This window comes from Eptesicus fuscus, chromosome 7 (assembly GCF_027574615.1).
Source record: "Eptesicus fuscus isolate TK198812 chromosome 7, DD_ASM_mEF_20220401, whole genome shotgun sequence".
Taxonomy (NCBI): domain Eukaryota; kingdom Metazoa; phylum Chordata; class Mammalia; order Chiroptera; family Vespertilionidae; genus Eptesicus; species Eptesicus fuscus.
The window spans coordinates 19,054,925-19,199,103 of record NC_072479.1 but is presented as its reverse complement, the minus strand read 5'-3'; the positions used below and the strand labels follow the sequence as shown (position 1 = coordinate 19,199,103).

The 144,179-nt window shown below is 45.1% G+C and overlaps 2 protein-coding genes across 2 annotated transcripts; both read right to left on the bottom strand.

Moving 5' to 3' along the window:
* Positions 1-19,464: 19,464 nt before the first annotated feature.
* Positions 19,465-21,048, bottom strand: KCNA6 (potassium voltage-gated channel subfamily A member 6). The gene has a single exon (XM_054719717.1). The coding sequence runs from the start codon at positions 21,046-21,048 to the stop codon at positions 19,465-19,467; it is 1,584 nt and encodes a 527-aa protein (XP_054575692.1).
* Positions 21,049-57,727: 36,679 nt separating this feature from the next.
* On the bottom strand, positions 57,728-113,944 carry GALNT8 (polypeptide N-acetylgalactosaminyltransferase 8). The gene is made up of 11 exons (XM_008143752.3): positions 113,616-113,944; positions 106,124-106,418; positions 83,061-83,227; positions 77,289-77,472; positions 76,369-76,566; positions 75,782-75,896; positions 72,376-72,561; positions 69,048-69,185; positions 68,383-68,478; positions 67,180-67,344; positions 57,728-57,868 (listed from the first exon to the last, which is right to left on the bottom strand). The coding sequence occupies exons 1-11, from the start codon at positions 113,824-113,826 to the stop codon at positions 57,728-57,730; spliced, it is 1,896 nt and encodes a 631-aa protein (XP_008141974.1). The 5' UTR covers positions 113,827-113,944.
* Between the last annotated feature and the right edge of the window lie 30,235 nt (positions 113,945-144,179).

Here is a 144,179-nt window from a genome sequence, read left to right as displayed (position 1 = left end):
TTATAAATATCTAAAAATCCTATATAATAAAAGCCTAATATGTTAAGTGTCTGGTCGTCTGGTGACTGGTCGACTGTTCAACCAGTCAAAGTGTAATATGCTAATGAATGCTACCTCTGCTCAACCGCTCGCTATGATGTGCACTGACCACCAGGGGGCAGACGCTCTGACTGGTAGGTTAGTTTGCTGCTGGGGTCCAGCCCATTGGGACTGAGCAAAATGGGCCAGACATGCCCCGGAGCCCTCACTTGGTCCCTCCCTGGTTGGCCAACCTCCTGTGTCCCTCCCTAGCCAGCCGACCCCAATCACTCTGATCGGGACTGGGCGAGACAGGGCTGCACACTCCCTGGAGCTCTCCTGCCGTCCCTCACTGGCCTTGATCGTGCACCAGTGGGGTCCCTCAGCCTGGCCTGAGCCCTCTCACAATTTGGGAACCCTCAGGGGATGTTGGAGAGCTGGTTTTGCCCAATCCCATAGGCCACACCCCTTGGGAGGGCACCAGATGCAGGGCTCACAGCTGGTGAGAGCTGCTGCGGGTGCGAGCCTCTCCCATTGGGACTGATTGGGCGTGAGTCCATGGCAGTCCCAGTGGAACCGGGATGAGCGGGAGCAGCAGGTAGGAGCTGCAGGCAGCATTGGACTGTGAGTTTCAGCCTGATCCCTTCAGCCCACCCCGAGGGACCCCACCCATGCACAAATTGGTGCACCAGGCCTCTAGTACAGAAATAAAATTATTCACGCACATTAACCTGTAACATGACATTCTAGGTGCAATCATCCTGTGTTAGTTACTTCTCACAGGAACCCAACACACCTCTCAAGAAATTCAGGTACAGCAGATGGAGGATTAGTTCTGCTCAAAGTCACATGGTCAATAGCAAACACATACAATCAAGCTTCTCACTTTCCAGAAGTGACTGAGTCCTTTGGGTTATCACCGTGGTCGGCAAACTGCGGCTTGTGAGCCACATGTGGCTCTTTGGCCCCTTGAGTGTGGCTCTTCCACAAAATACCACGGCCTGGGCAAGTCTATTTTAAAGAAGTGGCATTAGAAGAAGTTTAAGTTTTAAAAATTTGGTTCTCAAAAGAAATTTCAATCGTTGTACTGTTGATATTTGGCTCTGTTGACTAATGAGTTTGCCGACCACTGGGTTATCATATCACAGTTCATTGTGCTCTTGCCCTCCTCAGTCTCTGCTCTCCAGCAATAGCACCCACAATCCTCATTTGCAACCTGGGGTGTCAGTGGCATAATGCTGCTACTTCCCCTGAAAGAGCAAAGGCGGGGACCAGGGGCTACTATGGAAGCCTGGGGGGATGGAGGCTGGCAGGCCAAGCTTTTTGGTTTGTTTCTGAGTAAATCTATTTGTCAAACATCTCCACTTGCCAATTTCCTGGCAGCCCTGAATATTTTATGGAGGAAGTTCCAGGAACAAAAGAGACGTTGTTCCTTACAGCCCCATCCCAGAGGGCTGGGGGAGGACTGCAGCCTCCTAGAGAGGGTCGACAGGCGACCAGTGTGGTTGAAGGGGATGGGATTTGTGACACCACACCCCCAAGGTCAATAGGATGATGACAAGCACCCCACCCCACCTCCACTCCACGCCCTCCTAGTGCACACGCGTGCTTTTCTCTGTTGAGAAATGGAGAGGACAGTTTCTGCAGCCTGGCCTAGCAATACCCCAAATACAAAGGTTCTTTTCAAAGCCACCTCTGAACTTCAGGGCCCAACTCATCCTGTCCGCCCATGAGCTCCTGGCAGATGCTCAATAAGTGACTGTAACCTCTTCTGCCTTGATTCCTGCAAGAGCCTTCCGTCAGTGGCACAGCACGGTCAGTGCATTGAGAGAGGTCTGCCCCATACAGGCAATAAAGGGACACATTGTCTACAGAGAATTTAAAAACGAGAATAAAACTGCCTTTTTTTCACACGTCCCAGCAATTATAAACAATGTCAGCGATACAGTATTCCTCCAGACTAGAGTGGACCACCTCTCCCCGCTATGGCGATGCCAGCCACTGTTCCCACTGGGTCTCCACCCTCTCCTTCCCACTCCTATTCTCACTTCAGCCAGAGGGAATCACTTCAAAATGGGATCTGGGCATGAGATGCCCGTGATTTAACACTCTTGCTTTCTCCCACGGCCTTCAGAATGAATCCAACCTCTCACAGCTTCCGACTCATCCCAATCTGAGTCCAACCGATTTTTCTAGCCTCCCCTGCATCCTTTCTCCCTCCCCATGTGTCCAAAATTCCTGGTTTGTGGGACACATCAGCCCATTTTCAGGCTCCCATGCTTTTAGTTGTTGTTGTTGTTCAAGCCACTCCTTCTATTCAGAATTTTCCTTTTAGTAATCTTGCAAACCCCATGCATCTTGCAAGGCGTGACTGGTATGTCTACTTCCCTGGAAAACCTCCCTGACTGCCTCCAGCCTGGGAAGGATTCAACATCCTTCCTGCCTCACCTGGAGCCCTGCTCCATGCCCCACTGTCACAGCATAGTCCACCCCCTCTGCTTCCATCGACTACAGTTTGACGCCTGTGCTCTCCCCACGAAGCCCCATGCAGCGCCTGGCTACTGTGATTTTCTCCAAGTCTGAGCTGAATGAAGGCTTTCCCAGGAGATTATTTGTACAGGTGTCCCATCTCAGCCAAGAGAATAAGTGAGCTAACACTTGAGACTTCAGAACCAACTCTGTCATAAAGGAGCCATGGTGGTCATGTGGCCTTGAGCCAATCAAATGATTTCTCAGGACCGCAATGATTTTTTTTCATTTATGAAATGAGAAAGTGAAGCTGGATGGTGGAGCAGACCCCTTTCAACTCCCAGGCCTGGGAGGTTTTCCACAGAGAGACTAGCCCAGGCTGAACCAGAACCTTCTGTCCTAAGTCAGGGCTTCTAGGAAACAGGCTCAGATCGCCTCAGCCTCAGCCCTCCACCACGTCAGAGGACAGGTCAACAGCGCCAGCTTGGCTGCTGGAGGCCCAGCCTCGTGGGTGACAGGGCAGTTAAGGAAGCAACTGCAAGGGCTCTTGGACCCTTTGGAAACCATTCTATCTGATGACATCCAACCAGAAAGCTAAAATTTCACCAAGCCAGCCATTCTGGGCCATGGAAAACTACACCACTGCATCCTTCGCTTTGGGGAAAAGAGCTTGTCATTCCCATCCTCCTCTTCCCTCCTCCCAATCCTCCCACCTGGCAGAAAAGCCACACAGGGGTGGGGGGCAGCCTTACTAGCAGGTGTTTCTCCAGAAAGTCATTGGGGGTGGGGTGTCAAAAGTCATCAAGGACATTGATTGATCCTCTGCACTAACCCAGCAAATCAACTAACAACCCACGGTGGGCAGGCCCTGGGAGAAGGAGAGAATGCTACCGCTGCAGGAATCTGCTGGGTGGTGGCTCTATCTCAGTCAGGGGGCTGCTAAATGGGTACAGAAAGGGAAGTCAGGGGTATCAGTGTTTGACCTCTTCCCTCCTGGTGCAGCGTGCAGCACTGCTGCCTGCATTGCCTGAGGCAAAACCCCGCCTCCTCCCGTCCCTCCTCCCAGCACCCCAGGGAGAGAATCTGCAGGATTCTGACACTGAGCGCCTGCAGTCGCTGGGAGCCTCTCCAGGACTGGCCTGTGCAAAGGAAAAGGTTTGAACAAGGAGAGGAAGCGCAAAGGGAAACAGTCGCTGGTTTGAGTCAGGAGAGAGTTTGAGCCAATCGTTGGCTGCTGGTGGAGGACGGTAGAGGGGTGCATGCGGCGACCTGGTTAGATTTTTCTTTGCCTAGTTAAGCTCAAATCCATTCCAGATGTCCCGACTGGGGACGCAGTCCTGCAGGGGCCTCCAGCACTCAGAGCCGCCTCACAGCATGGACACAGGTGGGCTTTCAGACTACTTGGGGGCAGGGCGGGCAGGGCAGTGGGTGCAGGGGAGAGAAGTTTCTGTGGTGAATAAGAGAAATTATTTGGGATGGGAGGCGACAGTTGAGGAAACTGAACTTGGCCCTGGGCAGCTGCTGTTGGAGATAACCCTCCTTGCTCCTGCAATGGCTGTGCTTTCTGCAGAGGACAGCAGTGAAGCGCTAGATCTGGGGCTGCAGGTCAGACCGCCGTGGGTGCCGTGCCGTCCTTAGATGCCATTATCTCCCTGCAAAGTGGGATGGCATTTGGGAGAAAAACCTGACTGCACTTTGCAAGCGGCTCCCTGCAGTAGAAGGGATGTGGATGAGAATGAACAGGAAGGCTCCCTGAGCATCAGCACTAGGAGAGGCAGCTGATGGGAGCTAAGATGATTTCATCCTGGAAGATCTTCAGGGGGTGGGAGACGGCTCTTTTCCAAAGGGCCTGGCAGGACTGGCCTGGGCTGGGCAGAGAACAGCTGCTGCTGACTGAGGGAGAAGCTGTGCAACCTTGGGCAACTCAATCAACCTCTCTGGGCCCAAGGCAAACACCATAATGTCTGCTGTACTGACCTTGTGGATTGTTATGATGTTCAACCGTGAAAGAGATTTGTAAAATATGAAGTGCAAGCTCTCTTATCATCATCCTTAGAATTTCTTAGACTAGTGGTCGCCAGATCTGGCTAGACATTGAAATCCCTTGGGAGCTTTTATAAAAAACTAGAGGCCCAGTGCACGAAATTCGTGCACTTGTGCGGGGGGGGGGGGAGGGGCGGTGGACAGGGGGGCTCAGCCCAGCCTGTGCCCGCTCGCAGTCCGGGAGCCCTCGGGGGATGTCTGACTGATGGCTTAGGCACGCTCCCTGCAGTCGGACATCGTTAGCGCTGCCACATAGGCAGGAGAGGCTCCCACCACCACCGCTGCACTCACCAGCCGTGAGCCTGGCTTCTGCCCCCTGGTGATCAGTGTGCGTCATAGCAGCTGATTGTTCTGCTGTTTGGTCGATTTGCATATTAGCCTTTTATTATATAGGATGGGACACCTGGGCCCCACCCTAGTTCAATTATTCAAATTGGGAGAGGAGTAAGATAAGCCAGCAGAGGGGATAGGAAGTGGTACTTAAAAAAACAAAACAAAACTTTTTGGTGATTCTGATGCCCTGGGAAGGTTCAGACCTGCTGCCTGACTCCCCAAGCTTCCTGAAGACAAAGCACCGGGAGCACATCTTTAAAAAGCAGCTTCTTGGCTTTTCTCAGATCCAGTGAATGAGGATTTCCAGGAGGCCTGGCAATCTGAAAACAGCGGGACATGTCATCCAGGGCAAGCCTGTGGGTTCTCCCCTTCCCTGCAGGATGAGAGTGATGCCCAGCAATGCTCTCGACAGCAGGGCAGAGCAGCAGCTCAGGGGAGGGGTCCTCCTTAGAGGATGTGTGCAGACGTGTGCTTCTGGGATAGGGTGGCACTAGATGGCCACATCCAATCCCACCCCTACTCCATGGGAGACAGTCCAATTATAAAATGACAAATTTCCCAGCCAAGAGCCTGAGAGCCTTAAGATAAAAGAGAAACCATGATGGGTATTCTGTAAGTGAAAGCACAGGTTACCAGTGTTTTATTGATTAGCCCATGGGTTGGCCAGGCTTTCCTGCCTCACACTCTCTCTGTTGACTCTGTCCCATTCATAAGATTATATAAAAAAAATAGAGAGAGAGAGAGAGAGAGAGACCGCAACCTCATTAAACACACAAATGGGGGAATGAAAAGAATTAAAGGAGCCCGAGAATTGATACCAGGCAAGTGTGTAACTTGGAAACGTCACAGGTGTAGAAGTGAAGAAGGCAGATATGTTAGGACCGAGAGGGACCCTGGGGATTATGTTCGATTCCGTTCTCTCCTCTCATAGGAGCAGTATTAGCACAGCAGCTAAGAGCAAGGGTTCTAGAACCAGAGGCCTGGGTTGAATCCCACCACCTCCTCACTGGCTGTGTGACTTGGGGCAAGTGGCTCCTGTGGAATGGAAATGCCCACAGGGCTGCAGGGAGATGAAATGAGCTAGTAGATGCAGAGGCCCCAGCAGTGTGCCTGGCACATAGATGCCGAGATGTGATGGCTGCTCTCAGTGTTATCGCTTCTGTTATTTTATGGTAGGTGAGGAAGCTGAAGTCTAGAAAATTATTTGTTCAGTTTGTTCATACTTTTTGACTCTCATAGGAATACAACCTAAGGAAATAGTCATAAATGTGAACGTGTATCTATGCTAACAATGGTCACTGTAGCATCATTTCGTTTTAGAAGAATAAACTGAATGTCCAATAAGGGGGGTAGGTTACCAAACTAATGGTGCATCTATAGGATGGTTATGTAATAAATAAATGCATGAGAAAGTTAGAGACATACTATAAAGTTTCTAAAATAAAATCCATACGCTCTCTCTAGAGATATAGATACACTAAGACAGAGCTAGTCCAGAAGAAAAACCCAATGATGCGATCACTGAATGTCTCTGGTTGTGGGGTCATGGGGACTTTCAATCTTTGTCCGTATACTTTCCTGAAGTGCGCTAACTTTTTATGAAAGTCAGAAAATAGCATGTTTATTTCAGGCAATTTGCTCAAGGTGGGACAGTGCCTCAGCAGCCCACAGGACTCTCCATCCCTTCCAGGGCCTGCTGCTTCAGCAGCCTGCGCTGCCAGGAGGAAGGGACGCTGAGTGGGTGAGGGGGTGACCAAACACCAAAAAGCACTGGCAGCTGGTGCAGCTGGGCAGGACTGGGACCAGCTCAGAGGGCATCCTGGCCTGGGCCTGCAGAGCCAGATGCTTTCTATCCAGCTGAGCCTTTTCGGTCCAGGGCCCCTGCGGGTCACCAGGGGGCATTAATTCAATGCCTGCCCCCTGTGTGGCTGGGGGAGGGGAGTCACTGTTCTTCCCCAGAAATGGACAGAGCCAGCTTCTACTCTATCTGAGCTTACCAACAAATTGCACCAACTTTCTCACCCTTTGTCTGTTAACGGACTGCATTGCAGTGGGGAGCCAGAGCCTCAGGGGATACTAGTTAGCACCCCTCCTGGTCTGCATTCTCCTGCTTCTTTAATAGAGCGAAGCCTTTCCTTTCTGTGCCCAACATTTTTCCAATCATGAGGCCAAGGTGCTGACACAGCCGAAACGAAGGAATGTTTATTTTGCAACTTTAAAGTAAAAAGAGATCTGGAATCACTTAATAACTAAGATGGACCTCATCAAAGAAAAATAGGCAGGAGGGAGGGAAAGTCAGAGCAAAGCAAAGCAAAGCAATGTATCATACTTGGTATGACATAAAAAAAATTACATCTCTTTCAAAATGGTGCTATACACTGCTCAGTATATTTTTAAGTGTTAAGTTCTGATCTTCATCTAAAAAATAAGAGGCTGCAGAAGATGAGCTCTGAAATTCAGTGATTCTGTGTAAAGTTGGAATTTTAGTAACTTCAACGTCCTTTTTAAAAGATCATTCTGGCTCTGGCCGGTATCAGCGCACAGACCGAAGGGTCACGGATTCGATTCCTGGTCAAGGACATGTACCTGGGTTTAAGTTCAATGCCCGACCCCAGTAGGATATGTGTAAGAGCCAACCAATCGATTTGCCTCTCTCATACCGATATTTCTCTCTCTCTCGTCCTCCATTCCTTCCTTCCAGTCTCTCCGAAATCAATGGGGGGGAAAATATCCTCAAGGTGAGGATTAACAACAAAAAACAGATCGTTCTGGTGGCAAAAGCCAAGTAATCAAGTGTGCCAAGTTATCAAGGGACCCAGCTGTACATTTAATGACTAAGCTGAGCATCCCTAGACTTATTTGAGCAGAAATCCAAAGTCGTCTGACCCAACCATCTCACTTTACAGATGAAGACAACGAGCCGGAGAATGATACTAAAGCTAACACTGCTGAGTGCCAGGCAGGCAACTTGCTCGGGGTCATGCAGCAGGTTAGCGACTGACCCAGAATTAGATGCTGTTCCCACTTTCCCCACAGTCCACCTGCTCTGACTTTTAGTGGATGTAATGATGAAAGAAGCAATCATGTATCAGAAACTCCTCCTCCGCCCAAGATGTCCAGAAAGGGATCAGGTACAAAGGCAACAGCAGGTCAAGAATAGCTACATCCTCTCTCCTTTCATCTCTGAGCACAGCAGGGAAGCCCTGGAAGAAAGAACTGAGTCCTGGGGCAGCTGGTGGAGGAGCAGACAAGAGCATCAGAGCCTTCCTGGGGGGAGCAGACAACCCACAGAAGCAGAGCCGGTGGCTGGGGGAGACCGGATCGCAGGGAAAGCCACACGATCCCACCTGCGAATGCCGCTCTTTGCTCTCTCCCCTCCCCGCGGGCAGGAACAGAGTGACATCTCATTATATGGCATCACTCAGGTAGGAGGTCATCCTCAAATAGGAAATATCCAAACACCAATGTCTGCCTGCTTCTCATTTTAATCACTTTAGGTGGAAATCCTTTTTTGCATCACACATCTCCCCGCCTCCTTCAGCAGGCAGAGAGCACAACTGAGCAAGTGCCGGTTCCCCTGAGGCCCCTGCTCTCCAGGCCATCGCGTAAGTCTGTCCCTCGGGAGCTGTGACTGTGTCTCCGCAGGCTGCCAGCCCTCACTCTGCTCTCACTGTCTGTCTCTAACAGCCCCTCCTGCTTCCACCCATTTAACAGTCCACTGTGACTCCGTTAACCCGCATCACCCAGGAAGGCCTTCGCGAGCAGGCTCACGGCATGGGGTCCACCGAGTCACCAGATGAGGCAGGCCGGGTGCCGCTGCCCTAAACGTGGCGCCCTTCGGTCTGATTTTCTAACCTGTGGTAGAAATGCACAGAGGGAAGTGCTTCCCACCTTCAGGAAAACAGCTGTGGACACATGAAATGACAGATGGCCCGGCCTCAGTGGGCGCGGGGCAAAGGACAGCCCACACCCCATTGAAGGGGCAGCTGCTGGCTGGTGTTGCAAAGTCAAAATGCAAGAACAATGAGACCAGACCTTTAGTTTTTCCAAAAATGAAAATAAAAATCCAGCACTGCATGTGAAATATTCCAACATTTATTGTATGTTTTCCCAGCTTTAGTGACACGAAATTGTCATATTCGGTATTTATAATGTTGTGTCACATTTGGCCAGGAGTCAGTGACCCCAGCCCTGGTGTCAGGAGCAGCCGGCACAGTTTTAGGCTACGCGCTCTGTGGTTACTACTTGGAAGTCTGCAGCATGTAGAAGTATGAATCAGAGGTTGCAGGTGCAGATAAAATAAAATAAAATAAAATAAAATAAAATAAAATAAAATAAAATAAAATAAAATAAAATAATAAAATAAAATAATAAAAAGAAACACACTTCCAGATGGGAGAGGGTGACCACCAGGAGCGGAGGCTGGCTGGGTGTGGGTGAGGGCCTGGCTCCCCATGCGCACGTGTGGACAAATGGGACCCCTGCGCTGAGCGCAGAGAGCAGTCCTGGGGGGCACACACGCTGTGTGTCCAGCACACCAGACTTTTCTCTTCCCAGCCATGCCGGCCTGCCTCCACAGCGCGGGGGAGCGCCTGTTTGATTTATAGCTCGGCTACCATGACTTCTGGAAACTTTGTTCTCCCTGTGATTTATAACAGAGAGCTGTAACCCAACAGTAACTTCTCTTTTTCTACCAGGACAACAAAGGGCAGGGAAGAGCCTCGAAGCTGATTCTGCTCCCCAGGCATCAGAAGCCGGCGCTCGTGGGTAAGATGCTAACTTTCTGCATTCCTTCCTTCCTCTCTAAAACAGAGAAGTCCGAGTCGCCTCTGCGTTCCCGGTTTCCAACCTATGACAGTGTCCTGCAGCCCCGTCAGGACATTTAGCAGAAAGAGTAAAGACCCGAAAGGTTGGAGACCCCTCACTCAGTGAGGCTGGGAGCTGAGGCCGTCGCCCAGGCCAGAGCCCGGGCCCAGCCTCCCTTTGCACAGGGCAGGCAGCTTTGGTACCCTCTAGAGTGACAGTCACTAATCCTTCCTTCCACATCCAGCAGCTGGCTATCTGATTAAGGATTCCTCTAGCCAGGCCTGCTGCCTCTGCGCCCAGGAAAGTCAGGGAGGAGAGATGAATTACAAAAGCACTGAATACCATTTCCTGTGGACAGCGCAGGCAAGGAGTTGGGTTGGGTAGGAAATGAATAAAGTTGGTTTAAAAAATGGTTAAATAATCCCTCGGTTTCTGTTTTCTATGGAAAAATATACTGAAGTCGGAGTCAGAAAACAGCGTCCTAGACAGCCTTGCCCAGCTAGCTATCTGGAGTTGATTTTTTATGTCATATTTCGTTTCAGTGTGTGTTTGAGAGAACAAAACTTGCCCAGCACCTGTGTGAGGGGAGGCTAGCATCCCACTTCCTGGTCTCAGATGCTGCTTCCATGAGGCAGGCATTTACGGCCCCTTCCAGACCCCACACTCTGTCCCTCTGTAGCCTCACCACTGCCTTTCCCAAAGCTCTGGTGCTCCTGGGAAGGGGCAATTGAATCTCTCTTGGGTTAAAAACTGTTGAAAAAAATCTATATATATATATAAAAGCCTAAGCAACCGTTACGACCAAATGAGCAGAACGACCGGAACAACTAGTCGACCAGTTGCTATGACACGCACTGACCACCAGGGGGCAGACGCTCAATGCAGGAGCTGCCCCCTGGTGGTCAGTGCGCTCTCATAGCCAACCTCCCGCAGCCCCTCCCCCTGGCCGGCTGGCCCCCATCAGCCCCTGGTGCTAAACCATTCGTAGAGACCTGCTTCTGGGTCGGAGTTTCGTACATAGCATAGCAGCTCCCTCACAGATCTATTGAAAGTCAGCCCTTGACACAAGGGTTTCTTGCTTCCGTCCTCTCCCTTCCCTGGGGCCACCTGCCTGCCTGCTGTGGTGGTAGTGCAGTGCGAGGAAGGAGGAAGGAGGAAGGGGGAGGCAGGGAACGGCACGGTGGTGGGGATCTGATGGTAGCATCGGCATCTGGTGTCCATTCCTTCCACGCCCAGCCTGGCGACCATCACCTCCTCTCCTGACCCCACCAGGGCCTTTGGGGACCAGGGGTGGGTGGCAGCGAACGCTGTCCCTTTCCCAAGAGGGCCAAGGGCCAGCTCCCTCCTTGGGGTGGGGCCAACCTCCAGCGGTCAGTCCCCCCCTTCTGTCCCCCCGACCTACCTCCCTGCATGATTTTGTGCTCCAGGCCTCTAGTTACCAATATATCATTCTATCCTTACAAGATATATTCAGATTGCATTTTCTATATATCACATCACTTGGTAAGTGCAATTATTTAAAGAGATGCTGCTGTGAATCCTTTAGGCCAGTGTTCGGCAAACTCATTAGTCAACAGAGCCAAATATCAACAGTACAACGATTGAAATTTCTTTTGAGAGCCGAATTTTTTAAACTTAAACTTCTTCTAACGCCACTTCTTCAAAATAGACTCACCCAGGCCGTGGAATTTTGTGGAAGAGCCACACTCAAGGGTCCAAAGAGCAGCATGTGGCTCGCAAGCCGCAGTTTGCCGACCACGGCTTTAGGCAAAGAGCCTTCTGATAAAATAGCTAGCTATCTTAAGTTGATTTTTTGTGTCATATTTCGTTTCAATGTGTGTTTGAGAGAACAAAACTGAAGTCGCAGGGACGCTGCCTTTCTCTGAGAGTGCAGGTGGCCCAGCCCCACCCCAGTGGCTATTCCGAGTCTGGAGCCTCTCCAGCTGCCTGGCCGAGGGAAGAGCCTGCTCAGCGGAGAGTTTATTTCCTGCTAAACCCGTTCCCTTGCAGCCTGGTGTAAGCCTCACAACCTCACAGAAAGCCAATGGAATTAGCTTTCTTCTTTTGCAGATGACAAAACTGAAGCTTGGAAAGGTTAAATGAGGTGCAGCTACTAAGCGGTGATTCAGACCAGACTCCTAAGGCAAGCCAGCCAAGAGGCTCTGAGCGGCAATGGGAGGAAGTCCCTCCCGCTCTCCTGGGCTGGTCCTCGTGGGAAGCTGTGGGGACGAGGTGAGCATCAGCAGAGCCTTCTGGCCTGGGTGTGACCCCCGAGGAGGCTAAGGAAGCTCTCTAGTCACAGTGGAATCAAAGGGACACTGAGAGGAGTAGGGGGAGCGGCTTCTTCTGACCCCGGAGTCTCCTGTCTCCTCCACCTGAAAGGAGGAAAGGGAACCTGGAACACACCTGAGGCATGTCACAGGGTGTCCCCACCTGCAGTGAGGGGGAAGGTGCAGTGGATGTGAAGGTGACCGGGGAATAGATGGGGGGAGCAGAAGGGGGTGCTGAGGATGAGAACCAGGGGAGGTGGGATTTGGAAAGCCCCTGGAACAGTGTACGAAAAGTCTGAGCCGGGGGTCTGGCTTACGGATTCTGTCCCCAGGGCTAACCGTGAGGCCCTGAATTTGTCCCCAGGAGGAAGATGCAAGGAAATGGGCGAGGAAGGCTCTAGTGGAGTGCCAACCCCTGGGAATGCTAACTTGTGAGGTGAGGGGAGAGCAAGGGTAGTGAGGAGAGTCCATGGAAAGATGCATAGACAGCTACGGGCTCTCAGAGCCCCCAGGGAAAGAAGCCGAGCACACACACTGGTTTTCCGTCAGAGAGAAATTGGCATGTAAATAAAAGCTCATATATACTTCCAGGAACCACAAGTCCATTATGCCTTCTTGCTTGCTGCCAACCAGAGCCTCACTGCATTCTGTTGTATTATATCTCTCCTGAGGACGATGGACCACACATGAGCTACTGCCCTTGATCGTGCCCTCTAAGCCTCCACTGTCCTACCTGCCGAAGAGGAAAACAGTGCCTCACCTACCCACCTCATCTGGTTGTTGTAAGATAATAACAGCCAATCTTCCTATAGTGCTTACACATTGTGACATATTACACTATGTACCTCGTGTTACATATTACATAGACATTACACATACACTAACTCATTTAATCCTCAAAACAGCTCTGTGAAATTGATACTCTTAGAACCCCCCACCTGACAGAGAAGGAAGCAGGTGAGATTTCAGAACTTGTTCAATGTCACCCAGCAGGGTGAGTGGCAGAGGTGGGATGTGAACCCAAAAATCTGGCCCGAGTCCATGCCCTTAACCTCTTTGTTGCATGACATGCTGTGCATTTTACGAGTAAATGAACGGTGCATTGTCATTCCTGTCCGAACTACTCCCACTAGGGAGGGAAGCAGGGTGAGAATTCCCGGGGAGAGGACAGCACCGCCGGCCTGAGAACGGGCCGGCTCCCCAGGGCTGGGCTTCCCAGGGAGAGGGGAGGGATGGCAGGTCTCCGGCCTCCCAGTGCAGGGCTGTCTTCCTATGCTCTTTTTCAAAGCAAACTGTCTCTGCTGCCAAGAGCGGGTTTGTCCGTCTCTTGGAGACAGCGGTTGTCAAGCCCAGAACAGCAAGCATGTCAAAAATAGCAGCGCCAGCAGACTGCGTGGCTGCAATTTCCTTTTGAAATGTCGGCTTCGCTCTCGCCAGAAGAGCCGGGGTCTGTCTCTGCTCCCTGCAGCCTGCAGCGGAGGCTGCTGAAGGTTCCAGGACGTTTGCTACGGGGCTGGCAGAGAGTGTCTGCTGGGGAAACCCTCTCCATGGTCACAATGATGAGCTTGGAGTTGTGTTTAAAAGTGTTTTTGTTGTTATAAACCCCACCAAGGGTAGGCCCCAGACAGGTTACGTGGCAGCCAAGGTGAGACCAGTATCGACGATACTGACTATACTGAAGGCCCCTTTTCTCTTCTGTTCTGGAAACAAGGGAGTCACTGTTCTGTTTGGATCCGTCACCGCTAGGTTTAAACCGCTCCCCTTAGGGTGCCAAGGACATGAGGATCAAGAAGGGATGGAGAAGCAGGGTGAACGCCTTTCTCTGGGAGTTCAGAGCTAATGGGCCTGACACTCCCCAACCCCACAGAGTCCTCGAGTCCAGAAGGGGAAAGTGGTTCATCGTGAGGCAGGGTAACACGAGAACCAGGGGCCCATCTGCCGTTATTACCGTGGCCTGATCCGGGACGCTCCGTCTCTGCTAAGCCCAAGCTCCAGGCCTGAGCACCTGTGCAACCTCGGGCAGCGGGTGTAAGTGGGATGGAGGGAGGCAATTGTACAGCGTAAAGAATGCATTTCCTTTCCTCCCCTAAGAGACCTTGACAAGCTGGAGTGAGACCACACTTTGCTTCCTGGGGCAACAAAAAGCCGTCAAAACCCATCAGAGCCGACACCAGTTCCAGCCAGACTGTCCCGGGAGGACAAAATTCTCTACTTGGCATTTACATGCAGGTGCCGGTGACAGAAATACTGCCAAGAACAAGGGCTCAGCCAGTGGAAGGAGGAAAGATAAGCACAGGACTAGGTGTCATGTGAGGAAAAGCACCAAGGGGAGGAAAGCGGGGATTCGTGAGCCAAAGGCAAGTAAGGCAAGAGAAGAGAACTGTCTGCGGGAAGGCGGCTCCCCCACTTCTGTGTGCAGGCAGCACCTGATTGCGGGACCCACCCGTCCCCTGGGGGCGGGCGGTGGGGGGTGGGGAGCTGTGGAAGGGAATGAGTGCCGCAGGGAAAGAGAGGAGGCCGGGGGAGTCAAGTCCCGACTCCTTGAGGAAGTCTGTGTTCACAGGTGCAGAGATTAGGTGGGGTTTTGGTTTGTTTGTGGAGGTTTTGTTGTTTTTATTTTTGTTTTGCCAGCAAAGTATAAATCCCTTGGGCAAATTCACTGCCTTAGTCCCATGTAATAAATAATGTGCAACATACTTGTTGTAGTTTAATAATGCTAATTATGCTCTGCATCTACCAAAGGCAGTTTGACCTATCTTTAGAGCAAAAACAAATAAATATGTAAATCCCACCATGATTTGATTGTATATATAAAAAAAAAATCAGTCCTTGGCGCTGTACATAAGTAGCAAGGAGCAACTGTATAGAAGGATCTAAAGTGTCCCCCTGTGGCCGAAGAAAAAAACTGTTATTCCATTCTGGATAACTCAGTCTGGTCCATCTTTTAAAATGCTGCACTTCTAAATTTAAAAATCCAAACCATTCCTCCAGCCATACTGTGACTCTCCCAGGTATTAGCTTTGTCACTTGATTTTTTCAAAATCAATGATTTTTTCTTTTAAATTTATAGAGTTGTACAACTCGTACCACAATCCTGGTTTAGAAAACCTCCAGTCGCCCTAGTCTGTTTGGCTCAGTGGCTAGAGCACCGGCCTGTGGTCTGAAGGGTCTCAGGTTCCATTCTGGTCAACGGCACATGCCCAAGTTTCAGGCTCCATCCCCAGTAGGGGGCGTGCAGGAGGCAGTTGATCAATGATTCTCTCCCATCATTGATATTTCTATCTCTCTCTCCCTCTCCCTTCCTCTATGAAATCAATAAAAATATTTTTTTAAATAATAGAAAACCTCCAATCCCACCCCCAAAGTCCCCCCATGTCTTGCTGCAGGTGGGACTTACCCTATGCTCTCCGACCTCCAGCAAGGAGAGTGCACAGCTCTCTCACAGACTGGTTGGGGAATCTTAATTCAGCTTGTCAAGGAGAGTCCCCTGCACCTCGCACCACTGGGATCCATGTCCTAGCTTCTGTTCTGCCTCCAGTGCACAAGAGACTGCTGGGTACTGTGAGAACCTTCCAGTGAACTAAGGCAATGAGAGGGTCACCCTGAGTTAAGGCTTTTTCTAGGCTAATTCCCACCTTACACCTTCCTAAGTCATCTTTTCTCTGTGTATTTTACTATTTCTACTGTTCCTTTGTCTTAAACATCTCTACAAGCTTCTCAAGGTTGGGGGACCCCAAGGTGAATATATTTCAGTGCAATATGGCAGAGTATTTTTATCAGACACTTATAAGATTCTCTCTCTTTCTCTCTGTCTCTGTCTCTCTCCCTTCCTTGCAGGTTCAGGAAATTCTGGGAGACACCTTTCTGACCCCACAGCAATCTCATCTTGCTTCATAAGTTCAGGACTTCCCTGCACAGAGGTGAGCAGGGTAGGAAAAGGTGGTTTACTGAGATGCCAGGGAAAAGGTCTCCTCCGGCTGGAAAACAACAGTCTCAGCAAACACAGCTCGTCCTAGAGTCCAAAGTGTGAGCTCCGCAGAAACCCCAGAGGGACTCCCAGCCACCAAAAAGCTGAAGAGGGGGAGAAAGACAGACAGATACACACAGAGGGAAGAAGAGATTAAAACAACACAGGGGAAATGTGAGAAGAAAAAACGCAGAGCGAGAATGAAAAGAAGGGAAATCGCAGAGAAAAGGAGATGATTGGGAAGGGCGGGGCACAGCAGCAGCAGGGGAAGAGAAACGGAGAAGAAGAAACGAAAGCGGGTGGAATAAAAGGCACACAGACCGAGAGCAAGGTGCTGCTGACGTTGGGGAAACCCAACCCTGATTTTGCCCAAATGCATTCCCTCGCACCCTCTCTCTGCCCCTCCCCACCCTGATTCTAATTTGGCCCGAAGGACTGAGCCCATGCAACATTCCCCAACAGTAGAACCTACCTCAGATGCACAGACGGTCAGCTGCACCTTCCTCTCATCCTGGGGTGGTCAGGCGGGAGGACTAGCCTGCGTCTCTGTGGAGCCTAATTGGTCCAGGACGGCCTCCGGGAGCTTCTGCGGGCCGAGTCCTGGCCTGTGCTGGCAGCTGTGAGATCGCAGCCCAGCTGTCATAGCAACATGGGGTGCTGTTCTCTTGGTGCTCAGAGCACAAAATCCACACAGAGAGGCTCAGTCAGAGAGGGATCACTTGGCAAAATCCTCCACAGAAACTGGGGCAGGTCACAGCCTCTCGGTTTTTCTTCGACATCTTAAGAAGAACCACCTCTGAAGTTCCTCCCAGGGGCTAGACTGTTCCCTAGTGGGGAAGGAATATCACTTCCCTCCATCTCTCAGCTGGGAGGAGCCTCTCTCTGAGGAGATGGAAACTTCCTGATGCTGGGATGGACTGAACCCACTCGGACTCTCGTCAAGGCCCAGGTGGCTGCCTGAGGATCAAGTCCCCCGCAATGCTCCCCTTGCCATTTTGAAAAAGATCGTATTGACATTGGCTTCACTGGCCGTTACTTAGTATTCAAGTTTCTTTGAAGATTCGGAGGTGAGATGAGGCAGCTTCCACGTCTGGGCGGGGAGACAGGGAAGAAAGGTCCAGGCGGAAGTCGTAGGGACCTGCTTTTTCAAAGGTCACGCATCCCTGTCCTGGCGCTCCCAGCCCCTGGCCCGGTGTGGGGGAGGTGCTCCTACTTCAGAAGCTGGGGATATGTAGTCTCCCTTGCTGCCCAAATCAGAAAATAGAGAGAACAGTCTGGAAGGTTGCTACGGCAACCAGAGTCCCTGGAGAGCCCAGTGCTCCACAAACCCTTTTCTTCCGGGCATGCTCGGACTTGGAGAAGAAATTTATTAGGAATGGTGATGAAGGTGATCACATACACACACGTGGAGATACATACCTACGTGGTCCAACATTTACCCTCAGCTGGGCCCTTCTCCTTTCCCCCAATACCCCGGGGAACCTGAAGAGATTTGGAAAAGCAGCACTTCATGGCCTCAGAGCAGGCTTCTGAATCATGAACTCCTCTATCTCCCGCTGTATTTCAGGTTCGGAGAAGCTGAGCTCCAATCAAAGTGGCCTCCAGTCCTAAGGATCACAGTGAACCTGCCTAAAGAGCACCCTCCTTTCTGAAGGGTAAGAAGAAAGACTGCAGCCCAGTTCAAGAGGCTAAGGAGGGATTTAAGGAGCTAATGGCCCAGATTGGCCTATTCTTGGGCTTTGGATCCAAGACAGAAACTCTGGGGGGAGGCCTGGCCTACGGGAGGTGGGAGACAGGGTAATGAACTAAAGGTCAAGTCCATTACTAAAATTCACACATTTGCATAGAATCACCCCCAGCTTCCCAGATGAGTTCATTGAATGTTCCCCATGAGGTAGGGAGGGGAAGACATTAATGTTCCCATGTGATGGGTGGGGAAACTGAGGCATTAAGAGGATGGTGCCAGTTACCCTGTAAAGCTGTGGCAAAATCCAGACTGAGATCTGGCACTCACAGAGCCATAGTATCTCAAGAAAACCCACAAAAGGCCACCCCTCCTAAGTTGCTCTTCAAGAAAATAATTTTTTTAAAAAAACAAATCTTATCCAAGAGTCTTAAAGCATAGATATAAAATTAAAAATATGTTAACAGTCCTTTTGGTTTCTGAACTGTACCCAAAAGAGCTCAGAACAGTACATCACAGTTTATCAAGGCAACAAACAAATGACGGTGTTACCAGGAGGGAAGTGAGGGGAAGTGGGCAGTGTGATGGAAGGCAGGAATTTCACGATGGAAGGAGATGGCTTAGTCCAGGTGGTGGTGACACCACCAAGTTACCTTACCGGTTAGAGCAAGTCAGCTGCAGCTCTGAGGGGCAGAGCAGGCGAGTGTTTGCTTGATTCAGCCTAAAACCTCTAGTAGTGTGGTTGTCCGCAAAGAAATAAAGCTTCCTCCTTACTCTAAACCAGCTATTCCCTTCCCAATGAGATGGGAAGACACCCACACTAGCATCCAATGTATGCTTTACCTGTCTGCAGGTCTAAGCTGGAGTTGGTTTTAGAAAGCCTTCAACTGTTCTAAATCAAATTCCCAAGAAGAAGGGTGGAGGGCTAGAGAGGTTGGGGAGAGCAGGGGAGATAACTTTGCCATCTGTAACAGGAGTCCACTGCCCCTCTGAGATGACAACATCTGTTTAGGTGCCACCTCTCTTCCGATAGCATGGACATGCCAGCTGCCTGCCTCTATTAGGCCATTTCCCCCAGCTCTGTGGTTGCCTTTTGCTGGTCCCTCTGCACAGGAAGGCACGGGCACACAGAGCATTTGGCTCTGAGAAAGAACATTCCTGGAAGCGAGAGAGTCAGGGGCTCAGAGTTGGGGACTAAATGTAGACCAAAGCCTGATGTCTACTGTGCCAGAACACACCTGGAAGAAAACATCGGCCCCTTTAGTCCGGGACTCACACTAGCGTCCTCCACGTGGCCAAGTTTAATTGCAGTGTCTTTAATTCCGTTTGCGGCTGTGCATCTAAAGGGTCTTCTGCAGGATGACCAGGTGTTACAAGGCCCTGGAATAAAACAGCAAGATGAGTACTGTCTCTGTCCTCCAGCTTCTGCCAGTTACCGCCTGGCCAGAAGCTAAGACGGGTGTATGCCCCAATGCAAAGGACACTAAGGAGAGAAACAAGACCCAGGTGTAACCTGGTTTCCATCCTACTGGCATCTCTGTACTGACAGCTGTTAGAAGTCTCAGACATGAAGAACCAGAATCTTGAAGGAAAGTCAGACAGAAATCTCATCCACAGGACAGAAGATGGCATGAATGGGTGGCACCATTAGAATTTGAACAATATCACTTAGAGAGATAAAACTTGAATGCTGCAGGGAACCAAGTAACAAGGTTGACAGTCCAGGTTTTTGGTCCTGGATGCCATGCACTCGTGTAAGGGAAGGAGTCAGGAAGCCAACCGGAGCTCGGGTGAGAGTCATGGAAAATGAGAAGGAAGCCGAAGAAATCATTTGCTCAGTGTGCCCCTTCTCGTGTAGAACCTGCCTGCATCAGTCAAACCTCAGTGAGCATCCTTTTCTCTGCATACATCCGATGTGGAGTGGGAAGGTAGCTGGGTCTCCGTTCCCGGGCGGCCTCAGAGAATTCAGGCTTGCCAAGTCCACCGTCGGCCACCTTCAAGTCCGGCGCAGGCTGCCCACACGTGACATGGGTGTACTGGCCTTGCTCCTCCTGCTCCGTCTCCCGGTGGTAGAAGTAGTTGAAGTTGGAGACGATGACCGGCACTGGCAGGGCGATGGTGAGGACCCCAGCGATGGCACAGAGGGAGCCCACGATCTTGCCTCCAACTGTCATGGGGTACATGTCCCCATAACCTACTGTGGTCATCGTCACCACTGCCCACCAGAAGGCATCTGGGATGCTGGGAAAGAGCGAATCGTCATCATCAGCCTCTGCGAAGTAGACGGCGCTGGAGAAGAGGATGACTCCGATGAAGAGGAAGAAGATGAGCAGGCCCAGCTCCCGCATGGAGGCCTGCAGGGTCTTGCCCAGGATCTGCAGCCCCTTGGAGTGGCGGGAGAGTTTGAAGATTCGGAACACCCGGACCAGACGGATCACTCGGAGGATGGCCAGGGACATGGCCTGCTGCCCGTTCTGGCCACCCCCTCCGTTGGCTGACTGCTGCTCCTGCTGCTGCACCAGCTCGGTGCCCAAGGTGATGAAGTAGGGGAAGATGGCCACCAAGTCGATGATGTTCATGATGTTGCGGAAGAAGGCCGGCTTGCTGGGGCAGGCGGAGAAACGCACCAGGAGCTCAAAAGTGAACCAAACGATGCACAGGGTCTCCACCAGGAAGAAGGGGTCGGTAAAGAAGGAGCCCCCCAGAGTGCTCAGTGAGGAGGAGCCCCCTGCCCCAGGGGTGATGCCAGGATGAAATGTATAGCCATCGTCTTCATCCTCTTCTTCCTCCTGACTCCCCCTGGCGATTGAGGAGACTCTGCTCACGCCGCCACCATTGCTTCCACCTCGACCATCTGCACGGAACTGGGGCAGAGTCTCCAGGCAAAAGATGACGATGGAGATGAGGATGACCAACACGGAGACGATGGCGATGCCCCTGGCGGGCCCCGAGCTCTCCGGGTACTCGAAGAGCAGCCACACCTGGCGCTGGAAGGGTTGGGAGGGCAGGGGCTTCTCGTCCTCGCCGCCCTCGGGAAGGCAGCCCTCGTCCTCCCGGAAGGCGGCCAGGGCCTCGTCCCCCAGTTGGTAGAAGCGGATCTCCTCCAGGAAGATGTCCAGGGGCACGTTGACCGGCCTCCGCAGCCGGCCCCCGGACTGGTAGTAGTAGAGGATGGCGTCGAAGCTGGGCCGGTTGCGGTCGAAGAAGTACTCGTTCCGCAGGGGGTCGAAGAAGCGGACGCGGCGGCCAGGGTCCCCCAGCAGCGTGTCGGGGAACAGCGACAGGGTGCGCAGTTGAGTCTCGAAGCGCAGCCCGGAGATGTTGATGACCAGCCGCTCGCTGCTGCAGCAGCCCTCACCCGCGCCAGCCTCCGGGAAGTCTCCCGCATCCTGTTGCTCCCCCTCCGGCCCGCGGACCTCCCCCGGCGCCGCCAGCGTCAGGGATTTCTCCGACCTCATGTCCTCTCCGCGGTGCGCTCCCCGCCACGACAACAGCGCCCCCGATGCCACCTCGGGAGCGGCAGCGCCGGCGGCGCCCTCTGTCTAGGGTGGGGCCCGCGCTCCTCCGAGCTAGCGGTCCGACCCGCGGTTGGGTCCGTGAGCCCTGAAACCTTGGTCCCTACAAGGCTGGGTCAGGGGAGGTGCCCCGGGCGCAGAGGATTGGCCCGCGCCTCCGGCGGTCCGCGCCTGGGGCTGGAGCTTACTGGGGTACCTGAAATCGCAAACTGGCGCGTGTGCCACCGGGTGCCCGAAAAGACGGTGCCTCACCCCCTCACCTCCGTGCCTGAGCCTGGGCTTCTGGACGCAGGGTTAGCACTCCCCAGCTCCCACTGCGCTCCTCCAACGGCTCAGCCCCGCCACTGCCGCGGGAACCGAAGCGCCAGATGCGCCTCCCTCCGGCTCCGCAAAGACTCCTGGCGGGGCTCGGCCTCGCCCAGCGTCCACCGCGGGCTGGCTCCGTCCAGCCAAGGTCGCCGTTCCCGCGCCACAGCCGCCACCTCCTCCCTAGGGGCCTACCCTCAGGCCTCCGAGAGGGCCCTGGGCTGCCCCGGCGGCGCCGGAGCGCGGGGACCCACCTCCCCACCGCTCAAGCCTTTGCTGCAGCCACCGCAGCTGCAGCGGCTCGGCTCTCTGCTCTGTCCTTCCTTCCCAACACACACTCCCCGAGTGACGTGGCAGGCCCCGCCTGCTGCCCCCTCCCACCCCACTCCCACAACACACCCCTCGCCCAGCCAGGGGTGCCAAGCCAGGGCGCTGTGAGAATAGACACACACTTGCCTCGCCGGTAATCTTTCCCGCGCTCTGCGGGCACGCCTCTCCTCTTCGCACGTTCACATTCTTGGCCCCCCTAAACAAGCACTTATAGCCTCACACCACACCCCCTCCACACCCGCAATCAGCCTTTCTTAATGTTAGTTTACAGCGTTGACCTGCGCAGTGCATTTCATCAATAAGAAAACACACCCCACCGGCCACACGCACAGAGCACTGTGCCTCCACTCATCCAGAAATTTAATGAGAAAATCAAATCCCGTTTTGTCCTTCTGTGTTTACAAAGACCGATTTGCCAGCATCTCCAATCTCTACTGAAAAAAGGAAAAGAGTAGAGGAAGCATTTTTGAGATGTCTTGAGAGCTTCCAATTTAAATTGTACTCCAGGCAAGTCCCCAGAGAATCCCATACCTCCCTTTGCAAACCTGGGAGGCTGCAAGTCTCCTTAGGCATAGTGCTAGTAAAGAAAGGGGTAGGCGGTCGCCCATTGTCTTTCCCATCAGAAGTTTTGACAGGAGTCCTGGGAACTTGGGCAGCAGACCAGGTAAAGGAAAAACAAACAAAATAAACAGAAGATGGTGGCTTCTCAGAGGTATTGTGGTCCAGGGAAGTGCGGCCTGGAATTCATTTGCTCCCAGCCTCCCTGGGAAGGCATCTGGAATGTCTGCTTATTGTGCAGACAACAAAAGGGGAGAGTTGGGAAGAATATGTAAGAGTGTTGATAAAAAATAATAATAATAACTCTGTTTACTGAGCATCTACAATGTGCCAGCTACAGTCTAGGTGCTTTACCTGTGCTCGCTCCCTCAGGCCTCACAACCCTGTGAGAAAGATGGCCTCTGCTCTAGGTTACAAGACCCACTTGGCCATATTTGGGTAGGGACCAAAGTTTGTTGTCAAAGATTCTTTCCCAAACTCTCCTGGAGGGGGTGGTGAGAATGGTTTTCCATCCATTTTGGCCAAAGACCGTATAGTCTTTTGTCACTAGAACAGACAGGTTAGTGTCCGGTGGAGGAGAGGTGGTCTGATTTTTTAAGAATGCCACTTCCAGGTAGGCTTAACAATTGCTTCTCTGTGCTTCAGTTTTCTCTTTTGGGGGAATCTAGGGCCAAATTGGCTGACAACTATGGGGTGTTTTTGTGTTTCTTCTTCTGCATATTAGATCGTTAGTAAGAGTTCACTGAAGATAATGATGGGAATGATTCATAAAAAGTACTCTCAAACCACAAGATACACATAAGAATGCTTTGCATTACACAGTGTTTTAAAACCACAGTGGCTAGTTCCCAGGGGCGTGGGGGAGTAGGGAACTACGTTTCCTGGATGTGTAGAGAAGAGGTCCCGTGGTGAGGGGGTAGGAGAGAGACCAGCATCTCACTGCATCTTTATTCTCCAGTCTCATCCCTCGCCAGGCTTGTCTGCCTCCTTTCTATGTTTGTACTATTCATTCCCACTCCCTACTCTCACCTTGCATGTTTCAGTGAAAGGTGAGAGAGACCAAGTGTTCCGAGTCACCCAGTTAATAGTTTTCCTATTTACAGGCTGTGTAATTGGGCAATTTAGCCTTCACCCAACTATGTTGTTCCATTCAAAAATAATTTTTAAGGGAAGGAAAAGGAAACCAACAACAACGACAACATAGAAGATACTCTTTTACCCTTGTCCAGTTATTTGTAAGTATTTTCTGGGTTGTAAATTGATTACTTACGATTCTTTTTGTCTTTGTTTTCAAAATTTATAATGAAATATTCATTTGCATTTTGTTATTGCCATTTTTATCCACCAGTTTATCAACTAGGCCAACAACTCTTCCAAACAAACCTTGGAGAAACATGGGGAGGACCGTGCATTCTTCCAGAAGGCGCTCAGTCTAACATGGTGGCAGGAACCACCATTTGAGTGCTCCTCCGGTTAAGCCTGCCAAGCTACCAGCAGAGCTGATGTTCCATGGTTACCTTCACGTGAGGCATAAGGCTGTGCCCCAAGAGAGGTTTTGCTGTGCACAGGGAGGTTCCCTTGGAAGAAAAAGCCATTAGCAAAGTCATGAATCAGAATCTGTTCTTAGTTCTTCTGTGAAAGAGACTCATTTCTTAGCTTTAGAAAAGCCCTATGCCTAGATCATTCCTGCCCAGCATACAGTGAGGGTGAATCAAATCACACCTTCAGAAGTGCCAGTTCCAGGTGAAGGAAAACAAGGGATACAACCCCCTCACAGCAGCATTTCCCCAAATTTCATGACAGCACAGATTTTTCTTGTTGTGTCTAAATACACAACAAGAATATTTGCAATGACAGTAGGGGTCATTCATTCACTTAACAAACATTAATTGAGAAGCTACTGGGTTCCCATCGTGGTGCCAGGTGCTGGAGATTTAGGAGTGACCTAGACAAAATATCTGTTCTAATGAGTTTACATTTTCATTCAATGAATACACTCTAGTTATAAAAGCTCAGCAGTAAACAATAAAGAAGATATTAATATAATATAATATAATATAATAAATGACATATTATGTCAGAAATGAACCCAAGGATTCAACCCTGAGAAAGGTGGCTGTGAAAGTTCCCTCTGAAGAGATAATCTTTCTTTTTTAAAAAATATATTTTTATTGATTTTAGAAAGAGAGGAAGGGAGAGGGAAGTGGGAGAGAGAGAGAGAAACATTGATGAGAGAATCATTGATTGGCTGCCTCCTGCACAACCCCTGCTGGGGATCGAGCCCTTACTCAGGCATGTGCCCTGACCCGGAATTCAACTAGGCATGGGTCGATGCTCAACCACTGATCCACAACTGCTAGACTAGATAGTCTTTCAACTGAGAATTCAAAAGCAAGAATGAGCCAGCCTTGCTAAAAACAGGGGAAGAGCATTCTGGGCAGACAAGTGCAAAAGCCCTGAGCTAGAAAGATCATGGGTGTTCAAGGATGACAAAGAAGGCCATGTGCTGGGAGGAGAAAGGACACCAGAAGGGACCTGCAAGACAAGGCTGAAGAGGAAGCAAGTGGTGCATTCTTGCAGGGTGAAGTGCTCAGGTTTTAATTTAAGGGTGATGGGTGTGGAACCATGAGGGTTCTCAAACAGAGGAGAGACATGGTATGATTAACATAGAGGCTGTCCGGAGAATAAATTATGGAGGGGAAAAAAAGAAGAAAGAAAAAAGAAAGAAAGAAAAAAAAACAGGAAATTGTAGTCGTCTGGGGGAAAAGATGATGGTGACTTGGACAAAGGTAAAGGTAGGATGAACAGAGAGAGAGTGGGGAGGAGGCAGGAGAGAGGGTGGGAGGGTATTTAGGAGATAAAATTATCAGGAACTGGTGACAGAGCATGAGAAATAAATAATGAATGCCAGGTGCTATTTATTGAGAAAGAGGAGAGTAGGGGTTAAACAAGTTGGGATCAATCAAGATCTCATTTTTAGACGTACTAAATTGAAGAGGCAAATTAGACATGCAAATGAAGGCATCAAGGAGGCAATTGCTTATTATGACAGAGGAATTTATGATTTATAAATTTAAAATATTTAAAAAATATTTAAACTCATGGCACTAAAGTCTCCTAGAGAGACAGAATATGGACAATGAAAAGAAACATAACCGAGACCAAGTTCTTCACATACTCAACAATTTACAGTTCAAGTTTAGGAGGAAGAGGAGCCAGCAAAGGAGACCAAGGGAATGTTGTGAGGTAGAAGGAAAACCAAGAGAAGGGGATGTCCGAAACCAAGAACTGGGACCAGACCCCAGGCTCCCATCCCCCCAGGCCAATGCCAACCTTCCAGCTGAACACAAATGATATCAGATATGGAATACATGGTGGGAAGAAAAGGGTGCCATCAGGGAGGAATCATTTAAAGGTGAATGTATGTACCAACCAAGATGAACGCATATAATGTGCACATAATTTGATAATTACTTATATTGTTATCTCTGCCCTGAACCTTAAAATGTACTTATTCCAGGTAAAGTGATTGTTTTATTCTATTTTACAGGCTTCTCTTAGTACATTTTTTTGCCTTACTCTGCACGTGTGTGTGTGTGTGTGTGTGTGTGTGTGTGTGTACGTACATGTACACTCACTTGTCATTACCCCAGCAGTAAGATCCTTTCAGTTTTTCTCTGGTGAGAGAGGATAGTGGTCATAGCTTAGCCTTGTTCCTCTAAATAATCTCTGGGAATGGTTCTTTTCAGTGTCCTAGCACCCACAGCCCCCCCGTGATAAGTGGCTAACTCCCTCAGTTCCCAGAGTAAATACCTGTACACAAGTATACACACACCCGCGTTAAGAAGAATTGCCTCTCTCTATAGCTTTTCACTGTAGAGGGCAAACCACACAGTGATTGTTGAGGGCAGGGGTGATGAGTCAGACACTGTGTCCTTCATCTTACTGCCTCACCTCTGGGCAAGGCTCACTGCCTAGACCTTCTGTTCTTCAGGATGGGCAATGTGGAAGTTCCTCTGACCAGAGACAGTCTCCCTCATGATCCAGCCCCCTTCTTCTCGGGTCATTTATCCTTATTCTCTTAACCTTCCCCCACTTTCTTTGCTGGGGAGAGGAGGGAAGGAGGCTTTGAATCCTGGAGTAAATGGGAGAATAATGAGCAATTCTATACTTTGCACAGGATTTTTGCTATTTTCCTCTTGTTCCCCTCCCTCTACACACACACACACACACACACACACACACACACACACACACACACATTGGTCATCAATAAATTACATTAAAAAAATAAATGTCTTGAACTTTGAGGGCTAATTTCCTGCCAATAGCACCTACTGATTATTCAAACTAATTGATGTCCACTGCCCATGCTTGATAGGATAACTCTTATACCTAACATCTGTTCTATTAATTTAGTCTTTGGAAGCACCAGGACCACTTCCCTCCTTCTGGATCTAAAGTGGAGAAAGGGAAGGACAAATGGAAATATATACTCTGTTTATAAGCATCACTTATAATTAACTGCTTAGCCAAAGTTTTGAGAAGGAGGAGGAGGAGGTGAAGGAGAATGAGGATGAGGAGGAGGAGGAGGATTATGATGATGATGATGATGATGATGATGATAATGATCAACTACAAAGTGCTGATGGTGATGATGAATTCACCAGAGAAAAATCTAACAGCTTTTTTCTTGAGTGAAGCTGTATAATGCAAAAAGGAATGCATTAGACATCTGTGCCATGCAAATCACCAGGCCTGTGAAATGACTAACCACGCCAAGAAACAAATTTGTAAAGGACTCCTTATCTTTCAGGGAGCATCCCATGAGAGCTTCTTAGCAGCACAAGCTTGCAATCTGCTCCTTCACCTCATGTCCCTACTTCAGTAGTCATTAGTGCTGTTTTCTAAATGTCCCCAGTTCTCTAGCTCACTAACAGTTGGACCAGGCAAGCAGCTCTGACTGTAAGCAGAAGTTATATGTGTCACTTCCAGACCAAAACATTTAATTACCAATGAGGAAGCCTCCAGAGCTTTCTTTATCCCAGACACAATGGCCAGTATGGCTCAAGATGGTGGCTGTTCTTTAGAGTGAGGGAATTCCGGAGTGAGGTGACATGGAGATGGACGCCCAGCTGAAGCAAAAGCAATGTTCATGAGTGAGAAACAATCCTTTATTGTTCTAATCCTCTGATCTCTGGGGATTGATTTGTTACCAAAACATAATCTAGCTCTTCAAACTGACTCAGTAATAGGACCCAGAAATGAGGAGCAGCTATAACCAAAAACCTACACTTAGTGACATTGATTTAATGGCCAGAAACTTCACTTCATTGCTAAGGGCAATCCTTGTCATGAGTGGCAAAATATTTGAAAATTGTCATCTGTGACAACTTAGAAGGCATATAATCTACCTAAAAATTTGCATATCTTGGAAGAAGTTCAAAAGCAGGCTGTTGGTATTATATAGTGACTGCTATTGGCTGACTCTTACAAGGTAATACAAGATATTGATGAGTTCAGAAAAACACTGGCCAGTTAACAAGCAGAGATGAAATGGAAAAGAGAAAGTCCAAAAATATGGGGATTTTTAGGGTCAACAGAGGCAACTGCTTCTCTCTGAATAGGAATATTGATTAAAGCTTTCCTTTTCCAAATCAACCATTGTTTGTTATATCTTGGGAGAGGGAAAGATAAGTTGTCTTTTTTATTCTCTCCATTTCTGAATTAGGAGGAGCCACATTCATCACTGACGTAGAGACCAGAACATGTCACCCCCTGACATAACATACTTCACATTACTGGAGATCCTAGAATTTCAACTTGATGCCAGGACTGGATAGGACTTTTGGGTTGTCTCCCTTAGGGTGTTAGTACATTTTGCTTGTGGAAGCCAAACATTTTGTGATCCAAAGGACAGTTGATCATTGTTGCTATTTACTAAATACATCCAACTTTCCACTCTGGGAATGTGCTAGGATTGTGTCCTCCCTGGTCCGCGTGTGGTTGAGTAAGATCATGTGGCTTGTTCTAGCTGATGAGTTGTGACATGTGCTATATCTGGCCTGCAGCGCTCCATTACCAGAGCTCTTTTCTCTGCCATAATGATCCAGCGCACTCAGGAGGGTGGAGAATGTGGCTGCCCCACCAATCTGTGACCCAGAATGGAAGACATAAAGCAGAATCCCAAGAACATCAGTCATGATATGTGCAGTAAGTCCTCACTTAACATTGTTGATGGTTCTAAGACAGTGGTTCTCAACCTTTCTAATGCCACAACCCTTTAATACAGTTCCTCATGTTGTGGTGACCCCCAACCATAAAATTATTTTCGTTGCTACTTCATAACTGTAATTTTGCTACTGTTATGAATTGTAATGCAAATATCTGTGTTTTCCGATGATCTTAGGCGACCCTGCTAGCGGTACTCAACCTGTGACCCACAGGTTGAGAACCGCTCCTGTAGAGCCTAAGACCATCGGAAAACACAGATATTTGCATCTAGTCTACATTTTTGTCCTTTGTCCATTTTCTGACCTAACTCTGTACCACTAAGGTAACAAAACCCTGTTGTCTAATTCTGGTGTCCTAGCTGACATCTTGGGATCATGGACTATGCTAAATCTTCATGATAAAATGTTGTGTTTATTAAATATTAACTAAGGATAGTAATAGCTATATATATGGATTTAGCAAATGCTTACTGTATTCTAAGCACTTTTCTAAGAGGTGTGAGGCAATAACTTTTCCTAACCTCCTTATAAAAATAAGAAAACTGAAGCACAGAGAAGTTACATATTTCCCATGTTGCAGAACTAGTGCGTACCAGAGCAGACTTCAAATGCAAGCAGTCTTCATGTCACTCTGTTCTTTATTCCCAAACTGTGCCTTATACAATTCTAATTTTACATCATGTTAATAGATATTTACACACACACACACACACACACACACACACACACACACACACTACCCAATTCAATGAGTTTTAGAATCTGATACTTTAACTGACTCAGAGGTTTACAATAGACATTAGAATAAAGGCTATTTAAAAAATGCTCTGATACACTCATACAGCTCAACAAAAGGAAGACAAATAAACCCAATTAACAAATAGGTACTTCTTCAAAGAGGACATACAGATGGTCAATAAACATATGAAAAATGCTCAACATCACTAATCATCAGAGAGATGCAAATTAAAACAACAATGAGGTATCACCTCTCACCTGTCAGAATGGCTACCATCAATAAATCAACAAACAAGTGCTGGCGAAGATGTGGAGAAAAGGGAACACTAGTGCACTGCTGGTTGGAATGCAGTCTGGTGCAGCCACTATGGGAAACAGTATGGAGTTTCTTCAAAAAATTAAAAATGGAACTATTATTTGACCCAGTGAGCTCACTTCTGTGAATATATCCAAAAAGCCTGAAACACCACAGAAAGAATGTATGCACCCTTATGTTCATAGCAGCGCAATTTACAATAGCTGAGATCTAGAAACAGCCCAAGTGCCCATCAGTAGATTAGTGGATAAAGAGCTGTGGTACATTTACACAGTGGAATACTATGCAGCAGTAAAAATGAAGGATTTCCTACCCTTAGTAACAGCATGAATAGACCTGAAGGTATTATGCTAAGTGAAATAAGCGAGGCAGCAAAAGACAAATATCACATGATCTCACGTATATGTGGAATCTAATGAACATAATAAAGTGATAAACAAAGTAGGTCCAGAGGCATGGAGGCATGGAACAGACTAACGTATCTCAGAGGGAGGGAGGGGGGAGACAGGAAGAGATTAATCAAAGAACTTATATACAGACTAGAGGCCCAGCCCACGATTGAAATCGGGCGAGAAGGCACCCCGCCTCCCACTGTGAGAGGAGGAACCCTGCGGGCAGAGGCACCCTGTGGGCTGCTGCGGGAGTCAGGATAGACTGCCGCTGCAAGCGGCTGGAACCCACGCCTGACTTCCGCCCTAGGCCACCCCCTTACCCCCCTGCCTGTGTCCGCTCCTGGGGTGCCTGAGCTGGCAGAGCAGCTCGGCCAGCCCCAGGCCCCCCCGCCTCCGGCCCCCCTGCCTGTGTCTGCTCCAGGCCGCTCGAGCTGTGGTGCCCACTCGTGGCTCGGGCAGGCTCCCCTGTCTCTGTCTCTGTCTCTGTCTCTGTCTCCACTTCAGGCCTCACATGCACGCATAACCTCCTCCTGTCCAGTCGTCCCGGCCTAATTTGCATATTACTTCTTTATATATTAAGATACTGTATACATAACCAATGGATACAGACAATAGTGTGGTGAAGGCCTGGGGTGGGCAGTGGCTGGAAGGAGAGGGGAAGAGGAGAAAATTGGGGGACATCTGTAATACTCTCAACAATCAAAAAAATAAAAAGGCACTGATACACCCCTTAACATTATTTAACCCAATTATGGGATCCTGTTTTTCACTGAAGCTTACATTTTGAAAGATCTGTGTGTTGCAGAACATAATTTGAGAAAACTGAATCATAGAAACCAAGCATTAGGAGTGACATCACATCACTCAGCTGCATTGTTTTGCTGATGCTGGAACAGGACTTCAGCAGGAGTAATCACTTCTCCACCGCCTAGGGCACCGTGATGGGAACCCAGATCTCTCACTTCCTGTCAGCATGGTTTCTCTACCCCAGGTTAGCAATAGCAAACGCTCCTACGGTGAAGTGCAGATCAGAAAGAAGTACAAGTCATTATGAGGACAAGGACCCTGTCTATTATATCTATTCCTCCTGGCCCACCACAATACCCTTCACATAGCAGGTGCTTCTCCTGTTAGTTGATGAGTAACAATGAGGAATGGGAAGAGGACAACGTAACCATAAAGAAGATATGAAGAGAGCACGTGGCCTATGCAGAGAGTGTGTTGGTTACTAGACAGGTGACATAAAGGCCACAAGATCCAAAAGTATCTCTCTTCACCTAGAATAACACCATCCTTCTCAGGGCACTGATGGAGCAAAAGCAAATCCTGTAGAGCTGCATATGTGAACATGAGTGTGTGTGTGTGTGTGTGTGTGTGTGTGTGTGTGTGTGTACAGTCACAGAGCAAGGGGTTGGATGGCAGAAGAAAGGAGAGCTGGACAAGACACAGAAAATCACATCTAACTAAAGACATTGCCCCAAATAACAGGTATATAGGTAAAGGGGTGCCAAAGCCAGTCAGTAATGGAAGAACAAAGAGCCATGACTTGCAGAATATGGAAAGAAGGAGAAAATGTATTACTGCCTTCCACCATCAGAGTGAAGTACAACTTCTTTGAATAAGATCACAAAGAGATTGGTCTGGAACCTTTGACACAGTTAAAGAAAATGAAGTTTCAAAGTTTATATCTATTGTTGATTTTGCTAAACGTGGAGTCCATGGAATAGAAAGTTCTTTTGGTTCCGAAAACTATGTTTTCATATTGAAGAATGGCCAAACCCAGGGTATGATTTGTGAAGGAGACCTTAAGACAAAAGAAATTAAACCACTTCACATCAAAACAAAAGTGAAATGATTTTCATTATCCCTCAGGGTGGGGAATTTGCGGAAGCCTACAGGCATAGAAGAAATTAGAGAAGGCTCTCTGTTTGAATAGCACAAGTCCCCAAAATAAGATGGGACACCAAGGTCTCTAAGCCAGTCCCCTGTAAGGCGCTGTGTCAGGTGGGATACAGAGATCGGAACAGGGATGTCTGATGTCCACGTTTAGGCTGTTCTCTCTTCCGGGCTTGAGTTCCCCTTCCAGCCTTGGGGCATGCAAGGGCTGCCTCCTGAGAGGAGAAGGGGGAGGGGAGGGAGGATCCTAACAGAAGGAGGAGGCTCCACTAGCATCGCCCACTCCCCTCCCACCTTTCTTTGATGTGAACACATGGGAGCAGTAAGGGGAGGCTGGGTGGCCCGTGCCCAGGCAGAGGGCCAGCTTGCCGAGTGAGTCTGAGTTGCGTGGAGTTGGGCCTCCCAGATGCTGCTTCCCGTCCTGAGGAGCAGAGGGTGTGATTTAATGTTCTGGTTCTTCTCCTTTACTGATGTAATGAAATAGCTGGGCCTAAATAATGCAAAGCTCCTGGCCCACTGATGGTAACTTCTCTCTTTTTTTAACTACAGATTCTAATTCACTCCAAGTAACAGATTATGTTTTATGGCCTTTTATAAAATATTCATTCCTCCTCCCAGGGCTCTGGGTAGTTCAGGAAGCCTGGTGTAAGGAGGACCTCACTTCCTCCCAGACACAACTTACAGAGGCCAGCTGGGCTCTGACCACCGAGGGGTGACGGTGCTGACCTAAGCCAGAGCGAGGGTTCCGGCATTCCGCTCCCCACGGGGCTGCACCCCCAGGTCACCGGGAGATGGGGACCGGGAAGATGCACTTCTTTAGCGTCCTCACACTGAACAGGTCAAAGCCACGCCAAGCACCCTTCATACTCTTTCTTCCCTTCTGCACCCTCTTCTCTGAAATGTTCATGTGTTTCCACCCAGGCCTGCGTCCAGAACAGCAGTGAGGGGCCAGAGTCCAGAGACAGAGGGGGCCAGTGTGCGGAGGGGGCAGTGGGAGAAGAGGGCTGGGTGAGGTGGTCCCAAAGGATGAACACTGGGTTGGAGTCAGGGAGCCTGGCTTCCAGGCCTGGCACACCCACGGCTCACCCACGTCACCACTTCCCTGGGCCTCAGTGTCCTCTCTTGCACAGAGAAGAATTTATAGGAGAGAACTCTGAGGCCTAAAGTAAATATAGTCCTAGTTCGATAACCTCAGATTCTGGATACACTTTTACAGGTCTCTGGGCATCTGCCCACTGACTGGCAAAAAGAACTGCATTTTCCCAAAAGCAACAGTGGCAGCGACTCCTGATGAGAGTTTTTCTACTGACACTGGGACCCCAGATGTCACCCACCAGGCCCTTCATGCCGGGTGAGGAGTGAGCTTTCTGCACCCCTCCTGGCAGGACCAGGACCTGATTCTTAGAGGCTGTGCAGAGGACACATGTTACCAGCTACAGTGTACAGAGCCACAGAGAGAAGGAGGGAGGGAGGGAGGGAGGGAGGGAGGGAGGGAGGGAAGTACACTTAACCACTCCAGGTGCCATTCCCCAAGTATTCCTGTACCTTTCTGGATTAGCAGGTGCTCATCTGAGGATGAGATGAATGGCAGAGGCTGCAAGATCTTATACTAACAGCCAAAATATGGAGAGGTGAAAATTATAGTAGAGGACATTTCCAACTGATTTGTCATCTACAAATCACAAAGTACTCTGTGTCTCCCATTTGTTCCCAGAACTTATTAATCTGAAAAGCCCAAATTAATTATTGCAGGCATTTTACATTATCCTAGGCAATAGTGTAGATAGGACTCTGTGAGCCCTGAACTCCTCAAGCTGTATTAACTGCGAAAGAAATAGAACTCTCCACCATGTCAGGGTGAACTGAGCAGTACTTGTGTTTGTGGAGAGCACAGGAAGCAGGCTCCTTGAAAGGGCTGTCCATGCTGACTCTCTCCTCATTGCCTGCTGTCTCTTCCCATGCATATGAAGCCTTGAGTGGAATTCATCCATTTATTCAACAAACGATTATTGAGCATCTTCTGTGCACCAGATGCTTTATTAGGCACTGAATATACAATGTGAACAAAATAATCATGGTTCCTGAACCCAAGGACAGTCTATCAAATAGGGGCGCAAAGCATATGCGCCCCCCCCCACCCACACACACACACACCTAGGCTTGGTGTTTCACTATCTTATCACCAGAAGTGAGTCTTTATGGGGAAAGGGTATACCATTTCTCTCATTTCGGGAGAAAGCTTAGCTAATCCAAGAGGCAGCCAACCTTCAGATGCCAGATCTGGCTCTAGCCACGCTCTGCAGCACAGAGGAACCAGACATAAGGTTCCAATTTGAATTCCATTTCCATGAAAAAGAAACAGAAAACTTCCAGCCTAATCCTCTGGTCCTTCTCCGTGCCAGGAAGGGGCCCTGCTCTAGGGAAGTGCCCCGCATCCTCACAAAACAGGTTCTTGCTCCCTTGTCAAAAATAAGGAGACCAAGAATGGAGGAGCAGGTGCAAATGGAGGGCAGGCCCAGTGCTGTCTAGAAATTCTGCGGTTGGCATTCTTGATATTTTGCAGCTTAGGCATTGGCAAAGGAAGGGGCAAAACAACATTTTGAGCTCAGGAAAAAGAAGTAGCAATGTTTGACACTTTCCATGTGTCCAGATTCCAGTTCCCACAGCTGCTTAGGGAAATGTCAAACCATGTGAGCTGCTGGGTTCCCTGAAAGCCATGGATAGATGGGAGTGAGCAATGGGATTTGTGTCCCAATTTGTAAAGGAGAACATGGAGTGGGTGTGGAGTAATTTACAAGGTCAGAGACAATGTCTTATTCATCACTGCAGCCCTAAGACCTAACTGGGGTGGCTGATAAATAATAGACACTCACGGTTTGTTGAGTGAATAAAAAAAAAATCCCTGTACATTGGCTTGATGCCAAGTTCCTAAACCTTTCAGTAAGGGTCTGGCTTGCCTGTGACCTTCTAGGAAAGAGCACAGACCACTGCCCCAGATGCCAATCACCAGCTGGGTGCCCCTGGGCACATTTCTTAGCCTCTCTGAGCCTTAGTGTTTTAAAATTTCTCTTCCTCCTAAATTAAGGTGAAGATATTTAGAATACATAACGTGGAACTCAGTAACTTCCTTCTCTTTACCTTAAGTTGCCACAGCTTTAAAAGTAAAATTTTGCCATAAAAATCCACGACCCTCGGTTTCTCCATTCTTTCTGTGCCTTTCACCACCCTGCCCTTGCAAACTTGCATACAGATTCCCTTTGGAATGTGAGGCTATGCTGAAGTGCATTTGAGGTCCTGATGAGAAGCAGACTCGTAGGCTTACGTTTTTAAGGAAGACTGTCCAAGGCTTTGAGACTGGGCCAACTGGGTTTAAATTCCAACTCCTCTATTTCAGGCAAGTGACTTAACTAATCTGGACCACCGGTTTCTCCTCTATGAAACGGGAGCCGTGACATTACCGTCGTCAGCATTGTTAAAGGGTTGCCACGTTATGAACTGGCAGGTTCCAGAGTAGCCGGCGAGAGTGAGGCGGAAACCCGGACATCCAGCCTGGACTCCACGCACTACACCTGGCACAGGGCTGCTCCCTGCCAGGGGAAGGGCTATCTTTTTCTAATTTGCACGAAGGTACTCTGTGGCCTAAAGGTGGCCCTGCGCTGGTCTGAGGATTAAGAGAGATATAACAAGAACATCACTTACTCTGGTTCACAACAGAAGGAAACTTTACAAATAGACCCCAATCTCACTTCTTTTTCTCACCTTGCTGCTACTGCTCTAGAAGTCTCTCGGTTGGTGTCCTGCCAGCGGTGTGCCGGAGCTCAGACTGGCTCACAGAATCCACTGCTAAGCTTTTGGGAGTTTTGCCAGTCTGTTGGTAGTTTTAAATGGGCCATGGCAGGAGCATTTACACCACAGAAATGAGCAAATATTACAAACTGGGGTCTTTTCCTTTTTTTTTTTTTTTTTCAGAGAGCTGGTTTACCGACATTTCACTCATTCCACGATCAGAGTAACTTAAAAATGTGAATGCATTTGCTGTCTCAAAGATTCCAGCAGCTTTCCCTCACACTATAGAGTCTGAACTCCCACCCCGGGGCCTCCGGGTCCTATGTGATCTGGCTTCGGCTGGTGCCTTCCTCTGCGACGCCAGTTCCTAACATTCCTCCTTGCCCTTTCAGCTCAGCCACGGTCCCTGCAGCTCCTGGGCCCTGGAAGCTCTCTGTGGCTTTGGGCCCTGCACTTGTTCCTTCAGCCTGGCCCGTTCTCCCCCCACATATCTGCAGAGCTCGCTCCTTCTCCCTTCCATGTCATCTCTTGAAGAGGCCCTCTCTGGCACGCTATCTAAACAGCACTGATTCTTGCTGCTGCTTTATTCTCTTCATAGGGCCTAGCACCACCTGATATAAATATGCATTTGGGGTTTTTTGGTAACAGCTTTATTGAGCTATAATGCACAAACCATACAATTCACCCATTTAAAGTGTACAATTCACCGGTTTTCAGTATGTACAAAGTTGTGAGCCATCACCACAATCCACTTTAGAACATTTTCATCACCCCAAAAGAAACCCCTTCAGCTATCACTTCCAAACCTCCCCTACAGCCCCCTCCCTTTCTCACCAGCCCGGCAACCACTAACCTACTTTCTGTCTCTGTGTACTTGCCTATTCTGGACATTTCACGTGCATGGAATCATGTAGTAATTTGTGATCTTTTATGACTGGTTTCTTTCACTTAGTGTAATATTTTCAAAGTTCACCTATGTATGTAGCATCTATCAAAATCCATTCCTTTTTGTGGCCAAATAACATTCCATCACAAAGATACATAAATCACATTTTGTTTATCCATTCATCAATGCGGTTGTTTCTACATTTTGGCTATTATAAATAATGCTAGGGTAAGCATTCATACAGGAGTTCTTTGTAGACATGCGCTCATTTCTTTGGGATACATACCTAGGAACAGGATTGCTGGGTCTTATAGTAACACTATGTTTAACTTTCAGACTGTTTTCCAAAATAGCTGCGCCATTCTACATCCCGCCAGCAGTGTAGGAGAGTTCCGACTTCTCTATATCCTCACCAGCAATTGGCATTTTCTGTGCTTTGTTTTTTGTCTTTTTAATTATAGCCATCTTTGTGTGTGTGACATGGGATATCACTGTGGTTTTGATTTGCATTTCCCTCATGGTTAATGATGTTGAGCATCTTTTCATAGGTTTTTTGGTCGTTTCTATAATATCTTTTGATAAATGTCTATTCACATTCTTTGCCCATTTTTAAAGAATTCTTTATATTCTAGATACAAGTCCCTAATCAGATATATGATTTGCAATATTCCTTTCATTTTGTGAGTTTTTAGAAACAATGACTAGACTTTATTTTTTTAGAGCAATGTTAACTGTACAGAAAAATTGTGGGTTGTCTTCACTTTCTTGATAGTGTAATTTGAAGTACAAAAGTTTTTAGTTTGATAAATTCTAATTAATCTATTTCTTAAGGTGAGTGGATTGAGAAGTACAGATTGGTAGTTACAAAATATTTATGGGGATGTAAAGTACAGCATAGGAAATATAGTCAATAATTTTGTAATAACTATGTATGGTGCCAGGTGATACTGGAAATATCAGGGAAAATACTTTGTAAAGTGTCTGATTATCTAACCACTATGCTGTACACTTGAAACTAATCTATATATCTACACTAATAAAAGAGAAAGATGCAAATTGACTGTACCTTCACGACGCCCACCAGCCAATCAGGAGTGAGTATGCAAATTAACCCAACAAAGATGGTGGGTTAATTTGCATATGCAGGTGCTGAGTGGCCAGGGGCGGGGCGGGATGCTTGCATCATCGCCATGGTAATGACGCAGGCGTTCCTCACCGCCCCAGCCGATCCCGGCCTCTGTGCAGCGTGGGAAGGCGGAAAGGCGGCACTGGGCCGGAGTGAAGGCGGTACCGGCAGCCAGGGGAAGGAAGGCCCATTCTTGCATGAATCTTCATGCATCGGGCCTCTAGTATATATATAAAAGGCTAATATGCAAAGTGTCCCCTCTGGAGTTTGACCGGGAGACCAGGAGTTCGATAGCTTGCTATGATGTGTGCTGATCACCAGGGGCCAGCAAGGAACATGGCAGGCAACCAGCAGCAGTGGCAGGGGCACTGAGGGAACAAGGGAAGGAGGAGGTGGGGAGGCAGGGAGGTGGGGAACCTGATTGGCCCTGATCACTGTCCAGGCCTAGGGACCCTACCCATGCATGAATTTTGTGCACTGGGCTTCTAGTACAAAATAATATTGAATATAAACTGTAATTGAAAAAAAATTTTAATGTTATAAAAAGAGAAGCACAAAAATATTAATCAATTTCCTTTTGTCGCCTGTGTTTTGGTATTATAACAATCCATTGCCAAATCCGAGGTCCCGAAGATTATGCCTGTGTTTTCTTCTAAAAGTTATATAGTTCTGTGTCTTACACTAGGCCTTTGATCCATTTTGAGTTGATTTTGTATATGATGCGAGGTAAAGGTGCAACTGTGGATATTCAGTTTCCCCAGCAGATACATTTATTTTTAAAACTTGTTTATTTTCCTGCTTAGGCCATCAGCTCCATGAGGACAAGAATTCTTTTCTGTTTTGTGCACTGAGGTGTCTATCTCCAGCCCCTACAACATTCCTGGCACATAGTGGTCTCAAGACTTGTTGAATAAATGAATAATAACTAACTCAACCATGTTATTTACTATCATTACTTTACATTTTTAATCCATATAGCCTTCAGCCCATGTAACTCAAAAATCTCTCGTATAAAACAGCCTCCCACATGAATCCTACCTTCACTCTTGTTCCTGGAATTTGATTCTTCCTGGCTATAACCCTGACCCTGCAGACAACGTAAGGGTCATCTCAGTCCCTCCCTCTACTGTCTGCCAGTTTCCTAGCACTTTCTCTCCAACCCTGTCTTCTCCCCACTTGATCTTCTCCCTTCCTAGTCATCCTAGCCTCCCACTTCCAGGGTTCACCATTTGTGAGTGCCCCAGTCACCCACCTTAGTGCCTCCTGATGCTTGCCTAGATTCTTGCCTTTCACAAGGTGCTCTTGAGTTTGCCTATAGATACCCAGGAGACAGATCAAGCACTCATATTACCCCTATTTTATTTTTTAAATTAAATCTTTATTGTTGAAAGTATTATATATGTCCTCCTCTCCCCGCCCCCCATTGACCCTTCTAGCCCACCCCAGGCCTTCACCATACTATTGTCTGTGTCCATGGGTCATGCATATACTGTATGCATGCAAGTTCTTTGGTTAATCTCTTCCCATCCACCCACCTTCCCTCTGAAATTTCACAGTCTGTTCCATGTTTCTGTGTCTCTGGATCTATTTTGTTCATTCGGTTTATTTTGTTCATTAGATTCCACATATGAGTGAGATAATGTGATAATTGTCTTTCTCTGACTGGATATTACCCCTATTTTAAAAAATGAGAACCTGAATCCTGAAAGGCTTACTCTATACTCAAGCTGCCTGCAGGCTCCACAGCTTCTCAGTGGTGGCACTATGATCAAGACCGAGGTCTGACACCAATGGGGGCAAATCCGTCATATTTTGGTTTACATGAGGATGACTCTATCATACTGTCTGGGATGCCTTCCCAAATTTCCAGTCATCTCCTGGATCAAGCTAAGCATTTTTGACAGTACCAGTTAACTTTTGACTAATGATTGCTTATGTGCCAGACACTGATGTTTTACATACATTATTCTTTTAATCATCACTGTTCTCTGAAGCTCAGAGGGGTTAACAAATTTCCTCAAGTTCATCTAGTTAACAAATGGTAGAGTTGGAATTCAAACCCAGGTTTTTAACAACCACACATTGCAAACCCCTTCTATACGGAGATTCACCACAAGGAAAAGCAGCACTGGTCAAAGGGAAGGACAGTCACAGAGCTCTTCTCCACCCCACAGTGAAGATGGCCATGCATTGGTCCCAGCCACTCTCCTCTCAGAAGCAAGGAGGGCTGCGTCTGAGGGCTCTAGGACTGGGATCCTGAGGCCTGGGTCCCCTGCACTCACCTGCCCAGCTCCTCCTCCACTCCTCCTCCTCCAGCTTCCCTCTAGCTCCTGGGCTAATCCCTAACCTCTCATCCTCCCATTCACCCAAGACCAGGCCGTCTTCTTTTTCATGTTCCCACTCTGAAGCAGAAGCCTGCAGCCCTGTCTCCCCCAGGCAGAGCAAGAATAGCTCATGGCTGAATAAAAGCTCTGAGACCTGAGCCACAATCATTATTTCTCTTTAATTTGCCATGTCTGTTCTTTCACGTAACCCTTATACATCCCTCTCTGCAGCCTGTCCCCAGCTCCCTCTTCTAATGACCCATTCACGGACACCTTCAGAGAGGGGCTTGCTTTCCAAGCCACCATTAGAGCCCCTCCCAGCCAGCCCCAGCCTGCAGACCACAGAGTTCATTACCGAGCCTGCTGCAGCTTTCAACAACTGGATGCTTAATGGAGACATATCTCTCCCCTGGGATGGCTCTAAAAGCAGCACACACCAGTTAATAGTTTCTTCCTGATGGTTTTTTTTTTTTCCAAGGTAGGGCTTGAACTGGTGAAAGGGAAAAGAAATAATCTTCTTATTATGTCTTTGAAAAAACAACAAACTTGTTCTAATAAAATCATCATCCCCAAAATATGCAAGAAGAGAGTGGAATTTTTCCATTCCTAATTCAGATGCCATCATCACGTAGAGGGACAGAGGAAACTCAAAGAGGGTTGGAAAGGCATAAAGGCCCTAACATTTGGGGTAAACAAAGTCTTATTTCATTACAAAACATTTATATTAATGTTCCCTCTACTCTCTGTTCAGTTGTATAAGCTTGAATTAGTCTGAACCTTTCTCAGGCCAAATTCCATTTAACTCTCCATTAGATGAGCTATTCGGCCTTATTTATTCCTCCAAATTATCTTGTCTGGTTTAATCCACCACTCCCCCATTATCAGCTCCCATCTCAACAAGGGAAAATGTTTGTATGTGTGTTGGGAATGGTGGGGGAGGGGTACAATTAGTAGAAAAAGAGGCATCAAAGGAAGGTGAGGAAGGCTGGAGACACTGGCTGGTCAGGAAGCAGTGCTCTGTCCGACTAAGAGCTCTTTCCCAAGGTGCCGGGGCTAATAGATTATTTTCTTTTGAAGTTTTCTACTGATACTAATGGACAATTTCTTACTGAATATTGTTTCCTGATACACTCTAAAAGAAACCCTGAAGTAGGACTGCTCTCACAACCCACAACTTACATTTCCTTCCCAAAGCATTTGTTGATTGTTCTCTGAGGCATTCTTTGCAATGCACAAACCCACATTCAACATTTACCATGTACAAGAACTGCTCTCAGCACTAGCACTTACTCATCTAATTTAATTCTAGAAATAATTTAATCCCTATAGTTGGATAGTCAAAAGGACTGGCCAGGTTCGGCAAGTGGTTCGGTAAACCATTTCCTTTCATCCAAGACACACAGCTAGCCTGCATTTCCCAGCTTCTCTTGCAAATTGGGTGCAGCCATGCGACCGGGTTTTGCCCAATGGGATGTGGGTAAAGGGATGTGAATCACATCCTGGCCCATCAAACTACCAACACCTCAACAATCTCTCACCTTTCCCCATCTTTTAGCCAAATGGAGAGGACTCTGAGGACTGCAGAGTGGAGGGGCTGAGGGAACCACAGACAGAGGGATCCTGGATCTGAGTCACAAGTTGGAGGAGAGTTATGCAGAAGAGCCACCAGACCAGGAGCATGCGTGTTGGACTACTGTGTGAGTAAGATATAAACTTTGTTATGTTAAACTGCTAAAAGTTTGGTTACAGCAGTTAAGCTACACTGACTAATATATCCCCCAGTCTATAAATTATGGAATTAAGTCTCAACGAATTTATGTGACTTCCCCAAGTCCAAATGGCTATTAAATGGCAGAACTGCAATTTGGGGACAGATTTTCTGATTAAAAAAAAAAACAGTGCTTTAGCCATTACACCACAGCTGCTTCATAATCGCTTCTGCTACATCCTTCAAAGACGCATCAAATCTGCGGAGACAAGCAGTTATTTTATACAGTTCATTGATGTTGTCCTAATTAGGACCTTAATTAAGATGGCTCTGGGGAAAATGAGGCTGAAAGCAGGTAGGTAATTGGGGCCAGGTCCTGGGCATAAAATGGGAAGAGATGCTGCAAAGTCACCTTTGAGAACCTCAAAACATCCTTAGCCAACCAGCGGCAACAGGGTTAGCCCAGAGAGGTCAGCACCAAGGGTGGAAATGGCTATGCTGTGCTCACACTAGAAAAAGGTAGAGCATGTGTGGCCCCTGGAAGGAAGGAGGCCTGCACATGCAAGAGAGAGTTCTTGGAAAGTCATTAGGCAGAGCCAGCACCTCAGCCCACCACCGCTCCTCTGTATGACATTCTTCAGTCGCTTCCCAGTGGCCATAGCATCAAGTCCAGCTTCTTACCTGAACACAAGGTCCACCATGATCTGCCCGCTCTTACCTTGTCAGCCTCAGCTCTCCTCCTTAAGGACAGCACAGACAGCGTGTGGGGAAAGTGATTTACGCTTCAGCAATCTAGACTAGCATAACTCCAGAGCACAGCGCTGCCTTTGCAAATGCTACTCCTCTGCATGTCCCCCATCCTTATTCCAGCTCCTTTAAAGCTCAGGTCCTGGCCATCTCTTTCTTCAGTCTGGGGTCGATGCTCCTATGTACCCCCACAGTTTCCTTCGCACACCAATTATAGTGCTGGTCAGACTATATTGCAATTGTTCATTCAGCCTCCGACCAGACTATGTATTGCACATCTTTGATTTTCCAGCACCCAGCAGAGCACATAGAACATGGTGAGAGCTCAACAAATGCTGGCTGAGGGCATAACTGAACAAATAGAATCCTGGAGGAAATCACTTGGCACCATAGTAGGCAGAATAATGGCCCCCAAAGGTGTTCACATCCTAATCCCTGTGACCTGCAGCTTTGTATGGTACATGGCAAAATGGAATTAAGGCTGCTGTTCACTGACCTTAAGACAGAGAGAATCCTGGAGTGTCCAGATGGGCCCCATGTAATCACAAGGGTCTTTAAAAGATGGAAGAGGGAGGCAGAACAGTCAGTGGCAGAATGATGCCCTGTGAGAGAGATTTGACCAGCCACCAGTGACCTTGAAGCCCAGAAATGCAGGCAGCCTCGAGAGGCCGGACAAGGTAAAAATAGAAGAAATAAACATAAAAGCAGGATTTCCCCCTAGGACTTCTAGAAAGAAACACATTCTGCCAACACCTTGATTTCAGCCCAGCGAGAGCCATCTCAGACCTCTGACCTCCAGACTGAAAGACAATGCCTTTATGTTGTTTTTAGCTACTGTTGCGGCAATTTAAACAAACAAAATGCAGGCACTTTTAAACCCAAGCAAAGCTGTTCCAAAAGAGAAAACTCTATTCATTCTTCCACCTGAATTGAACATCTTTTGTGCACAAGGTACCATGCTGAGATCTGGAGAGACACAGGGCTGAAGGGGAGCAAGTTCTGACCTTGGGGCCTATCTTTCCAGGGAATTTGAACATGAGGAGGGTCAGATCAGGTGATGACCTGCCACAAACAACAACAAAACAAAAAAACACTAGAAAGCATTGAAAGAGGGAGGGAGCTAAACTTAGGAGGGCAAAACAACTGGGAGCCGTAGGGGAGCAGACCTCTCCTGGCCACAGGCAGGCCTAGGGGAAGGTGCCTCCAGGGCCACTGCCTCGCTGCAGCCGAAGGGGCCTGTGAAGGCAGCCGTGCAATGTGGGCCCAGAGCAGACTGCCCACGGAACACATATGTAACGCACATGTAGTTTCCTACCTGTGGAAAAGCGATGTCCTTGGTGACAAACCCAGGTAACACCGGGGAATGAGAATGACGGAATGCTAAAGTCAGAAACCACTCTTGTCCAATTCCTGCATTTAACAGGTGACAGGATCATGGCTCAGAGAGGGGAACACCACCTCCATTTTGAAGTCTTCTTGGCTCTCGTCAGGCAGGGTTCATCCTCCTCCCACAGCCGCTTTCCTCAGCCCCTGGTTCGGATGAGGCAGAAATCCTTACGGGTGCCATGGTGCGCACACGGCTGCCTAATCCCATTGCACTGCCTATTTCTTGAAAGCAGAGGCTAGATCATCCTCTTTTTTTAATTCCCCTTAACAGTGACTAATACACAGTCATTGAAAATTAAGTGTTTGTCAAATGAATTAATGTAAGATCATGACGGGGAAAATCAGATATGCAGAGACTTCCCAGATTAAAGTACCAGAGAAAAGAAAGAGACCAGTAGCAATTTTTCTTCAAAAAATATTTACCCCTTTTACAGTCTAAAAAAAAAGTTGTGTTTTAATAAAAATGATTCGAATTCATGTTCTTTGTTTATTTTGAAGCCTATATTTTTATATTCTTCTAACTCTTGGAAACCCAGCTATAGTCCTCACACAGCCATTTACCTGCTGTGTGACTGGGGACTGTTCAGTTAATCGCTGAGGGCCTGTTTCTTCACATGGAAAGTATGGCTGATAACGCCTGTTCTGTCAGGTTGTTAGGTGAATGGCAAATAGTATTTGCACAGCCCCCAAGGCCCAGCGCATAGTAGATGCTCAATAAATAACTGAATGGCCACCCCCCTCGTGGGGTCCACCCCTCTGCCCTCAACTGGGAAGCTCTGACCCCATCGTGACACAGCAGCTCCAGCCTTTTGGGCTCCCACCCGCCATACCCAGGGAGAACAAAGCTCTTTTTTCTAATATACCTCAGTCTGCCTTCTTCCTTCTCAGAACAGCAGCCCCCTGTGCTGGGCCGCCAAGCTGAGGGAGTGCTCTGCTCCCCAAAACCTGCGCCTGAGAATCACCAACACCATTTTCCACAGAGTTAGTTTCCAAAACCTGTGATAGAAACTGCTGTCCTTGGGCAGATGACTCCTCTAAACCCATAAATAACCGACTAGTGAAAAATGCTGGATTTCTGTATAAAATATTACATGTAAAAAGTCAAGCTACAAATGTATATAAGGGATGGTCCTAATTTTATTAAATGTATAACTATATCCAGACACAGAGTCAAAGGAAAAAGATGAGAAGGCAATAAAAAGGAATGTACATAATTAGTACCTCAAAGTAATAAGATCATGCCTGTTATTTATTTATTTGTGTATTATTTATTTATTTTTGCCTTTATGCATTTGGAAATGTTTACAGTGAGAGATAAAATGTAATTTTTCAAAAATATGTTTTTATTTATTTCAGAGAGGAAGGGACAAGGAGAGAGAGATAGAAACATCAATGATGAAAGAAAATCGATTGGCTGCCTCCTGCATGCCCCCTGCTGGGGATCAAGTCCAAAACCCAGATGTGTGCCCTGACCCAGAATTGAACCTCAACCTCCCAGTTCTTAGGTCAATGCTCAACCACTGAGCCACACTGACTGGGCCATAAATATTATTTATTCATTTGTCTTGCTATGCATTACTTAGGAAGACGACATCACAGAAGACTTTTTTAAAATTTTTCACCTGAGAATATGTTTATTGATGAGAGAGAGAGAGAGAGAGAGAGAGAGACATCGACTGGTTGCCTCTTGTATGCACCCCGACTGGGGATTGAACCCATAACCTAGGTATGTGCCCTGACTGGGATCAAACATGAAAACTTTTTGGTTATTGGGCCACCCAGCTGGGGCTTGGAAGACACCGTTGTTGGCTGCTGTGTTCCTTGCGGGCCCAACACTGTCCCTCCCAGGACTTGCTCTCATCTCTTCCTTGCCCTTTCACTCCATCCAGGCAAATTTATTTTGGGCTCTTTTCTCCCAGTTCCACCTCTCTGTTGACTTGGAGCCACATCCTTGGGACAGTCCCGGGCCTCTGGAGCGGGAGTCCGCTTCTCACTCACTCTTCCACCCTTGTTGGGAAGCCTTCTAAGCCCAGGAGGCCACTGAGAGCCTTCCTTACAGCCCTGCCCCCCCCCCTGCCTGCCCCTCCTTCCCAGGGGTCCTGCTTCCCCCTCTGCACCACTCGAGCGAGGATTTGGCCAAGTGTCAGATGAGTAGAAATGAGAGTTAGGACTGAAGGTGGGAAGGAAGGAAAATGGAGGGAATCAAAAAATTGGAAAAAACTAAATTGGTATCACTTGGTGTATCTAGGCCAGGCATTCAGCGGCTACAAAGTCTCAAAGGCAGCACAGAAAGGGCTTCAAATGGTCTTTTTCTCTTTTCTCTGCCCCCCGTGGGAGGTGGCAGGAGAATGTGTCTGAGAGGAAACACGGGGGCCCTTCAGGGAGGATGCGCTCTCTCCAAAGAAAAACACTGGGTCACAAGGTCCCTCCGGCCTGCCCTGTGGGGGAAATGCCCACCCCAAGATGAGCAGAGCTGTGCCCCAGAGCCACCTGCGGGGAGCTTAGTTACCTGGAATTTCCTATTCTCTGACTCTTGAGTTTAATTAATCTCTCTCTCTCTCTCTTAATACACTATATTTTGAAGGTCTCTCTCTCTCTCTCTCTCTCTCTCTCTCTCTCTCTCTCTCTCTCTCTCTTTCTCTCTCTCTTTAAATACACTGTGTTTTAAAAGTCTCTCTTAATACACTGTGTTTAAAAAGTCTCTCTCTCCCTCTCAATACACTGTGTTTTTAAAGTCCCAAGGGTGGCTTCAGAACTGACTTGCATCCCCAGTCTAGAGAGCCATTTATAATCACAAATAGCAGGAGTGTGGTGACAGAGTTGAAGGTATTACTTATTAAAATAACATTATATGAAAATCCATGATTCAGTTCAAAGTTTTCTTTTTTTAAATGGGATATTTGTCTCTCTTCATGTTGCTATTTCAGGGAAAAGAACTGCCAAGTGGAGTTTTTCCATATTTGACTTGAAAGGGGGCGGGGAGAAGTAGAAGTGGATCCTTGTTATAACGTTGGTGCCGACAGTTGGCCTGGAATAAGTGTTCACGGCCAGATTTTCAAATTCCAGGAACCAGGAGCCCAAAATGAAAAGACTCGTACAAATCCCTCTGAGGCCTCTGGCCAAGAAGAGCGGGGACCTTTGATCTCGCCTGGAGCCAAAGGGGCCTGGGGATGGGGTGCAGGCAGACGAGGGTGCTGGCGGAGAACCAGCTGGGGGCACTTATTGGCAGTGTGTCTGCAATGAAGTCCCTCCACCACGGGGCTGGCCAGCCGCACCCGCCGTGGGCCAGGCGAGCTGGATGTCGGAACAGTGGCCTGTTTATTCTACCATATTGCGTTCAAGGAGGGACCGGCCAACTGGTCTCTTTGCCCAAAGAGGCCCAACCTGACCACAGCTGCCCTCCCCCAGGAGGCCTCGGCTGCTCCCTTAAGAACCTCGCTTCCCTGTCCTCTGCACAGAACTGGTCCTGGCTGCCTGTATTGTTCTAAGCCCTCTGTAAACAAACGGGATGTTCGGAAAAGCTCAGGAGAGCCAGGGGGTCTGCTGTGCTGGCCATTGGTTCTCCCTTGGAAGGCAGTTCTGGGCAACATCCATGGGCCTGGTATTCCAGGCTCTGGATGTTGCCCAGAGCAGCTATCCAGCTGCCTCTCTCTCTCTCTCTCTCTCTCTCTCTCTCTCTCTCTCTCTCTCTCTCTCTCTCTCTCTCTCTCCCCGCCCCCCCCTACAGGGAGTTCACAGTGGTAGAGGTAACTGGAAGAGATGCCTTCTTCAGTTTTTAAGGGTGTTTCCTACCAGGGTCTTAAGAATTCTTCCCTGCTCCGAGAGGCTTTAGAGGAGAAAGGTGACTCTCAGGGGTGGGGAGCTTACTCTTTACAGAGCTCTCCTCACGTTCCTAGAGGTTGGGGTAGGCCCCAAAGAAGAATCCTCTATGGATAACAGCCAGCTGTGATTACAGGTCCATTGGGCAAAGGGTTTAGGAGGAAAGACCCTCTATTGCTCCCTTCTGACAGAACAGAAAGGTGCGTAAGAGAGGTTATCTCATTGATCAACAGCAACCAGTGCCTGCTCCCCTGGAGCTGAGTTAATCCCAGATGTAAAGATCCCAGCATCTGAGGACGGGAGAAGAAAACCACAGGCCCAGAGAGAAATCAGAGCCCTCCTGCAGGGAGGGGATAAGAGCCCTGGCAGCCTCTTCTCCTGGCTCTTGCACAGCCATCCTCCCGGCCAATCCTCAGGCTCAGCTATCAACACTTCCACACTGAGCCATTGCGAGAGTTCCCTGAGGGCTGGCCAGCACTGGGGGCAAGAATAGGCTGCGCTCACCCCACCACTTCCATCACCCCACAAGATCTGCTGCCTTGCTGATGGTGTCCTAGGGCATGCTGGTACCTCTGCTGGCACCCCTGGTGGCCACGCAGCCACACCCATCCCACGGCATCCACCCAAACCAGCTTTGCAGTGCCTCCTCCCCCCTCAGTCAGTGCCCCTGAGACAGTGCTTTTCTGTCCCCTCAGTCCAGCTCCTCTGTTCCCTAAGTCATGCTGGGCAACTCAGGAGTTCCCTGTTCTAGCCCAGGGAGTAAGGCGAGACCTGGCAGGTGGCAGTCCCCAGAGCAGCAGCCCTGCCCAGGATCCTGCAGCCAGCTCTGACTGGGGAAGAGAAGCCTTCCTCGGAGGGTCAGGATCCAAGGCTGCAAGAGCAAAGTGTCTGTGCCCAGAGTTTCTGTCTCACAGACTCTGTGGCACCTCCTCTGCACCCTCTACCAAACTCTAAGGAGATTCCAGCAGCAGGTAGGGGTTCCATGACAGGGCTGGGGTGGGACTTCTGGGACAAAGGGGTCCCTGGGTTATGATGCTAGAGCTTATGCCACTCCTGGATTTCCCTTGTTGCCATTGATATTGTAACCCACGTTCCTAGATTCTGCCCTTCCCCATGGGGCAAAGGACACTGGGAAAGCACATGTTATTCCACTCCTCTTCGGTGAACTTCACCTTCAGCAGAACTCTCCTGCCCTGGGGAGAAGCTCATGAAGATTAAAAAGCACTGGAAACCAGTAGTTGAAGATCGGTACAATCATGAGAACCACTGTGCCCAGTAAGAGCCCACAGACACTGTATCCAGGTTGCTGTCCACCCAGCCATAGTTCTCACAGCCAACCACAACACATAGACACGCAGACACGAGGAGAAAAGACTGCGGGAAACTACTTTGTCGAAGTCATTTAAAAAAAGAAAAAGAAGAGAACATTTTTTTAATGAAGGAAAAATAAAGGCATTTTAGATCAATAAATGAACAAATAAAAAATAAATAAAAACATGTGGCATATTTGCAACAACATAGAATGGAACATAGATGGAAGACATTATGCTAAGTGAAATAAGCCAGACACAGAAAGACCAATATTGAATGATCTCATTTATATGTGGAATCTGAAAATAGTCAAACTCACAGAAATAGTTAAAATGGTTGTTTCCAGGGGTTAGGGAGGGGGACATGGGAAGATGATGGTCAAAGGGTATAAAGTTTTAATTATGCAAGCTGAATAAGTTCTAGGGATCTCCTATATAACACAGTGCCTATGGCTGAAAAAATACTTACTGTATACTTAAAATTTTTCTAAGAGAGTAAATCTTTTTTTTTAATTCTTTATTGTTGAAAGTTTTACATAGGTCTTCTTTTCGCCTCATTGACCTCTCCCCACTCACTCCTGCTCCCCAGTACATGCCCCACCCCCCTATTGTCTGTGTCCATTGGTTGATCTCTTACCCACCTACCCCCCTAATCTCCCCTGCCTTCCCTCTGGGGTTTGATAGTTTGTTTGATGCTTCTATATCTCTGGGTCTATTTTTGTTCATCAGTTTATGCTGTTCATTATATTCCACAAATGAATGAGATCATGTGATATTTATCTTTCTCTGACTGGCTTATTTTGCTTAGCATAATGCTCTCCAGTTCCATCCATGCTGTTGCAAATGGTAAGAGTTCTTTCTTTTTCACAGCAGTGTAGTATTCCATTGTGTAGATGTACCACCATATTTTAATCCACTCATCTGCTGATGAGCACTTAAGCTGTTTCCAAATCTTAGCTATTGTAAATTGTGCTGCTATGACATAGGGGTGCATATATCCTTTCTGACTGGTGTTTCTGATTTCTTGGGATATATTCCTAGGAGTGGGATCATTGGGTCAAATAGGAGTTCCATTTTAAGTTTTATGAGGAAACTCCATACTGTTTTCCACAATGGCGGCACCAGTCTGCATTCCCACCGGCAGTGCATGAGGGTTCCTTTTTCTCCACATCCTCACCAGCACTTGTCATTTGTTGATGATAGCCATTCTGAGAGGTGTGGGATGGTACCTTATTGTTGTTTTGATTTGCATCTCTTAGATGATTAGTGAGTTTGAGCATGTTTTCATATGTCTCTTGGCCTCTGTATGTCTAGAAAAGTGTCTATTTAGGTAGGACCTTTGCTCATTTTTTGATTGGATTGTTTATCTTCCTTTTGTTAAGTTGTATGAGTTCCCTATAAATTTTGGAGATTTAAACCCTCATCAGATGTAACATTGGCAAATATGTTCTCCCATGCAGTGGGCTCTCTTGCATTTTGAGTTTATTTTTGTGTATGGTGTAAGTTGATGATCTAGTTTCATTTTTTTTTTTTTTTTGCATGTATCTGTCCAATTTTTCCAACACCATTTATTGAAGAGACTGTCTTGACTCCATTGTATGTGCTTGCCTCCTTTGTCAAATATTAATTGAACGTAATAGCTTGGGTCAATTTCTGGGTTCTCTGTTCCATTGATCTATGTGTCTGTTCTTGTGCCAGTACCAGGCAGTTTTGAGAACAGTGGCTTTGTAGTATAGATTGAAATTTGGTATTATAATCCCTCCAAAAAGAGAGTAAATCTTACGATAAGTGTGCTTACCACACACACACACACACACACACACACACACACACTAACAATAACAACAACAACAACAATAATAATAATAAAGAGGGCAAGAAGAAACCTTGGAAGTTGGTGAACATGTCTATGGCCTTGATTGTAGGAGTGGTTTCATGGGTATATTCTGACCCCCAAAACTCGTTGAGTTATATACATTAAATATGTACAGCTTTTTACATGTCAACCAGACCTCAATAAAGTTGTTTTAAAAAACACACTTGGCATAAAAAAAAAATAGAAAAAGGACAACATTTTTATAAAGAAAACCTGAGAGGAAACTTGCTTGATTGATTGTTTAATGGAGAACCCAGAGCAGTAAGCTGAGGGAGACGGTCCAATAGGTTTCAGCAATGTTAACGTAGCATTCTCAGCAGTTTCCCAACAGATAGTATCTTTGGGATTCAGGAACAAAAAATGAGAACTCTCAGGAATTTTCAGGAATTCCCCAAGTCATAAGTTATTCTTTTAAGTATTTCAAAAATTAATTATACTCTTTACTCATTATTATGGATATCTAAAATTTTATTTAATAAATATGAAGTTTATTAATATTTACAAAAACCATAGTTTTAATACAAAAATATTCAAACACTAGAAAACACCAGCAAACATTACTATATAATATTCAAACACTGTAGCATTCAGATATCCTGGAAAGAGGTTAACTAGGCTAACAGCACTAGTCAGAATATGTTGAAATTGCCAATTTTAGGACATATTTTGCTTCCAAAACTTGTTTTTTTTAGAACACCATTTATACAATTTGTATTAAGTACAGTATGCATAAAGTATGCATTAATATGTATCTTTTATTTACAACAATTACCATGAGAGGCTGGTAGGCCGGAAACACACTTATAACGGCAATTGCTATTTGCACGGCCAACTGATTAGATCTTGACTGCTCTTGTCTGCCTGTGCCTGTCCTGGTTTCCAAAACTATCGCCCTTCCCTTGGACTCTGTGTGTGTTTCCTGCTCTCACGTTCCATTGGACTTCAATGGACTCCTTCAAACCAGTAACATCTCGGTGTTACTTGCAGGAGACTTACAGAGCTCTTTTCTGTTTTTCTAATTTTTCAACAGCTTTTTCTTAGGATTTGAATTTCAAAAAACAGAAATTTCCTGAGCAATGCTGGAAAGGAAACCTCAGATAGAAATGCTCAATGGGCTGCAGGTCCAGTGGGGAGGAGCCACCAGCAGGCTCTGTGGAAGGGAAAGCTGGGACCGGGGCTGCAGCCAGTCCCAGGACGACTGGCCTGGGAAAACAGAGAGCAGAAGCCCATCTTCAACTTAGCCTTGGCTAGAAAATGTACTGTAAGCAGACGCCACCAGGCTCACTTAGTTAAAGAAGCACCTTTAAGGGATGGAAGATCCACAAAGTGCTTGGAAAAGGCAAGTCCTGACCTAGCCGTATGCCTTGCTAGAGAGAGAAGGAAGTTAAAACTGAATCTACTTCTTACCTTGCTGTGACCTATCGGCTTAGGTCTTCCTGTTAAGGTAGTCAAACAGCGTTCTGATGCTATTGAGAATTTTGGGTTTTATCTTTCCAAGGTCAGTAGATTTGTAATACTGATACAAGTTTAGTCCTTGAAACTACATTCGTCAAAAGGATTGAGGGAGAAAACTGTGTTCATCAAAATTAAAACATAACAACTTAAAGTCATGAGAAGTTGATTTTATCCACCAATTCTTGTGATAGTCACTTACCATGACCTAACTCTATTTCACTAACCTCTATTAAAAAGAAATTAGCTAAAAGTACATCTCCTTTTGTAAAAAAATGCTTACAAAGTAAAATAAAGGAACTCTATAAAAGGTTAATTTTAAAACTGCTAGAATCTCAATTTGTTATGATACAGCCCTCACAGCCCTTTACCCCTTAGGTTTTGCACCAATAAGGAAGCTGCTTGCCCTAAGGAAAACACCGGGCTGCTCAGGCCTTGTGTGGAGGATGCTTAGGGCCTGGAGCAGAGGGACTCCCCGGTCCTGATGGGGGGACTGCAGGCTCCTGGCCCACCTCCCTTTGGAAAGGGCCACAATCCCAGAGAATCAGCTGCAATAAGGAGAGGGGCAAATCCCAGCTGTACCCCGGGGCTTCTGTGGGGACTTGGGGGGACCAAGCACAGCTGCTTTGTGCCTTTAGCTTTGGACAGAGTGCATGCAAAGAGGAAGCAAACCTGCCGCTACAGGGCCGAGAGGAGCATGTGGGAACAGTGAGGTGTGGTTCCTTCGGGATGCTGGTCGGCGTGGCTTCTGCGTATGGCCATGCGGGGTCGGCCAGGGACCCACCAGCAGACCCAGAGGCAATGTGGGATGGGGAGAGAAAGGGGCGTGGGGGACACCCCAGGGACCCCTGTCTGAGCAGAGGAGGGCCACCGGCAGGACCCCGGTTCCAGGGATCCGACTCATGGGGCAAACACAGAATTACTTCTCTGTTGGGCTTGCATGATGCCTTGTGTGTCAGCCTGTCCTGTTTCTGCCTCTATAAGGTGGCTTTAACTTACAGTAGAGCTCCACCAGTCCCAAAATCAGAGAGAGAAGAGTCAGTGAAAAAATGAACTTGGTTACCAAGGGAACAGTCTCCTGACGAGACTAAAGATAGTCACTGAGGTGACCTTCACCGTGTTCTGGCCAACGGAGGCTGGTCACAGGCAGTGAGCAGAGAAGCAGCATTTCATGCAGAACTTGGGACAAGTAGATAGACAGTTTCAGGGCCTAAGTAGCCCATGGACACCATCCTCGCCTTACCTTCAGAGCAGCTGCAGGAAGCCGAGATCTGGCATGGGGGGCGCCCAAGCCACTTTCTGTTGTCCTAGCTCTGGGTGCGAGAGAATCACAGATTCCCTCGTCGAACAAGGAGCACCAAAGTTAGACTGAGCAGCACAGCTTATAGAAGCGGTTCAGCAGGAAGAGGTATTCAATGTATATCTAGACAGACATTTTAAATCTTTTTATTTTGAAACAATTTCAGACTTACAAAAAAGTTGCAAACATAGTACAGAGAACATTTGTATATCCCTTCCCTTTCATCCAGATTCACTTTGCCACATTTGTTTTATTATTTCCTGCTCCAACTGTTCCATCTGGTGGTTTGCCGTCCACCTGTCCAGCCACTGCTATCTATCTATCATCTATCTATCTATCCATACATATAAAATCTCAGAGATAATTTCCCCCAATCCATCTTCCAGTGAGTATTTCATAAAATCAAGGACATTTTTATATAGCTGAGGTACAATGATCAAAATCAGGAAGATAACAGGACTATTAGCTAATTACCAAGTTTTACTTAAATTCCACCAGTTATCCCCTGCTATCCTTTACAACCAAAGGAAAAATAATTTTCCCTCAGTCCCAGGTTCTGATACAGAATCACACATTACATTTAGTTATTATGTCCCTCTAGTCTGCTTTATTCTGGGGCTGTTCCTCAATCTTTCTTTATATTTTGACTTTGAAAATTTTGAAGCATGTAGACCATTTATTTTGAAGAATGTCCCTCAATTTGGATTTAATTGAGGTTGCCTCAAGATTATAGATTCAAGTTCTGTATTTTGGTCGGGAATACCATAGAAATGATGTATTCTTCTGGGTGAATCATTTTGAGAGGCACGTGATATCCATTTTTTCAGTAACTAGTGATGTGAACATTGATCACTTAGTTAGGATGGTGTCTGCCCGGTTTCTCCACATTGAAATTACTATTTTTTCTTTGTAGTTAATAAATACCTTCTGGGGAATTACTCTGATACTGTGTATGTATCCTGTTTCTCACCACCCACTTGTTTTAATATCCACTGGTGTTTCTTGCCTGAAATAACTTTAGTTATGTGGGTTGTCAAATAATTTTCCAAATCCATAATTCTTCTTACAATTTTTAGTTGGCATTCTGCCATAAAGAGGAACTTGCTTTTTTCCTTGTTTATCTATTTTTTCATCCATGCATTCATTTGTATGAACTCATCGATTCTTATTTTATTGTATGAATTGTCATCTATATATATAAAAGCCTAAGCGAATGTTTGACCAGTAGCTATGATACGCACTGACCACCAGGGGGAAGACTTTCAATGCACAGGCATGGAAACATGGAACAGACTGATGAATCTTAGAGGGAAGGGGGAAGGGGAAGGGCAGGAAGAGATTAGCCAAAGATCTTATATGCATACTAGAGGCCCGGTGCACAGATTAGCAAACCGGTGGGGTCCCTCAGCCTGGCCTGCGGGAATTGGGCCAAATCCATGCACCAGGCCTCTGACATCATCCAAGGCATACCAGATTGCGAGAGGGTGCAAGCCAGGCCAAGATACCCTAACGGTGCACAAATCCGTGCACCAGGCCTCTAGTATTTTGAATAAAAATCGTTTATTTTAATTCTTCCAATTATCAAAGATCTGGCCAATGGGAACCCCTTGAGCCTAGGTGCTGTAAATTGTGACATGTCCCCATCAAAACATCCCAGCCGCACCCTCCCCCCCCCCGCCCCGCCCCAAGCCAAAAATCAGCGATATCTCCAAGGAGCCCTAGTTCCTCTTACTGGAAAATATTTCAGAATTGAGATCTGGAGGCTGAATGCTGAATGTGATTAGAGTGAGTGTGTGTTCACTTAAACTAGAGGAATATGGTCAGGGTCACCGTGTTTGTTTGCATCCGTTTGTGTTCCCTCTTTCCCTGCTGGTTTTATGTGTTTATGTTTGAGCGTACAAAATATAACATGGTTTAAAATCCTGGACTATAGAAAAAAAATGTGTATTTTGAAAATATCACTCCTCACACAGCCATTCTACCCTATCCCCCTCCCCAGTTCTTCCCACACTATTTCTATCCACCGCCCATCAGTGAGCAATGTCATTTCTGGTTTATCTTTATGTTTCATTTTGCATAAACAAACTGGTGCGTGTATATTTTTTCCTTATTTCTTACCTAAAAGATACATACTATAGATGCCATTTTACTTTTTCACACTGGAAATTGCTCCATATCAGTACAAAGAAATGTGCCTGCTTCTTTTTATAGCTGCATAGTACTCCACTGTGGTGATGTATTCAACCACTCTCTGATGTTTGAGCATATACTTTGTTTCTGACACTTATCAATACGGCAAATAATTATTTTGTACATAAGTATTTTCTTCTTTTTGGAGGCGTAAATTCCTTGAAGTAGAATTATTGGCACAAATTAAAAATGTACATATAATCATTTTAGATATTGCCAAATATCTCTCCAAAAGGATTGAACCAGCTTGCACCCCTACATCACAATGTGAGGCTCCCTGTTTCTCATAATCTTGCCAACAGAATGTGCTGTCATACTTTTTAATTTTCACCAATTTAAGTGAAAAATCATTTTAGTACAGTTTTAATTTGCATTTCTCTAACTATAAATGAGGTTAAACATCTTTTCATATGTTTAAGATACTGTGTCTTTTGTCTATTTTTCTATTGGATATGTGCTTTTTAAAAAACTTTGCTAGGAATTGCGTTTTTCCTTCAATTTGCTAGGGAGAAGCTAGAAGTTATACATTTGCTTAACATTTATCCTGTTCTGTAATTTTTCATGGTAAAATCTTATCTGTGGCAATGTTTTCATTTTTGATATGGTGGTCACTGTGAAAATGTTGTCAAGCTGTACAATTATGACTTGTACACTTCTAAAAGCTTATTTTTAAAAATTCTAACTGATTTAATTCTGTACTCAATTAACAGTGTCTTGCTTGCCAATTGTCTACAGGAATTTAATGATTCCCACATAGCTCTGATATGAGACAAGGGGGCAAAGTGACCCCTGAAGAAGGGGCCCTGTAAGTTCACACTTGAAAGCTGAGCCCACAACCCATACTTTCTCTCTCTCTCTCTCTCTCTCTCTCTCTCACACACACACACACACACACACACACACACACACACGGTCATTCTACCTCTCCTCCCCCCATGGAGCCGTCACACACACACACACACACACACACACACACGGTCATTCTACCTCTCCTCCCCCCATGGAGCCGGCTCCCATCCTCTAACCTGTCTCCCCCCCTCGCCAGCTGGGGGAAAGGGCTCACCCAGTGGTGTCAGTGAGGAGTCCTGGTTTCCAGTTTGTCCTACAGTCCTTCCTTTGTGTCCCAGTAAGTGATGCCTCCCCGTTTCAAGCCTCCTTTTCTCTAATTTTCAGGATTGTGGAAGGAAAAGGGTAACCAAGTCTATTAAATAGTGTGAGCTACTTGGAGAAAGATCCAGATGCTTGGCTGTCTCCACCATTCTCTCTGCACTGTGCAGAGCTGAGGAGCTGCGCTCAGCCTCTGGAACCTAGTTGGTCCTGGAGAGACTGGGTAATCGAATAAAACTGCTGTGAGTGGGTAAACGGAGGAATTTTTAAGATTCCTTATCTATTTTGTTGCATCTTTCAGGACAGCCCAGAAAACAGAGTAGGAGCAGCGACATGGCTTCGGAGAGTGGGCGGCCCCTGAGTAGGTGTCTGGCTGCCCCGGTGATGACTGGGCCTCTGCAGTGCCGCAGCCCCAAGGCGGCGGAGTCTCCTGATGGGGAGAAGGCGAGGGGCAGATGACAGCCGTTGTCAGGAATGAAGACCAACCAGCGCTGGCGGAAGTCAAAGATAATCTTCCACCCTCCTGGTTCTCTCCCCCACACGCCAGCCAGATGAAGGAGTTTCCAAGAATGGCGTTTGATATATACAGGATCATTCCAAGGGAAGCTGGGTGAGGCGTTCTTGCTTCCTTACTCTCCCCGGCCAGGGCTCCAGGACACATGCACAGCCCTCCCGTCCCCCATCCTGTGTGTCGCAGGCAGAAGTCACGTTCGCTTAACACACACAAACATTTTCTTTCTCTCACCCGCTGGCACGCTGAACAGCATGGGGAGTAGAAGCCATTCAGTGGCAAGAACTGGTGTCTCAAACCTAGGCTCTCTGAGGATCGCTGGGTGCTAGTGGGACCCCCAGTTTCCGAGGGTGTGCTGGATTGTCCACACCTGTGTGGTGCAGGTCCGCAGCACAGGCACATAGTAACTGGAAACCTTCTTTATCTCCAGACATCGTTTGGTGGCCCTGTTTATGATGGCTCTTCCCTGGATGGGAAGAGAGACAATCAAGGTTATTGAAACGCCCTAGACGTGCCTCACCTCCCTGCGCCTCCACTCTCTGCTCTGCTCACAGAAAAGCTGGAGGGTCCCTCGGTTCCCTGCAAGCCACCCAGAGGACAGAGGAAGCAAAGTGTAGCTTCGGGTCACCCAGAGCTTTCTCTCCCAGCCCCGCGGTAACCTAATCATAGATCTGGGGTAAGCCCTGCAGTGCTGGGTTCTGATGTTATCGGCTGCCTCTCCTGAGATTGAGCATCAGGTCAGTGTGACTGGCAAGACATGATGCCCCTTGGAGAGCCATGACCGACCTTCCTTTTCACGCCTGCAGCTCTGAGCCTGTAACACCCATTAGGATTCTCCCTCCTTCTTCAGGGAGGCTCTGTGGTAGGACTGGAGTGGGAGCTACATTCAGGAATCTCAACCTATTTTCTCCATCACTCTGGGGGGCAGTTCCTACTTCTCCCCTGTGGGGGCTTCACGAGGGTTTTCTACTGGGAATGTTGCGGGCTTTAGAGATAAAAAAAATCTGTGTTAAATCCCTGCTCAAACATGTACAGAGAGGCCTTTGGCAAATTACCTAACCTGCCTTAGTCTCAATTTCCTCATCTATAGAATGGGTTGAGAAGTAATATTAGGGTTAAAGTTAGGTTTAATGTTTTTTGAGCATCTTGAGGCAGAGACCACATTCTCAAAGCCACATCCCTGCTCCCTCCCTAGCCCTCAGCTCCATACCTCTCTCCTCTTGCAATCACAAACTGCCCCCAACAGCCCCGTTCCCAAATGTCACCTGCCCCTGGCCACACTGGACTCCCTCCACCCCCACCTCCCACGGTCATCCATCCAGCATCACCATTCAAGGTGGTTCTCCGCTTCTTGAGCTCTTCCCATCACTCCCGCTGCTCCTGTCTCTTGGCCCCCACTTTCAGACAGCACAGGGCCCCCACTGGAGTGGACCCAGCCCACAGATGTGCCTAGAGCAGTCTGGCCTCGGCACTTGGCTTATTCCTTAGGGTTACTCCTCCAGGTCTCCTCAGCATGCTGTATGCCTTTCACTCAGTGCCTTTAGTTTTCACTTTGTTAGAAGACCCCACTTCCGGTCAGTCTAACCGCTCATCCCAGGGACATGGGCGGTCTCAGAGGCGCTGCCCTGCCTCTGTCTCTGCGGCCAGCAGTCCCTGTGCCTCAGCCCAGCCGCACTGGACATAGAGAGAGAAAAGCACTCTTCCTGTCTAACATCCTTCCTTTATTTCTTCCTCTTCGCAGCTTCCTTTTCTACTGACTTTAAGTATATCCGAATGTCCCAATATAAAAGAAGGGGGAAAACACCCTTAACTCTATCTTCCTTTTCAAACCAACATTCAGCGTTTTTCTCCCTTTTCAGAAACAAACTTCCTACGCAACGAAGCAATAACAAACAGTGGATAAAGCAATAACAAATAGTGGGTTCAAATTCTGTCTTTGAACCCACAGCATTTACTATGCTGTGTGACCTTGGGAATATTCTGTGACTTCTCTGTGCTTTAGTTACATCATAGCTAAAGTAGAGCTAACGATAATGCTTCTCTTATAAAATTTATGTAAAGACTAAAATAGATCATGTTTAACCCAGTGCCTGGTACATAATACGTACTCAATAAATCTTGGCTATTATAATTCATTGTGATCTTTCTGAGAGAGTCAATGATCTTTTTTCTATTTTCGAGTCATTTACAATTGAGATGTGTTCTGGCAGTATTCCTTACATCCTCTCTAGACTCTGGTTTCTTTTGCATTGTGTTCATCTGGATCGAATACATTTTTGCTTTGGTTTTTATTTGGGGGTGTTGCCTGCCAGTTTTAAAGAGATTTTTGTTTTTATTTATTTTTCCCTTTTACAAAAGGAATATATGCTTATTTTTTAACTTGGAAAACATATTTTTAAAATTAGAAGCACTCATGATGGGACAGCATTGCATATAAAGTTTTTATATCCTATACTTTAAATCTAACATTACATCATGTACATTTTTTCAATTTCATTAATTTTTTGAAAATATATTTCTTATGGATAGTTTGATGGTGATATAATATTCACTTCAAGGGATGAACAAAAATCTCCCATACTGTTAGGCATTCAATTGTTCCTAATATTTTGCCATGATAAATAGTAAGATATTTTCTATACGAATCTTGATCTACATTCTATATTATTCCTTATATTAAGATATTGTCTTAAAAGAGATTTAGTGCCTTTAAAGGGGGCATAATTAGTTTTGGGGTTCTGATCAGTGTTAGTGTTTTCCCTATAGAAAGCTAAGTTGCTTTCTGGAACTATTCCCACGGGCAGCTTGGGAGAGCACCCCCCAGAGGTCTCTTCTTGAACCCTGACTACAAGTGGTCTCCTCACTACCTCTCCCAGAGATTCTCTTGTCACTCCAACCGGAAGACTTCCTAACAATGACCTTCACCACGTTCTTTCTAAATTCAGATGTGTCTCTGTTCTAACTCATCTCTTCACATTGGGTCTCTTCACGGTCACTGGCTCCATTCTCTGTGGTCTTTGAAGGTCATAACCTCACCTGGTTGACTCAAAATGTTAATCATGAATTTGGAAGAAAACGAAAGGATTGTCTAGTCTTACCCACCCCCCTCAACTCTGGAATATATCTTTGGTAACTTTTTAGTAGAATAAATGTAGTTGTGTCTACAAAGTAAATAGAGCACAAAAGGGTCCCAACTTTCAATCAAATATCATGTTCATATCTGAAAGAATTGGGATAAGACGGTTATGAAAGGCTCAGATGGAATGAATTGACGTAAAACTGACTCGAAATCAGGAAACACCATCATCTACATGGTTGCCTCCCTCTTTGACTTCTGGAGTTCTTGGCATAGTGACATACAAAGGGATCCAGCCTGGATACCAGAGTGGTGGGCAGCTCGCCCACCACAACCTGTATTCTATCAGCAACTTCAGCCACCTGGGAAAATCATCTTCCAAAATTCTCTTGAAAAGGCAACCCCCAAAATGTTTGGGATGTCATAATTGTTTCTTTAGCGTATGTAATATCTTTGATTCCCAGGAGATTTTCACTTAAGTATAAATGTTAAAGGAACCAAAGACATAGTATTTGTTAAAAATTCTGCATATACTAGTATTACTGTTTTTAAGTGCATGCTATATTTAAGAAAAATTGTGTTACAGATTAATATTGTTCTACCAGCCCGGCCGGCATGGCTCAGTGGTTGAGCGTCGACCTATGAACCAGGAGGTCACAGTTCGATTCCCAGTCAGGGCACATGCCCGGGTTGTAGGTTCGATCCCCAGTTGGGAGCATGCAGGAGGCAGCTGATCAATGATTCTCTCTCATTGTTGATGTTTCTATCTCCCTCTCGCTTCCTCTCTGAAATCAATAAAAATATTTTTTAAAATATTGTGCTACCAATTTAAAAAGTTGTAATTGAATAATTAAATTTGTGATTACATGTTGAAATTTTACTGGATTGCAAACTTTTAAACACTTAAATGATCTTAAGAATTATTTAATTTAAAGTCAGATAATTGAATGTCTTAAAGAAAGTTTAATGTATTAAAATTATAAATATAGTCTATAATGTGTAAGGGTATTTATTAAATTGTAAATCCTCTTTAAAGTTGCTAAGAGAGTAGATCTTAAAATTCTCATAATAAAAAATATTTTGTAATTGGTGATGGATGCTAACTAAACTTATTGTATGTGTAATAATTTTGTAATAAATTATATAGTATATTGTGTTGTACACCTGAAATTAAATAATGTAATATGTCAATTATATCTCAATAATAAAAAATCCTATCTAATAAAGAGGTAATATGCAAATTGACCATCACTCCAACATACAAGATGGCCACCCCCATGTGGACACAAGATGGCCAGCAGGGGAGGGCAGTTGTGGGCGATCAGGCCTGGAGGGGAGGGCAGTTGGGGGGGACCCAGACCTACAGGCGAGGGCAGTTGGGGGGGGGACCAGGCCTGCAGGTGAGGACAGTTGGGGGGGACCCAGGCCTGCAGGGGAGGGAAGTTAGAAGTGACCAGGACAGCAGGGAATGGCAGTTAGGGGTGACCAGGCCTGCAGGGGAGGGCAGTTGGAAGAAACAAGGCCTGCAGGGGAGGGCAGTTGGGGGTGGGTGACCAGGCCTGCCAGGGAGGGCAGTTGGGAGTGACCAGGCTGGCAGGGGAGGGCATTTAGGTGTGACCAGGCTGACAGGGGAGGGCAGTTAGGGGCAATTGGGCTGGCAGGGGAGCAGTTAGGCATCGATCAGGCTGGCAGGGGAGTGGTTAGGGGGTGATCAGGCTGGCAGGCAGAAGCAGTTAGGGGCAATCAGGTAGGCAGGCAGTCGAGTGGTTGGGAGCCAGCAATCCTGGATTGTGAGAGGGATGTCCCAGATTGGAGAAGGTGCAGGCTGGGCTGAGGGACACACTCCCCGTGCATGAATTTCATTCACCTGGCCTCTAGTGAATAAATAAAACACTACAAATAACTCTAAACTTGTAAATTTGAAGAAAAGGGCTAATTTCCAAAAACCATAAACAAACAAAACTCAATCATCTATAACAATAAAAGCGTAATATGCTATTTAGACCAGACATCCTTCCAGACAAAGCCGGGGCTGTGAGGGAAGCCCGGGTCCCAGATGCCAGAGGGAAGCTGGTGCTGGCAGCCAGGGGAAGGAGGGCCTAACTCTTGCACGAATTTCGTGCATCAGCCTCTAGTCATAAATAATTATAAAAACTCAAAATAAATAATCTGAATAGCCCTGTACCATTAAAATTTTTTTTTCAATTCATTATTTAAAAGCTCCTGAAAAAGAATTTTTCCAGGCCCATAAGATCTCACTAAAGAAGTGTACTAAACATTTAAAGAAGGATTATATTGGCTAGAATTTCTAGTACTATGTTGTACACCAATTTAAGACAATCTCTTCCAGAGAATCTCTTCCAGAAAATGCCTCTTCCAGAAATTGGTCTCTTCTAAAATTTTTATCAAAAGGATAAATGTTATCAACAGGAAGAGTTAACACTTCCTAACTCACTCCATAAGGCCAGTACTAAAACCAAAGACTAAAAAAAAGAAAAGCTGCAAAACATGAACTATAGCCAACTTAGACACAAAAATCTTCAATAAAATACCAGCAATTCAAATCCAGCAAAGTATGAATAAAAGTATACACCATGACTAAGTGTGATTTATTCCTGGTACACAAGCCTGATTCGACTTTGAAAATTAATCAGTGTAATCCATTATATCAATAAGCTAAAAAAGAAAAAGCATGATCATGTCAATTGACACAGAAAAAGTGTTTGACAAAATCCAATTCACATTCATAATAAAACAAATGCTTAAAAAGTTAAAAACACAGGGAAATTACTTCAACTGCAGATAACATTAGCATCTACAGCTAATGTTATACTTAACGGTGAAATACTCAGTGCTTTCCCCCTACATTTGAACACAAGACAAGGATATTCACTATAATCACTCTTATTTAACATAGTACTAGAAAATCTAGCTAATATAATAAAACTAGAGGCCGGTGCACGAAATTCGTGCACGGAGGGGGTTGTCCCTCAGCCCAGCCTGTACCCTCTCCAATATGGGACCCCTCAAGGGATGTCCGACTGCCCATCCCTCTCACAATCCAGGACTGCTGGCTCCCAACTGCTTGCCTGCCTGCCTTCCTGATTGCCCCTAACCGCTTCTGCCTGCCAGCCTGATCACCCCCTAACCACTCTGCTGCCAGCCTATTTGCCCCCAACTTCCCTCCTCTGCTGGCCTGGTCACCCCTAACTGCCCTCTCCTGCAGGGTTGATCACCTCCAACTGCCCTCCCTTGCAAGCTTGGTCCCTCTCAACTGCCCTCTCCTGCTGACCATCTTGTGGTGGCCATCTTGTGTCCATATGGGGGCAGGATCTTTGACCACATGGGGGCAGCAATATTGTGTGTTGCAGTGATGATCAATCTGCAGATTACTCTTTTATTAGATAGAATAGAGGCCTGGTACAGGGGTGGGGGCCAGCTGGTTTGCCCTGAAGGGTGTCCCGGATCAGGTGGGGGTTCCCTTGGGATGTGGCAGTCAGACATCCCTCTCACAATCCCCCCTGAGTGAGGGGCCTGTGGTGGTTTGCAGGCTGGCCACATCCCCTGGCAACCCAAGCAGAGGCCCTGGTATCTGGAATTTATTTTCCTTCTATAATTGAAACTTTGTAGCCTGGAGCAGAGCCAAGCCAGGGGCTCCCTCCGCACGGCCCACAGCCATTTCTGTTGGGGTTATAATTGAAACTTTGTAGCCTTAAGCGGGTGAGCCTGGCCAGGGTGTGCGGAAAGCTTTGCCGGCGGCAACCCTGGCCTGCTCTCTCAAGCTCCATTCTGCAGCCATTTGTTTGAATTTGTTTACCTTCTATAATTGAAACTTTGTAGCTTGAGTGGAGTCTTAGGCCTGGCCAGGGCAGGCGGAAAGCTTGGCTTCCTCTGTTACCTAGGAAACCTTGCTCTCTGTGGCTGTAGCCATCTTGGTTTGGGTTAATTTGCATGCTCGCTCTGATTGGATGGTGGGCGTGGCTTGTAGGCGTGGCTTGTGGGTGTGTCAGAGGTATGGTCAATTTGCATATTTGTCTATTATTAGATAGGACAAGAAAAACAAATAAAAGTCATATAGATTAGACACTTCAAACGTGATTGTTCCAGGGAGGGGCAAGTGCAGGGTGGAGGGGGTCAATGGAATAAAAAAACAACAAAGGGGACATCTGTAATACTTTCAACAATAAAGATACATTTTTTAAAGTGATTGTTAAACTTGATAGGTTCATAGATAAAATAAGATTTGTGAGCAGAACATAAAAGCTTAAAGAAAAACTAGAGGTCTTTAATTTATAACTTTAATAAATTGAACATTAATATTTAATGAAAATAAACCTGGAATTGCATTTTCTACAAAAGGTATCATTAAGGACGTCAAAAACTCACATTAACTGCACTAGCTGCCAGATGCTCAGACATGCTTTGCTTGGTGACTACTATTGACAGAATGCTCACCACCTTGCCAGGCAGCCCATTCTTTTGTAGGACAGCGTAAGCCATTAGACCGTTAGAAATTCCTCCCCTTGCCCATTATGTTAAGTCAAAGTCCTTGACCTCCAACAACTGGTCTTAGTTCTGCCCTCCTGTAGACATTGAACAAGTTTACTTCCTCTTTCTCATGAACACAGCATCATCTTTTCTCTAGATTCGCCTCTCCTCTACCTCCAGGTCTGCCAATCTTTTATTTGTTCTGCAACCATTTCTTGAATGCCTGCAATGTTCCAGGTACTCTGTTAGGTGCTAGAGAAAACAACACACAAAACCCAGGCCCTGCCTTCCAGCCTACAGTCTAGTGATTAAAAGAAGCAAGTGAGTAGGCAATTAAAACAGACAATGAGACAAGGTGTAGAAGAGGGGCGCTGATAGCACATAGAGAATTCAGAGGAACATTTTGCATTTGGCTGGGTAAAAAGGTGGGAGGGGAGAAAGGAACACCCACAAAAGTGCTTCAGATAAGTGAAAGCATGGCCTTTCATAGAATTATATATATTTCCATACAGTTGGAGCTTAGAGCAGAAAGACAGGACTTACTCCCTTCCTATTCACTGATGTTGTCTAGTTAAGAGAGACTTCATCTAAGATCCAAAACCCCTTTGACCTTGTAAGCAAAATTGTGCCCATATGTGCATATATATGTTTTTCTTGGGATAGTCCATTCCCATTCTGCAGATTTCCAAAGAGATTATGAGCTTGAAGTTAGGAATTTCTGAGTTAGATTGTCCATGTCCTTTTATATGAGGTTCCTGAACCTTATAAAGTACCAACATACTCAGAGGTATGTCCAAAGACAAAGCATTGCCACGCTCCATCAGGACATCCCAATCCTGCCAGTGCGGCTTAATGCTGCCCTATCACACAGTAAATTCACACACAGACCAAGTCCCTCATGCCACTGTCATGTAAATGTGCCAGATTCCTTCCACCTTGTTCTTGCTCAATTGATGTTGAAGTTAAAGTCAGGACTTTTATATAGTCCCTGTCAAATTTCAGCCCAGTGCTCCAGACTCTCTGCTTAGTATTAACAATAAAACTGATCACAATGGCTAATCTATAATAATAAAAGTGTAATATGCTAATTAGACCTAACAGCCAAACGACCTTCCGGACATCATTCTGGGCGACCTTCCAGATGAAGTTGCAGCAGCAGGGGGCGAGGCAGAGGTGGCCGCCATGGTGGGTGGGGGCTGAAGCAGAGGAGGTTAGGGGTGATCAGGCAGTCAGGCAAGCAGCTAGGGGTGATCAGGCAGGCAAGTGGTTATGTGCAATCAGGCAGTTAGGGACAATCAGGCAGGCAGGAGAGTGGTTAGAGATGATCAGGCAAGCAGACGGAGGCAGTTAGGGACAATCAGGCAGATAGGCAGAGGGGTTAGGAGTGATCAGGCAGGCAGGCAGAGTGGATAGGGGCGATCAGGCAGGCAGGTGAGTGGTTAGGAGCAATCAGGCAGGTAGGCAGAGGGGTTAGGGGTTATCAGGCAGACAGGCGAGTGGTTAGGGTGATCAGGCAGGGTTACAGGCAGGCAAATGGTTAGGGCTGATCAGGCAGGCAGGCAAGCAGATAGGGGCAATCAGGCAGGCAGGTGAGTGGCTAGGGGTGATCAGGCAGGCAGGCGAGCAGTTAAGAGCCAGCGGTCCTGGATTGTGAGAGGAATGTCCGACTGCCAGTTTAGGCCCGATCCCACAGGTATCCCTGTGAGATTGGGCCTAAACCAGCAGTCAGACATCCCCTGAGGGGTCCTGGATTTCGAGAGGGTGCAGGCTGGGCTGAGGAACACCCTCATGCATGAATGTTGTGCACCGTGCCTCTAGTATTTATTAAATACTTTCTATGTGCCAGGAACTATGCTAAAATGCTTTACACACATTATCTCATTTAATCCTCCCAACCTATAAAGTCAATACTATTTCCATTTTATAGATGAGGAAACTGAGTCTCAGAGAGGGTAACAAAATTGCTAAATGTAACTGAACTATGATTCAAACCCAAATGCTATACCTGTTAAGCTATAACAGATTCCAGATTTTTTTCCCTTCAACACCCCACCTTAGTCAACAGACTCAGTGCTCCATACCCAGTTCCCTGTTTCTGGTGTTTTCCCTACACATTGTCACAAACTGAGTCTTTCTAAAACACAATGAAATCAAATATGAATCTCTCAGATTATATTTGAATACATCTATCCTTTAAAAAGTACACAACTCACCGGCTTAAAATCCCAATATATGTGTAGTCCATTTTGGGCTGCCTTGGAACATGGCTCCAAAGTGGGGGTCTCCCCACTGCCAGGGTCTGTCAGGCAGTTGTCCTCAGCAACTGCCTCTGAAATCAGTCCCATGTACAACTCCCCAGTTAGATGGTAGTAGACTTTCTAAAAGACAGCAAAGGGATCTGCTGTAGGCACAGTCTGTGGAGAGGCCCTTGACCCGGAGAGTGGACATAAAGACTGCTTATGGATCCTGTGGACACTCAGTCACCAGGGGGAGCACTGAATTTTCCTGAGTAACAAGCAGTATCCTGTGTTTCTTTCTCCCACCACCACCAGTTGATTTTAGGGAGATCAGGCATGAGGTGGGAGCACTAGCCTGCCTCCTTCCATGCAAGGAACCCAACAGAATCATGGCTTGCATGGATGAGGGAGCTTATCTTTGGGGCGGGGGGAAACGCAACTGAACTTCATAAGGTGTCATTGGAAGCCTCCGCTGTGAGCTTGTTGTCAGGAAACCTTTCAAATTCTCAATCTGACCCTCCCTTGCTCAGTGAGTTAGAACAAGTAAGTTGTTTTGTGTCACAGCACTTTTTTTGTTGTTGTTGTTGGAAAGTGGAAATGCTATCTATCCTGCATCCCTCAAGAGGTTCCTGTGAGGGCAATATGCAAAGTAACATGATAGATGTGAGTAGTCTCAGGGAAAAAGAAGTCCCCTGCTACATCTCCCACTTGGTGCCAGATCTCTCCTGTCCCCTGGAAGGACTCCCATTCCGCCAGGGACTCTCCTCTCTAGGCCCTGTTTCCTTCTTTATGGAAGAAGCCAAGGTAGTGCCAGCTCTCCACCTTCCCACACAAGGAGCAGTGGGGGATGGGGGTGGATGGAGGCAGTGGGAAGAGGGGAAAGGGAAACTGAAGGTTTTGTCAATGAAAATATTAGCATGGAGAATGAATGCAACAGCTCAGAGCCTTTCCACCTACCCTACTCATATCTGAAATAGAACTGCCCTGCCATAACTTTTTTAATGAACTTGGAAGTGCTTAGTTAAAAGTATAGGTTGGGGTTTCACCATGACTCATTACCCAGGATTCCCAGCTCCTGCCTCCCTGACATCTGACACTGAGTCAAAATCTGGCAAAGGTTGCTAGGGCTGAGCTTCAACAGACTCATCCTGTCCAGGCAAAGAAGATTGTGGAAGATACCTGTGGACTGTATTCATTACAGTAATACATGATGGGGGTCTTGCCTGTAATAGGGCCCCGATCCAGGCAGTCATTTTCATTTAGTGAGTTTTTTATCTGAAGGAGCAAAACACATGACAACATGATTGGAAAGAGTCCGAGAAAGAGAGCACCAAGCCGCCCAGACCCTGCATTTTCCCCAGTACTCCAAGGTGCCACGAATTACCAGCCAAAGGGACCAGCAGTTTGCTATCCTGACCGCAATTTTCTAAGCAAATTTCTAAAACAAATGCTGAAATGAGGCATTGCTGTGATCCCCACTTCCTGGGAATACCCGCCCACCAGGACCATCACAACATTTATATAAAGAAGTGACACCTACAGCCTCCTTCAGGTGGGTGAGGCCAAACACCCTGATTGGCTGAGAAACGGGAGAGGCAGAGCAAGTGCTGCCAAGTAAGGAAGCAGAGGCAGAGAGAAGGAAAGATGGGAACTGGGAAGTAAGAGATAACAGGAACTGAGAGGGCCCAAGGGCAAATCACTTGAGGAAAGAGTTGGGGGATAGGAAGAGAATCTTGGACAGGATGGGTTTAGGAAACCCTTTTCTGGGTAGTCATGTGATTCAGGTTTCATTGTCTGTTACAGTCAAATATTTAAAATCTGAAACGCAATTTCATAATACGTACTCTTCCATAGCCTACAATGTTGTGGATTGGCTTCAGGATTGGATAAACATTTTTCAGATACCAATCAAAAGTTTTACATTTCAGGTTTTCCCGGAGTGCCATTCTGGAAGAAATGTCTCCATAATCGATTCCAGAGTTCTGTAAGTAAAACATGGAGTGTTTCTGTGTAAATAAAACATATAAGTGTTTCTGTGTAATGTCCATGGCTCCATCAAAGGGTATGGATGATGCCTGAGGGAAGGGGGTATTTTTCCGATGGCCCGTAAAGTAACCTTTATAATGTATAGTTTTCCGGGGAAAGTGAAAAACGCTTGAACTTTAGGAATCACCTTTGGTTTCAAAGGCACTTGCAAGGCCTGTGTAGTGGGGTCACTCAGGTTTCTTTCTCATCATTAGCAAGCTACTGCAGACTGCTCCTGTTAGAGATCATATTCACATCAGTAAGACACAAAATGCTACTCATGATGGCCAGAAAAGGCTTTCAAAAGGAATATTCTGGCAGCAAGATTTTAGTGGTTAAATGGCATTTTCTAAAAGTGATATCTGTGGGGAATCAAATTGAAAGAATGTTTGAGCCCAGAGGCACAGCTCTGAAGCAGAAGATAGCAAATCACCCTGACCTCCGGTGGCAGGGACAATGTAGGGCCTTAGCCAAGAAGGTCATCCGCATTCATGTGCATCCAACAGGATTATAGTTTCTATTTCCACCATCTCACATCCTGCCTACCATGTTTATGTCATCTTAAGACAGTGAGTTCCTGATGTCCAACCCTGTACCATAAAGATTCCACCAGTAATGATGATGGATGAAGAACAAGGAATATAGAGGATTACTTGGTTTGAATCTTATCTCGGCCACTTACTACCTTATTACCTTAAACAAGGTTCTTTCAATTCTCTGTGCTTCAGTTTCTTCATCTGTAAACTTAGAATAATAAAAATAAAACCTACCCAAGGAAGAGTCTGCGCTTACTTCCTCCCACAACCACAACAAAACTACAACTAAATTATAGAACAACCACCCTTGAGAACCACCTGAAGACTAGCTGAACAGAACTCCTATAACTAAGGATATAAAGAAGAAGGATATATAGAGGGTAAGAGGGTCACAGATGCAAAATGGGTCGGCCTCACACCCACATGTGGTGGGTAAGACCTTCTCAGCTTTGAAGGTCCTCACTGAGGAGTGAGGGGTCCTGGCTCACACCTCACTCCCCAGCCCGAAGAACCAGTGCTAGGAATAGGAGTCCCCACAATATCTGTCTGTGAAAATCAGCAGGAAGTCCATCCAGGTGAGACAGAGGGCTGCTGTAGACCAGATATCCTTTTAAAGAACCCGAACGAAGACTCACTCACTCACACTTGCCCTAAACTCCAGCAAAGGAACAGCAGCTTGGAAAGCACCAGGGACATATGGGGAGAAACTGAATTGACTGGCTTCAGAAAGAGGGAAGGAGGGGCAGCTCTCTCATGGACAGAAGTACTGACATGTGCCATTACTCCTTTATTGAGCCCTCTCCCCACACCGCAGGCAGACACAGGTGTGCACTACATCTGAATCTCCATCAGCCTGGCTAACCCCAATTGCTCCTCCCTGGTGGTTCCTTGAGATCTTACCTCACTGAACTCTCTTTCAGCATGAATCTCTTTCAAAGGCTGTTCCTCACAAACAACCAACCTTGGCCTGAGCTGTGGACTTCCCTAAAATCCCTCAAAGATTTACAAACCCCAAACAAACAGTGGGTAGCCTCTGTTTGCCCTGCACCTCTTGCTAATTAGCCCCAAGCTTGGCATGAGTGGCAGTCACACTCGGGCCATAGCATAACTGGTCCCAGATGCCTCCAACCCAACAGAGGGAGCTACCAACCACCGATCATTTTGTAGCTCCTACCAGGTGGCCCCGGGCCAGGCAGGCAGCAGCTCACTTTGGCTAACACTGGAGCTCTTCTCAAGAGGCCCCCAAAATAACACACCCAATGGCCAGCTTCAGACCACACCAGAGCACCACCCAATTAGTTCCACAAATGACACACCACAAGGGCAAATTCAGCAGCACCAGAGCCCCAAATGAACCCCATTCTATGGGGTCATTCGCACACCATTAGGTTGTCGGTTGCAGTCATGGTCAGCCCTCACACCCAGTCAGCTTGGGGGTCAATCTCACCCACTGATATGCCAACAGAAATCAAGGCTCAACTACAACAGGAGGGCACACACAACCCACACAAAGGACAGCCCTGGCACACCCATCTCAGGTGACCAGGGAGACTGTGCCACTGAACCCATTAAGACACCTACTGTATAAGGTGACCCTCCCAAGATTGGGAGACATAGCAGATCCACCTAATACATAAAAACAAGCACAGGAGATAGTCAAAAGGAGGAGAAAAAAATATATATCCCAAATTAAACAAGACAAAACTCCAGAAAAAGAACTAAACAAAATGGAGGCAAGCAATAGAACTACCAAATAACCCAGCAATTCCACTTGTGAGTTTTTATTTGAAGAAATCTAAGACACTATTTTTGAAAAAAATATGTGGACCCCTATGATCATTGCAGCATTATTTGCAATGAAGTCTGAAAGCAACCTAAGTGTCCATTAATAGACAAATGGATAAAGAAGATGTGGTACATAGTCAATGGAATATTGCTTAGCCATAAACAAGAATTAAATCTTGACATTTGTGACAACATGAATGTACACAGAGGGTATTTGGGCTAAGTAAAATAAGTCTGACAGAGAAAGGCAAGTATCACATTATTTCACTTCTATGTGGAAAAGAAAAAACATAATAAATAAACAAATAAAACAGAAATAAACTCATAGATACAGAGAACAAACTGATGGTTGCCAGATGTGAGGGGGTTTGGGAGCTATGTGAAAAGAGGGAAGGAATTAAGAACTAAAAAATGGGCAGTTACAAAATAATCACAGGAATGTAAAGTGCAGCATAGGGAATATTGTAATAACTATGTACTGTGCCAGGTGGGTGTTAGACTTATCACGGGGAACACTTGGTAAGTTATGTAAGTGCCCAAGCACTATAATATATACCTGAAACTAAAATAACATTGAATGTAAACTGTAATATAAAATTTTAAAAATACATAAAATTAAAAATAAAACCTACCCTCTAAGTATGTTGTGATAATTAATGAGTCTGGAACATAGTATTACTTCATAAATGTTGTGTCATTATCATCACACCATCTGGACTTTACCCTTATTCTTTAGGGCTGGGATGACACTTTTGCTGTATCCCTTCCCATTTCCCACCACTACCACCACCTCCTCCTCCCGGTCCTATTCAATGCCATGACAAACCTGGAGTGGTATATTCCAAGCCAGGTAGACCATGTATTTGTACTCATCCATCCAGATTTCGGCTGCTCTGAGAGCATTGCGCCTCATGGCAGAAGTCAGTTCCAAGGCATAGGGCTTGTGATGTCTCTCTACGTGAGCAATCCGTGAGCAGGGCAAGACCTCAATTCTCCCTCCACACTGCCACACCTGCAAGAGAAGGGGGGGGGGGAAATCGTCTGGACAGTCTTGGCCCCATGGCCAATAAGTAGCATTGCTTATGGATGCACAGAGACCAACATTTTGGAGCCATGTTTTAAAGAATGTAAATTCAGTCCTCCCACTCCCATCTTCATGTTACCTTCCAAACCAGTTATCTAAAACAATCTTCCTTAGAAGTTTACCAACCTCTTCTCTCCTGTCATTCCGACAGTTCCAGAAATCCTACCCACTTTAGGAAGTCCTTCTGAACAAACCAAAGGAAGGTCTGTTGTGGGAAGTCACGGCTTGCCAATACTTTCATGAGAGTGCACCGAGGAACACGGAAGGCCGATGGATCTTGAGCGTTAGCAGGGCTGACGCTAAGCACCGATTGTTTGTGTTGCGATAGTGGTGGCTTGATAGCCTCCAAGGAAATGTTTACTGGACCTTACTGATCTTTCCTGATCTTTATTGACCTTAGAGAGACAGTCTGTCTGCTACCTGTTTGCCATACTTTACTGAGGGCAAGATGTGTATCTAAAACTAAATAAAAGCAGACAGGACCCAGTTTTGGTGTGTCTCTTCAAGAAAGAGGTGCCACCTGGCCCCCAATGCCTTCTAAATTCATATTTCTTGTATAGCATTTTCATTTGTGTGTCAGCCCCTCCTTCAGATCGTGAACCCCACTGCAAAGGTCGTGGCAATCTGTCCCTGCTCGTTTATCCTCAGGAAAAGTGCCAGTGTCCTGAGGAGGACCAGGCCCTGAGCTAATCACACTGGAGTTAGTGTCCTATGACCCCTCCTGGACCTGCGTGCCAGATATTATGCGATGTGATAGACAGACCCACAGGTGGCCCACAGGATCCATGCCGCCTCATCTTAATACCCTTCCTTGCTCCCCTCCCCTTGAGTGTGGGTTTGTGATCTTCTTCTAACCAGTAGAATATGGCAAAGGTATGTACACAATTACATGTGTGTGATTACATTACATAAGATTGTAGTGTCCGTCCTGCTAGGAGATGCACTCTTTTGCTGGCTTAGAAGAAGCAAGCCACCAAGTTGTGAGCCACCATATGAAGAGTGCAAGAAACTAAGGGTGGCTTCTAACTGATAGACAGCCAAAACCTGAATGCCTCCTCAGTCTGGAAGACTTCAAGGAGCTGAATGCTGCCAACACCAACATGAGCCTAGAAGCAGATCCTTCTTCAGTCAGTCCTCGCTGAGAACTCAGCCCTGGCCAACACCTTGACTGCGTATAGGTATGACCATCTGACCAGTGCTGGACAATGAAATACAATATGCACAATTGCAGGTAGAACTCGTAAAAAAAAAAAAAAAGAAAGAAAGAGAAAGAGCATACTCTCTCTTTCCCTACTTTCTCTTCCTGCTAACTAGAATATGGATGTGATATTGAGTGAGGCAGAACCACAAGATGGGAGAGTTTCGGTCCCCATCACCCTGGAGCTGCCATCTCAATCCTGAACCACTTACGTTCAAAAAGTTATGGAAGAAAAAATTAATTTCTATCTTATTTAAACCTCTATTATTTTGACTTCTGTCCCAAAAGCCAAATAAGAATTCTAATTCATATCTTCATAAATCATTTCAAATTATTTATTACATTTTAACTGCACAATCATTCTTATGAGATAGTTAAAACAAGGACACTTCTCTTCATTTCACAAGTGGAAAAACTGATCAAGACCACCAGGCAAAAAAGCAATAATTCTCTCTGCTAGAGAATGGTTGTGGCTTAATGGAAAACTCAGACAGGGACTCAAAGTTCATTTGTTAACACATAAATGTCGGATCTTGATTGGGTCCTAAGTGGGTGCAATATGTGGCCTTCAGTTTCAATTGGAAAGAAACTGAAGGGAGTTGGACAGAATAAGCTTTATATAGGAAATTACCTTGTTCCTCCAGAAAACACAGTGGGTCAGAGGTCACTTTGACTCAGGCAAAGAATTTTGGAGCTGGGAGGTGCGGGGGTGAGCATTTTATAGAAATGGGGAATTAGCAGAGCCAGGATTAGAACCTAGGTCGGGCATTTTTTACAATGCCATCCTGACATCCTTATTATTATTTTATTATAAACTCATTATCAAGTGTAAGCCATATGTCACTCACCATGCTAGGTTCTTGGTGCAGCAGGTATGGCTTAGGGAGTTTGTATATGGCCAGGATAGCACCAACTTTCTAGTGGAAAAGTAGGATTTGGAATTAAGATTTGCAAGAGACCTATTCCAAACTGATTGTGATGTGTTGAACTTATTGGCCCCAGTTCTCCGTCACTTCATTGTAGATAGAAGATACGCCCTACCCCTTGACTTTGGGCTTGACCATAAGATGTACTTTGACAAATTTAATAGGACAGAAAAAAAATAATGCCCTAGTTCCAAACTGAAGCCTTCAGAGTCACCTCAGCAAAGCCAAGCTGGAGCAGAGAAGAGGCATCATTGCTGAGTAGCCAGTGCACAGGAAGTTGGTCAGAACGAGAACTGGTTTGAGGATTTTATTGCTGTACAATCCATCACTGGCTATTTGTCCTAGACCAGTGATGGGCAACCTTTTGAGCTTGGTGTGTCAAACTTCGCCAAAAAACTGAGCATAACTCGGGTAGTGTGTCACTTTGAGGAAAAAACATTATTTCGCAAATGTTTCATCCTCAGGAGCAGCAAATGTTTTATCCTCGGCATGCGGCCGCCTCAGCGGCCGCGTGTCATCAGAAATAGCTACGTGTGTCAGTGCTGACACGCTTGTCATAGGTTCGCCATCACTGTCCTAGACTAAACTACATCTCAGCATGACCTATGCCATCATGTCAGCTGTTCTAGCTGTCCATTCAGAAGCAATTGGGCTACCCACACATCTGTATCCTCTGGACCCTCTACCCAGTTTCTCTTTGGTATTATAGAAAGCTGTCTGCCAGAGTTGTTTGATTCTAGGAGATGCTTGAAAAATACCTGGATTCCTCAAGACAAGGGGGAACATCATCTGCTGAGCCTCAGTTTTACCCTTTTCCCGATAAGTCCCAGATTATATAAACCTACATCAAAAAGACGCCACTCCTGAAGTCCTCTTGCCTTTCTCTAGTGACCTACAAACATGAGGATTTGTCCACCTCTTGAACCAATGACACTCAGCCTTGTTTCAGGATTCCAGAGATACTACTACCCTCCTATTATTTTCCCTCTGCTTTGTCCCATAAGAAGAATGGAAATGTACCCACCCTCAGGCTAAGTTCCACATTCTCTCCTCCATAGACCAGCATTCCACCATCCACAGACCCGATCTTTCCCAGGAAGAGCCTGTTGGCTGCCAGGATGCCCATGATGGAAGGACTCCTGTGGAACACAAAGCAAGAGAATAACTAACCTCTCCATAGTGAATGGGTTAGGAGGGAGGTGAGCAGTAAGAAACACAGTCATGTTTTGGCCTTTGAAACTCTACCCAGACCTCTTATCCGTAGGGTTTCCCTAAGCCCTCTAGCTGAACTAAGTGTGTGTAACTTTCCCTCACCCTCTGTGTTGTCATAACCTTTCTCAAGGTCTATTAAAAGTACATCTTTTTCATCTGGATATCCCTACTTCATAGCCTCATAAATGCTTAAAATGGCCCAAATGTTTTCTAAAACATTTGCTTTATTTTGCCCTCAGATAGCCCAAAGTGTCTGTGATTTCTTATCTGGGATCAGCGGTTTTTATTTTTATTCTCTGTCCTTCATTCCTTTCACTCTTCTTCCATTACTACCACCACACACTATTCATTCTTGGCTTACCATGTGCTAACCATGTTCCTGAGACCTCTCAGACTTACTTCATTGGAGCAGTGACATCATCCAGATCAATCCAGGCCTTTGGCAGTGAATCATAACGGCACCACAGTTCCCAGTTAAACCCGTCAACTGCCAATGCATACTTTTCTAGTTTAAAGGTGTCAAAGTGAATGTTGTCAAACACAGGAGACACAATCACAGTGTGGTCTTCCTGAATCCGGGCCAAGATGGGCTCTGCCCTAGAAGGGTGTGTAACAAACCCAGGTTAGGTATGTGGGTAAGCAGCAGGAGCAAGCAGACAAAGGTGCCCCAAGCACCTTGCCCTGACATTAAGCACTGTCTTCATTTAGACTGAACTGGATGGTGAGAAGAACGCTCCAGAGTCCAGAAAAGGTCTGCAGCTTTTGGGATAGCTGGGATGCTAGCAGCTGACTCCTGTCAAAAGCATATTTGAAATTAGTATCCAAATACTACCCCTGAGCTACTCTGAACCAGGACCATCAGTATTCCACCTGAGTTTACATTACCTTTGGACTGTCCTGTTTCCAAAATGATAACTCTTTACTACCTGATTCTCCACCTTCTCCAAAGAACACAGCTCTCTTTATGTCATGTAATTTCAGAGCTGGGAAAAACCTTAGGAATTACCAAAAGGTAATCTCTTCTGTGTTATAGATAAGCACATGAATATCAAGTTAGATGACGTGATGTATACAAAGTCCCAAAGTATTATAAAGTCAGGGTTGGGTGCAATGTCAATACACCAAGCCCACTGTTTTTGCTCCAGCACTACCCTTAGCCAACCAAAATCCTCGAGTAAAAGCATCCTGTCTTTGTAGCTTCCCTGTGTTTAAGGTCTGATGTAGGCTTTCCCCATTTCCACACTATCCTGTCTTATATTCAGCATGACAATATGTCCTTTCTCCCCTTTTTCGGAAGAAGAAACCATCTGGAGCCTTACCACCCAGCGTTCACTTCAATATGAGCATCCAGGATGGCTACCACGTCAGCTGTGGCCGCTTCCCGGCCAGTGTTGCGGGCTTGAGCAAGACCTTGTCTCTTGGTATGCCGTACTATTTTCAGTAGTCCTGGATACTTCTGGTTGTAAAGCTTAATATGCTCATCCAAGTTTGCCTTTAGTTCTCCTGCCAACAAAATACACACCTATAGAAATTCTGAATGTAATGATGAATTTGGTACTGAAATTTAATACTATTCTATAGCTAGTAGTGATTGAACTATCTCCAGGTTAGGATGTTCGATTCTACAACCTTGACTGTGTCCCCTGCAGCTTCCTCTCTATTCCATCCTCAGGCTTAATAGCACCATTCTAATCTCTTCTCCCTCAAAGTTAAACTACCTTAGAAATTGCTTACTATGTGCCAGACACTGTTTTACAAGGTTTATGTATACTGAAATTTTTTTAACAAGAATGAGTAGGACAGCCCTAGCTAGTTTGGCTCAGTGCATAGAGCATTGGCCTGCGAACTGCAGGGACCCAGGTTCAATTCCGGTCAAGGGTACGTACCTCGGTTGCAGGCTTTTGACCCTGCAGGAGACATTCAATCAATGTGTTTCTCTCTCACAGCAGTGTTTCTCTCTGTCTCTCCCTCTCCCTCCCACTCTCTCTAAAACTCAATGGAAAAAAATATCCTTGGGTGAGGATTAAAAATAAATAGATAAATAAATAGTATGTTTAAAAAAAAAAAAAGAATGAGTAGGACAGACCTGATCTAACTAAGATAGAAATGTTGATGGTCAGACATTGCAGAGACAGCTCACAACATCTCCACAACTAAACACTCAAGATTTTTCTAAAGAATACATAAGCAACTGAAATTGTTTTGTCTTGTGTTAGCTATTCCTACTTGGCCTACTCAAGGGCCAACTGGGACAGAATGCCCAATTAATCCCTTTTTAACTTCCAGCTAATGAGTATATCCCCAAAATTATGCAAACAAGATTCACTATTCCAAGATTGCTGATAGTTTTCTTTCTCTCCCTTTCTCCTCTTTTTTTATAAAGCCTGTCTATGCATTTGTTCTTTGGGTGAGCCTACTAGTTGACTTTCTCATATGTATAAAGACAACTTACATACAAATCACTAAGCAATGTTTAAAATATCTAACCAAATGACTCCCTGATAATATTAATTCATTTAATTCTCAAAAAATCCTATGGGGAAGGCACTTCAGAAAAAACTGAGGCACAGAGAGGGTAAGAAACTTGTTAAAATCACACATCAAGTAAGTGGCATACCTGAGTGTGAGCCCGTGTTGTTTTTAACCACCATGCCATGCTGCCTCAAGAACTATGTATGTATGTACTGGTTGGATTTATCAAGATTTCCCTCCATCTCCTCTCCCCTATTCACACCCCACAATGGCCAAGAGATTAGATTCTTTCTGGTTTCTTTCTCAGAAGAAGATTAGATTTGTGAATCCTGGAGTAGTCAGGACCTGGAATCAATACCGACATGACTATGGTACTAAAATCATACCCATTTTAGAACTTTCCCTATTGCACTCCAGGATGATGAATCAGTAATTCAAGGTGTTAAAGAGAGCCAATGGACCTGAAGGCTGTTTGCTCCTATTGAAAAAAATAAAAGATTGAAATTCCCTACATTCACTCTATCGCTAATTTTATAAAGTAATCAGAAGGGGTGGATTTTTTTTTTTTTCTTTTTCTGCTTTTGCTGCCACCATGGCATCTGTGGAAAAGCTTGTGGTGAAGCGGGACAAAAACAAACAAAGAAGCAGGCTGTGGAGTTCACCTTTGTCTTCACTCACCCTGTGGAACATGGAATCATGACTTCTGCCACTTTTGAACAATTTCTTCAAGATATAAAAAGTGAATAAATAAGTTGTGACTCAGTAAAGGGTTGCAACTATTGAAAGGAGCAAGAGCAAGGTTGCCATCGTTTCTGAGGTTCTTTTTAAAAAAACAAACAAACATATTTTTATTGATCTCAGAGAGGCAGGGAGAGGGAGAGAGAGATAGAAACATCAATGATGAGGTCGGTTGCCTCCTGCACACCCAACACCAGGGATCAAGCCTGCATTCTGGGCATGTGCCCTTGTCTGGAATTGAACCTGGGACCCTTGAGTCCACAGGCTGATGCTCTATCCACTGAGCCAAACCAGCTAAGGCCTGAGGTTCTTTTTTAAAGAGATATTTTAAATATCTCACAAAAAAAATATTTGGAGAATAATCTATGAGATTGGTTGCATGTGGCAAAGAGAGTTGGGAATTACATTAGTTCCAGATAAACCAGGATGAAGAGGAGAAAGATGAGGATCAAAATTCATTTATCTGGCATATTTTGCATGAGTTCTTGAATTAACCTTGGGAACCAAAATAGTGGGGGAGGAGAAATAAAAGAAGGGGTTGCTAGAGACTCTGGATATCTAGACTATAATTTGGGCTCCCTCACTATCTAATTCTGTCACTTCCCATTTGGGGAACTCTATTTCCAAAACTTAAAGAAGGCTGGATAACATGTCAGTACCCTTCCAATTCCAAAGTCCTATGAGTTGTAGATTTCCAGTCACCCTTTCAGAAATAATGCCTATAGTCCAACATAAGAATTAAAGACCCTTCAATGGATCTTCTAAAGTAAACCTGTGTTTCCTTCTCAGTCTTGCTCTCCCATTGATACTCCCCCTACCTCAACCCCCAAAAGATTCTTTATTTCAGGCTGGTCAGCTCAGGGTGCTTCTGGCTTCTGTATCTTTGCTCACATCTTTTTTTCTCTCTCTCTCTCTCCACTCCCTATGTAGCCCGACCAGAGCCGTTCAGTCTTCCTTTGTTTTCTTTGCCTTTTCAAATCCTACCAAGCTTTCAAGTCCCAACCCAAGGCCCTTTCCTCCAGGAAGCCTCCCTAAGTCACCCCAATTACTTCTCTGGGATTTCTTACACTCACTGACAGCTCACTCAGTTTGACACACTACTTTTCAAACATCGAGTTGTCTTTTCACAGGCTTGTCTTGCCTTATCAATTAAAATGGGAATTTCTTGAAATCATTGACATTCTCTTCCATGCATAATGCCTGGCACATGATAGAAACTTAATAAATAGTTGTTGATTATGGAATTTGCCTAAAACTGGGGAGAAAATACAGGGCTCCACCTACATTAATATAATTTCTGAAAAACTTAGATTAGCTTCATTGACTTGAAACACTTGACCTGATGCAAATTAATGTTTACATCTAGGGAAATAAAGGAAGGGGACACTCCTCTAATACCAGGCTGTGGCATTTCAATAGTACTACAAATGATACTGAGATAAGCAAGGAGTACAACACTGGCTAACATTTATTGGGAGCAAGCCCTGTTCTGAGGACATTACAAGTGTTATTTAATCCCCAGAAAGGTCCTATCAGAAAGGCAGTGTTATTTCCCCTATGTTGCAGATGAGGAAGTGGGGAATAATGTAGCTGAGTAACTTACCCTCACAGTCACATGAGTAAGTTTATCTTGTGGAATGCATGGTAGAGACTTCCAATTATTTTTCTCAGTGTAGCACAAAACAGATTTTTGAGTTCTGTTCAGTGTAGGCCCAATCTAGCTGATGTTTCCATGGTTAATGAGAGAGAAATTGATTCCTGTTCCAGTGACAACAAAGAACGACTAACAATTCCCTCTTCTGTGCCCATCCAAAAGATTATCTCTATGGAAAACACAAATGAACTCTCAACTCAAGTGAGAGGGATGCATTATATGATGGGGGCACACTGGGACAATCAAGGACTATGTTATGTGTCTACCCTATGTTTGTAATTTTGTATCTTTAATTTCATTGGTTCACATGAAAAAGTCTTGAATTATTTCTTATCTCTCCTCATGGAATGTAGACTTATAGAATCTTTGATTTTTTTTTTTCATAGAAAAAGATACCTTCAGAGGCCCTTTACCATAGCCCCTGCATTTGCCCCATGAAGAAGCTGAGTATCAGAGAGGTAAGATGACTTGACTTGCTTCAGGTCCTCTCAGAGAGCCAGGGAGTGGAGCCAGGTCTTCTCAGGTGTCCAGAACAGAGGTCTTTCTAATTACACTCCTATTTCTTGCTTGAAAATCAGGTATGCAAGTTGATATTAACCTCCATTTCCAGAAATGAATCAAGTCAGCCATTCTCTTTTCTTTCTTTTTCAGGTGGAATTTTGCTTGGGAATTGTACCGCCTCATTTTTTGTGCAGTTATATTGGAAGGACAAGAAAGGAAGGTATTTAAAACATGCAAAGAATACCTAGCTGGTTTGGCTCAGTGGATAGAATGTCGACCTGCGGACTGAAGGGTCCTGAGTTCAATTTCGGTCAAGGGCACATGCCTAGGTTGCGGCCTTGATCCCCAGTAGGGGGCGTGCAGGAGGCAGCTTATTGATGATTCTCTCTTATCATTGATATTTTTCTCTTTCTCTCTCCCACTTCCTCTCTGAAATCAATAAAAAATATATATTTTTTTAAAAATAACATTAAAAGGGGTATGGAAATCAAAAAACGAAGGTTTCAAAGGTCATTTGTCTCTTCTCCTCTGGTGAAACAGCCCTTAATTTGAAGCTGAAATAACCTGTCTGGTACTTAAAGATCCTCAGAGAGGGAGAACTATTCCTATCGTGGGCTGCCATTTTACAGTCCTTACTATTTGAAATTTCCTCCTAATTGTTAGCCCAAATCTCTGGTTTTGCGATGTGATTCTAGTTTCTTTTATTAAGTGCCCCAAATTCATAAAACTAAGAGCTAACACTTGCTGAGAGGTTACTATGTGCTAAATGCTATTCATAATCCATGTATTATATCAATAAAAACAGTGGCTAGAGCTAGGGCTCTAAGATGCTGAAGTTTATGGTCAAATCTCAATGCCATCATTTACCAGCTGTGTTGGCCAAGTTTATGCCTTAGTTTTTTTGTATTTGTGAACTGAGCAAAGAAGGGCTCCTTCCTCATAGGATTTTTATCATGGTTAAAATAGTTAACATATGTAAGGTGCTTAGAACAGTGTTAGCTACCATTATTATCTCATTTAATTCTCGTTACAGTCTATGAGATAGTTATCCTCATCAACATCCATGTTTTGCAAATAAGAAAATAGTAGCAAGGACAAGTTAAGTTACTCAAGGTCATAGAGCTTATAAAGGAGGAACTTGGATTCTGAAAGCCCAGAAACCCCATGTCTACCCACTATCTCCCAGTTCTCCATGTGTCCTCCTTGCAGGGGGGCGGGAGTTAGACCAGGGTGGGGAGGGAGCATTGCCACTGTAAAGAGTCTCAGCATCCAAATCTCATCTTTTCTCTGGGCTTAACTACCTAGGAAGATTTTTTTTTTCTCATAAGGAAGGACTTAAATTCAACCTTGGTGTCTGAGACCCACCTTTGGACCCCAGCTCACTCCTTCAGGCCTCTCTCATGGAGCATGGACAGGGCACAGGTGGCTTTGGAGTCACACAATCCTGGGCCTGGCTCAGCTCCACCACTGACTGGCCACGCAATTTGGGCACACTATGTGTTTGCTGTGTCTTTGTTTCCTCATCTCTGTAATTGAGATGATGATCCTCTGTCTTGACTTTGTGAAGATTAGTGTGCCCATTGCAAATTGGAATCAATAAATGAACCCTTTCTTCTTCCTATATGAGGAGCCCAAAATGTCCTAAACTCTAAGCTAAAACCCCTTTCCAGCCTACCACAGCTGATAAATGGTCATTTTACTACTATTCCTTGATCAAGTAGCTCACCATTTGAGCTAAAATCGTCCACCAAGATGATCTCCTTTAACAATCGAGAGGGGGTCCGGTTGATGATACTGGTGATGGCCCGTTGTATAATGGACAGAGCTTCGTCCATGAATATGAGAATGACACTGAGGGATGGGAGTTGTGAAGAATATGTCTTCTGAAGACACCTATGAGAGACCATTTATAATAACCAGTTTACTTTTTTAAATTATTTAACCATTACTACCCAATTGATATCACTTCACTACATATAACTCTATATAATAAAACCCTAATATGCAAATCGACGTAACGGCCGAACAACCAATTGCTATGATATGCACTGAACAGCAGGGGGCAGATGCTAAACACAGGTGGTCAGTACACTCCTACAGGGGGAGCACCGTTCAGCCAGAAGCGGCAGTGGAGGGAGCCTCTCCCGCCTCCGCGGCAGCGCTAAGGACCCCTTGGGGGATGTCTGACTGCCGGCTTAGGCCCACTCCCGCCAGCAGGTGGACATCCCCCCAGGGGTCTTGGACTGTGAGAGGGCACAGTCTAGGCTGAGAGACCCCCTCCCCTCCAGTGCACGAATGTCGTGCACCAGGCCTCTAGTGTTATTATATCAATCAACTCACTCAAGCTCATTAGAAAAGAAAACTCTCTCTTGCTTATCACAGTAGCCAGAAGATTTCATATTTGTTTTTCCCAAATTCTCCTGTTCTGAGGATAAAATATATTTCTTTTTTATTACTCTTCAGGAGAAATTTCCACTTGAACATTCAACATGCCCCCAAAGAAATTCCTATTTCTCCTCCATCCCCAAATTAGCTTACTTGCCAGAGGACTTCTTTCTAACATTGTCACCACCCTTTCCCTATGTTCTCAGACCTTCAGTAATTTTTGACACAACCTACTACGTCACCACTATAGAGAGATAGCAAACTGTCCAAAGAATTGTGCTTGACACATTTTTTTAAATGTCACAGTTTAAATTTATTAAATTCTTACCAAATGTGAGGCACTGGCTTATTCTTCTCTTAACATTTTTATTGAGATACATGTAACATGCAATAAAATTCACCCATTTTAAAAGTGTACAATTCAGTGTTTTTTATAATATTCATTTTAGAAATTTTCATCACACTATAAAGAAACCCATACCCTAGCCTGTTTGGCTCAGTGGAGAGAGCATCGGCCTGAGGACCAAAGGGTCCCGGGTTCAATTCCAGTCAAGGGCACATACATTGGTTGCAGGCTCCTCCCTGGCTCAGGCCCTCTCTCTTCCACTCTCTCTAAAAATCAATGGAAAAATATCCTTGGATGAGGATTAACAAAACAAAACAAAAAAGAAACTCCATACCCATTATCAGTCATTCTTTATTTCTCCCCAGTGGGGTGAGCTGGGCCCTCCCTGAAGAAGAAACCATTCCACTCCCACCTACCTCAGTCATAAGCAACCACTGATTAGTGGATTTATTTTCTATTTCTGTAGAATTGCCTATTCTGGACTTTTCATATAAATGGAAATCTATATCATAAAAGACCTGTGGTCATGACGCTGTAAGGGCGGAACAACCAAACAATGGGTCACTAGGAGGTGCATGGAGCACCTCTCTCGGGCCAGAGCTCTCGGCTCATGCGGCGAGGCGGGGCTCAGGCGAGGCTGGCAGGGCTAGCGGGGCTGGTGTGGTGGAGGTGGGGCCTGAGGCTTGTGCAGGGTGGGTTTGGGGGCCCGCCGGCATGGCAGGTCTGGGTCTCACACAATTTTGTGTGCTGGGCCTCTAATATACAATATGTGGTCTTTTGTGACTGGCTCTTTTTACTCGGCATAATATTTTCAAGGTTCATCAATTTTACAGCACATATCAGTGCTTCATTTCTTTTTATTGTCAAATAATATTCTATTGCATAGATATACCATATGAATCCATTCATCAGTTATTGGAAATTTAGGATATTTCCTCTTTTTGACGATTATTACCACTGTGAACAAATTTTTGTGTTGGCATGTTTTTATTTCACTTACATACACACCTGAGAGTGCAGCTGTAAATCATATGATAACTCTTTGTTTAACATGTGGACTCTGAGAAGAAAGATTCATTTGATGTGAATCCAAGAAGAAATTTACCTGCTGAGAAGGACTGCCTCTGGTCAACTGAGGGCCAAAATTTTGTAACTAATAAGAGCCTAGTGGCCATTTGCTGGTTGGGGCTTGTTACATACTCTGAACAACTAGGAAGAACCTCTGACTGAACTCTGGGCTCCGGCACTGTGCCCCGATTGTTTACACCATCTGAGTCAACCACTGCAGGGAAGGAATCTCTGGCTTCATCTATCCACCAACAGACAGATTGGCCCAATCAGAACTGCACAATTTGGATACCTCATTTACATACAATGGACCTCATTAAGAAGGGGGGTGCGGGGTGAGGGGGAATTTTGCTATAAAAGATGCTTCCCCTTCATCTTGGTGGAACGCAATTTAGGTTGTTACCTAAATGTGTCTGCTGGGCTGCAGCTCCTTTTTGCTCAAATAAATGCCCTCTATTCTTTGTTAAAGTTTAAAATTAATTTTGGCTTACAATTTTATGAGCTGCCCTTCTGTTTTCCAAAGTGGCTGCACCATTTTACATTACTATCAGTAATAAATGAGGGTTCAAATTTCTCCACCTCTTGAATGACATTTGTCATCTTCTGTTATTTTGATGATGGCCATCCGAAAGGTTGTGAAGTATTAGCTCACTGTGGTTTGGATTTCCATTTTCCTTATAACTAATGATTTTGAGCATCTTTTCATTGTTTCTTGGTCATTTGTATGTTTTTTTGGATCAATGTCTAAGTCCTTTGTTTATTTTAAATTTGTTATTTGTCTTTTTGTTATTGATTTATAGGAGTTATTTATGTATTCTAGGTTCAAGTGCCTTACTGGATATATGGTTTGCAAATATTTCTCCCACTTTGTGAGTTGTTTTTTCACTTACTTGATTATATTATTTGCAGCAAAAAAAAAAAAAATTTTCAGTTCTCATTAAGTTCAAGTTTTCAATCTTTTTTTTTATCACTTATGCTATCTGACCCATGATCAGATTTTCTTCCAAGAGTTTTATAATTTTATCTCTTACATTTACATATATGATCACTTTGAGTTAATATTTATAGTATGATTGGCCCCTCTTGCCCTTTTGGCCAAGAGGGACCCTCTTCTCACAATCCAATTGCCCACAGCTGTTGCCTGAGCTTTCAGTTCATGCCAAGGATGAAGCCTCATGGTGGCTGGTACCATGGATCTATCTCTTGCCCAGTGGGGTGAGCTGGGCCCTCCCTGAAGAAGAAACCTGGGTTCCCCAAGATATGTGATCAGTGCTGGGGCCTTGCCAGCAGGCGAGGGGATCCCAAGGCAGGTGCTGGGTGTGGAGGCCACGGCGGCATAAGCTACCAAGGAGACAGAACTGAACCTCACATCACCCTGCTTGGTCCCGGATGGCTGGTTAGCCAGAGACGGGTAAGATTCCTCAGGGAAGGAACAACCTAAGACAGGCACAGTCACAGAGGGGCCATCAGGAGAGAACTTGGGGGTCAACAGAGGTGGGGCACAGACCCTCACCCCCCCAACTTTGCAGGGTCCTGAACCCTCACCCCTTCCGAGGGAAGTCTCCTGCCCCCATGGCTGCTTCACTTCCCATGCACAGCTCAAATCGGGACCCAGGTAACAGACAGAGACTTGGCTGACAGCAGATGCCCTCTCACTGCAACAAGACTTGTTTGAGTTGTCTTGTACCCATGGTGTGGGGAAGTGGGTTTTTGATTTCTAAATCCAGCCTAGTACCAGGAATGCTCAGGGCCTACTCAAGAAGGCAAATAATCCTTTCCACTAATATTTACAGGGTAAAATAAAATTGTTGTTAGAGTATTAAATTGGACAGTAAAATAGTAGTCAAGTTTTCAGACTAATTTAAATTAGCTAATTGAAATAAGCGAATATTCTAGAAAAATTTATTGTACTGGACAAAAAGCTGTTCCTAAAGTGTTAACAAAAATTTTTATTGGTAGTTCATCTCATGGTAAAATTGCGTAACATGTAATGAACCTAAAGCAGTCATATTTTAGCACAAAAAATTAAAATTTAAAAGCTATCAAGACTACATTATAAGATTTCCAAAAGCCTCCTAATAATTAAACAAAAAAGGAGGGATAGTAGAAGAATATCATGTAAGGAAAAATATCCTGTAAGTAAATTACATCTAGAAAATTTTTACTTTAGAAAATTAACTTTCATTTGTAATGCTAATAGCAAGACATCCATGAAAAACACACATGGTGTTAAAACAAGCCAAAGGAAAATCGTTTGGGCAAAAAATGAAAAAGGATCCCAAGTCAAATTTATAGAAAATATTCCTTTATTAGCTTTTGGTCAAGAATATGTTTGTATATTTTCAGAAAACAACTCCAAGACCATGTGGATTCCTGCAACAGAGAGGAATTGACAGGACTGCTCCAGCCATGAAGACAGAAGAGAAACAGTCCAGAGATGGAAGACGCTGATGACACCTTGCCATACTAGCAGTCAGCAGCTGTGCATCGCTGCAGGTTGCCCAGGACCAAACCAGAGAGGGTTGGACCTGCATCACCACCATTTGTCCACCATCCAGAACTGAAATATCATTGCTGACACGTACACATAAGGAACTGTTTGACATTGAAATTGGGACTCAAAAAAACTGTTGGCCCAGAAAGAAACTCACTACAGACAGATTCATTTGCCTCTCAGCATAACCATTATTGCTTGTCTCATTTTCGGTTCTTATAAGTGTATTTCTTGTATCACATTATCTCACTCATCTAGGGGAAATAATGAACAACATAAACTGATGAACAAAAACAGACCCAGAGACAGGGAAGCATCAATCAGACTGTCAAACCTCAGAGGGAAGGTAGGGGAGGGTGGGGTTAAGGGGGAGAGATCAACCAAAGGACTTGTATGCATGCATATAAGCCTAACCAGTGGTCATGGACAACAGGGGGGTGGGAGCATGCATGGGGAGGGGTTTGGGATGGGAATGGGGGGATGAGGACAAATATGTGATACCTTAATCAATAAAGAAATTTTTAAAAAATATTTATAGTATGTATGCATGATGTAAGAGTCCAAATTCATCATTTTAGTATATAAATCCCCAGTTGTCCCAATAATGTTTGTTGAAGAAACTATTAATTCCCCAATGAATTGTCTTGATACATGCAAAGAAGAAAAACTCTCCTGTTTGTTTCTTTCTCTCCACTCATAGCACTACTGACAATGAAATTTTGGTGACCAGGTGTGGGGAGGGTTTTCCCATATCGATGAACTCTGCAACATCAGCCTGGTGTCCTACAATTTAATTCAATGCTGACACTGTCTGCCTGAAGTTACCATCAGATCCCATAGGTTAAGGGTTCAGGCCCACAAAACTACACCCTATCCCCCCTCTCCCCCACTACAGAGGCCAATCACAAGTCCAGGTTGTTACTTGTGCTTTTGACCTATGGGTTATAAATTCCCATGACCCCTTGCTTGGGTTAGATTAATTTGCTAGAGGGGCTTGCAGAATTCAGGAAACCAGTTCACTTACTAGATTACATTGCAAAGGATATTAAAATATATGAATGAACAGCCAGATAAATACAAAGAGCAGGGTCCTGAAAGGTCCTGAGCACAGGAGCATCTGCCGCATTGTGGCTTTGGGGTGCAGCACACTGCGGGCGCGTGTATGTGTTCTTGTTTACCACTCTCTGAGTCCCATAGCTCATGGATTGTTATGGAGGCTTCATCATGTAGGCATGACTGATTAAATCACTGGCCATTAGTGACCAAGTCGATCTCCTGGCCCCTCTCCGCTTCCAAAAGGGGGAAGAGCTGAATGTCCCAATCCTCTAATCAAAGGGTTGCTTACCCTGGCAAGCCCATATCTTTTATGAATAACAAAAGACTTTATCTCTCTTTGTACTTAAAAGGTCCCAAGGATTTTAGAAGCTCTGTGCCAGGAACATGGATAAAGACCAAATATATATTTCTTAGCATAAATTGCAAAATCACAGCACCCTATTCAAGAGTCAATTAACCATAAATGTAAGTTTATTTCTGGATACCAATCCATTCCACTGATCTATATGTCCATTCTGAACCAGTAACACCTGGTCTTATTTACTGTAGCTTTGTAGTAAGTTTTGAACTTGGGAAAATATGAGTCCTGTAATAGTTTTTCTTCTTTTTCAAGATGTTTTGGCTATTTGGGATTGCTTGCATTTTCATTTGAATTTTGAGATCCGCTTGTCAATTTTTACCCGAAATCCAGCTGGTATTTTGATAGAGATTGTAGATCAACCTCGAGACTACAGTAGCTCCCTGTTACTCACCAGGGATACTTTCCCAGTCCCCCAGTAGATGCCTGAAACCACAAATAGCACCAAACTCTATATATACTATGTATTTTCTGTACACGTTTAAAAAAATTCAACTGAGCAAATTTGAAGATCTAATTGGCTTTTACTTAAGAAATTCATGAATTGGGCAGCATCCCATCCAGCAACAAAAGGATACTCCAAGGTTTGTACAAAATGAAAGGTTTTTATAGGAAGAAGGGTGAGGCAAGGGAGCTATTAACAAAAGAGAAAGAAAAAAGAAAAAGATGACTTTTGGTCCAGGACACCTTTTCTTTGGAGGGAGAGAACCGAAGGGTTTGTATCATGCAGATTTTGTTTTCTTTCTAAGGGGGATAGAGAGGGCCCACAGTGACAGAATACCAGGAAATTCAAGACTGGTGGATTAAGATTACATTTCTGGGAGAGGTTGCAATGACATTTAGATCAGGTATTAAATCTAGATTTGGTATTGAGAACAAAAAAGTGAGTTATATGAAAAAATAACTTCAAAGGGTGATCTGGTCATAAATTTCTAACTGGGCAGGTCATTGTAAGTAATCAGGTTTACTTTTGCCTTGAGCAAGCTCTGTCCATTGTGTCTGTGCATGTAGTTAACAAACCTTTGAAATAAACCACAAGCACTTTCAAGAGAGCATATACTCTTGCCCAGCCAGTGTGATTTAGTGGTTGAGAGTCAACCTATGAACCAGGAAAGGGATCATGGTTCAATTCCCATTCTGGCACATGCCCCAGTTGCAGGCTCAATCCCTAGTAGGGGGTGTGCAGGAAGCAGCCAATAGATGATTCTCTCTCATCATTGATGTTTCTATCTCTCTCTTCCTCTCCCTTCCTCTCTAAAGTCAATAAAAATATTTTAAAAAAAGAGAGAGAGAGAGAGAGAGAGAGCACCTAATCTTAACTACCCTGTAATCCAATCCCTACCTTGTTTTCTCGTACCTTCATGTAACCTTCTTCATGTTCGTTCCTTAATTTCAAATGCATAAAAGAAACTGCAAAACTGTTATTCTCTAGAGCACTTGAGATCTTTCTCCCTGTCAAATATCTTCAGTTTGTCTCAATTAAACTCATAAAAATTCTCCACAAAAGCTATTATTTTATCACTGTCAAAAAAACAGAACGGTTGCGGGCATTTTTCTTTTAAAAAAGGAACTGTACATGTATACAATAGGGTAATCATATCAGCCACAGAATCCTTAATTTTGCATTTGTTGTTATTCTTGCTTTCACACAGAAAGGTTGTGTGCATGTGTGCACATGCTCAAATAAAAGAATCCCTTCAGGGGCACTATGTTGTTATGTATCAAGATATTCTCTTTTCTACTTTCCCTCATACCCTGCTCCCCTCCCTCATTGTAAATTGACTTATTAAAACTGGTTCACAAACAAAAATAAAAAAAAAATCTCTACAGGTTTGGATGCTTCTTATATTGACAGTATTATGGGCTTTTAGCACAAATTATGCGATTGGGGAACGGGTTGTTTTTTTCTTTAACACATACATACCTATGATAAAACTTAATATATAAATTAGGCACAGAAATAGATTAACAACAATAACTAATAATAAAATAGAACAATTATAATAATACAGTATAATAAAAGTTATGTAAAAGTGATATTTCTCTCAGAATATGTTATTGGCTGTATTGTATGTAGAGCGTGGATACACTGGACAAAGGAATGATTTGCATCCTGGGTGGGATAGAGCAAGTCTGAGCAAGAATTCATCACACTATTCAGAACAGCATGCAATTTAAAACTATGAATTGTTTATTTCTGAATTTTCCATTTAATATTTCAGAACATGGTTGACCATGGATAATTGAAACCATGGAAAGCAAAACCATGTATGAGGGAAGACAACTGCATAATGAATAAGAGCAAGTAAGAGCAGAGTTTCCAGACAGATGCATAGTCAAGTCACAGCTCTGCCACTCTCTAGCTGTATGATCTTGGGAAAGGTATCTACACTTTTTGTGCCTCCTGTATGTTATCTGTAAAGTGGTAATAGTAATAATAATACACTCACACATCCTATATGATAAAGAGCTAATATGCTAATTAGACTGAACAGCAGAACGACTGTCCAAACAGGATGACCTTCTGGACAAAAGCTGGGGCTGCAAGGGCCGGCCAGGGCTGCAAGGGCCAGCCGAGGCAGCCAGGCTGCAAGGGCCGAGACCCTTGCACGAATTTCGTGCATCGGGCCTCTATTCTATATAATAAAAGCCTAAGCAACCATTACGACAGAACAACCAGAATGACTGGTCGCTATGATGCGCACTGACCACCAGGGGGCAGATGCTCAATGCAGAAGCTGCTCCCTGGTGGTCAGTGCATTCCCACAGGGGGAGCGCGCTTAGCCAGAAGCCAGGCTCACAGCTGGTGAGTGCAACGGCAGTGGCGGGAGCCGAGTGGTAAGGAGCAGTGAGCAGGCATGCAGTAAAGAGTGAGGGGTCCCGGACTGTGAGAGGGCACAGGCCGGGCTGAGAGACCCACAACACATACAGTGCATGAATTTTGTGCACCAGGTCTCTAGTAGTTGTATATATATATATATTAAAAAAAAAAATCTTACCACTTTCCCACCTATGTAGGGAAAAACCTAGTTTGTCTCTACTATGTGTTTCCTTCATTACTCACATTATTACCCACAGAACACTTCACTTGACATTTCTGGTAACCAAATTTATGAGTTTTTCCCAAGCCAAGCAATTCTCTGTGACCCCAACTGGGTGCCCTACAATTCTGACAGTATAAATTCAGATAGAATTCAGACAGTATCTACCTGGAGACAGCATCAGACCCCACAGGTTAAAGGCTCAGTCCCACAAGCCTGCCCCACTCCAGTTCAGATGCCAATTGTAAGTAGTGGGCCCCCAGGTGGGGATTCATAAAAAAATCACCCCAAGATGTGCCTCTGAGGTATGCAGATTGTTTTGAGCTAAAGGCAACTTTAGCTGCAGGCTCAAGAGAAACATCTGCCCCTCCCTTAGTTACCTAGAAAAACTTAATTAGGGACCTTGCCCATAATACAGGACAAACTTCTATTTACTGAGCATCTGCTCTTGTTATCATTCTGCAATGACCCTTTGAGTCCTCGAGGCACCTTACCTCTCCCTAGCTCAGGATGTCTTGTATACCTCAGTCTCCCTTTCTCTCTCTGAACCTCTCTTGCATGTGGGGTCTCTGGCTCTCTCATGTATTCAGGATTCCCACACATATGCATGTGGGGTTTTTTTTATGTATTTTTTATTGATTTCAGAGAGGAAGGGAGAGAGGGAGAAAGAGATAGAAACATCAATGATGAGAGAGAAAATCATTGATCGTCTGCCTCTTGCACGCCCCCTACTGGGGATAGAGCCCATAACCCATGCATGTGCCCTTAACAGGAATCAAATCCAGGACCTTTGAGTCCACAGGCACTATCCACTGAGCCAAACCAGCTAGGGAACATATGCATGTATTAAATTGGGTTCTTTTCTCTTACTAATTTGCCTCGTGTCTATGTGCTTACTAGACCAGCCAGAACAACCTTAGCAGAGGAAAGTTAGTTCCTCCCCCACATCAGGTTACCCATGACTTCTGTCAGACTTAGCTACAAACGGGATATTCTCATGACCCGCTCTTCAGGTTTGAGTCATTTGCTAGAGCAGCTCGTAGAACTCAGGGAAAACTCTTCCATTGGCAAGCTTATTAAAAGATATGATACAGTACATGGATGAACAGCCAGTGAAGTGATACACAGGCCAGGTCTGAGAGGGTCCCCAGCGCAGAACCTCTCTCCGTGGAGGTGAGGTGCATCACTCTCCCAGTGTGGAGGTTTTTGGCAACCTGGAAGCTCTCCAAACCCTGTACTACTGGGATTTTATGGAGGCTTCCTCATTGGCATGATCAATGATTAACTCCATTCCCAGCCCCACTCCCTTCTCTGAACGATGTGGGAATAAAATGGAAAATTCCAAGCTTCTGGTAATAGAATGGCTTGGTCTTTCTGGTGACCAGCCCTTATCCAGTAGCCCATCCATAGTGCCTCAATAGAACAAAAGATGCTTGTAATCTTACTTAGGAATTTACAAGGGTTTGGGGAGCGCTCTGTCAGGAACCCTGGCAGAGATCGATTTAGTATATTTTCTCTTATCTCACAATAGTATTATTAGGAGGGTCAAATGCAACGTGATTAAATTGCTCAGAATAAAAAAAGTGCTCAATGCTATTATTACTAATTTGGCGGTTCTTTCTCTTGTTATAATTATTACTTAAACAATGACCCATTCACTGAGCTAGGAACAATGAGAGGAAAAAGTTTTAAAATTAGCCACAGGGGTGTAAAGTACAGCTACAGGGAATCCTATATAATAAAAGGCTAGCCACTTCAATGCTGTAATGACCAGAACGACCGATTGACCAGTCACTCTGAGGTGCATTGACCACCTCTCAGTCCCTCCCCTCAGCCCGCAGGCTCCGATCACTGGATGGCCAACAGGGAACCACGGGGAACTGGGCTGCGTGGCTGCAGGGTGGGACTGGGGACTGGCGAGCAGGCAGAAGGCAGACCTCTTGGTCCCTCCCCCTGGCCCGCAGGCTCCGGTAGATGCTCAGTTTCTTCCGAAAGGAACGTGGCACCTCCACTACGCAGCCTCCCAGGATGCGGACTCACTGCCCTGAGAGGCTCTGGAGTGGGGACTTCAACGACTTCAGTGCCTGCAGGGACCCTCAGCCTTCACTGCTGGTAGGTGGACAGAGAACATCAGTTTTAAAGCACAAACACCCTCCTCAGGAAGAATCCACCACCTTCCTACTCCACAGCTGCTTCCGGGTCTGCAAGAAACTGCGCATGCTCCTCCCTGTGGGATGGGCGGGGCCAGAGCCTGAGCTGAGCGGTTCCACGATGGGGGAGGGGCCGAGCCAGTCAGCTGGGCCAGTGTAGGGACAGAGGGAGCCAGGGAGAGAGGGAGGGAGGGGAAAAGGAGGAGGAGGGAGGGCAGGGCATGAGCAAGGGGGCAGCCCTGATTCCCTGCACCTCCTCCCACAGGCATAGCCCTTCCTGGTTGAGTTTCCCACGTCATTGTTAGGGTTTTGGCTGGTGACACCAGCTGTGAAAGGATTCACATGGGAGAGAAGAAACAGGTGTAGAGAGAGGGCATTTATTTTACTTCTTTAAAGGGAGCCAAGGGCCAGGTGCCCTTCGATGACAGAAGGCACCTAAGGCAGAGTGGGCTGTCCTTTTGATCGCCGGATGGCGAATGAGGAACAGGGGTGAGTGGCAGCAGTGGAGCTGGACTGGGGACTGGCAAGCAGGCAGAAGATGTCCCTGATCACAGGCTAGGCCTAGGGACCCTACCGCACACGATTTCGTGCGCTGGGCCTCTAGTATAGCCAATAATCTATAATAAGAAAAGCGTAATATGCTAATTAGGATGGACGTCCTTCTGGGGCCGTGAGAGAAGCCTGAGGCCTGGGTGTCTGCTGGTGGCCAGAGCGAAGCCTGGGTCCCAGGTGCCAGAGGGAAGCCGGTGCCAGCACCTGGGGGAAGGAAGGCCTACTTTTGCACGAATTTCATGTATTAGGCCTCTAGTATTGTAATAACTATTAATGGCATCACATGGGTACTAGACATGAGGGGAATCTCTTTGTAAGGTGTATAAATGTTTAACCTCTTTGTTGTATACCTGAAACTATTATAATACTGCATAATTGAAAAATAAAAACATATTTTTAAAAAAGAAATTGATACTTTTAGGTTTAGCCATGTTGAGTCTGAAATGCCTGAGTCACACCATGAAATTCCCTAGCAAGTCATTGCATATGTGGTCCTGGAACTGCAGCTGGACAATATGGGTTGGCCATGTGTGAATTTGGGGTCATCACCATGGAAGTGATGGTTGATTCATCAAATTTGGATAAAATCACTCAAGATACATACAGATAAGAGCCTTGAGCTAACGCCTGACAATCTTCAATATTTAAAGCTGAGAATGAGGAGCCTGAGAGGTGAACTTTAAATGATTTCAAGCTTAGCCCTGGCTGGTATGGCTTAGTTGGTTGAGCATTGTCCTGTGCTCTGAAGGATTGCAGGTTAAATTTCTGGTTAGGGCACATACCTGGGTTTCGGATTCAATCCCCAGTCAGGGTGCTTACAGGAGGCAACTGGTCAATGTTTCTCTCTCTTGCATTGATGTTTCTCTCTCTCTCCCTCTTTCTTCCTCTCTCTAAAATCGATTTAAAATTTTTTAAATAAAAATAAATTATTTCAAGCTCAATGGCAGCTCTTAATTCCTTGTACAGAGTGGTTATATAATAAATATGTATTTCATTGAGAGTAGAACTGATAATTATGTTACATTGAAAACTGATTAAAATTCTGCTCAGCTTCTCTTCCTGCTAATCCACATAATCCAATCAGCTACCTTCAGATTTTGTTTCCTCCACCCAGTCTCTCAGGTAGCAGTTTGAATATTTTCTTGGCTATATTCTAAATGCACTTCTCTTACTAGTATATATACCCACATTCTCTTCCCCACCTTATATGAAGAAAGGCAGGAAATGTGGCTCCTGCAGTTCCAGAAAGAATGATCTCTCCTTCCTCCTTGCTTCCCAGAACCTGACCCAGAATGTGTAGACCAGATGTGTCCAATAAAATTTTCTGCAGTAATGGAAATGCTTTTTATCTGTTCTATTATGATTGCCATGTGACTATTGGTTACAGTGTGGCTCTGTAACCAAAGAACTAAAATTTAATTTAATTCTATTTTAGTTCATTTCAATTTAATTAGTCACATGTGACTATTGCCTACTATATTGGACTAGAGGCACGGTGCACAAAATTCGTGCATTAGGGAGGGTGTTCCTCAGCCCAGCTTGCACCCTCTCTAATATGGGACCCCTTGGGGGATGTCCAACTGCAGGTTTAGGCCTGATCCCTGTGGAATCGGGCCTAAACCTGCAGTTGGACATCCCTCTCACAATCTGGGACCGCTGACTCCTAACCGCTCACCTACCTGCCTGATTGCCCCCTAACTGCTCCCTTGCTGGCCTGATTGCCCCCTAACTGCTCCTCTGCGGGCCTGATTGCCCCCAAATACCCTCCCCTGCTGGCCTGATCACCCCCACGGCTTTTATTAGTATAGATATGACCCTGCACAGAAAATTTTACTAACCCTGCTTTACAATAAGGGCTTGACGATTGAATCATTAGGACCAGACACCAAGATTTTCTTTCTTTGAATAGTGGAGGGAATACTTATCTTGTCTTTAAGTTGCCCGGAAATTAAAATGAGATAATGACTTAGAAAAGTATAAAAGCACCATATAAAGACAACTGTCTTTTTAATGAAGTGGTAAAATGAAAAACACTTTTTATTCTCCCCTTCCTTCCTTTACAGCTTTTATTTAAACTTTGAAATTTATAAAAATTTCACTCCAATTTTCATTTCTTTACATTCAACATTATTTTGTATTGGTTTCAGGTTTTATATTAGTTACAGAATAGTGGTTAGACAATCATATACTTTACAAAGTGTTCCCCGATATTTCTAGTACCCACCTGGCATCATACCATCATTACAACACTATTGACTATATTCTCTATTTAAGTGACAATGGGTTTACAGGTTCCTTTCAGTCTTTCTTTTGTGTTGCTTGTCCTTCCTTTTCTTTCTCACTTCTTCCCTCATTTTCTTTATATAGTATCTCAATTGGCCATCAAAGCTCAGTGAAGGCACTGGGACACGCTTCATCCATTTTACAGACCAGGAAACTGAGGCCAATTCCAGTTGGCTGTGGAACTTGACTCAGCACACAGGAAGCCCTCAGAGCCATGCTCTTTGCACTTCCTAAGGGGCAGCCGCCTAGCAAACAGAACAAACCTTCCAGTCAGGCTTCCGAGCCTCTTTCTCAAGCACCTCTTCATTGCGGATGCTCCACATTCTTTCCTCTCCCCCCATTCTTTACTGCCCCCCCTTCTCCGAAGCAGGTGGAAGGCTTCCTACTCACTGCCTAGGCATGCTCTGCCATGGGGCAGGGTGTCGTGAGCTTGCTTTTGGGTCAAGGCAGGAGCAGGAGTCACTGCCTCTGAAGTGTGAAGGCCGCTTGAGCGTGGCCGGTTAGCACTGGGAGCTTCTCTGAATCACATCAGTCAGTCCAGTACCCTGCAGTGCAGCACCCCTCCACTGAGGTGGCACCACCCCTCAACCCCCGCCTCAGGGGTGAGGGTCCTTGCCCTTCTGCCAGGAGTCCTTCCTTGCCCCTTGATCCCTGGCTGGGCCCACCCACGTCGTGGGGGCACTGCAGAACCTCTGTCTCTCTGCAGATGAGGTAGATGCCTGCCCTAGGTCTCCGGGAAGCTATGAATCTGTGGCCAGAGGCCTGGTCTGGGTCTCAGCAACCCCATGCCTGCAATGTTCCCAGGGACCCTGGGAGCGGCTGGGTGAGTCCCGCCTCACCTCGCCAGGGTACCGATCTCCCCAGGGACCCCAGGAAGAGGCTATGCGGGCCGGCCACGCCCCCCCGGGTTGACGATCTCCCCAGGGACCCCTGGGAGAGGCTGGGTGGGCCCAGCCACGCCTCCCCAGGTTGACGATCTCCCCAGGGACCCCTGGAATGGCTGGATGGGCCCGGCCACCGCCCCCCCCAGGTTGCTGATCTCCCCAGGGACCCCCGGGAGAGGCTGGGCCGGCCTGGCCATGCCCCCCGTTTTGCTGATCTCCCCAGGGACCCCCGGGAGCAGCTGGATGGGCCCGGCCACGCCCCCCAGGTTGCCGATCTCCCCAGGGACCCCCTGGAGCAGCTGGATGGGCCTGGCCATGCCCCCCCCCCCGGGTTGCTGATCTCCCCAGGGACCCCTGGGAGAGGCTGGGCGGCCAGGGCACGCCCCCCGTTTAGCCGATCTCCCCAGGGATTCCCAGGAGCAGGTGGATGGGCCTGGCCACGCCCCCCCCCCAGGTTGCCGATCTCCCCAGGGACCCCCTGGAGCGGCTGGATGGGCCCGGCCATGCCCCCCCAGGTTGCCAATCTCCCCAGGGACCCCTGGGAGAGGCTGGGCGGGCCTGGCCATGCCCCCCCAGGTTGCTGATCTCCCCAGGGACTTCCAGAGCAGCTGGGCGGGGCGGCCACGCCCCTCCGGGTTGCCGATCTCCCCAGGGACCCCCTGGAGCAGCTGGGCAGCCCGGCCTTGCCTCCCGGGGGCTGCGATCTTCCCAGCGACCCCCAGAACTAAGAGGACTGGGCGCCGCCATCTTGATCTTCTCAACGGCCGGATAGGCCACCCGGAATCCCGCCCCCCAGCCTCCCTCCGGCCCAATCATGGGCGTAGCAGAGGTGCGGTCAATTTGCATGTTTCTCTATTATAAGGTAGGATAGTACACAGAAGATACCGAAAAATATTTATTTCTTGGATGACAGCTAGAAATACTGATCAAAAAAAAAAAAATAGAAATACTGATCATTAGCATCTCCTTCCAATATAGAACTACAGTCTCCCCTTACTTCTAGCAACAAGAGGGCACAATGGCAGAAACAGATAAGTAAGTTCTAGGAATTAGAGTTAGAATGATAAACTTTATGATGCCTATTACAACTTTGCTTGCAACCAATGTTCTAGAGAATGAATAAACTAATATGTACACATGCAAACAGACTTTAAGCAACTACACAACAGATTACACTGAGATTTCCCCAGGCCAGTTATGCCGGTAGCAAGGTCCACTTCCTGAGTGTGCAACCTGTGCAGTCACACATGACACCATACTTATCGAATTCACTTGACCTCATACTTTGCTATCACCATCTTGAAATTCTTAATAATTTTTTAACAAAGGGCCCCACATTTTATTTTGCACTGGGTCCTACAAATTTTGTATTTGGTCCTGGCCACAGCATTTTGGTGGAAGGCCTATTAGAAATTAACTTTCAAAGCTATGCCTTTTCATGTGCTTGTTTGTTGGTATTTAATAACTACATAAACTCAATAAAGTGACTGACTGATCATCCATTTCTGTACAATACTTTCCTGAGTAGCTTTTTTGTGGTCTCTAAAAGGTAAAGAGAGGGCATGATAGCATAAGTTGCAAGGACTGGCATCCTTTTGGTGTCAGACAGCTATCCAGAAAGCTGGGGAACTCAGTGACTACAATCACTTTGCTACCTAACTTAGCAGGAAACTATTCTTATATAATCATACCAGAGGCCCGATGCACGAAATTCATGCAAGGGGCTCGGCCCTCGCAGCCCTGGCTTCATCCGGAAGGTCATCCGGAAGGATGTACAGAAGGACATCCAGTCTAATTAGCATATTATACTTTTATTATTATAGACTAGAGGCCTGGTGCACAAAATTCCTGCACTCTGGAGGGTTCCTCAGCCTGGCTTGTGCCCTCTCACAGTCTGGGACCCCTCGCTCCTTACTGCCTGCCTGCTCACTGCTCCTTAGTGCTGCTGTGGAGGCAGAAGAGGCTCCCACCACCACCGCTGTGCTCACCAGCCATGAGCCCAGCTTCTGGCTGAGTGCACTGACCACCAGGGGTCAGCTCCTGCATTGAGCATCTGCCCCCTGGTGGTCAGTGCGCATTATAGCGACTGGTTGTTCCACCGTTTGATTGATTTGCATATTAGGGTCTTATTATATAGGATAATTCAAGATTCTGCCATAGCTAGAATTCACTAAATCACTTCTCCCTCAAAGACAGTTAATGGAGTGGCCTTTCTACAGTTCTCTAAACATAGTGGTTTTCAGAATGCTTTAGCTCTGAAATCCATATATGTCTAAAACAAATAAATTTTTTATGTACATCAGAGAAGAAGAATACTCATTTGGTTTATAAGTATCAGATGTGACTCAGATGTTAATCAAGTATATAAGGATAAGTGATTCGTGCATATTTTTTTATCCACAATAATACTTTCTAACAAGCAGTTTCATGAGTTAGTCCCTAATGGAATTAAGTATGAATGCTCAAAAATTAAATAAGTACAAGTAAGCTTAAGTAACCAACTGATCCCATACCTAAAGACCTAAGTTATGTAACCGGTACAGAAGAAAGTGTATTATATCTTACTGGACTCCTAATACACAAGTGGCAAATACTGGCACACATGCTTCCATTCTCCCCTTGCATGATGGCAGGCATCTCTAACAGATCATGGCACTCATGCCTTTGACCACGGTCTCAAAATCTACCCGCAACAGTACACCAGGGAGTCACTACCAGTCAATTGGTGTTGGCATCAAAGATGAAACTGCAGAATATATATTTCATAACTTCTAAAAGAAATATTTATACTCAAAAACTTCTAGGCATATCCACAAAGCTCAATGAACCACAAGTACGATAATGGTAGAGGTATGCACCCAGATGTATATCTCATAGTCCAAATGCTGAAAGCCAAAGTTAAAAAGAAAATCTTGAAAGAAACAGGAAAATACCTCAACACTTACAAAGGATCTCCAATAATATTAACAGTTGGCATCTCACCAGACACAATAGAGCCAGAAGGCAGTGGGATGACATATTGTAAGTGTTGAAAGGAAAAAAAAATCAACCAAGCATCTTTTATCTTATATCTTTCAAATATGAAGATGAAATGAAGACATAGGCAGATAAACACTGAATTTGTTGGTAGCAGACCCACCTTACAAGAAATATAAGTTCTTTAGGCTGAAAGCAAGTAATCTCAGACAGTAATCCAAATACACACACACACACACACACACAAACAAAAAATACCAGTAAAGTGGGGCCTGCAAGAGGTAGCCGATCAATGATTCTCTCTCATCATTGATGTATCTATCTCTCTCTCCCTCTACCTTTCTCTCTGAAATCAATAAAAATAATTTTTTAAAAAAGACCTGAAAACCTAAAGCATTGTTAAAAGAAATTTTAAAATAACTAAATAAATGGAAAGATTTCCCATGTTCATAGACTTGGGTGGGGCAGAAACTGGGTGGAGGGGAACAATCTATACTAATAATAAAGGAATATGCAAATTGTCCAGGATGCCATCACATAACAACCAATCAGGATTGGGGCAGAGCTGCAGTGGAGAGCTCTCAGCACACCTGTGCCGGGGGTCTGAAGGGCACGGAGAGGGAGGGAGAGCAGATAGGAAGTTAGGAGTATCAGGCCAGGAGGGGAGAGCAGTTAGGGCCATAAGGCTGGCTGTGGAGCAGTTAGGGGCATCAGGCAGGCAGGCAGGTGAGTGGTTAGGAGCCAGTGGTTCCAGATTGTGAGAGGGATCCTGGATTGGAGAGGGTGTAGACAGGCTGTGGGTCATCCCTTCCGCCCCCGTGCATAAATTTCATGCACCGGGCCTCTAGTGAGGTGATAAATGGGGACATCTGTAATACTCTTAACAATAAAGATTTTTTAAAAATAAAGAAATAAATTTTTTTAAAAAAACACACAGAATAGAGAGTCCAGAATTAAACCCATGCCTTTATGGTGAATTAATATTTGACAAAGAAGACAAAAATATAAAATGGAGTAAAGACAATCTTTTCAATAAATGGTGCTGGGAAAATTGGACAAATACAAGAAAAAAATGAAACTAAACCACCATCTTGCACCATATACAAGAATAAACTCAAAATGGATTAAAGACAAATGTAAGACTTGAAACCATAAAAATCCTAGAAAAAAACATAGGCTGTAAAATCTCTGACATTTCTCAGAACAAATTTTTTTTCTGATATATCTCCTCAGGCAATGGAAACAAAAGAAAAAGTAAACAAATGGGACTACATCAAACTAAAATTTTTTTGCACAGCAAAGGAAACCATCAACAAAACAAAAAGACAACCTACTGAATGGGAGAACATATTCACCAATGATATATCTGATAAGGGGTTAATATCCAAAATTTATAAAGAACTCATTCAACTCAACACAACAAAAAACAAGCAATCCAATTTAAAAATGGGCAAAGGACCTGGATAGACGCTTCTCCAAAGAGAACACACAAATAGCCAATAAACATATGAATAGATGTTCAGTGTTACTAATCATCAGAGAAATGAAAATTAAAACCACAATGAAGAATGAATTTTTTTAGCCACTTTGCTGTATATCTGAAACTGGTGCAGAATGGTATTCAATGTAAACTGTGGTTGAAAAAAATTATAAACAAATAAACAAACTACAATGAGATATCACCTAACACCTGTCAGAATGGCTGTCATCAATAAACCAACAATCAAGTGTTGGTGGAGAAAAGGGACCCCTTGTTCGCTGTTGGTGGGAATACAAATTGGTACAGCACTATGGAAGACAGTATGGAGGGTCCTCAAAAATGTTAAAAATGGAATGTCTTATGACCCAGTGATTCCAGTTCTGTGTATATATCCAAAGAAACTTAAAACACCTATTTGAAAGAATATATGCACTCCTATGTTCATTGTAGTGTTACTTACGATAGCCAAGATATGGAAGCAACCCAACTGCCCAACAAGAGACAAATGAATAAAAAAGAGGTGGTATCCTAATATATAAAAACCCAGGGTCCGTAACATCCAAAACAACCAAAAGCTCGACCAACTGGAAGTCAGTGCTGGGTTGCCATGGAGAACCAGCACTGACTGCCGAGGGGGCTGCGGATGAGGCTCGAAGAGAGACCTGGAGAGAAAAGTAGGGTATGATCTGTAGCCTCTGTGGCAGCTATTGATCAGCACTTGCCTCTCTCTTTCGCTCCAGGCCTGGCCAGCAGCCGCGCCTCTCTTTCTCTTGGGCCTCCACTGGGGCTGCTGATCAGCTCTGCTTCTCTGATCAGGCCCATTGATAGGCCCAGAGAGGCTGACTGGCATAGACACCGACCAATCAGAACCAAATCTGGTGAACTACAAGGAGCCAATGGCTGCCTAGGAGGCGGAGCTTTTGACACTGACTGGCATAGAAACTGACCAACCAGAACCAAATCTGGGTGAAGTGTGAGGAGCCAATGGATGCCTAGGAGGTGGAGCTTTTGACGCTGACTGGCATAGAAACCAACCAATCAGAACCTAATCTGGGTGAACTGCGAAGGAAGAACCTAAGGTGGGGTCTGAGAAGGGGTTTTAAGGGCAACAGCTGTTTGGTGTAAGGTGTAAGAAAGGGGTTCAATTTTTTAATGACCGGTTTGGCAGTATAGTGCATATGGCTGGCTATCAGTCCAGATATAGGGATTATGTATTTTTGTCTGCCAAGAGCATCTCCTCCTGATGAAAAAGGCTTCCCCCCCCCCATTTAAACAATCCTATCCTATATAATATATCTATACTACTAAAAGGGTAATATGCTAATTAGACCGGGTCAACCAGCCATTTTCCGGCTGTCCGACTTCCTTGGGACAAAGCCATGGTGGTGAGGGCTGAGGCAGAGGTCGTTAGGGACAATCAGGCCAGCAGGGGAGGGCAGTTGGGGCAATCAGGTAGGCAGAGGCAGTTAGGGACAATCATGCCAGCAGGGGAGAGCAGTTTGGGGCGAGATCTGGCCAGCAGGGGAGGGCTGTTAGGGGTGATCAGGCAGGCCGGCAGAGGCAGTTAGGTGCAATCAGGCAGGCAGGCAGAGAGGTTAGGGGCGATCAGGCAGGCAGGCAGAGGGGTTAGGGGCAATCAAGCAGGCAGGCAGAGGCAGTTAGGGGCGATCAGGCAGGCAGGCAGGTGAGCAGTTAGGAGCCAGCAGTCCCAGATTGTGAGAGGGATGTCTGACTGCTGGAAGTTAGACATCCCCTAAGGGGTCCCAGATTGGAGAGGGTACAGACTGGGCTAAGGGGCACCCCCCCCCAATGCACGAATTTCATGCACTGGGCCTCTAGTATATATATATAAATGCCAAGCAACCAGAACAACACAAATGACTGGAATGACCAGTCGCTATGACGCACACTGCAGCCAGCCAACCAGCCCAATTGGGGGTCAGCCCTTCCTCCCAGCTGGCCCTGGCCGGATTGGGGATGCAACTGGCTGACCAACCTTTCACGGCTCCTCCCCCTGGCCGACCCGGCCCCTAATTGGCCCCCACCCTGATTGGGGGCGGGTCCATCCAGCCAACCACTGGTGGCCTCTCTCCATGGCAGGCCCACCCCCGATCGGCCCCCACTACCCTGATTGAGGGTGCGGCTGGCCGGCCAACTGCCCGCGGCCCCTCCCCCTGGCTGGCTGTGGTCCCTCCTCTGGCTGTCCCTGCCCCGATTTGCCCCCCACCCTGATTGGGGGCGGGGCCAGCTGGCCAACCTCCCACATCCTCTCTCCCCTGATGGCCCGGCTCGATCGGCCCCCATTGGTGCAGACCAGCCAGACCCCACCTGTGCACAAATTCGTGCACCAGGCCTTTAGTATATACTGAGTGGCCAGATTATTATGATCTCTGAACACATAATAATCTGGCCACTCAGTGTGTGTGTGTGTGTGTGTGTGTGTGTGTGTGTGTGTGTGTGTGTATTAGAGACCCAGTGCATGAATTCGTGCATGGGTGGGGTCCGGCCAGCCTGGCCAGGGGGAGGGGACATGGGCAGTTCGCCGGCCTGCCTGCTGGTCGAACTCCTGGTCGAGGGGACAATTTGCATATTAGCCTTTTATTATATAGGATATACACTGAGTGGCCAGATTATTATGCATTCAGAGATCATAATAATCTGGCCACTCGGTGTATATATACAATGGAATGTTACTTGGCCATAAACAATAATTAAATCTTACCATTTGTGACAGCATGGATGGACCTAGAGAATATTATGATAAGTTAAATAAGTCAGTGAGAGAAAAACAAATCCCATATGATTTCACTTAGATGTGGAATCTAAAGAACAAAATAAGTAAACAAGCAAAACAGTAATAAACTTATAGATACAGGGAATAGAATGCTGGTTGCCAGAAGGGAGAGTGTTTGCAAGACTAGTAGAAAAAGATTAATGGATTAAGTACAAATTGGTAGTTACAAGATAGTCACGGGGATGTAAATTACAGCATAGGGGAAATAGCCAATAACATTGTAATAACTGTGTGTGGTGCCAGGTGGGTACTGGAAATATCAGGGGACCACTTTGTACAGTATATGATTGTCTAACCACTATATTGTATACCTGAAACTAATCTATACTAATAAAAGGGTAATATGCTAATTAGACCGGATGTCCTTCCAGACAAAGTCACAGTGCTGGGGGCCAAGACAGAGGCAGTTTAGGGGTGATCAGGCCGACAGGGGAGGGAAGTTAGGGGGTGATTGGGCTGGCAGGGGGGCAGTTAGGGGCATCAGGCTGGCAGGCAGAGGGGATAAGGGTGATCAGGCAGGCAGGCAGGTGAGCGGTTAGGAGCCAGCGGTCCCGGATTGCGAGAGGGATGTCCGATTGCCAGTTTAGGCCCGATCCCACTGGCAGTTGGACATCCCCCTAGGGGTCCCAGATTGGATAGGGTACAGGCCAGGCTGAGGGACACCCTCCCCCCATGCATGAATTTCATGCACCAGGCCTCTAATACAAAATAATATCTAATGTAAACTGTAATTGAAAAATAAATTAAAAACAACAAGAAGTCTGTTCAGGCAGCCTGCTAGAACTTTCTATGCCCTGAACCCTTCCCCACCAATTTTCCACTCCTCCAACCCACTTTTCAATCCTTGCCTTTTCACTCTCCCAAAGTTCATCCCCCCAAATTAAAGTGAGGTTCCTAGGAAGCCCAACCTTGTACATCCTACCTGGAATGCCGCGTGTCTGGGATGGACCGGTTCAGGGGCAGCAGGTTACTGAGGTAAACATTGTAACCAAACTTCTGGAAGAGGTCCTCGGCCCTTTCCTGCTGGGCCTCAGAGAGATCCTCACCCCATTGCTTGAAAAGCGGTGAGTTTGGGAAGAGTTTCTCTCTGGGTCTGTGTTTCTTTGTCTCGCTTGCCTTGGCTTCCACTGCCTTTTGAACAGGTTGTTCATCTTTCACCCTTTCCAGTGAGTTGTCCACATTTTCTTGTTGCCTCATAGCCAATTTCATACTTTCTTCTGCAAATGAAGGGCAGGGGAGAAAACATTTCAGCCAATCCTTAGCTACCTGGGCACTGCTTTGCATTCAAATTTCACTACAATGTTTTCCTCTCCAAATTCTGAAATTGACCAGCTCTTGTCCCAGAGGATACGATATGTCAAGGAACTTGTCAGAGCTGTGCCAAGCTGTCCCGATGAGGCATGCACTGGAACACACCTCTCCTTTCAGCTCCATCAGAACTTGTCTATCCCAAGTCCCAAGCCTTCACAGTTCCTCCAGGAACTGGCTTCTGAGAAATGTATTGACCATAGCGAACCCTTTTCAGAATAAGGCCTGAGAACCACTTACATCAGAATCATCTATTGGATTATTTTAAAATGCAGATCTACAGGCTTATCCCCAAATCAACTAAATCAGAATCTCAGGGTCAGACAGGGATAGGGAAAGATGCCAGAATCAGCACTTCTTTTTTTTTTCAACCCTCATTTTTCCATTGATTTTAGAAAGAGTGGAAGAGAGAGGGAAAGACAGAGAGAAATATCGATGTGAGAGAACGTCAATTGGTTGCCTTCTGCATGAGCCCTGACCAGGGCCCAGGTCAGAGAAGAGCTGTAGGCTCCAAGGTACGTGCCCTTGACCGGAATAGAACCTGGGACCCTTCAGTCTGCAAGCTGACACTCTATCCACTGAGCCAAACCAGCTAGGGCCAGAATCAGCACTTTTAACAAAATCAATGAGTAATTCTTTTATACAATAAAATGTGAGAAGCACTGCACTACACTATCAGTGGCTACTCCTTCCTAGCTGTATGACCTTGGCCAGGGTCTTTCTCTTCTTGTTGCCATAGATTTACAAAGTACCTCAGAGCATTGCAGTGATAACTATGTGGCTTAATGCCTGTGAAGTGCTTATGACAGAGCCTAGCACACAATAAAGTTTGGCTATTTTCTCTTTTCTCTGGTTTCTCTGTTTCCTCTACTTAGGGGTGGGGGAGAGGTGAGGAAGGATATTGAGAAGAGTGGAAAACTTTTAAAATTTTTATGCTAAGAAATGGGAGTGAGAATTTAATCGTGAAACAGAGTACTGAGGGCCTAGTAGAGGCCTGGCTGAGGCAGGGCCGTGAGTGTGAAGTGGCTCAGTTATGGGAATTTTTCCAGCAGTTGCTCAGCCCTTGGGTGAAGGCACAGCGAAGACTGGCAATTGATTTCACACAATGTTGGGGGGGTCCTTAGGAGGGTGCAATAGAACAAGTATGCAACGGAGTTGTGGATCGTGGCAAAGAAAAGCTGGAGAAATGGTACTGTTACAGAGAACAACTGAGGGAATATGCTGCAGTCATGAACTTGTGATCAGCAAAGGACAGCTTGAATTTGTCATTTCACAGGTGAGCAGTTCTGGATGATGACAAAGTCCAACATACACCGTAGAAGTATGGGAAGGTGGGAAGGAGGTAATGAACTACATAGATGGGAAGGCAGAGCTGTTGAATGGGTCATCCACAGGACATTGCAGTGGCCCAGGGTGATAGCAGGATTTGGGGCAGAGCCAAAGACTGAACCAGGAGCCATGGCAAAGTCTGGAATGAGTGAGGAAACTTGTCAGGGAGGTCAACAGAAGAAATGCTAGAGGGCAGCCAGGTTTACACAATAAGGTAAAGCACTATCATCATAGCTGTCTTTCTGAGATCAGACCAAACCTAGAGCCCATTAATTGTTCCCAAGTTCAATATTGACAATGACACTCCTCAGCATCAAATCCCAAAGTGGTCACCGAGATACTCCACCGTGGGGACCCACTTCGCTCCCACTAATCTTCCCTTAAACCTATACTGCATTCCTACCAGACTGATAGGATCACCTCTAGCCCATGTAGTATATTTTCTTGCAAGTTGAAAGAATCACCCCTTTTTTTTTTTTTATAGTTGCAGCCCAGGGATTACCAGCTCGGCCAGGACACATCTCACTGTGTAAACTGCTTCTGGGCAGATGCAGCCCCAGGCACAGCACGTGGCTTTGTGAGCAGAACATGGGCTGAATTTTAGGGAAACAGGAAAGTCCACAAGTGGGAGGAGGACATGTTTGGAAGGTAGCAAAACTGGGCCCAAGAAGAAAGAGAATCAATTACAGAAGTGCTTAAGGCAAAATAAATTAATTAACTAATTAATTAAATAAGAGGGTCAAAGAAAACTCAGAATGAACAAATAAATATAAATGGAGTGTCTTTCAAAGAAAGCTCATGTGAATACCCTGCATATTTGCTCAGGTAGACAATCAAAGTGAGAGCAGAGATTTTACAATATTCCAAATTAAATAGTATTTTTATTCAAACTCTTCTGTACTAAGCATAGGGGGGTCACAGGGTAGCTTTGAGTTCTCTGTTCCTTTTAACCCCTGTGCTCCTCTTTGGGGATTTTCCTCTCTTATTCATTGCTGCCAGTTGGGCGATTGTTTGGACTGGGAAACCCTAGAGTCAGTTTGAGTACGTAAGTGCAGAGTCCACAGGATGAATACAGTGCCACCAGACCATGTCCAGTTTATACAGAAACTTTCCAGGATCCAAAGGGGCCACACCCAATGTCACCATTGTGCAGAAGCCTTTAAGACGCCCTGGGGAGGTTCCAAAAGATTCATTCAGAGTCATCAAATCCTCTGCTATAGGGATATCATTATCATTAGGTGTTTGCTTTTGTTCTGTATGATAGTTTACATCCGTGTCTAAACATCCTTATTGAGTTATGATATCCTCTGGACTTCCTGGACGCGATGAGCAACCAGGATGCTGCATAATGAACAGACTTCATTTCAGGAAAGAGCCTTTGTGATCTGGAAACAGGGTCCAGAAGACATTTTGAAATTCATCTCAGCCGGTAGGGAGTGCCTGACACCACATCATTCTAAAGTGAATAAAATGTGGGAAGCATCAAGAATAATAAGAAAAGGCCCTAACCGGTTTGGCTCAGTGGATAGAGAGTCGGCCTTCGGACTCAAGGGTCCCAGGTTCGATTCCGGTCAAGGGCATGTACCTTGGTTGCAGGCACATCCCCAGTAGGGCGTGTGCAGGAGGCAGCTGATCGATGTTTCTCTCTCATCGATGTTTTTAACTCTCTATCCCTCACCCTTTCTCTCTCTGTAAAAAAAAAAAAAAAAAAAAAAAAAAAAAAAAAAAAGAATAATAAGAAAAGGAGGAACTGGTCATTGCAGAAGAAAAAGGAAGTACACCGGTGGCTCCAGATGACTTGTGGAGGTATAATGTGTTCCAGCTGCAGGCAGAACTGATATGGGCAGAAACAGAATGTTGGGGAACCAGCTAGAATTATAAGAAATATTAGTCATGCTCTGTTAACCGTGATTGTTTTCTTCTGATTAAAGAAGGCACATTCTAACCTGGCTGGCAGCTGCACTCTGGACCTCGGAACTCACCTGCAAATGCAGCCCTATCCTCCCCATTTGGAGCTGCCTATTATCATGCAAACATTAACAACTTTCTGGTAGAAACCAGAATCACCAGTTCTTTGAAGATCCCCCACCCTTGCATATCACTAAGCCCTTTGAAGATCCCCATCCTTTTGCCTACCTATGGGCCTTTGCAAATCTCCAGCCTGCTTACCTGTTAACTGCCTATTTGGCATACCCTTTGCCTATTTCCCCATGTAATATTTGTCCTTCTACCCCATATAAGCAGCTGGCTTACGGTGGGTGCAGAGCAGAGTTTTGTGGATGACCTGCTGCTCTCCCATGCTGCCGGCAGTGTTGAATAAACGCTCACATATACGTCAACCCTGTTTCTGCCTAATCGGCTCAAGTAGTGACAGGAGGCGCAGGCCCACTGATTGTCTGGTTACAGAACTCCTGCCACTTTAAGGCCCGAGGTGGCTGCGCCCTGGGGTTGGGTGAGCGAGTGGTGGTGTGGGCTAGGTATTCTATCAAGGAATGACAGTGATTGCCCAGGGACACAGGCATCCTCTTGGTGACACTACACTGAGCATATTTGCAAGTCCATGTCCACCCCAGTCAGATGTGCTCAAAGCCAGGGCTTCCAAGAGTGACAATATTATTTGTTTCATTATTCTCTTACCGTGTATCACTCTTCCCTCCACCCCTGTCTGCCTGTCCTCTGTCCTCTTTTTCCAACATTCATTCATTCATTTACTCATCCATTTAATTTCTATGTGCCAGACACAGGAGATTAAGTGGTAAGATATTCTATGCGACATCCCTGAAACCAGCCCCCACGAAACATGCCTTCCAGAAAATTATGCCACAATAAAATATGAAAGAGTCTTATCAGGGAAGATGTAGAAGGTGCTATGGTGCTTTATGACTCCTTTTTTCTATGCCCATCCACATCATTTTCTTCTTTCCTGTCTTGTCTCCACATACCAGGCAGTCCTCGGGTTACGTCAGACTCGACGTACGACGTTTCGGGGTTACGTCGCCATCTCCCATTTATTTATATTAAAAAAAAGTTCCATCATTTCGACGTTTGTACATAGGTGCTTTATGTTTTTTATTATTTATTTACCACAAGCAAAGGTCAGGAATTGTTATCTTTCTTTTAAATCTTTTTTACTGTTTCACTTCGTTACTGCTGTGTATGTGCTCCATGTGAGTGACGTAGGTGCTTCTGTAGGTGGGTTCCGACTTACGGCGAAAACCGCGTTACGTGGTGCTGTAGGAACGGATCTCCGACGTAACCCAAGGACCTACTGTACATTCTTTCATTCCCTTGCTCTAGACCAGTGGTTCTCAACCTTTCTAATGCCGCGACCCTTTAATACAGTTCCTCATGTTGTGGTGACCTCCAACCATAAAACTATTTTCGTTGCTACTTCATAACTGTAATTTTGCTACTGTTATGAATCGTAATGTAAGTATCTGTCGCGACCCACAGGTTGAGAACCGCTAGCAGGGTCGCCTAAGACCATCGGAAAACACAGATATTTACATTACGATTCATAACAGTAGCAAAATTACAGTTATGAAGTAGCAACGAAAATAATTTTATGGTTGGGGGTCACCACAACATGAGGAACTGTATTAAAGGGTCGCAGCATTAGAAAGGTTGAGAACCACTGCTCTAGACTTTTGCTTTTTGCTCCTTTTTTGTCCTCATCTCTTTAGTCCTCTATTGCCCTCTTTTTCTCTCTCTCTTTTCCTGATTTAGTCCTTTACTTTTTATCCTCCCTTCTGTCCTTCCATCTATCCCTCTGCCTCGCCCTGAACCTGGGCAATGTTCAGTTTTTATATTAAAAGACACTTTCTCCACCGCCAGCCCCGACCTGCACACAACCACGCATTTCTGCAGTCATTTCCCTGCTCATACATTCAACCTCCCTTCAGGGGCGCAGGCGTTTGACCCCTGCAATGACAGGGATCAGGGTAAACATGCCTGCTTCCCTCACTGGAGTCAGATGCTGAGACACATAAAATTCATAGGGGTTAGAGTCAGAATCAAAAGCAAGCCTCAGAATTCATGTGAAGAGGTTAAAATGTGGTAGACCTTAAGGGCATTATGTAAAGTGAAATAAGTAAGAAGGAGAAAGACAAATACCATTTAAGTTCACATATATGTCAATCTAAAAGTGGGGCAAACAAGCTCATAGTTACAGAGAACAGATGGATGGTTGTCAGAGGTTGGGGGGAGAGGGGAGGCGGTATGTTGTGAAAGGGGTCAAAAGGTACAAACTTCCATTTATAAAATAAGTTAAGTCCTGAGATGTCTTGTCACATACAGCATGGTGACTACAGCTAATAGCACTGCGCTGTATACTTGAAGTTGCTAAGAGAGTAGACCTTAGAGGATCTCATCACAGGAAAAAAAAAAATTTGTCCTTATGTGTGGTGGCCGGTGTGATCATTCACAGTTAGTACAAGAATTGAATCATTACACTGTACACCTAAAACTAACATAATGTTAAAGGACAATTATACCTCAATAAAAGAAAGAAGTTAATATGTGACACTGCATGGATTTCACAACCGTGGGAAGCTGGCAGGTATCTTCTCATCTTCTCTACTCAAAGACCAGGAGCCTCACTGGGAGAGATAAGTGCTGGCTTCAGGCCTCTCAATCAGCATGTCACATCAGGGTTCCACCTCAGGTCCTCCAACAAGCCCCCATGAGTCCCTGACAGCAGCTCACGGCAAAATGGAAATGAGGCCTTAGCCCAGAGATTGTTACCTCCGTTTGTCAGCCCTGCCACACCAAGTCCTAAGGGCAGGGCTGTGCGGAAGAGTCCTGAGCCTCTCTGGGAGTGTTTGTCTGAGCCTTTTTCCTGCCTGCATGTATGTGCTTGTGATCATGAGTGTGTGCCAGCATACACACACACCACTCACATCATGTGGACGAAAAAGGCCCACATGCTAACTGACTAGCTCAGGGAAGGCCTGCATGGAGGCCTTGCAAACTAAGACACCTAAAGTAACCACAAAGCATGGTCTGAAATTAAAACCTTTCATTAAAAAGCAGTTTATAGTGGGTATTCCTGTCCTAGGCCAGTATCTTCCCCGGCAAAGATCAACTTCAATCTTTCTGAGCCTATTGTCTTTTTACATCTAAGATACCATACCTGTGGAATGTCAGGGTAACTTGTAACTTCCCTTTTTTTTGGACCCTTCAGGGCACAACTAAGGACACCAGGGCAGAAACCACAAATTGTTATTGTGATCGTGTTGTCGACTGTTAACTGTACTGTACCCACCCACCTATGTAAAAGAAGCACATGTCTATCGCTTCGCTTTGTATCCAATCCAGAGGTTTCTCTGCTTTGCTTTCTCCCACTTCCCTAATCTATCACCAATGGATTTCATGTAACCCACTTACGTCTCCTCCTTTGATGAAATTTATACAAGTGAAAAGCCACCATTTTTCAGAGCATTATCTCAATATGCTGAGATTCTTCTTCCCAGCAATTGTTGACAGTTTGGCTCAAATAAACTCACAAAAATCCTTTATAAAGGTTTGAATGTTTTCTTATACTGACAGCTCGGATTCCCACTAATTCTCAACACTTACTGCCCATTTGGAGGCATAGAATTCAATGTCAGATGCTAAAGTGAGCAACTGAGTAAGAGTAAATGAACTCTTACTCATTTTATTCTCCACACCCTTTTCTTCTAAGAGTCCCTAAGTGTGCACGAGCATGTGTGTGTGCGCGCACACACACACACACACACACACACACACCATCCACTCCAAGTGACTTAGAAACTTACTCAGATGCTGCAACTCCGACTCCAGGTGAGAGAGTCTCTTTATCAGTGTCCCGTTCCTCTCAGACAGAGGCAAGTGAAGCTCCTTTCGGACACCACCCAGAATCAACTTTTGTAAAGTCATCTTGGTATAAAATATCAGGACGAGATTGTAGACAACAATGAGAGTCAGTCCGATGCAGAGAATTTTGCAGAGATGTCTCCTGAGCATCATACTTCGACTCTGGTTCTGCCACTCTCTGCGGGGCTGAGTGTCACTGCTCCGGCAAGCTAAGGATCAGAATCAGCTGAGCCTCGTCTCCTGGGTGCAGAGATGACACCCTGCCTGCTGAACCAGATGTTCTCCGACTGGAAAAGCTGGCACAGGCTGCCTGGCTTCTCCCTGCACAGTGTCAGCTGTGGAGTATGTCATGGCAGCCACCCAGTGACTGGCAGGCTCCCTGGGTACACTTTGCACTGTCTCCGAAGTCAAAGTCAACAAACTTGAGGAAAGCTTTCTAAGGTGGAGGTGAGCCGCAGGCGATGGCCCTGCTTCACTGATCCTTGCCCTCTGCTAGCTATCTGCACACAGCTCTGCTCCCTGAGATTCTGATAGTGGGGGAGGGCACGTAATAAGAATAGAGCCACAATTGTGTAATGAGTATTCACCTGACTAACTATAGCTAAGAAGTTTTCTTACAGACCCTGGGAAACTGGAGGGTGTGCTGCAAGGAGAAAAATAGAACTGTAAAGAGATAAGAAACACCTTGGCAACCCGATGGGTCCATTGCTCAGAAAAGAAAATGCACTTTGAGAACAGACAAGGACAGGATAGTTTTGTTTGTTTTTTTAATATATTTTATTGATTTTTTACAGAGAGGAAGGGAGAGGGATAGAGAGTTAGAAACATTGATGAGAGAGAAACATTAATCAGCTGCTTCCTGCACACCCCCCACTGGGGATGTGCCCGCAACCAAGGTACATGCCCTTGACTGGAATCGAACCCGGGACCTTTCAGTCCGCAGGCTGATGCTCTATCCACTGAGCCAAACTAGTTAGGGCATGGATAGTTTTGATTTGGTTGCTGTGCCTGGATCCTGTTGTCCTCTGGGAGTTTGCCTCAGGAATGCTGACCATTCTCTTAAATATCCTGCAAGGAGATAGGGACCACGGACCCTGCAGACACCCCCTCCCTTTCCCCTTGCATGCAGCCTTTATTCCTTATTCCTATGTAACCAGCCAGCTAGTAGGAGATGGGAGAGCAGATTTTTGTGGATGACCTGCTGCTCTATCATACTGCCAGCATTCTTGGAATAAATGCTCATATATGGTTCAACCCTGACTCTGCTTAATCTGCTCAAGTAGTGACAGGCAGCTGGGACCCATTGATTGTCTGGTTTCAGTTCCACCCTGCTCCAGCTTCCACTAACTCTTCGGCTCCCACACCTCATACTCACTATATGTTTTGGACAAATCATTTAATTACCATCATTATAGATTAAACACTTGAAATTGTTCCCCAGAGCCAAAAGTTTAAAGTTCTAAGTCTAGTGTTGGGTCCCTCCAGAATCTTATCTCTCACTGTGTCCCAGCTTCTGGCACTCCTTACTAGGTCTCCAAATCAATAAGAGTTGGGGCAGACATTTAGATTAAAGTACAGAGATGTGACTTTAGAAAAAGCAGGTAGAACAAAACATAATAATAAAATGTTAGAGTTTTTTATATCTGTTTTCCCATGCCCTCACCTACTAATCAGAGTCAAAATAAATTTAAAATGTATGCTTATGTCTATTTAACACTTGAAATGGAGTAGACCATTTATCTCCATTTCTCCCCACTGAAGGCAACTAAAAACTCTGGGTTCTAGAAATAAAACAAACATGAAGACTGAAAGGTGGAGAAAGGGGCTATGGGAACAACATAGTGGTGAGTTCCCTGCGTTTTCTTTTAGCCTAATATATCCTAGACTGAATGCTGAGTAAGTTGCCACACTATAAATGCCAACAGGAAAAGACAATAAAAGCCCCAAAGAAAATCCTGTTCTCTCTAGACAAAGGAACAGGACAGGGGCAGCCTAGCAAGATGGAAAACATGCAGACAATAACTGCTGTACTCCAGCCAAATACCACTTAAAAACCTGTTACACCACACCCATCCCATCCCATGTGGGAAGTCTCGACTACCACCCTCTCCCCCAGCTAGGACAAGGTGCCCCTTCCTTCATCCCCTCTAGGATGGTGGCCTAAGAAGGAACCATAATTGTTATCCATGCCCCCCAGGATGTCAGTAAGGAAACAGTAATGAAGTGGCCCTTCCTCCCTTAGCCAGTTGGTGTCAGCAGAGGCCTAGTGGGGAACCTGAACTTCCTTCCCCACAAGCAGAAATTGTACTTCCTCCTACCCTCAGGTGTCGATAGAGGCAAAGTGGGAAACCTTGACTTCCACTCCCACCTGACAGCAACAAGGTGGCATCTCCATTTCCCCACCAAACAGTGTCAGGGAGTCCTGCTAAAACAGAAGATTTAATTAAGATACAGAGTCTCACAACATAATGCTCAGAAGGTCGAGGATGCAATAATAAATAACCTGATATACCTAGAACCAGGAAAATCTCAACTTGAATGATACCAATACCAATATGACAAAGATGTTGGAATTATCTAATGAGAATAGCAAAGCAGCCATCATTAAAAAAATAAAAAAATAAAAAGCTTCAATAAGCAGTTATCAACATACTTGGAACAAATGAAAAAAAAATGTCTCAGCAAAGAAATATAAAGTCTAAGGAAATAAAATAGAAAACATAAAAAGGAACCAAATGAACATTTTATAATTGAAAATACAATAAATAAAATTTTAAAATCACTGGAAAAGCTTCAAAGGCAAAATGAAAGAGATAGAGAAAAGAATCAGGGAACTTGATTAGAAAACAGAAAGGACAGTAGAAATTATCAACCTGAACAACAGAGCAAGTATAGATTAACCTCAAGAACTTGAGAATATAGTAAAAGATTTAGTGTTTCATCAGTGTCTCAGAGGGAAAGGAGAAATGTGAGGCTAAACAAGAAATTGAAGAAATAAGTTGGCAAGAGACATAAATCTACAGATTCAAAATGCAAGTGACCAGCTGGTAGCTATGATGTGCACTGACCACCAGGGGCAGACACTCAACGCAAGAGCAGAAACCACAGGCATGGAAACATGGAACAGACTGATGAATCTCAGAGAGAAGCGGGGAGGCGGACGGGGGAAAGAGATTAACCAAAGATCTTATGTGCATACTACAGGCTGGGTGCACAGATTCGTGCACCATTGGGGTCCCTCAGCCTGGCCTGCGGGGATCAGGCTGAAAACAACTCTTGGCCTGGCCTGTGGGGATGAGGCCAAGACTGGCTCTCTGACATCCCCTGAGGGGTCCCGGATTGCAAGAGGGTGCAGGCCAGGCCTAGGGACCCCACCGATGAATTAATCCATGCACCGGGCCTCTAGTAGAAAAATAACAGACAGCAAGAGCATAAAAATAACCCAAGCAAGCAAACAAACAAAAATAATTCTAATTTATTTGTCTCTGTCCTCTGCTTTCCCTTCAGATTTCTGACCAGAAATCACAGAGACCAGAAGGAAATACTACAACATTTCCAAGTGCTAAAAAAAAGGTCAACCCAGAGTCCTCTGTCCAACAAAAATATCCCTCAGTAATGAAGGAAATCAAGCCATTCTCAGACAAAAGAAAATTAAGAGCATTTGTTGTAGACCTACTCTAAAAGAAAGCCTACAGAAGGCGACCAAGGAGACAGAACTAAACCTCACATCACCCTGCTTGGCCCCAGAGGATGGCTGGTTAGCCAGAGACGGGTAAGATTCCTCAGGGAAGGAACAACCTAAGACAGGCACAGTCGCAGAGGGGCCATCAGGAGAGAACTTGGGGGTCAACAGAGGTGGGGCACAGACCTTCACCCCCCCAAGTTTGCAGGGGCCTGAACCCTCACCCCTGCTGAGGGAGGTCTCCTGCCCCCATGGCTGCTTTGCTTCCCATGCCCAGCTCAAATCCGGACCCAGGTAACAGAGACTTGGCCGACAGCAGATGCCCTCTCACTGCAACAAGACTTGATGCAGATGTCTTGCACCCATGATGCGGGGAACTGGGGTCTTTGATTTCTAAATCCAGCCTAGCACCAGGAATGCTCAGGGCCTACTCAAGAAGGCAAATAATCCTCTCCACTAATATTTACAGGGTAAAATAAGATGGTTGTTAGAGTATTAAATTTGACAGTAAAATAGTAGTCAAGTTTTCAGACTAATTTAAATTGGCCAATCGAAATAAGCGAATATTCTAGAAAAATCAATTGTACTGGACAAAAAAGCTGTTCCTAAAGTGTTAACTAAAATTTTTATTGGTAGTTCATCTCATGGTAAAATTGCATAAAATGCAATGAACCTAAAGCAGTCACATTTTAGTGCAAAAAAGTAAAATTTAACCTTTTGCACTCGGATGTCTAGTGTGACTCGACACGGTTAGCATCAGTAGCAGCTCTTTTTATACTCTTTGAATGTATCAATAATTTGAAATATAAAAAAATCTAAATAAATAAGTTTGTATGAAAAGAAACTCCAGTTTTTTATTTTACTGCCGTGCTTTGTAAAATCTGGGGTATTTAAAAATTTAAATCCTGAGTAGAATAAAGGAATCAAGAAAAAAGCAAGCGAGTGCAAAGGGTTAAAGCTATCAAGATTACAGCATAAAATTTCCAAAAGCCTCCTAATATTTAAACTAAAAAAGGGGGGATAGTAGAAGAATATCATGTAAGGAAAAATATCTTGTAAATAAATTATATCTAGAAAATTTTTACTTTAGAAAATTAACTTTCATTTGTATGCTAACAGCAAGACACCCAGGTAAAACATACATGGTGTCAAAACAAGCCAAAGGAAAATCGTTTGGGAAAAAAAGTGAAAAAGGATCGCAAGTCAAATTTATAGAAAATATTCCTTTATTAACTTTTGGTCGAGAATATGTTTTTATATTTTCAGAAAACAACTCCGAGACCATGTGGATTCCTGCAACAGAGAGGAATTGACAGGAGTGCTCCAGCCATGAAGACAGAAGAGAAACAGTCCAGAGATGGAAGATGCTGACGATGCCTTGCCATACTAACAGTCAGCAGATGTGCATCACTGCAGATTGCCCAGGACCAAACCAGAGAGGGTCGGACCTGCATTACCACCATTTGTACACCATCCAGAACTGAAATATCATTGCTGTTATGTACACATAAAGAACTGTTGGACATAGAAATTGGGACTCAAAAAAACTGTTGGCCCAGAAAGAAACTCACTATAGACTGATTCATTTGCCTCTCAGCATAACCATTATTGCTTGTCTCATTTTCGGTTCCTATAAGTGTATTCCTAGTATCACATGAGCTCACTCATCTAGGGGAAATGATGAACAACATAGACTGAAGAACAAGAACAGCATCGATCAGACTGTCATACCTCAGAGGGAAGGTAGGGGAGGGTGGGGATAAGGGAGAAAGATCAACCAAAGGACATGTGTGCTTGCATATGAGCCTAACCCAGTGATGGGCAACCTTTTGAACTTGGTGTGTCAAACTTCGCCAAAAAACTGAGCATAACTCGAGTAGTGTGTCTCTTTGAGGAAAAAACATTATTTCACAAATGTTTCATCCTCGGCATGCGGCCGCCTCAGAATTGAACCTGGAACCTTTCAGTGCTGACACGTGTGTCATAGGTTCGCCATCACTGGCCTAACCAGTGATCATTGACAACAGGGGGGTGGGGGCATGCATGTGGAGGGGTTTGGGATTGGAATGGGGGGGTTGAGGACAAATATGTGATACCTTAATCAATAAAGTAATTTAAAAAATAAATAAATAAAAGAAAGCCTACAAAAAATTTTCAAAATGAACAAATGACAAAAGAAGGAATCTTGGAACATCCTATCTAATAAAAGAGTAATATGTAAATTAACCATTACCCCATTACACCCACAAGCCATGCCCACCAGCCACGCCCACCAGCCAATCAGGAGAAAATATGCAAATAAACCCAACCAAGATGGCTACGGCTGCAAAGAGCAGGCTTGGGTTTCCCTGGCAATGGAGGAAGCCAAGCTTTCTGCCTGCCCTTGCCGGCCTAGGCCTCCACTCAAGGCTACAAAGTTTCGATGATAGAAGATACATAAATCCAAACAAATCACAGCAGCCATGGAGCTGGAAAGAGCAGGAGGCTAGTGTTGCCCCCAGCGATGGAGGAAGCCAAGCATTCCACACACCCTGGCTGGCCCAGGCCTCCACTTAAGGCTACAAAGTTTCAATTATAGAAGATACATAAATCCCAACAGAAATGGCTGCTGCCACGAAGCAAGCAGAAGGCTTGGCTCTGCTCCAGGCTACAAAGTTTCAATTATAGAAGATAAATAAACCCCAGATACCAGGGCCTACACTTGGGTCACCAGGGGGCATGGCCAGCCTGCAAACCACCACAGGCCCCTCGCCCAGGCTGCCCCACGCCCCAAGGGAACCTCCACCCTGATCCGGGACATCCTTCAGGGCAAACCAGCCGGCCCCCACCCGTGCACCAGGCCTTTATCCTATCTAATAAAAGACTAATATGCAGATTGACCATCACTCCAACGCACAAGATGGCTGCCCCCATGTAGTCAAAGATGGCTGCCTTCATGTGGACACAAGATGGCCACCACAAGATGGCCAGAGGGGAGGGCAGTTGGGAGGGACTAAGCCTGCAAGGGAGGACAGTTGGGGGCAATCAAGCCTGCAGGGGAGGGCAGTTAGGGGTGACCAAGCCGGCAGAGGAGGGAAGTTGGGGGCGACCAGGCCTGCAGGGAAAGGCAGTTGGGGGGGACCAGGCCTGCAGGGAAGGGCAGTTAGGGGCAATTGGGCTGGCAGGGGAGCAGTTAGGCATCAATCAGGCTGGCAGGGGAGTGTTTAGGGGGTGATCAGGCTGGGAGGAAGAAGCGGTTAGGGGCAATCAGGAAGGCAGGCAGGCGAACAGTTGGGAGCCAGCAGTCCTAGATTGTGAGAGGGATGTCCGACTGCCCATTTAGGCTCGATCCTACCTGGATTGGGCCTAAACGGGCTTTTGGACATCCATCAAGGGGTCCCAGATTGGAGAGGGTGCAGGCTGGGCTGAGGGACAACTCTCCCCTCCCCATACATGAATTTTGTGCACCAGGCCTCTAGTCCAGAAATGGAGAACAATAGAAAAGGTAAAATTCTGACTAAATAAGAAGACTTTCCTTTTCCTTTTGAGTTTTCTAAATTATGTTTGATAGTTGACACAAAAATCACAACACTGTCTGATATGGTTCTCAAAGTATGTAGTTAAATAATTTATAATGCATTGATGGCTAGCTAAATTATGGTACCTCCACTCTGTAGAATATTATGGGCAGCAAGGAGAGACTGTTGGAGAAAGAGTGAACATAGAGTAAGATGGTGATTCTGTTACTGGTAGCCAGATAAACTACGGAAAGTTATTTCACCTCAACCTCATTTTCTTTATCGGCAAAATGGGAATATATAACACTCTCCTTTACTGAGTTGTTGTGAAGTTTAAAGGAGAAACTTTTGTAAAGGGTGTCATGTTTGATAAAAATTCTATATTATCATTTATGTTGTTTCTGTTAAAAAGGTTTTGAAGGTCATATTACAACATGAAGAGCTTCTTATAAGAAAATGCTAAGTAAATTGTGCAGGTAGCCCGAGCTTCTTAAATGGGTCTAATTAGCATCCTAGTGACATAGTGACAGCCCAAATTTATTTGACCCTTCTATGTCTGCTGTTATAGGATTCTAAGCCTCTGCAAAGACTCCTTACACATTTCTGAAAAATCCCCTGTGGGGTCTCAGAAGTAGGGCAACCAGGCTTCATGCAGCATCTTACCCTTTTCCTCCTTACCTCCACCAGCAGGTGGTCTCTCCAAACACAGCAAACTCTTACAGCCCACCCTGCTCCTTCTGTGGAATTCCCAGGCTCCTGTTTCTGAGGATGTACTCACAGGCCTCTTAGAGGTGCCAAAGACTGGGAGATATCCTGTGCTGGGAGGAAACAGTTGGGGGTAGTGAACATCAAAGCCAATCTATCTTGTATCCAATTGCCTTTAAAAGTTTGTAGTGAAAATAACTCCATTTCTAACCACAGACAGCCTTTTTTTCTCCCTAGGACACAAATTCAATGTGTAATGGGAGTAATGTTGAGTCAGAGATAATCCAGATGTCACTATCACACCTAGACAGAATCACTTCTCCCTCAGATGAGGACTGTGCAATTGTACACATTTGTCTACCTGACACCTTTCCTTAGCACGAGTTCTTTCCCAGGAGGCATCTCATCTTTAGCAGACTCCTGGTAACCTACTCTACCACTTTGCTAGATGGGTCCAGAAATGGCTAAACCTAACAATGAGCATAGCTTAGAATCCAGGTGGGAACTGCCCCCTATCCCAATACATGACATTGACTACAGCAATGTTTGAAAGAAAACCAGTACCCATTGCCCACATTCTCCAATGCAAGGGACCAATGTATCTTAGAGAAATGATTGATTCTGGAACAGGAAAAATACAAGATGAACCTGAAGCATCTTGTAATAGCAGAAAGTAAGGAAATGATCAGAAAAAGAAAACTAAGACAAGAAAACTAAACAGAAGTACAAGAAAAAAGACTGGAAGGAAATATGCTGAAATGATAAGAATGGTTGTATTAAGATTTCATTATTCTCTTAATACAAATGTGTAAATTAGCAGTACAGGCATTTAATTTACTTTTTCTACTTTTTATTTATTTGTTGATATGGTCTTAACAGCTTCATAATGGGAAACATTAGCAAATTAATGATAATTTTTTTTAGATTAGAAATCATGATTTTATTTTTTATTTCTATCTTTGCTTTCATTTTGTGATTTTTTAAATTTTATTGATTTTTTACAGAGAGAAAGAGAGAGGGATAGAGTGTTAGAAACATCAATGAGAGAGAAACATCCATCAGCTGCTTCCTGCACACCTCCTACTGGGGATGTGCCCGCAACCAACGTACATGACTTGACAGGAATCGAACCTGGGACCTTTCAGTCCACAGGCCGCTGCTCTATCCACTGAGCAAAACTGGCCAGGGCAATTTTTAAAAATTTTTTTAAAAGTATTACATATGTCTCCTTTTCCCCTGATTGACCGCTCCCGCCCACCACCACCCTTAACCCCCAGGACAAGCCCCCACTACTCCATTGTCCATGTCCATTGGTTATGCTAATATGCATGCATACAAGTCCTTTGGTTGATCTCTCGCCCTCCCCCCCCCCCCCCCCCCCCGCACCCTTTCCCTGCCTTCTCTCTGAGGTTGGAGGTCTGTTCAGTGTTTCTTTGTCTCTGGATCTGTTTTTGTTCATCAGTATAAGTTGTTCATTATATCCCATATATGAGTGAGATCATGTGATATTTATCTTTCTCTGACTGACTTATTTCACTTAGCATAATGCTCTCCAGGTCCATCCATGCTGTTGCAAATGGTAGGAGTTCCTTCCTTTTTATAGCAGCGTAGTAATCCATTTTTTAGATGTACCACCATATTTTAATCCACTCATCTGCTGATGGGCACTTTGGCTGTTTCCAAATCTTAGCTATTGTAAATTGTGCTGCTATGACCATAGGGATGCATATGTCCTTTCTGATTGGTGTTTCTGGTTTCTTGGAATATATTCCCAGAAGTGGGATTACTGGGTCAAATGGGAGTTCCATTTTTAATTTTTTGAGGAATCTCCATACTGTTTTCCATAGTGGCTGCACCACTCTGCATTCCCACCAGCAGTGCACGAGGGTACCTTTTTCTCCACATCCTCCCTAGCACTTGTCCTTTGTTGATTTGTTGATGATAGCCATTCTGACAGGTGTGATATGGTACCTCATTATAGTTTTGATTTGCATCTCTCAAATGATTAGTGACTTTGAGCATGTTTTCATATGTCTCTCGGCCTCCTGTATGTCCTCTTTTGAAAAGTGTCTATTTAGGTCCTTTGCCTATTTTTTTTTTTATTGGATTGTTTATCTTCCTTTTGTTAAGATGTATGAGTTACCTGTAAATTTTGGAGATTAAACCCTTATCTGAGATAACATTGGCAAATATGTTCTCCCACACAGTGGGCTTTCTTGTCATTTTGTTGATTTTTTTTTTCTGTGCAGAAGTTTTTTTTATTTTGATGTAGTCCCATTTGTTTATTTTCTCCTTAGTTTCCAATGCCCTAGGAGCTGTATCAGTAAAGATATTGCTACGACATATGTCTGACATTTTGCTGCCTATGGAATCTTCTAAGATTTTTATGGTTTCCTGTCTTATGTTTAAGCCCTTTAACTATTTTGAATTTATTTTTGTGTATGGTTTACTACTAAGTTGGTGATCTAGTTTCATTTTTTTGCATGTATCTGTCCAATTTTCCCAACACCATTTATTGAAGAGACTGTCTTGACTCCATTGTATGCTCTTTCCTCCTTTATCAAATATTAATTGAGCATAATGGCTAGGGTCGATTTCTGGGTTCTCTGTTTGGTTCCATTGGTCTATGTCTGTTCTTGTGCCAGTACCAGGTAGTTTTGAGAACAGTGGCTTTGTAATATAGCTTGATAGCTGGTATTATGATCCCTCCAACTTTGTTCTTTCTCAGGACTGCTGTGGCTATTCAGGATCTTTTTTTATTCCATATGAATTTTTGGAGAGTTTGTTCTAGGTCTGCAAAATATGCCGTTGGTATTTTAATGGGATTTGCATTGAATCTATAAATTGCTTTGGATAGTATGGACATTTTAATGATGTTGATTCTTCCAATGGATAAACATGGTATGTTCTTCCATTTGTTTATGTCTTCCTCTATATCTTTTTTTCAACATCCTATAGTTTTCTGAGTACAGGTTTTTTACCTCCTTAGTTAAGTTTATTCCTAGGTATCTTAATTTTTTGGTGAAATAGTAAATGGGATTGGTTTTTTAGTTTCTCTTTTGTGAGTTCATTATTGGTGTATAAAAAAAGCTATAGATTTCTGGATGTTTTGTATCCTGCTACATTGCCAAATTCATTTATTAAGTCTAGTAGTTTTTTTTATGGAGTCTTTAGGGTTTTCTATGTACAATATCATGTAATCTGCGAATGACAGTTTTACTTCTTCTATTCCAGTTTAGATGCCTTTTATTTCTTCTTCTTGTCTGATCATGATGGCTAGCACTTCCAGTGCTATGTTGAATGGGAATAGTGAAAGTGGGCATCCCTGTCTTGTTCCTGTTCTTAGGGAAAATGGTTTTAGTTTGTGCCCATTGAGTATGATGTAGGCTGTAGGTTTGTCATATAAGGCTTTTATTATGTTGAGGTATGATCCATCTATTCCCACTTTGCTGAGGATTTTTATCAAGAAAGCGTGTTGGATTTTGTCAAATGCTTTTTCTGCATCAATTGATATGATTATGTGATTTTTGTCTCTCAATTTGTTTATATGATGTATCATTTATTGATTTGCAGATATTGTACCATTCTTGCACCCCTGGAATAAATCCCACTTGATCATGGTGTATGGTCTTTCTAATGTAATACTGGATCTGATTTACTAGAATTTTGTTGAGGATTTTAGCATCTATCTTCATCAGGGATAGTGGCCTGTATTTCGCTTTCTTTGTGGTGTTTTTATCTGGTTTTGGAATTAGGGTAATGCTGGCTTCATAGAAAGAACTTGGAAGTGTGCCTTCCTCTTGAATTTTTTGGAATAGTCTGAGGAGGATAGGTTTTAATTCTTCTTTGAATGTTTGGTGGAATTCCCCTGTAAAGCCATCTGGACCACGGCTTTTGTTTGCTGGAAGATTTTTTATTACTGCTTCAATTTCATCAGTAGTTATCGGCCTATTCAGGTTTTTTTGTTCTTCCTGATTGAGTTTTGGGAGCTTGTCCATTTCATCTAGGTTGTCCAGTTTGTTGGAATAGAGTTGTTTGTAGTATTTTTTACAATCCTTTATATTTCTATGGGGTCTGTTGTTACTTCACCTCTTTCATTTCTGATTTTGTTTATTTGGGTCCTCTCTCTTTGTTTCTTGGTGAGCCTGGCTAGAGGTTGATCAATCTTGTTTATTCTTTCTTAAGAACCAGTTCTTGGTTTTATTGATCATTTGTATTGGTTTTTTTGGTCTCTATGTCATTTATTTCTGCTCTGATCTTTATTATTTCCTTAAATTAATGATAATTTAAAGTAGAGTCACCATCTGAAACTGGAGGCTATGGGAGAAAAGTTGTGAAAGAGGACTCTGAAGTGTCTAGCTTCTGCTTGGCAGTGCCCAGAATACAGGGAGAGAACAAAGGGGAAGAGTAGATATGGGGGAGGGGGAATAATTAGGTAAAGGAAACATAGGTTTCACTTGAAAAGCCTCTGCAAGATCACTTACCCTTTGAGACAGCATGGAAGGACCTGGAGAGTATTGTGCTGAGCAAAATAAGCCAATCAGAGAAAGATAAGCATCACATGATCTCACTCAATAAACAAAATAAACTGATGAACAAAATAGATCTAGAGACATAGAAACAGACTGTCGAATCCCTCAGAGGGAATGCAGGGGTGGGTGGGTGGGAAGAGATCAACCAAAGGACTTGAATGCATATATGCATAATCCATGGACACAAAATAGAGGGGTGTACCCAGCCCCTGCTTGGGTCAGTGCGGGGTGAAAAGGGGACATATAATACTTTCAACAATAAACATTTAAAAAAAGAAAATGGAAATTTGGCTCTGAAGCTCTAGGGAGAAATCAAGGGCAAAAAATTTTCTCAGAGGAAATGAAAAAAGCTTTTGAGAATTGAAGTGGATTGTAATTAAACATAGCAATAGAATATTCAAGTATGGACAATTTTATGTTTATAGTGTCTTAAAATCATATTGGAGGAAAATGGTGATTCAATATGAATAATATCTATTTTTTCTCTCCCTTAGCATAAAACCTCTAGCCAGTCAGTAAATATTTCAAAATGAAATACTTTTGTTGGTCATAATGCTGACTTTTTTTGGGGGGGACTCCTCCCTGACTCATATATTATCTCTAAAATTACTGCTCATTCTATGCTCAGGTGGGGGTAATAGGTTCTCAAGAGATTAAACTTCTCTTACTAAATCAGTTACAAATATCTGTAATTGCAGAAGATGCATTCATTTGACAAATAATAGAGTTGATAATAATGACTGAGAAAAGCTTATTTGTAGATTATGAGTATGTGTTGGAGGAAAAAAAGAAAACAAATATATGTAAGCACTTCTATGGGACATCCAGTGTTAGTCATTGTGTACATGTGATTTCATTTGGTCTTCATAACCACCCTGTGATATTGGGATCATGATCCCCTTTCACAGATAAATAATCTGAGGGTCAGAGATTGAGTAATATTTACCAGGCTATATTCTTTTCAATGTTTGAATTATAGTTCTTCATACTATAGTTTTTGGGGGTTTGTAGGGAGCGGTTATAGGGTTAAGCCTCAGACTGACCTGCTGGCAAAGCCACAAACAAGTCCCAGCTTAGTGTTATGGGGTCGAACCCTGGAGCCAAAATAAGACCACCGGAGGCTGCTGATTGATTTAAAAAACAGGCAAGGATTTATTGAACTGGCCAGGACGGCCGCAAGATCACCACACGCAGGTGGAGTCCACACGACCGTGCCTTTTCAGGTCTAGCCAGACTTTTTAAAGGTCCAAACCACAAAAATTTTCCTTTGTTCTAAATTCTAAATGCTGGGAACAGCCTGGGGGGGGGGGGGCGGTGTCCCAGCCTCTGCTGGACATTATTGGAATGTGTCCCTATCTAGCAAAAGCAGGTTTTACAGAAGCAGACCCAAGCGGAGTCAGTAATCTCTAAAGGTTATCTACAGTTTCTACTCCTGGAGCTACTGAGTCAGTGGGAATCAATCTCCTGTAGTCCTGGTCCACAGGCACAGGAAAATTACCTGTGAGTCTCCGGGTCTCAGTCTGGAAGCTGAGGTAACTACCCTATTGTTTAAGCAAGTAAATGAGTGTAGAAGCTAGGATAGCAGGGTTAAAATTCAAACAGCAGTTTTTACCTGAGATGAATATTCTTCAGGTCTTATTTCACTTAGAGGGCACAGACCTCTTAGCATAATTAAGCTTGATCTTGTGACTACTCCCTAGATCTTTCCTGGGTAGCTAATGGGCTGTGGGAGGTGCAGCAAGTGCTGCAAAAACAAGTGAAACTCACAAGAACATGTAACTATGGTGACCACTACCTTGTTTCCTCTGACTATAAAATAAAACATCAGCTTGCCATCTGGATCTGTTCTGTGGCCTCAGCCAGGCACAGAAGATTCACCTAGACCCAGCTTATTCTCTTTGTCTGTCTTTTCTTCATCCTTCACCGGTCCTCCCTCAGGCTCGCTGAACCCTTGGCTGTGCTGGCGTGGCACAGGGGTTAGTACAGATAACCTGCAGATAGTTTTCTTTTTGCATATATATTCATTTTCTAATGTCCTTTCTAACCTCCTGGATTGGTTGCCTATACATTTATCTTTGTGCTGAAGTCTATATATGACAAAGATACAAGTGTCCCAAGACAACATTTTTCTTTTCCTCCAGTTGCTCAGCCAGGAGTGGGAATATAAAATAGTTTGACCCAGGAAGTAATCATAAAGTAAGATTGCTGAGTAAGAAAACATTGAGGTATAACTGACTTTCCCACCAATAATCAACAGGCTTAAACAAATCTCTCCCACCACAGAAGAAAAAGAATCATACTGCATAATTGGAGAGCATCATGAAAACTTACGCATTTGTACATAATTAAGAGTACAAGTTAGAGCCAATGAGTAGTCAATACAATGGTTAAAGAGTTAACTTTGAGAAATGGCAAAGTAATAAAATTCTTTGCAACTGATTCATTAGCCCCAAATACCTACCAAAAATAAAAAATAAAAAAATGAAATGGACCAAGGGAAAAAATAGCCTGGAAAATAGACCAATATAGATTGCAGAACAAGGCAACATGAGAAGAGGAGAACTGAGACTAGAACCAAAATATGGGTTTTGTGTGTTTTTTAACCACACCTGGTTGTGATTTTTATCATTGACCTAGCATGGAAGTCTTGGTCATTACCATCAAAACTAGAGTAAACACAATTTTTATACAGCCCACACTTGTCCATATAATTGAATTTTATAAGCCTTTATACTCAGCTCTGTGGGAAGCCATCCATTGTCAATGCTGTAATGAGAGTGCATGAAGGCTGATGAACCTTGAGCTTTAACAGGGCTAAAAGCTATGCACCGATTGTTCTGTGTTGAGATGGTGATGGCTCGAAGCAATTTCCTGACCTAATAGCCTCAAAGTAAATCTTTACTGACCTTTGAGACTGTCTGTTTGCTACCTTTTTGCTGTGCTTTACTGAGGGCAAGATGTGTATCTAAAAGTGAATAAAAAGCAGACCAGCCAGAAGTCGGTGTGCCTCTCTAAGAGAGAGGTTTCCACCTGGCCCCCCATGCCTTCTAAATTCATATTTCTTGTATAGCATTTTCATTTCTCTGTGGCCCCTTCTTCAGATCCTGATCCCTAGCTGTAAAAGGTTTTGGCACAGCTCTTCTAATGTTATCTGATGGATAATAATTTAAAGCTCTACCTTGTTTACCATCTGCCACCTGCCTGCCAACAGGTTAGTTTCCATTTCATTTAAGCATTCCAGTGAGACTTTAAATAATTCAAGCTGAAACTATCAGTTTGAAAGAAAATTGTAAGAAGCACTTAGGAAAAGATACTCTGGAATTGTAGGCAAGTAAAGATTAGTTTGACAAGTTTGAGAGAGGACACTTTGACCTTGTATAAAATTTGCTGAAAAATCTGCTGATATCAGATGAAAACATACCACAATATTTTAAAACATTTTTTGAATCAACTTCTGCTTCTACCTATGTTGGAGCAATCAAAATCAAATTTGCTCTCCTGCCAAAAAAAAACCCACAAAAAATCCACAAAAACAACGCACTACAAACAGAACAAAATATATGAGACAACTGTTTTCAGGCAATGGGAAACAGAAGACTGTGGTCCCTGAGAGAAGAGAAATATTTACTCCATCTCTTTACCTGGGGACAATTTAACAATCATGGCCTGGAATAGTGAACCACAGAGCACAAATAGTCCTACTGAGCTGGTGAGTCAGACAGCAGACCTTGGGAGCTGCTAAAGCATCTGGAAATTTCAGTGCAGGGTACCAAAGTTATAATAGCTACATGAGGGGGCCCCCTATTTCTGGGGACTCCCTCCAGCTTCCCAGACAAGCAATAGGTTGAATGGGCCCAGGGAGAAACTCAACAAGGTCTAGCTTAGAGCTACTGCTCCAGAGCTGGGAGCACAACAGAGTTATCAGAGGTCACACAGTCTTGGGGAACACAGGAGTTCTGGCTGAGTCATAACAGAGATCTACACTGAACACCTTGCATATTTTGCTATGACACAAGGAAGACCACTCCTTAAGAGTAACAGCCATGCCCTACGATAAGGGCCACTCTAAACCTACTCTAACAAAGCCTAAAAGCAAGTCTCAACAGCACCCAAATGAGTAACAACCAGAACAAAACTCAACACTCTTTAAAGAAATGCAACATAGCCCTAGCTGGTTTGGCTCAGTGGTAGAGCGCCGGCCTATCAACTGAAAGGTCCCAGGTTTGATTCCATTCAAGGGCACATGTCCAGGTTGTGGACTCGATCCCCAGTGGGGGGCTTTCAGGGAGCAGCCAATCAATGATTCTCTCTCATCATTTATGTTTCTATTTCTCTCTCCCTCTTCCTTCCTCTCTGAAACCAATAAAAATATTTTTTAAAAAATTAAATATAGGAATGCAACATAAACCAGATGGTTTACAAGGATTCATTCAGAATGTCAAGGATACAATCACAAATTATTGGACATTTAAAGAGGCAGAAAAATGTAACCGATGAACCAAAAAAAAAAAAAGTAGTCAATAGAAACTGGCCAGAAGATGATTCAGATGTGGTAATTAAATAATTTTAAAATGCCTGTTATAAAAATGTTCAAAGATTTAAAGAAAAAGATGGACTTAATGAATGCAGAAAGGGAGAAATCCCAAGGAAAAAGTAGACACTCTAAAATTAAAGAACCAAATGGGAATTCTGAAACTGAAATTTACAGTATCTGAAATTAAAGATTCACTGGATAAACTTAGCAGCAGATTGGCAATTTTAGATAAAAGGGTCATGAATTTCAAGATGTATCAATAGAAATTATCCATTGTGAAAAAAAGAGAGGAGAAAATTATTTTTAATTTTCATTGAGGGGTGAGGAGAGGTAAAAGAGGGTATAGGGGGATAAATGGTGATGAAAGGAGACTTGAATTGGGATGGTGAACACAATACAATATACAGATAATGTATTACAGAATTTTACACCTGAAACCTATATAATTTTATTAACCAATGTAACCACAGTAAATTCAATTTGAAAATTTAAAAAACATAGCATCAGTGATTTGTGGAACAATATTAAGTGGTCTAGCCCTATCCAGTTTTCTCAGTGGTTAGAGCATCAGCCTGAAGACTGAAGAGTTGAGGGTTTGATTCTGCTCAAGGGCACATACCTTGGTTTCTGGCTTGATCCCTGGTCCCAGTCAGGGCACCTGTGGAGGCAACCAATCAATGTGTCTCTCTCACATCAGTGTTTCTTTCTCACAGTCTCTACCCCTCCTTTTCATTCTCTCTAAAAATCAATGAGAAAAAAATATCTTCATTAAGGATAGAGACTGTGTGTGTGTGTGTGTGTGTGTGTGTGTGTATATATATATATATATATATATATATATATATATATCCAGTGCACAAAATTCGTGCACTGGGGGAGGGGTGTCCCTCAGCCCAGCCTGCAATTTCTCTAATCTGGGACCCCTTGAGGGATGTCTAACTGCTGGTTTAGGCCTGATCATACAGGGATCAGGCTTAAACAGGCAGTCGGACATCCCTCTCACAATCCGGGACTGCTAGCTCTCAACTGCTCACCTGCCTGCCTGCCTGATTGCCCCTAACCACTCCCCTGCCAGCCTGATCAATGCCTAACAGCTCCCCTGCCGGCCCAATTGCCCCCAACTGCCCTCTCCTGCCAGCCTGCGCCCCCAACTGCCCTCCCTTGCCATCATGGTCACCGCCAACTGCCCTCCCCTGCCAGCCTGGTTGCCCTTAACTGCCCTCCCCTGCCAGCCTGGTCACTCCCAACTGCTGTCCCCTGACAGCCTGGTCGCTTCTAAATACCCTCCCCTGCCAGCCTGGTCGCCCCCAACTGCCCTCCCCTGCTGGCCTGGTAACCCCCAACTGCCTTCCCCTGCTGTCCTGGTCACCCCCAACTTCCCTCCCCTGCTGGCCTGGTCCACCCCCTACTGCCCTCCCTTGCTGGCCTGATTGCCCACAACTACCCTCCCCTGCTGGCCTCTTGTGGTGGCCATCTTTGACCACATGGGGGCGGCCATCTTGTGCAATGGTGTGAGGGTCAATTTGCATATTACCTCTTTATAATATAGGATATATGGTGGTCTAACTAATTGTAATTGGAGTCATAGGAAGAGAGCAGATGAAGAATGAGGCAGAAAAAGTATAGAAAAATTAATGAGGAAAACATACTAAATTTAGTCTAAAATCATCAACCTATAAATACAAGCAGCTCTTTAGCAGAAGAATTAAACACACACACACACACACACACACACACACACACATAGGCACATAAGAATTAAACTGCTGGGAAAAAAAATCTTAAAAGCCACTCTAGGAGCAATTATATGACTAACATAGAGGCTAGAAGACAATGGAATAACATCACAAAGAAGAGGAGGGTAGAGGAAGTCTACCTAGTATTTTACATCAAACAAAACTATTCCTAAAAATAAAGACATTTTCAGGTAAATGAAAACTGAATCAGTATACTTGCACTACAATAAACAGTGAGGAAAATTCTTCAGACTAAAAGTAAGATTCACTAGAAGGAGTCTCTGATCTGTAAAAAGGACTGAGTAGCACAAGAAAGAATATATACACGCCTAAATAAAAGAGGCTATATATTTTTTTTCTTCTCTTAATGACCTTGAAAGAAAATGATTGTTTAGAGCAGAAATAGTGACATTGTAAGGTGGAAATATAATGTATGTAGAAATTGAATATGTGACAATAACACAAAGAAAGGGGAGGTAGTGAAATTACACTTATGTGAAGCTCCAACATTTTTTAAACATCCTATCTAATAAAGAGGGAATATGCTAATTGACTCTCACACCATCGCAAAGATGGCGGCACCCAAAGCCAAGAAGGAAGGAATATGCTAATTGACTGCCCCGCCCTCAAAGATGGTGGCACCCACAGCCAATAAGGAGGGGATATGCTAATTGACTGCCCTGCCCTCATAGATGGCAGTGCCCATAGCCAATAAGGAGGAAATATGCTAATTGACTGCCACTCCCTCAAAGATGGAAGTGCCCACAGCCACAAGATGGCAGTGCCCTGTTCCCTCAGTCCCACTGGGGTGGCAGGTGTGCGGCAAGGCACCCAGTCCCCTCAGCCCTCCAGCCACCCAGGGCCGGCCCAAGGTGCAGGCAAGCCTCAGATGGCAGCTACCCAGCTGCCCAGGGCTGCCTGAGGTTCAGGTAACCAGGGTTGGCCCAGGCTTGCACTGCAGGCCGTGGCAGCAGCAGAGGTGTGATGGGGCACCGCCTTCCCCTGATCGCCGAGTCGCCTCCCGCCCCTGAGGGCTCCCGGACTGTGAGGGGGCAGGCCGGGCTGAGGGACCGCCCCCCTCCAGTGCATGAATTTTCATGCACCAGGCCTCTAGTTAACTATAAAATTATATAATACTATAGGCCCAGTGCAAGAATTTGTGCACAGGTGGGATCCCTCAACCTGGCCAGCAATCCAGCTGATCATGGTCATCTCGCCCAGTCCCCAATCATGGCCGATCGGGGCTGGCTGACCGGGGGTAGGGACCATGGGAGGTTGGCTGGCTGCAGGAGGTTGGCTGTGGGAGCACACTGACCACCAGGAGGTAGCTCCTGCTTTGAGCATCTGCCCCCTGGTGGTCAGTGCATGTCATAGATACTGACCAGTCATCTGATCATCCAGTCATCAGTCATAACAGTCGCTTAGGCTTTTATATATAACTAGAGGCCCGGTGCACGAAATTCGTGCATGGGGGTCCCTCAGCCCAACCTGCACCCTCTACAATCCAGGAGCTCTCAGGGGATGTCCTACTGATGGCTTAGGCCCACTCCCCATGGTTCTCTGCTCTCTGCAGGGCCTGGAGGTTTCCATGCAGCCATGGAGATGAAGCCCCTATGCTGTGCTGTCCGCTCTCTGCCTGCTGCTGCCATGTGCCATGAGAAGGAAGCCCCAATGCCCTGCAGTGTGCTCTGTCTGCCAGGCCTAGGGGCTTCGCCAACAGGGACACACTAAGGAAGCCCCTATGCCCTGATATCCGGGTTCTGTCTGCGGGGTCTAGGGGTGTTCCCACCGCCACTGCCCACTAAGGAAGCCCCCAAGCCCTGCTGTCTGGGCTCTGTCTGCTGGGCCTGGGGCTTCCCTGCTGCCACGCTTAGGAAGCCAACATGCCCTGCTCTCTGGGCTCTGTTTGCAGGGCCTGGGGCTTCCCTGCTGCCACGCTTAGGAAGCCAACATGCCCTGTTGTCCTGGCTCTGTTTGCAGGGCCTGGGGCTTCCCCACTTCTGCAGAAGCCTCCATGCCCTGTTCTCCGGGCTGTGTCAGCAGGGCCTGGGGCTTCCCCGCTGCCGCGCTGAGGAAGCTGCCATGCCCTGCTCTCCGGCCTCTGTCTGCAGGGCCTGGGGCTTCCCCGCTGCCATGCTGAGGAAGCCGCCATGCCCTGCTCTCCAGGCTGTGTCTGCAGGGCCTGGGGCTTCCCCGCTGCCATGCTGAGGAAGCCACCATGCCCTGCTTTCCGGCCTCTGTTTGTTGGTCGGACAGGCCAGACACTCCAGCAGCAGGGCTGAGGTGACTGGGAGCCACCATCTTGTGGCTATGGGGGCCGCCATTTTTGTTGCGGAGGTACGGTTTATTTGCATATTACTCTATTATTAGATAGGACTAGAGGCCCAATGCACGAAGATTCATATAAGAACAGGCCTTCCTTTCCCTGGCTGCTGGCACCACCTTCACTCTGTCCAGAACTGCCTTTCTGCCTTCCCATGCTGACCAGAGGCCCAGTGGGGTGGTGCAGAATGCCTGCGTCATTGCCATGGTGATGATGCAAGCATCCCACCCCGCCCCTGGCTGCTCAGCACCTGCATATGCAAATTAACCACCATCTTTGTTGGGTTAATTTGCATAGTCACTACTTATTGGCTGGTGGGTGTCACAAAGGTACAGTCAATTTGCATCATACTCTTTTTTTTTAACATATTTTATTGATTTTTCAATAGTGTGTAGAATAATTTGGATGTTTTGCCTCTTTATATACGTTTCAGAATTAGTTTGTTGATATCCACAGAATGACTTGCTGGAATTTTGGTTGAGAGAGAGCACTGAATCTATACATCAAGTTGCAAAAAACTAACATATTTACAATATAGAGATCTCCTATCCATCAACAGAATATCTCTACACTTATTTAGTTCTTTGGTTACATTCATCAGTTTTATAGCTTCCTCATATATATTGTGTACATATTTTGTTATATTTATGCCTAAGTACTTAATTGGGTGGGGATTCTGCTATAAATGGTATTGTGTTATTTCAAATTCCAATTGTTCACTGCTGGAATATAGAAAAACCACTGACTTTTTAAAAAATTCTTTATTGTTTAAAGTATTACATAAGTCTCCTTTTTCCCCCATTAACCTCTCCCTGGCTGCTCCCACCCCCCAGCACATGCCCTCACCCCGCTACTCTCTGTGTCTATTGGTTATGCTCATATGCATGCATATAAGTCCTCTTACTCACCCTCTCCCCTGCCTTCCCTCTTAGGTTGGATGGTCTGTTCGATGCTTCTATGTCTCTGGCTCTATTTTTGTTCATCAGTTTATGTTGTTCATTACATTCCAGAAATGAGTGAGATCATGTAATTTTATCTTTCTCCAACTGGCTTATTTCGCTTAGCATAATGCTCTCCAGGTCCATCCATGCTGTTGCAAATGGTAAGAGTTCCTTCTCTTTTTACAGCAGCATAGTATTCCATTGTATAGATGTACCACCATTTTTTAATCCACCCATCTGCTGATGGGCACTTAAGCTGTTTCCAAATCTTAGCTATTGTAAATTGTGCTACTATGAACATAGGGGTGCATGTATCCTTTCATATATCCTAGTGTTTCTGATTTCTTGCGATATAGTCCTAGAAGTGGGATTACTGGGTCAAACAGGAGTTCCATTTTTAATTTTTTGCGGAAACTCTATACTGTTTTCCACAGTGGCTGCAACAGTCTGTATTCCCACCAGTAGTGCATGAGGGTTCCTTTTTCTTCACATCCTCACCAGCACCTGTCATTTGTTGATTTGTTGATGATAGCCATTCTGACAGGTGTGAGATGGTATCTCATTGTCATTTTGATTTGCCTCTCTTGGATGATTAGTGACTTGAGCATGTTTTCATATGTCTCTTGGCCTTCTGTATGTCTTCTTTCGAAAGTGTTTATTTAGGTCCTTTGCCCATTTTTTGATTGGCTTGTTTATCAAAACCATTGACTTTTATGTCTTGAGACCTTGCTGTAATAACTTCTTAGCTCCAGAAAATTTTTGATTCGGGGGATTTTCTACAGAGACAATCACATCATCTGTGAACAAATAATTTTATTTCTTCCTTTTAAATTTGTATTCATTTCCTTTTCTTGTCTAGCTAGGACTTCCAGTACACTGTGAAAAAGTAGTAGTGAGAACTCTGTCTTATTCCTGAGCAGAAAAGCTTCTAGTTTCTCACCATTAAGTATGATGTCAGCTGTGTTTTTGTAGATTTTCTTTATCAAATTGAGGAAGTTACTCTCTATTCCTAGTTTACTGAGAGTTTTTGTCATAAATGGGTGTTAGATTTTGTCAAATGCTTTATCTGATCTAATGATACAATTATGTGATTTTTCTTCTTTAGCCTGTTGCTGTGATGGATTACATTAAATATTTGTTGAATGCCTGCAGTATGTGAAACACTGTCCAAAGATACTAAGAAGTGTGCTCAGTGGGATGATGCTCCAACCAACTGAGCCACCTGGCCAGTGCTGGCCATTCTTTGCCCAAGGGAATTGGTGCCCTCTCCGAATTTCTAAATTAAAGATAACCCAGCCCAAGAAGTTTCTTGGTTGAAAACATACACAGGCCACTGTTCACATAGTTATTTGTATTTGCCTCTAGTGTCACAATGACAATCATAAAATAAAATAAAATAAAATAAAATAAAATAAAATAAAATAAAATAAAATAAAATAAAATAAAATCAGAAATTGAATGTTTTTGGTCCCCTCGGCAGAATCTGGGTGCAGTCTGTTTGGGAAGCAGTGATGTGGCTGGTCCCTGGTGAATTAGGCTGTTATGGCCTTTTCCCTTCAACGTCCCCATGGTGTAAGCAATGAAGTCCCCAAGTTCTCAATGGTTTCTTGTAAGAACCCTCTGGTTACCCAGTCAGCTCTGTTGAGCTGCCTTCGCAGCCCTGCCCCAGGGAAAGCTGTTTCCAGGCCTGCTAACTGAGGAACTGAAGTTTAGGCCTGCTCACACCTCCCTGCAGCCCCATCTTGGATTTCAGAGGCTAGAACTCTCACATGTGTTTGAGATTGCCTGGGGAGCATCCTACCCCTTGGCTACAGATTCAAAAGAGCTGTGTTCTTCCTTTTTAAACTCAATTCTGTTGCTTCTCATTTTATACAAGGTCTTCATCCATCAAGTACAAAGGTGGATTTCAGGTGTGCCTCATTGGATTTCAAAAATACATTTTTAAAAAATGCTAAGTTACAATAATTAAGATAGAATCCAATTTGGTACAAAATATATCAATGAAACAGTAGAGCTCCCAAACAGACCCTTAATGAGACAGAATCCTATATAATAAAAGCCTAATATGCTAAGTGTCTGGTTGACCGGTCAGCCGTTCAACCAATCAAAACATAATATGCTAATGATATGCTAAGGCTGTTCAACTGCTCGATATGACATGCACTGACCACCAGGGGGCAGATGCTCTGACTAGTAGGTTAGCTTGCTGCTGGGGTCTGACCTATCGGGACTGAATAAAACAGGCTGGACACGCCCTGGAGCCCTCCCGTGGTCCCTCCCTGGCTGGCCAACCTCCCACATCCCGATTGTGCACAGGTGAGGTCCCTCGGCCTGGCCTGTGCCCTCTCGCAATCCAGGACCCCTCGGGAGATATTGGAGAGCCATTTTTGGCCTGATCCCGCAGACCAGGCCAAGGGACCCCACTGGTACATGAATTCGTGCACCAGGCGTCTAGTTTGGTATATAACAACCAACATCTACATAGCATTTAATCATGTGTCAGGTACTATTCTAACTGTTCTACATACATTAATTGAATTCTCACAATCATCATTTGAATTGACATTATTATAACCATTTTACAGACAAGCATACTGAGGCACAGAAGGGTTAAGTAACTTGCCTTAGATTTCCACAATTACTGGAGTTTGGATTGAACTAGGCAGGCTGATTCCAGAATCTATGCACTTAAACTCTATCCTATGACAAAGATGGTATCACAAATTATTGGCTAAGAAAGAGATTATTTAGTAAACAATAGAAAAAGAAAAGGAAGCTATAGCTTCATTATGTATTATGTCCTAAAATAAATTCAGATATTTTAGTTAAACATTAGCAATTAAGAAAAGATAGTGACATGTTGACTTCATATTAAAAAAGGGAAGAACAATGGAAAAATCCACAAATGAAAACATGTAATTAATTTGGCTAAATAAATCTTAACTTCTATATGTTAAAAGTCCAGTGATCAGCTAGAAAAAAATATTTGCAACATATAACATATACTAGTAGTTAATAGCTTGACTATATAAAATGTTGGTACATGTTGGCAAAAACAAAGTTTATCTCAATAAGAAAACTATAAAAATTGAATTCACAAAATAAAATGACCAACAAACATATGGAAAATGATCAAAGCAACACACAAAAATGAACAGGAAGATATACTAGAACTTTACACCCTATCAAATATACAAAGATTTCAAAAGCAAGGAATATATTCAGCATTAGGAATAAATAAACAACTGGTAGGTTATGTAAATTGTTCAACCTTTTTTGAGGCCAATTTCTCAATGGTTCTCAAGAACCTTAAGATGTTCACCCCCTTTAGCCCAGTTATTCGATTTCCTGAGGAAATCATCAGAAATGTGGGCAACATGTACAAGAATATTTTTTATAGAATTACTTGTTGAGTCCTTTTATGGGGAAAATTTAGCATTTTTAAGCAAGGGAATAAAAATTCAAACTTCTATATTAAAGGGAAAACTGTGACAATGGTGAGATTTGCAATGAGTAGAAAGGTAAGAAGATCAATTAGGTAAAAATGTTTTTTTTACATAAGATAAAAAGACCAATTAGGAGGTTTTCCTTAGAGGAGTGTTAATTTCTTTTCTTTGAAACACCAGCACCTAGCATAATGTCTAAAATGTCATCAGAGTTATTGAGTTGAGTTAAGAAGTTTTGTAATATTTAGTGAAGGAAATTGAACCAGGGTTGAAGAAACGTGTTTTGTTTTTATCAATTACTAGCAGTTAATATATTCTGCCTTAAATTTTTTATTTCAAAGTATCTGAATATGAGACCCCAAAACTGATGTAACCGAGGTTTAGAGCTCTGGACTTAGAGTCAGACATCTTGCCACTAATCGGCTATGCAATCTGGGGTAAATCTACCTTATTTCTCCTCATCTGTAAAATGGAGATACTATTTTTCTCTCTGAGTTGTTGTGAGCCTAACTCGGTCTTGCCTGTCACATTTACATGAGTGAAATGAATAAGGACAGAGATAGTTTTGCATATTTGATAAACTGAGTAGACTCTGGTACAGTAACAGGCAAACTGGGTAGGAGGTCGTCATTTTTTAAAATAAATGAATGAATGAATGCTTGATGTACTTTGGTTATGAAACATATTAAAGCAATTCAAAAGTGCAGAGGCTTTTTAAGATCTACCCTATTATATTTCCTAATAATTCTTCCATGATTTTACTTCCATTTTGATTTATAATCATTATGTTGGAACTATCCTTGAGAAAGAATCTAAGTAGAAGGCTTAAAGAATCTAGAAATATTTCTTCAGTTGTCCTTGAAAAAAAAAATCATTTGGAAAAGGTAGGGGTTGTGAAAGCTTCTTTGGAAATCCACCCATCTCACTCTGTTAAATGATCTCCAAACTCAACATTTCTTGTGAAGCTGAGGACCTCACATGGCTTGCCTGGCCCCACACAGGTAAAGCCAGACCACCTTTCCCTTCCCATCCCACCTCCCACTGTCCCCGGTTGTAGGGGAAACAGTGCGGGACAGAAAAATGGGTCTGGTCCTGCTGCTGCCATCGACTTTCTGACACCTGGCCTCTTTGTGGCCATCCTGAGAACAGAGTGGCATCGACTTCACAGGTTTGCCGTGAGGATAACCAAACAGAGGAGGGAGCCCTGGGCCCACTTGTCCTCCTTGGATCTAGGTGTCTTTCCACTGCTTTGTTGACCTGACAAGGTGGCCAATGGGCTGGATCAGACCACCAAGTTTTCTTGGGCACACACAGATTATTTTTGCTTTTAAAAAATTTGGTTGTCAATACTTAAAATTAAAGTTTTCACACTTGTATAAAAATTAGATTTTCAGCTTCCCTTGGAAAACTGGGGATCGGGCAACACTGACCAAATCCCCATCCAGAAATAATCGTCTGCAGGGAGCAGGAGGGCTGCCCCAGTCCACTAGTCCCTTTTGTTATAGGTAGTTTTGAAACAAAGGCAGCAATCACAGCTCTCATCTATAATAATAAAAACATAATGTGTAAATCAACCAAACAGCAGAACAACCGCCCGGACGAGCACACTATGACTCACATTGGTGCCAGGCCAGCCAAGGTGGGTGAGATGTAATTGGTCAGGGGGCCCCGCCATCGCCCCATGATTGCCCCGCAGAGGAAGGCCCAGGCCACCGGCCAGTGGGGAAATCGATCATAGAGCCCCAGCCGGGTGGGCAGGGCCTCCCTCTGCGGGGCTATCAATCACGGAGTCCAGCGATCTATCAGCCCAAAGAGGGAGGCCCTGGCTACCCGGTCAGCAGCGCTGCGGTGGATGGGCCCGGCCTCCCTCTGTGGGGCAATTGATCACGGGGCTCCCACACTGCAAGAGGGTGCAGGCCGGGCTGAGGGATCCCTACCTCGAATGCATGATTTTCATGCACCAGGCCTCTAGTATGGATATAAAATGAACACGTTTTAAAGATCGCATTTAATTCATTAACGAAAAAAGTGGTGAGGTGTTACTACCAGTTCAAGAGAGAATCCAAAGATCAGGAACACTGAAATAAAGGTGTCATTGGAGACAAAACCTGGGGACAAAGTTCAGCTGAACCTACATGGACAGAACTTACATGTCTATGAACAAAAAGTATTCTGCATTATGGGTTGTAAAATAGCCCCCATAGAATTAGAATCACAGAGCAGAAGAATGTGCTCTCATATGAGTGTCCACTCCAGACAATGCATCGTTTTCCACTGAAGCACAGATTTCCCTCTAAAATTCTATTTCCCAATGTACTATTATGGACTGCCTGGCCCCAGAAGTGTTTGTCCACCAGATCCTACAGAGCTGTAATTTCTCCCGTTTTTATTCAGATTCTTCAATGATGAAATGTGGAGATTGAACTGAATAACCTCTAAGTTCCCTTACAACTCCTTAATTCCAATTTCTTAGTGCTGCTTCTCTCCAACCCCTCTCCCAACACACACATACACACATCATCATCATCATCATCATCATCATCATCATCATCATCAATTGTTTATTCCTTTCAGCCCTGCAGGTCCTTATCAGTAAGGTGCAGCCACTTTAATTTGTACTGAGGTGTTAATGGGTGATGATTTATTAATATGACACTTTATCCTCTGCAACATCTACTTTTACAGTTTCAGTTCCCATCCCAAACAATCATCACTTTCATGAAAGCACTCCACAAGATCCAGTTTTAAACATCTGTTGTCAAGAAGGCCCAGACATCTGACTGTCAGTGAAGACCCTTGCTCTCCCTTTCCCCAATCCCTCAGCACACTAGGCCCAGTTCCAGGGATGGGATGACCTCTGTTGGTAAACGGGAGGATGACAAGTGAAGATGGCCAGTCACTCAGTTTTCCTGGACCCCCGCTGGAGTGCAGAGAAGAGATTTAGGTTACTAGCCAGGATTGTAATTAATACAGGAGACTGGATATCCTAATGACCAAACAGAGCTTATTATAATTTGAGATTTTATTACAAAATTGAAACCATTATTACCTGAACAAGACCATAATAATTTGGGGTCAGAGGGAGGTTTCACATAAGAGTAAGGAATCTCCCCATCTTATCCATCCATCAATCCATCCATCCATCCATCCAACAAATATTTATTGAGTGTTGAGTAGGTGTCTAGCACTTTTAGGTTTTGATATATGCAGACAATACAACAAATAAAAAGTCTTCCTTTCATATGGTTTACATTCTAGTGTAGAGATTTTGATGAAAAGTTGAGAGACAAAAATTGAAGCTGCACTTTTAATAAATAGCAAGTAAGTTTTCTATTAACAGATATATAGTAATACTAATTAATACAAATTAATAGATAATAGTAATGTCATGTTAATATCCTATTACTGTAACTACCAACCCGCACTGTCCCAGGTGTTTGAGGCTAATCCCTCACCTGTGCTCTGAATTCGGTCCCCTCCACTACCCTACAGGACCAGGCACCATGAGTTATGCTGGCCTCCCCAGTGCACTTGAAGGTTTAAATCTCTGTATGCCCTGACCCAGAGGGTCATACTGCTCCATCAGCCTGATGAAACTAGACTGGCTTCTTCCATTTTCTTTAGAAAACTTGAAATTCTCTGCGTTTAGAGATGTATATAGGTCTTTTTAGAGTCTCTTGCCAATTTTACAAGCCAGAATGTCTGTTTCTAGGACCTGAGAGCCATTCCTTTGAAATGTAATCATCAGAGAGGCAGCACCCATCCCGTTTCTGTGGGAGGCAGGAGCCTACATCCAGTGGACAGGGCACCTGCTCCAATGCACAGAACTACCTCCTGTCATACAGATAAGAGCAGCTCACTTTCCTTTGCATCAAGCCAATTAGTGAACATAAATGGCCCATAGCCTCTCTGCACCCCAGCCCTGTCAGCATCCTCCAGCACTTCCACCAGCTCACTCCAGCCTGGGAACCACCCCACTCTGCTTCAGCACAGCTGAGCTCAGACTTTGTTCCGGTCTCTTTAATTATAAGAGTCCTTGCCCTCCCTTACAACAATCTTTTCAAATAAAAGTCTCTCCTTACTAAATCTGAATGTGACTTTACTTGACACTCCTCAACCTTCCATTGTGCTCTTGCTCTCATTCTCTCAGGTCTTTCCTTCACCGGAAAGGTTTCTTCAAATATGTCTTCATCTCTCATTCACTCCATAGCCTTCCACAGTGTAAATCTGATCATGGCTTTCTCCTGATCACCCTGCAATCCCTGGAACCCTTAAGGCATGAGTTTTGTAGCCAGATAGACCCAGGTCAAACAAGTAGATCAGCTACTTCTAATGGGGCAATTTACCTTCTCTAAGGCCCTGCTCCGATCGTTTAAATGAGCAGGAGAGGTAACCATTAGGTGATTTTGTCCAAATCTCACAGCTAAGAAGTGGTGGCATTCATATTTGAACCCAAGTCTGTTTAGGGCTTAACAGCTAAACCACTCTGCATTACCTCCTAGATAAAAGTTTAACTCCTCACTCCTCTCCCTCTCCCAACACACTGACTGCCACACACACACACACACACACACTCATCTGCACACTCACACATTTCACTGGGTTATCCTCAAGACAGCTTTACAAATCCATTTTCTATGGGGTTTTCCTAACTCTTTCAGAAATAGCCTCTTTATACTCTCAGAGCCTGTGACACATACCTCCATATATGCTTCAATTATCCTATCTAATAAAGAGGGAATATGCTAATTGACCATCACTCCATCACAAAGATGGCTGCACCCACAGCTGAGGCCAAGTTCCCATAAGGAGCCTTAACGAGCAATCAGCAGGGACCTGAGGCTATGCCCTCCCCCACCCCCGTGGGGCTTGACAGGGGACCTCAGGCCACGCCCCCCACCCTGGCATTAGGCTGGGGGACCTCAGGCCACACCCCATGCCCCAGTGCCAGGCCAGGGGCCCTGAGGCCATGCCCCCTGCCCGGCAGGGCTTGACGGGGGACCTCAAGGTGTGCTTCCCGTCCTGGTGCTGGGCTAGGGGACCTCAGGCTCCTCCCCCCACCCCAGCACCAGGCCAGGGGACCTCAGGCCGTGCCCCCCTGCCTGGCTGG

Excerpts from the sequence above, each read along its gene's own strand:
- KCNA6 (XM_054719717.1), bottom strand. The coding sequence starts at position 21,048 with ATGAGGTCGGAGAAATCCCTGACGCTGGCGGCGCCGGGGGAGGTCCGC.
- GALNT8 (XM_008143752.3), bottom strand. The coding sequence starts at position 113,826 with ATGATGCTCAGGAGACATCTCTGCAAAATTCTCTGCATCGGACTGACT. Across the intron at positions 72,562-75,781 it reads ATGTGGAACTTAGCCTGAGG|GTGTGGCAGTGTGGAGGGAG; the intron begins GTGGGTACATTT and ends CTTCTCTTGCAG. Across the intron at positions 67,345-68,382 it reads GTAATGAATACAGTCCACAG|AAAGTCTACTACCATCTAAC; the intron begins GTATCTTCCACA and ends GCTGTCTTTTAG.